The sequence below is a fragment of the Ammodytes marinus genome, assembly GCF_949987685.1.
Source record: "Ammodytes marinus genome assembly, chromosome: 17".
Classification (NCBI taxonomy): domain Eukaryota; kingdom Metazoa; phylum Chordata; class Actinopteri; order Uranoscopiformes; family Ammodytidae; genus Ammodytes; species Ammodytes marinus.
The window spans coordinates 5,990,292-6,111,668 of record NC_137221.1 but is presented as its reverse complement, the minus strand read 5'-3'; the positions used below and the strand labels follow the sequence as shown (position 1 = coordinate 6,111,668).

Sequence of the window (121,377 nt, the reverse complement as noted above, 5' to 3'; positions counted from 1 at the left end):
ACTCACCCGTTTTCGTCTATGTCATGTGCAGAAAGAAAAGAGGTAATTAGACTGGGGGCACATCAGCCATACGATATCAAAATAAAGCAACAGTACGGGCGAAATACTCGTTCATTTTGCCCGTTTTGGTTCTTAAGGAAGGATTGGCTAACAGCGAGCGTAGCTAGGAGCGCTCTGTTCTGTTTCCCATGCTTGCTGTTTGGAGAAGACTCCCCTTGGACCCAGAAAGGGATTGTGGATTTAAAACATTTATCGTGCAAAGTCGAGAAACATGAAATCAGTGCAAGTCACGTTGAAAACTGTGTAAGGCTGTCGATGTTGTTCAATAAGCCTACCGGTCAGGTAAAGTAAAACAGACACACAGAACATCACTCATTTTTTAGCTTGTATTTCTCCATTGTCCTCTCTCTCTCTCTCTCTCTCTCTCTCTCTCTCTCTCTCTCTCTCTCTCTCTCTCTCTCTCTCTCTCTCTCTCTCTCTCTCTCTCTCTCTCTCTCTCTCTCTCTCTCTCTCTCTGCATTGTGATTCGACGCCTGATATTGAATTTATTCGGGTCATGATACTTGCTTCATAATGTGTGTGATTAAAAACTGGACAGTGGCAGTCGTTACAGTTCGAACACGTTTTGTAGTAGTGCATAGGTGGGTGTGTGAGTGAGAGCCGCTCGTACGCCAATTTAAGATTTCCCACTGAAGTAAGTAGGCTAGCCTATATGTTAGCTTAACTCATAGATAGTAGCCTATATCAAACTATAAACTATATCAATGTGCTGTCAACAATTGATAAGAGATTATGGCAATCCTACAATCTTAGATTACTATCTCTTTAAAGTGGTAGTTCGGAATTTTGGACATAGGGCCTGATTCCCAAGTTAGCCTTGGTGTTATTTATCATTGGAGACAGTTTAACACATTTCATTCAGTCCTTCTAGTTGCAGAGTTGGCTCGCGCACTGCATTGGGGTCAACCAGCTGCTACTAAAACAGTCTTACCCACTTCACAGTACACCCGAGGCAAATCAATAATAACGATAGACTACAGATGTAAATTTATGTCTGTGTTGATAGAATAATGTTAGAAATAAAAACAACCTCGCATCGCATGAATTATGGCATTTTGAGGGACTACTTTCTCAGCAGCAGCGGAATTTTACTTTGCTATACCGAATAACTACAGCAGAAAGTAAACAGAGCAGCGTGGGACAGACACTGAAACGATCGACTAGGCAACATGGTGCGTCAGTGTGCATTTAGGAATTGTACAAATAAATACCACAGATGGACACCACAAAGTTTCCACAAATTTCCAGTGCGAGATCCAGAAAGGGCGCAACTGTGGGTTGTTGCTGCTGGTTTGGACATCAATACACCGGCGGAAACTGTTCGCGAAAGGCGTATTTGTAGCGATCATTTCAGACCGAACGACTTCGAGAAACCCAGCTATGTAACGAGCAAAGCATACCTGAAAACGAATGCGGTGCCATCCGTCTTTTCAGATGCACCAACAGGCACTGATGAACAGGTAATAACCTTAGGCTACTCTAGCTGATAAAGCTTGCCCCCTCCAGCTCTTGCATTTGTGGGGTGACTAAGTCCTACTCCCACTTTATAGATCCTCATACTATTTTACCAGATTAATCTTCATATTATGAGAAATATTTTTTGTATTAGGCCTACAGTAAAGTAATTAATGAGTAAAGTATAGTTACTACTAATTGTGTAAATGTCATACATCACAAACACATCTCAAACGTGAAAAGACAGCATACCATGTTCCTACTAGGCTATCTATCGTTCACTGAGTGCAGTACACACTTTACATATATGGGGGCGGCAGTGAGCTGGCTAGTTTAACAGTAGCCAGAAAAGTAAACAAAAGAAGAAGAAGAAACGCTCTGCAACAAGCTACATTGGCGGGGTGGCTGCAGCAGCATGTTGAGAAGAACCACATATGAGGATTTCACGCCTATAAAGTCTGTGTTATAGAAGTTGTGTTTTATTTAACGCTACAATAAAAAAGGATTTTGGGAGCAACCATGGCGACTGCGGAACCTGGCGGTGGAAACCAGCGTCTGGTAATTTTCTGCACGTTGTTACGGATGTATACAGTCCCATATACTGTCGTTTTTTTATTAAACTATAATAGTTACAAGCTCAGCGGGTAGTTAATGAGGCGTGTGCCAACGTCTATATGTAAATATATATTAAAGGGGAGGTTAATCATAGCGAGATAACGTGCAAGCAGAAATGTAGCTTAGCCTTAGCTTAGCAAATGGCGATTGATTCGCTTGTTTACAGGTCGTTTACATAGTCAATGTAGTGCATTTTGATACAGTAGCGGTTAGCGACTCAGGCGAAGGGAATTCAGTCTCCTGTTCGCAGTTTGAGCAGCAGTTATGCTAAAGCTAGTTTGTGTTTACATTTGCAAAGAGCACCCTCATCATGGTTCCTGCAAAAAAAAGTAATTGTTGCATTCATCTAAAAATAAGGCTCAATTTACTACAATTTGGTATTTAAATGCCTTTATATAATCCTTTATGAGTAAACAAGATGACATTTATTCAGAGGAGCATCTATTTATCAAATAATTTACGGATGCCTCTCAAATTAACATCACACATAACATGGCAGATACTTTGACATTTAAAGGGGTAGTTCGGAATTTTGGACATAAGTCCTAATTTCCAAGTTAGCCTGTTTGTTATTTATCATTGGAGACGTTTTCAACAAATTTAATTTAGTCCATCTAGTTGCAGAGTTCTCTGGTGCTAGGCAACAGCAAGTCAACGGTTGTGGCTAGCCTTCTAATAAAAACAGTCTTACCCCACTCCACAGTACACCCGAGGCAAATCAATTATAACGCCAAACTATCAATGTAAATGTCTGTTGAAAGAAAGAATAACCTTGGAAATAAAACCAACCTCGCATCGCATCAATCATTGCGTCTTGAGGGACTAGTTTCTCAGCAATAGTGAAATTTTACTTTGCTCCTGTTAGTTGTGTAGTAGTAACCAAATCACTACAGCAGAAAGTAAACAGATAAGCACGGGACACCTAGTAGTGGCCTAGTACAGTGGGATTTAATCATTGGATTGGAGACAAACGACTAGGCGACATTGTGCGTCAGTGTGCATTTACCAATTGTACAAATAAACCTCACATATGGGAACCACAAAGTTTCCACCAATTTCCAGTGCGAGATCCAGAAAGGACTCACCTGTGGCTACTTGCTGCTGGCTTGGACATTAACACACCGGTTGAGACTGTACGTAAAAAGTCTATATGTAGTGATCATTTCAGACCAGAAGACTTCCAAAAACCCACCAATCTAAAGAGCAAACCGTCATTGACAACAAATGCGGTGCCATCCGTCTTTCCAGATGCACCAACAGCCACTGATGAACAGGTAATAACTTTTGGTAGGCTACTCTAGCTAATAAAGCTGGCCCCTTTCATAATGTTAGCCCACTGATAGATAGATGATGACAACGTTAGTGGGAGATAACTTTACTTGTATTTATTTAACCTTTATTTATCCAGGAAAAGTCTCATTGAGATAAAAAATCTCTTTTTCAAGAGAGTCCTGGCTAACGGTATTGTTACAGTTCAATGCATTTTGGAGAGTGACAACGTTAGCTAACGGTATAGCTACACTCTTGGTACCTGGCTGGGCTATTCCGGCTCGTACAGGTACGGTTCATTGGATACAACAAATTCCTCATCATTGTCTTCAAAAGCAGACTCATCGCCAAGTCCGCCAAACGTGGCCATATCTTGTTTATTGAATAGGCAAATACAATTCCTTCATGCACTGTACTCTGCTTCTCTAGCAATGACAGCGGCAGGTAAACAAACTATTATAGAGCCGGTAACCTATTTAATCCCTGCATTCCGAATCGCATACTCTTTCTTTTTTCTATTCTACATACTAGATCCGACGATAAAAATAATCTAGTTAGGATGCAGTAGGCATACTTTTGGGACATACTTTTACGCTCTTATTTCATACATTGCGCCTTGATCTTGCCTCTTGCATTTATATCCGTTGCATCCCCGTTTGTTTTCATTTGGAGGCTTCGTCGATGTGACGTCACTTCACGTGCGCACCGGATTGTGGGTCGCCCAAATAGGATGCAGTTTTCAACATTAACAATCTTGGCCAGATGAAGCAGGACATCCGGGTACTTCTAAACATCCTAAATCTGGACACATGAACCGGGACATCCAAAATCTTTTTTCTACCATACTAAATAGTAGAAAGTATGCGATTCGGAACGCATGGATTATCAGTCCACCACTGCCGTGGCCTACTACCAGGAAGTGTAATGCTGCCGTTTTATTATTTTTACTAACATTATTCTTTCTACACAGTCATTTACATCGATAGTTTGGCGTTATAATTGATTTGCCTCGGGTGTACTTTGGAGTGGGTAAGACTGTTTTCATTAGAAGGCTAGTCACAACCGTTGACATGCGCTAGCGTAGCACCAGAGAACTCTGCAACTAGAAGGAGTGAATGAAATAAGTTGAAAACGTCTCCAATGAAAAATAACACACTGGCTAACTTGGAAATTAGGTTCTATGTCCACAATTCCAAACTACCCCTTTAAAGCACTTTGAATGGCCTTGTGTCTGAATTGTGTTATATAAATAAACTTGCCTTTCCTTATACTTTCAGAATTGTTTAGCTGTGTCAGCGCTTACACCACCCACAAGATACCAAAATATGTTCAGGACCCAAACGGTTTATCCGACTAATCTTCTCCAAATACCAGCTACTGGCTTCCATTACCAATTAGTCCCTGTGTATTTCCTTCCCTTTTCCCCATTGTTTTCCCATTGTTTAGCGATTTCTCTTTCACTCCACTATGGTGACGACTACACACAGTGATTGTTGTTTACTACTCTAGCTTCTAACATGGCCGACATGAGCCATAATGCAACGTTCCCTTAGAAGACGACTTGCGCCACAATTACTCGGTGTGCATGTGCGCCCAGGCTGTGTCACATTTACGTGATTGGAGGCCTAGCATTGCAGCATACAACATATTCAACTAACTAAGAATGTTCACCTATGACACATGCATTGAACCGGTTCAACTATCATAATCATGAAAAATCACATGATCTCTACAAAGTGGCGTCATAAATAAATACAAATAAGTATAAGCAATAGTTATGTGCTGCCACTCTGGCAGGCACAAAATAACAGTAACAATTTGTCATGCACAGGACATGGACCCATTGATTGTTAAATGCTGCACAAAATGTGGACGGCCGCGGAAGGGACACAAGCTGCCAATAGGAGACAATTGCACAATGGAGCCACTTCAACACTTCATACAGCAAAACATTGATGCCAGAAATAAAAGGATGAATCTTATCGACCATAGGAGAAGGATGAAGGAACTACTAGAACAACCCGACAAACTTTCCCTCTACTACAAGAAATCCACATCGGTCTGTCAAAATCCTTTGCCCAGTGCTTACCACCCCTATTAACTGTTTGCCCCCTACATATGTAACTACTAACTGCCAGTCCTCACTGACTAGAGGTTGAATGCCGAAGTTCAAGTCTCTTAAATCTATTTTTAGCTATTTTCTCCAAAGTTACCAGATTGCAACTTTAAGTGTTCCGCTTTAACATTTCTCTGTACTGTTCTGTTTTGGGAAGAAATAACTCGGAGCAGTCTGATTCATTGGCATTATCATTTGTCAGACTACGGTTGCGTTTACACCAAATCAGGTGGTGCTGCGAAGCGCCGCGGTGGTGGGAGTTTAACCTAATCAACACAATAGAACACCTTTTTTATGTGACGTCAACCTGAAAGGCAGACACAATGCCAGGTGACTCTGCATCTGTTGACTTCCATCTCGCTGATTCCAAATGCTTCTTCAACTTCATTACACGTCCTTATTACGTCACTGGAAGACACCGTGTTTGGCTGCCGCAGCGTGACGTGGGCCTGCGTTTCTACAAATGTTGAGAACGTTTCTACTTTTTTTCGCAGCAGCTAAAGCGGATGGACTCGCTCAAATTAATTTTTGGAAGAAAATCGTTTTCATCACACCGCCTGATTTGGTGTGAATGCAGCCTAGGGATAAGGAGGGCAGTAAAAGCTGTGCATGCATTCGTTCATATGTTTTTGCTAAATTCTTGTGTTTCTGTGTGCAACAGTGCAGGAGGAGTAGTGTCTCAAAAAAAGTTGCCTAATTAGAATAAGATAAGATGTATAAGCAATAGTAATATGTGCTGCCCCTCTGGCAGGCACATAGTAACAGAAACCATTTGTTATTAGGGCTGCAACTAACGATTATTTTGATAATCGATTAATCTGTCGATTATTTTCTCGATTAATCGATTATTTATCGATTAGTGTTTTGGTCCGTAAAATGTCAGAAAATTGTGAAAAATGTTGATCAATTTTCCAAAGCCCATGTTGGCGTCCTCAAATGTATTGTTATTTCCAAAACACACAGATATTTCAGTTTACATAATAGGATTAAAGAAACCAGAAAATATTCACATTTGAGAAGCTGAAATCAGAGAATTTGGACATTTTTCATAAAAAAATTACTCGAAACGATTAATCGATTATCAAAATAGTTGGCGATTATTTTAATAATCGATTTGTCGATTAATCGTTGCAGCTCTATTTGTTATGCACAGGGCCGGTACCAAATGCTTGAAAAATGCTGCAAAAAATGTGGACGGTCGCTGAGGGGACACCAGCTTCCAGTAGGAGACAATTGTACCTTGGAGCCAGATCCACACCTCGTAGAGCAAAGCAATGCTGCCAGACAGCAAGCACGGAAAGCTTGCCATTACAGAATGAGAAAGAGACTGCACCGATGGGCGAAGAGGAAAATGAGGGCTGAACAGAATGACGGAGCAGATACGTCAATGAACATCTGCTGTAACCCCGACCAATCCATTAAAGTTGCCCACCACCACACGAAGTGCCGACCACAAGTGATGATAACAAACAATACACTGGTCTGTCAAAATCCTTTGCCCACTCCTAACCACCCCTCCTTACCACCACACAGTCAAATGAATGAAAAAAAGCGTTTTCGCCGCACTGCCTGATTTGTAGTACATGCAGCCTAAAGATAAGGAGGACAGAAAAAGCTGTTCAAAAGCTTTGGTTGAGACTTGTCAAACATGTGATCTCCTGATTTGTAAATATACGGGAATTCCATACTGATACTTTGTGTTTACTTTACATCCATCTCACAGGTTTAGTTTAGTTTTACACTTCACACTAGACAAACCAGCAAAAGATTAAATGTTTTACAACCGCACGAGGACAAAGTCATTCTTCTGGCATTTTGCAGAATATAAAATGTTCATTGTCTTTCACAGGTAACGGTGGGAACAGATGCAGAGTCCATGGAGGCTGGTTCACAGCCAGGGGCGTCATCGGACATCCCAGATGCCGAGTTAGTACAAGGAGCTTCTGAGGCGTCTGTGGTCTCGTCTCCTGTGTCTGCATCTCCTCAAATTGCAGATGAGACAGTCAGCACGGTTTTGGTTCATGGTGCAGAGGTGACCAGCACTGAGGTGAAATCTGAGGACGAATTAGAGTTAAAAGAAGAAGAAGAAGACATTAAAGAAGAAGACATTAAAGAAGAAGACATCAAAGAAGAAGACAGTAGTGTCAGTGCGGAAACAAATATGGACAAGAAGGAGATAGAGAGCACAGGAGAGAAAGTAGATCCAGACACACAGTCTCCGGATCCTAAACCGAGTGCTTCTACACCAAACGACCTGGATGAGATGATGGACATTGGAACAGTGGATGAGGTGGAACAGGAAGCCCAGATGAAAGATGAAGAAGAAGAAGAGGAGGATGGTTCAATGGACGTGGATGGCGGTAGTTCACCGGCCACTTCCAAGACGGGTAACGCACAAGGCTTGCTTTTTCAAATAGAAACACTTCCAGAGTTACTTTTATTAGTTATTAGACTGTTAAGAGTGTCTCATAATGCCACTCACTCACTCACTCACTCACTCACTCACTCACTCACTCACTCACTCACTCACTCACTCACTCACTCACTCACTCACTCACTCACTCACTCACTCACTCACTCACTCACTCACTCACTCACTCACTCACTCACTCACTCACTCACTCACTCACTCACTCACTCACTCACTCACTCACTCACTCACTCACTCACTCACACACACACACACACACACAATTGTATTAGTTATTAGAATGTTACGAGTGTCTCCTAATGCCTGTATTTAATATTCTCCCCACACAGCATCAGCTTCAGAGCACAGTAACGCTGGTAAGGAAGAGGAACCGGATGAGAAACCCACTGTGTTACCCCCACCAGATGACCAGGGGGAGGACGTTAAAGTCGCTGTGGACCCATTTAAGTCCAGCACGCCTCCATCGTCTGAAGCCAGTACAGGTGAAAGACCTAAGAGCAGTGGTGCTGGGGATGCTTAACTAAAAGGGAAATTCACCCCCTGCAAATGATGTAAAATAAACAGAATTTAGTTTTTTATATGATGATCAAATCCTGAAAGATAGTCTCTTCAAATGACTGATGTTAAAGCTCTGCCGGAGTGATCTCCAGACATTCCCTGTACGCCCGCACTACCTGACCCAACTCATCAGCAGATGGTGATCAGTTGGCAGTTGACTTCAAACGGATGTTCCAACATGCGGCCTCAGATCACATGATACGATCACAAAATCGATCATAGACCTTCGGCCTAGGGTGCCCTGGTACCTCGAACACCTTTTTATAATATTTAAAAAAAAAAGTTTCAGGCTCTGGATATTTTTTTCCACAAAGCCCTGTTACTGTTGCAATAGAGGATTATTCTCTGTCTTGTGCCTTATTCACAGTTAACCCGTTCACATGTTATGTTCCTTCAGGACGGGAGAGCTCATCACCAGCGACCATGACAAACGGGATGAAAGTAGTGAAACTTTCGATACCACCATCAGACACTGTAAGTAAGAATGTCTGCTTCAGTGTGTATAAAGTGCTTTGAGTGCGAGAAAAGTGCTATATAAATTAAATATATTATTATTATTATTTAAAGTTGAGTTAAAGCTGTAACTACACTGCTGTGCTCCTCTAAAATGTCTGACTTATACGTTTACATCTGTACCGTTCATGTCATATTAGTACATAGAAAACTAGTATTTAGGATACACACATGTAATGGTAGTGGAAGTCCAAACAATAACAACTTTTTTTTCTTCCTGTTGTAGGATAAGTCATGTGTTGCCAATCGACCAATCAAAACCCCTTCCCCTCCTTCGGTCTCTGTGAAGGACGAGCCTGTGGACGAGGAGTACGATCAAGCGCTGATATCCTCAACTTCTGAAGCCGACGTCAAAGATGAGCCCAACACTGCAAAGGTCACTCACTCACTCACTCACTCACTCACTCACTCACTCACTCACTCACTCACTCACTCACTCACTCACTCACTCACTCACTCACTCACTCACACATTTCTGAAGGATTTAAAGTTAATACAAATAAATTGATACATTGATAAAACATTGATCCCAGAATATAAAATCAGCACACTTTCGATTGCATAAATTGGAGGACTATACACACTCCTATATAACTAAGTACAAACTGCCCACCTACTAGGGTTTGAGCGCACATTGACCTAAAAGTGACACATGGCTCAAATTCAGACATGAGAGCCGGATGTTTGTCACGTCGGCAAAAGTCTTAAGGCTGAGCTTCAAAGTTCACAAATCACACAGCAGAAGAAATTCATCACACCTTTGTTTGTTGTTTTTTATGTTGATCACAGCATGGGTCGTTTGTAAAATCTGATTTTGAAAGAACACTAGTGCATTCATCTAAATTACAAATCATATAATTATAAACGGCATGTTTTTATGAATATGTAACCTCCGTCTCACCACAGCAGGAGGAGTTGAAGATCGGGTCGGTCTACTCTGTGACTCCGGCTGCCGAGACGCGGCCGCTGCCTGACGTGACGCGGCCGCTGCCTGACGTCGGCCCCTCGTCGCTGCACATGTCCTGCTCCAACTGCAGCACCAGCCTGGTGAAGGGACAGACGGCTTTCCAGAGGAAGGGCTCCCCGGCACTCTTCTGCTCCACCGTCTGCCTCACCACGTCCCTCCCCACGGGCATGGGAGCCGCTAAGGTCTGCTACAACTGCCAAAAGTGAGTTCAACAGAGAACAATGTCACTTTTTCATACAATTTAGACCGTCGCGAAAGGCAAATTTGACCCAATGTATACCCCTTGTATAAAGGCATATGTTATAAATAGTTAATTCCTAAAAAACTACACACCTTTACTCTGCTTTCTGGCCATAATTTGCCACAATGCCTCTCTTTGCACACAGCGGACTGGAGAAGATCTTGAAATCTTTCTTTGTTCGGAATCGAGAAATCGATTTTTGATAAGGGAATCGTTTTGAATCCAGAATCGATTTTGAATTGAATGGTGGGATTCGAAAAGATTCCCAACCCTACTTATCATATACTAGACATGTCATACATAGTCATGTGATTGACTGTTCACCTACAGATAATACATTGTGTCAAACTTGTGCTGATTCTGGATCTGCTATTGATCTCTCCTCGCTCTCCCAGGTTGATATTTCGGCCTCAGGACGTCATCCTCGCTCCAGACACTAAAGGCGTGATGAAGGATTTCTGCAGCCAGAACTGCCTGACCTCCTTCAACTACAAGAAGAGCGCCACGGCCAACAGCCAGAAAACACTAATGCCCATGTCTCTCTGCAGCATGTGCACCAGACCCTGCATAGTAAGTCAAATGAAATAGTTTACGTTTATTTATCAACTCGTTTTTTCTTGATTAATTAATTATTAATTTGATTTTTTTTTATCTTGGGGGGGGGGGGGGGTGAGGGAGGGGGGGTGGGAGTATTTTTTTTAAACATATTTTACATTACATTTCTTTACAATAGTGCTGTTTCGTTAAGTTATTATTGTTATGAAACTGTTCATAAGATATCTTTCAAGTACATAAGTAGTTTAAAAAACCTTTGACCATGCAGCCTTTTGTAATCTAAAATTTGGGAAGTGAATATCTTAAAACATAATAAATGTTCCTTTTTTCCGTCCCTCCTACAGAGTAAACACGAGGTCATCCTGAATCGTGCCGTCCACAAGATCTGCAGCGACGCCTGTTTTAACCGTTTCCGAACCGTTAACAACCTGGCGGTGGCCGGCTGTGCAAACTGCAGCTCCTTCTGCCACAACAAACCTCTGATGCTGAAGATGGATGATGGCAACAAAACGCTGTGCAATACAGAGTGCTTGGCCCAGTTCAAACAGGTAAGAAAAGTCAAAGTTAAAAATGTAAATGTAAGGAAATAAAGGACACTAAAGCCTTGTTTCCACTGAGTGGTACAGTTCGGTACGGTCAGCTGTTATTTGTGTTTCCACGTTCCAAAGTTGGGAAGGGAACCTAAATAAGCGAGCCTAGCCACACCAAGTAATTTTTTATTTTTATTTTTTTTTAAGATATTTTTTATTTTTATGCTTTATTGATAGTGTAGAGACAGAGTTGAAATGGGGCAGAGAGGGGAGTGACATGCAGAGAACGACCTCGGGCCGGAATCGAACCCGGGTCCGCAGCTGGCCGAGGCCCATGGGGGGGGACGCCCTACCAACTGAGCTAAGGGCGCCCCCACCAAGTCATTTTTCATTGTAGCACCAGTGGTCCAAAAAGCGTCGAGCTACACCCTAAAGTTCGTTGAGTCGTCGAGAGAATCATCATTTCCGTGCGAGATATAAACCGTTGTGTATTAAACACTTGTTGTGATGTGTCAATTGTTCTGTACTTTGTGAGCACAAAAGTCTCTGGTTCTTTCTGAAGAAAGGTTTATTCAAACGTGCAGTGTGAGTTAACACAAAGATCATTAAAAAGTGCCCGGTGTCTGCCCCAATTAACAACCTTTGTCTTTTTGAATCTCACAATAGAAAACCAAGATAAACCATCCGTGTGCAATGTGTCGCGTTAGCCGGTGCCTGTCGGACACGGTCGACCACAAAAACCCTGACGACTCTGTGAGCCTCTTCTGCACCAGCAGCTGTAAGATGGCTTTCATGGTACAGAGTGTCAGTGCATCAGGTACGGGACAAGCAGATTTCTATTGTGTTTTGATCTTGGCATTTAATAGAAGTTATTTCTTTTAAATACAAAAAGATATATGTTAACTTTATTTTTCCCTTTCTCTGTTTGTAAATGTTAGGTTATTATTTTTTAAAAATTTGCTTTTGTTATTTTTCTTTTTCTTTTCCTTTTCTTTTTCCTTGTTCGAAATAAACACAAATTCAGAAATATATATATAACGCATTGTTTCCATTTGAACAGGTTCTCGGGTGAATTGTGATAATTGTGAGAAGAACACGGTTCCATCTTACCACCTGGCCATGTCGGATACTTCCATCAGGAACTTCTGCTCTCTACCTTGTGTCATGGCGTTTCAGGTAACGAGGTTTAACAAACTTTATGGCCTCAACAGTAACATGTCCTTTTTTTATAGTTTTGTGGTTGGGTCATTTTCAGACAAAGTTTGTGTTACTAGAATTATTTCACCAAGTGTTTGAATAATTGAAACTGAGTCAGGCCTTCTTGGAAGTAGGTGAATTTACTTGCAAACAGCATGCAAGGGTCAGACAACATGTATCACAAATGGGCTTACATGATTGAATACATCGAATGAACAGTGTACAGAGATTATATGCAAGAGAAGTTGGTGTGTGCGCAAACACATACTAGGTTTGGTGTGTCCAGCCCGTTTTGCTGGCGAAAGCAGAAACATTTTAATTTGGCAGATAACAGGATATGGGAATTTTAGGGAGTCTTTTCTTACTGTGCACATGAATGCGTCATACCTCTGTCAAGGCTAAACAACAAACTTGTAGCAAAACACTTTGGAGTTGAAACTACTGGGACAAAGTTCAACAGCCAGAAAGCATGTATTGTGCATTAAAATATTATACAATAAAGCAAATTAAATTCTGTTAACATTCCACCCTTTTTATAATATTTAATGCAACTTTTTGCAACACTTCAAAGCAAAAGGGCAAAGCATATGAGTAGATATATTTCAGTCAAGCAGAATAATATCAAGTACATCAACATCACAGTTGTGAAAATGCAAGTTTGTGTACTGGTGCTATATCGTCTATGTACAGTTTCAGAGAGGACAGTTTTTTGCAGAAGCCAGGGAACAGGAACCAAGATCGTCTTGATGGTCAACAAGTCCTTTTGTGGCATTCTGACGCAAAGTGTCCTTCATATCACAGTCACTGGGGGAATGGTTATGTAGGATATTACCATAACCGATTCAGATTGTTCCTCAGTGTCCAATTGTCCTTATTGAAGCATGGTCAGCGTCGTCTTCTCCTTGCATCTGAAACAGAATGAATTTGAGCAGTAACATGTTCTCAAAAGAAATGCTCATCATTCTGCCAGGGTTGTTTCTAAAATATCATCCTATCCATTTTGCTTGCTCTAGATGTCACAATTAACGCACAACAACATTTTAGAATAGGTTTGATTTCATTCTTCCACATTTTTTTGTCTGTGTTTGGGCAGCATTCAAGCACACACAGGCAGTCAGTGAGACAGGCCCTCCCTTTTCTGCATGGGACTGAATCACACACACACCACATTCCTGAGAAGCTCTCTACTTCTCCAAATCTGACATGGTGTTATAGTTTGTTCTTCAAATAACAAAAGTTAACATGTAGGTTAAGTATAGGTGTCTTTACAGTTAACCAGTTTTTGAATCAATTTATATCAACAATACACATTATGATCATATTTTCAGCATAAAAATCCCCTTTAACTTGTAATTCAAATCAAAAGCATTGAACAAGTCTTTTCAGTGAACATTTTCATAAAAAGAACACAAAAGGACGCTTTTTTGTAAGTTTATGCTGGAACTTCAAATGATTGACTGCACCTTTAATCTTTACTGTTCTTTATCTGATTCTCTGGACCTGCCAGCAGAAGAGCAGCTGAGGAGCCGGGGTTTTGGGTCTCAATGGAAAGAGACACAGGAAGGGGTAGAGGAGACTTTTCTTCACCAGTCTCCTTTTTTTTCTAATGTCTATCTTATCATTATCCATATTATGTAATTAAATTTTTTTTTAAATGTAAAATCTAATATCAAATCAAATTACCCAGTAATCTATTTAAACAGGGTGAACACCCCTATTCCCTCCAATTGATTAACAAAATTCACCAATTTAAAACTAGAACACCCTATGTGATGTATTCTAAATAAAACTAATAAGTCTACTCTGCAGTTGTAGACTATTGACAAACATAACAAAACAAAACAAATAAACAACCTGTCATAGACTAAACCCCCTGGAGCAGTACTATATCCCCAGGCTAAGTAACAACAAGCAGCCAGATATCAATTTGTTTCCATAAAACCTTCCCGAATTACAAAGAACTCTCAGTTTAATGGAACAAAATATACTTTGCCTCCATAAAACCTTCCCAAATTACAAAGAACTCTCAGTTTAATGGAAGAAAATATACCCTGTTTCCATAAAACCTTCCCAAATTACAGAAAACTCTCAGTTTAATGGAACAAAATATACCCGTCAGAATAAAGGGACCACCCTTGACCCCACACTAATGATCATCTAATTACGTACGTGAGACTTTTGTTTTTTACAGTGTAAATTCTCAAACACCAAAGGCTGAGATAGGTTTGTCTCTAGTGCATCTCCCCAAACACTATAGGTTGAAATATTTTTCTCTTTAGTGCATTTTCCCAAACACTACGATCAGTTATTCTCCCTTACGGTAAAACCATGAGAAATACTGCTTCATAAACTAGTTTATCTACATAAAACAAAGGAACTACCATAATTCCTGGACAAAACAAAATCAGCTGTTCATATTCACCTGATTTCAAGAAAGCCTCGACTCGCTCAGGCTCTGGATTCCGTCACCCCTCCTCCGTCCAAGTAGAGTCTGCAGACAGCCTCTTTTGTAGCAATGTTCACTGGAGGTCTTTTGTCGAGAGTCGTGGACTCCCCCGTGCCCGGTGCAGGCTCTTCTCGTCCAGAGGATGAGGATGTTGGATCCGGCAATCTCGAAGGACCATTTGTTACTAGAATTATTTCACCAAGTGTTTGAATAATTGAAACTGAGTCAGGCCTTCTTGGAAGTAGGTGAATTTACTTGCAAACAGCATGCAAGGGTCAGACAACATGTATCACAAATGGGCTTACATGATTGAATACATCGAATGAACAGTGTACAGAGATTATATGCAAGAGAAGTTGGTGTGTGCGCAAACACATACTAGGTTTGGTGTGTCCAGCCCGTTTTGCTGGCGAAAGCAGAAACATTTTAATTTGGCAGATAACAGGATATGGGAATTTTAGGGAGTCTTTTCTTACTGTGCACATGAATGCGTCATACCTCTGTCAAGGCTAAACAACAAACTTGTAGCAAAACACTTTGGAGTTGAAACTACTGGGACAAAGTTCAACAGCCAGAAAGCATGTATTGTGCATTAAAATATTATACAATAAAGCAAATTAAATTCTGTTAACAGTTTGACTTATAAAGCCTGCCATATTGTTACTCCTTTCTTTCTCTGTGTACAATAATGCACCTGCAAAAGTCAGTCATTGTTAACTCAAGACTCCTGTATTATATTTTTGGTTTTGTAGGACAAGTTTAAGAAGGCCCAGAACCAGATGAATATTTTTACCAAGCTGCCAATCGGATCGCCCCAAATCCAGAGCATCATTCCTTCCCAGCCTCTGCGGGACGTCCCAAAAGGGCCGAGCAAACTGGGCTGCTCACAGTGCAACCGCCACATCACCTCTAAACCGGAAGTTGTCCAGATCAAGGTGTGTGTGTGTGTGTGTGTGTGTTTTTTCTTAAGACAAGAGTTTGGCCTACTCAATGTTCAGTTTGGGTTCTTATGTTCCCAAGATTAACAGCTGGATTATTCCTACAGTGTTACGAAGGTAGAACGTTTTAATGCACTGATCAGAGGGACATATGAATTAAGATTAAAATCATTCTATTAGTTGGTTACATTTTTAGTTAATAACAAACTAAATAATTCAGTAAAATAATGATGCAAACTCTCCATAAAACAATTATTATGCCAATCATTTTATGACATATTTTAAAGGTGTAGTCAGTGATTCTGGAGAACACATTTTTTTTCAATGTAAATTTCCCCACTGCAGGCAGGATGAAAAAAGGCTAATTGGATCATATATATTGTATTTAATAGCTAATCTTATCTGTCCTATATCTTACTTTGTTTGTGCAGGGTAAAATGGTGTTCGTGTGTGGGATAGAATGTTCTCAGGAGTTCAGGAAAGTCCACAATGTGACGTGCCTGTGTGAATACTGTAACGTCATCAAGATCACCGGCGACGCGCGGAGAATCGACAACAAAGATTGCTTCTTCTGCAGCGATGGTAAGTACACAGTTTAATCTGTATTACAGTGTAGAAAAGTATGGGAAAGTATGGAATTTAATTTCAGTCTTTTCCAGGTCTAGATAAGCATGAAAAGTCCCCAAACATGGACACAGACATAGTCAAAATTCAACATGCGTGTTAACGGTTGGATTTTAAAACCACTTATAAATATAAAAAGTTTCTTAATATTTGTATTCACATGTCAAATATGGACTGAAAAATCTACCGTAGTCTGAAAATTAAGAATTAAGAAAAGTATGGAATTTTGATATGGAAAATGTAGGAAACACGGTCATTGGTTGTTTCAGCGCTAATGCATGTATTTAAAAAAGATAAAATCTTGGTTTGTGGTATGCATGAACACACTGACCATATATAAACAAATATATTTTGAGCAGGTGTGAAATAGGGTTGGGCGGTATGCTCAAAATCTTCTATCAATGTATAATTAATTTTATATCATGCTAGGGGTAAATTCCACGATCACTTTAGTATTGTTTTCAATGAATGCCTTGTCAACCATACTGTAGCTTACTAGGTACCATTGCATTTGATTATTTCTTCAACTTTAGTGTGAAACATAGAGAATAATCCTTTATAGTGTCCCTAACCCTCTCCTTTCTCTCTTCTCAGGCTGTAAGCTTCTGTATAAACACGATCTGACCAAAAGTTGGGGCAAACACTGTCACTCGTGCGTCTACTGCCACAGCGTGTCCAGGAAGCTGGTGACGGCGCAGTACGGAGGATCCACTGAGGAGTTCTGCTCGGAGGACTGCCGGTCCAAATACACCATGCTCTTCTGCCACGTAAGAAAGCATTAAAGCAGATAGCACAGCCACGGTTATACTAGACTGACATTAGTAAGCTGTTGTAACATTCAATGTCTTCATTTGACTATCTGGGATTTAAATAACGGATATCAACAACATTAGTTTGACTAATCGGTATTACAGTTTTACTATTATCAAAATGACTGAGATATCCCTTTATTATAGTCATGTATATATTGTGCATCTGACACCTTTTTTGAGATATCTACAACATATTTTGACTTATCGTAATTCCATTTCAGCATATCTATATTGTTCTTTTTAGACAATATAGATATGTTTAATTGAGGTAAATTTAAGTTTTGACCACTCCAAATGTTATTACAGATATCCCATCTCTCTAACTGTAATTGTGTTTAGAAAGATTTGAATAACTGATATCTAAAATGCATATCCAGACTGCCTTTTAAATAATACAAAAAGACATTCTGCAACAACTAATTGTGTTTACTAACCGTTTTCTCTCAGGTTGCAAAGTGTGAGACGTGCGGCTTGAAGGGGAAGCTGAAGCAGAGTCTCCCTCTGCTGGGAGAAGTCAAACACTTCTGTGAGACCAGCTGTCTGCTGCAGTTCTGCTGCGACACTGTGACCAACCAGTGCACGCTCCCCAAAGGTGGGTTACTGTTGCCATTTAGTAGTAAATTATTCCCGCCCCTATAAACAGTTTTCCAACAGGAATAGACATTGGAAAAACTCAATAAATAACAAATGCATTTGATTTCAAAGGAAAGAAAAAAACTTGAAAACATGTTTAAAGGACCCTTTATATTATTAAAACACCATATTTAAAATAAATCCAATTTTATTTGAAAAGTGATAATTCCTTGTCATAACTGTTCCACAAGTTAACCTGTTTGACCATTCCAAGCTTTACTAACCTCCGTTGTGGTTTTTATCCTGATCTATTTTAATTTTCATAAATAATACACAAATAAAATTGATCGGTAACAGCTGCTGATTCCGTGCTGTGTTACAGGCACATGTGAGGACACGCCCGTCATCGCCAACGTCATGTCACTCGCAGGGAAGCTTAATGCCGCCGACAGAACTGCCAGACAAAGTACAGAACACACACACACACACACACACACACACACACACACACACACACACACACACACACACACACAATAAATAAGTATGCTCTTTATGTCAAACGTGTTAGAAAAAACTGTGTATGCTCATTGTTTCGAACTTTGTCGTTGTCTCCACAGGCTCAGTCTCTAACGTGAAATCAAAACGCACTGGACATGTAAGTTGCCGTACTTTTTAAATGTGTTTTCTACACAGTAAAATTCTGAAATATGCATAAAAACTTATAGACGATTTCACTGTAAGTTTTTAAAAACATTAATTCAAGATTTGTAACTGGTCTTGATGTCATTTCTCTGCCCTTCAGATCAGCATTCAGACGGATACAGTCGGAGTTCACGCCGCTCTCCCCGCTCCAAAGATCATGAAGAACAAAGCGCTCCTCTGTCGGCCGATGGTTCAGAACAAAGGCATCACCTGTAAAGCACAGACGGTCGACTGCGAATCACAAACTGGTAAAAGAAAACACTCACTCACACACACACACACACACACACACACACACACACACACACACACACACACACACACACACACACACACACACACACACACACACACACACACACACACACACACACACACACACACACACACACACACACACACACACACACACACACACACACACACACACACACACACACACACACACACACACACACACACACACACACACACACACACACACACACACACACACACACACACACACACACACACACAGTTCTTCTTTGTAAACAACATCTATACATTCTTCTGTTACCTGCAGTGACTGGACAAACCTTCTTGTAAACCCAGCGCTGTTAGGAGACGTTGAAGCTTGTTTTACAAGCAAGGAGAATAAGGATTTCTTTGCACAATCATGAGGACACTACCGTGTTCATGTTGTAACATTCATTCAGTTGCAAACCTGTAAAATCTTATATTTGTATTTTCTTCTCTACAGATGATGCCTTCCCTAAAGTCATGATCATTCCCGTCCCAGTGCCGGTGTATGTCCCAGTCCCTATGAACATGTACAGCCAGTTTGCACCCAGTCCTGTGGGCGTCCCAATACCGGTACGTCAAACCCTACAGCCACCACTGTCTCTCTTCTCATCCTGATTACAGACTGTCGTGTTGGCTAAAAATGATCCCACTTATTACACGGCTATTTAATAGATTAATTTATTAATTGATGCATAATGTTGTATAAGTTTGGTTTTATTGATTTAGAAAACACTTTTAACTGCTTACAGTATAAAAAATAGTCCACTACGGGTGCAACGTACTAGAGTTTGTTTATACAATCAGTAAAGTTTATGTGAACAGGTGACTTTGTCAGTCATAGATCATAGAATGGGATCTGTGAAAAGAAAATAATAACAGTATTAATAATATTAGTTGCAAATAAAAATAGCTTGAATTAAATAAATGAATCAAAATAAATGTATTAAAAACTAGCCTTGTCATATTCTTCCTCCCCCAGCTGCCTGTGCCCATGTTCCTGCCCGTGACCATAGACAGCGCTGAACGCATCGTGGAAACCATCCAGGAGATCAAGGAGCGGATCCCCTCAGACCCGTTTGAGGCCGAGCTCATCCTCATGGCCGAGATGGTCGCAGAAGACGATCAGAAGAACGTCAAGCCAGAACGACCCAAAGAGAAAGTGGAGCCCAAAGCGAGCCAGAGACCGGAGGCTCCTGCTGCTACAGACGGTACGGGAAGAGTTTGAGATGTTTAGAGAGAATGTGTTAAAGGATATTTTGCTCTGTAGTTGGTTTTAGATTTAGGGGGAAAAAAAATTCTAACATTATTTTAGTTGAAGGGAAAGAGTTTTAACTTTTTAGAGAGAATTTGTTTGAGGAAACTGGAAAAACAATCAAGAATCAAGTGCAATCAGCCGTAATGTTACAGAGTAAAGACAATATCTAAGGAATGGTAAAAAGAACACTCTGCTCATCTTAGTTTGTAGAAAGCTTACTGTAAGTTCTCAAACAAACAGAAAACTGCTATTTGTCTGCAACTGACCACAAGACAAAAACAAACCCGGCAATACTCAATAAAGATACTGTGGAAATAGATGAGATAAGCTGATACAGCTCTTTGCAGTCTTTTTACTGTAAGTATTCTATGTCCACATTTCACATCAAATTATTTCCCACAAATGTTTTTATGTTGTATAGATAATTTTTTAAAACATTTTTTTTTAATTAATGATTACACTGGATGATGAGTTCCTGTCACGTGTATTCTACAGACCACGCCAGTAACTATAGCGACGACCTGGACCCAGACGACTTGGCCAGTTTCCTCTGGGATGACGTAGGGTTCCGGTCTCCAGGGCGACCGTACTCTGAGAAGCTCCATCCGCCCATCGACATTCCCGTGGGAAACACTTACTCTGAGCCGCCGTCTCCAGCAGCGCAGCACCTCGACATAGAGGCCGACTTCACTGTTGGTGAGGAGATGAGATGGACAAGCTAAAAAACGCAAATTTAGTGATTTATTTGTGTTTTTATCTACAATTAAAACAGTGTTAAGAGTTTTACTTGAGGGACATATGTGATGGTTTTGTCCTAAATGACGCCAACCGCCTCTGAAACACTGGTTTGGCTTTGTAATCTTTTTTTGTTGTTGTTTTTTTTACCTTTTTTTTTATCAGATAGTATTAAGCACAGAGTTGAAATGAGGCAAGAGAGAGGGAAGACATGCAGCAAACGGGCCGGGCCGGAGTTGACCCCTGTTCCGCTGTTACAAAGACTTTGCCTGAATGGAACACGCTCTACCGGTGAGCCTTTGCGTTTCTTTGTCTAATGTTTACCTTGTGTTGTTGCTATAGAAACCCTGGAGCGTGTGGCCCGGCTGAGAGAGGAGGCACAGCGATCCCCGAGCCCGCCGCCTACTGCAGCCCGACGAAGACAGACCCACAGGAAAGCCCGAGATAAGAGGGTGAATACCGACTACTGTTGACCATTCAAGCCTAGATCTCACTGTAAAGGACTCTAGGAATAACAACCATGTGCTGGAGATTATGGAATATATTACATTTGCACATGACTTCGTCTCATCCTTATCTTATTATCTATTTTATCCAAGGGTCGTAAACCTATATTAATGTGAGTTTATAAAAACATATTTTTTTATTTCGAGTAAATAAAAATAATAATAGTAACTTTTTTTAAATGCACCAGAATTTCCATTGTATCCTTCCTACTTCTGTCGCATCCTAATCATGTTTTCTACTCTGTCAAAGGGTCGTAAAGCGCAGCGGGCGTCTAAGGCACTAGATGCGGAGTCACAGAGAGGCTCGCACAGTAAAGCCGTCGCCGTTGACCCTCCCAAAATGAAGAGTCAGTACGGAGTGGACGCCTGGAAACGATGGATCCAGTGGAGGCAAACTCAGCCCAACCTGGAGAAACCACGCTTTGGTTGTGAGTCTAAATATACAGAAAATATAACCACCAAAGCTGATCACAATGGTTAATTTAAAGCTATAGTGCGTACCTTTTTCATGTAAATTGATGTCGTTTTCATTCAAGCCATCGTCAAACGAGTTGACAAAGTTGATTTAAAAACCTATCAGCTCCAAAACACTCTTGTACATTTGTACAGCAGCGTTTACAAACTTGCGCAGGAGCTCAAGAAGCGGCCACAGAATGTTTCAGTTGTTGATTCTACTGCTGTGAAAAAAAAACCTGGACGTACAGCAGAAGGTAGAAAATCCATGTGCGTTCACCGAAGGCTTTACCTCGTGTAGATGCGCAGACAGTGTTGTTGTTATAACACACAATTCCTCATGGGGGCGACACACACACACACACACACACACACACACACACACACACACACACACACACACACACACACACACACACACACACACACACACACACACATTAACCTTAAGCTCTACAGTTGTAAAGGAAGCCTGTCGAAAAGATTTTGGAACTATATCCAAGAGCAGTGATTTAAGTGTTTGTCTGTTATACTGAATCTTTGCCCAGACTTAACCTTTCATTATTTGGTCGGTTCCAGCCCGTCCCATCGTGTTGAAGGAGGACCTTCTCCGGTGCACGACCACCGAGCTGAGCTACGGTCTCTGCTGCTTCATCACTGAGGTCAAACGGCAGAATGGAGAAACCTACTCAACAGACAGCCTGTTCTACCTCTGCCTTGGCATTCAACAGGCAAGACCAACACACACACACACACACACACACACATACAATACAACTTCTAACAGCTGGGACCTACAGTTAAAGGTGGAATCAGCGATTCTGGAGAATGCTTGTTGTCAAAAACAAGTTTTGTCAAAATCAGTGAATGTCTCGTCACAATCTGCTACTTCTCGGTACTGTTTGTGTACTTGTCTCTGTAAACTCAAATGTAAACAAAGGGGACCCACCGTAGCTAGCAAAATCCCCGTTAACAGTGAAAACATAGTGAAATAATACATATTCCTCAATGCTCATTTTGAAGCTGTTACCTTCTCTCTCTCTCCGTAGTACCTGTTTGAGAACGGCCGTGTGGAGAACATATTCATGGATCGGTTCTACGCCAAGTTCTCCACCGACTTCTCTTCTATGCTGAGAGGTTTCAAACCTTTGATCACAGCAAGTGGTGAGTCACACATGGTGTTTGCATTTTAAATCTTTCAATATCACTTAATATTGTAGCAATACTTGAGGCAGGGGTGGATGATGCCATCTTTAGTAAGTAGCTTTTTGTCCTTGAAGGCCACCGTAGCTTCTATAAATTCTCCCGAAGCAAGGGTTTAGCAAGGTAGCAATGCAATCTAGAATCTCACCACCAGATGACACTAAATACTCCAATATTGAGATACACCAGAGGAAGCCAAAATTGTGCAAATCAAAACGGAGGAGGATTTGGATCAATTCCGGAGGGACGAGGATTAAAGAAGGCAAAAGCATGGACTTTTTGGATTAAAGAAGGCAATAGCATGGACTTTGAACTAAAGGGATTTAAACTGGTTTGTGTCAAAATATAAGGTTTGAAATCGTAAATACAATGTGCTCTGCTATTGATAACCTAATGGAATGTGTGACTATTGAAATTCAAATGAAAGATACATGTTAATTATCAGCTGTGTGTTCAGAACACCCGATTAAAAAATGGAAGACTTTCTCTGACTGAAGAATTTGTAAATACACTGCATGTTATGGGACTGTAGCCGAGGTCAGCAGACACACTGACTGTTTTGAATACTTTTGCAGATGTGTTTAGACTACTAGAGAAGAAATGGACAAGGCCATATCACTATCTGCATTGTCACAGGCAGAGAGGAAAATAGAGACCTAAAATGATCTGTGTATTAGAATGAATCTTCTTAAAAAAAAAGAAAAAAAAAAATTCTAACTGTAGTAGCTGTGTATCTGAATCTTATGGCAGTGGGGGCGGGACCCGATAAGCCTTTGGCTTCTCCTGCTTCCCTTCGGACGATAACACAAAGTAATATGTATGAATATGCAATGAGAAAATTATGTATTATGTGTAATTGTCCGGAAGAATACTAATAAATAAATAAATAAATATTACACAATGTACCATCAGTTTGTGTGGGATTATTGTCAGATGTCTAATGGCTGCCTCTGTGTGCAGGTTATGTGCATTCCCGTGTGGAGGAGGACTTCCTGTGGGACTGTAAGCAGTTGGGCGCGTACTCCCCCATCGTGCTGCTCAACACGCTGCTCTTCTTCTTCTGCAAGTTCTTTGGCTTCAGCGCGGTGGAGCAGCACCGGCAGCTCTCCTTCGCCCACGTCATGCGCTGCACCAAAACCAACCAGAACAACAGCAAGACCACCTTCCTGCGCTTCTACCCGCCCATATCCACCACCGAGACTGAGGCTGAGACAGGTACCAGTCTGGGTCGAAATAAAATATCCTCTTGAATAACGTTTAGTAACATAATAGATTTTAAGATATGGCAGAATAGAATATATCATTTCGGATCAATCTCAAATCTGCATCATCAGAACCACCGTATTCGTTCATGCCAGCACCAACTACACAATACACATGCAGAAGCAACAAACTGCAGACAGTAGTATCTGTAACTGTGAAATGGATACATAGTATAAACTGTGTGTGTATTTTGTACTGTGTCTTCTTCAGATCCAGAGGTTCCAGCAAAGAAGCGAAAAGAGGAGGAGCCCAAAGAGGAAATCCTGGAGATGATGGAGAACACAGAGAACCCTCTCCGCTGTCCGGTGCGACTCTACGAGTTCTACCTTTCCAAGTGGTGAGTGTAGAACCACCGTCACAGCTACTGAGCCTAGGATGGGAACGCTGCATATATTTTCAGCAAACACACAGTTACATACAGGTAGCGGATCGTGAGGAGATAATCAGTGAACTTTTCAGAAAGTGATTTTTACAACAAGCATTCTCGAGTCGCAGAATATATTTCTATCATAGACGCAGAACTAAAATGAAAAGAAGTGCTGTAAGTTGGTCACCATGTTTGAATGGGAGTGGTAGTGAGTGAGGTGGGAGTTTTTTCTCAGCCGAGCTAAGGGTCTAAGGACAGGGTGTCATACTGTATGGAATGTAAAGCCCACTGAGGCAAATGTCTATTTGTGATATTGGGGCTATACAAGTAAAACTGATTTGATTTGAATCTAAACATTCCCTTCCATGCTTCTTCCAGCTCGGAGTCTGTGAAGCAGCGCACCAACCTGTTCTACCTTCACCCCGAGCGCTGCTGCGTCCCAAACAGCCCGCTGTGGTTCTCCTCCACGGCTCTGGACGACGGCACCATGGAGGCCATGCTGCTGCGCATTCTCACCGTCCGAGAGCTGCATCTCACCTCCAAGAAAGGCAGAGGAGCCGCACAGGACGACCCGCCATTTATACCTGACGGCGAGGAAGAGGGCGATTCAGAGTGATGAAGAGCACACAGGAAAAGAAGTGGCCTTTTTTTATTGGAGCTTGTAGTGTAAATAATTGTAGATTAACTGAAATGTTCATTCAAACACAACCCAATAAACATACAAGTACAAACATGCATACGGTACTACAGTGTGCTTATCGGGAAAGAAAGATTTACTTTCTAAACAACATTTTGACCGGGGGTTTGTAGATGAAATGTCAAAAAGAAGAGCTTGTTTAGGTGAGACCGAGCTGCAAGACTCGGCCCATTGTTCAGACTGTTTACTGCTGTTCTGCTCATCAATGTTATGTTGTGTTTTGGTCTGCTGAATGGTTTCCTCTCATGGAAAAACTTCACACACGTTATGATCCCTGTGCAAATTGTTTTTTTTCGTTCATCCATGTTGGAAATCACTATTAAAAAAAAACAACTTTGATATCTGTCTGCAAGCAAAGGCCCATCCCACAAAAAAAAAACTTGAAAATGTCTTTCTGTGATGATGTTCATGCCCAATATGTTCAGTGGCAAATCTGTGCAAAGTTACATTTTCCAACAATGCATCCTGGTTAATTTCAGTCCGTTAAAACAATTTCCAGACCCAGTTTTTAACCATAGGATTGTTTGAAAGTTATTCTCGGAAATTAATTTCATGACAAAATAATTCCTTGAGTCTATAGGATATCCCCAACCGTCACTGATTTTGAATGTAAAAGATCAGTTTACAATCAGATAATCTGACTTTAAAGGTCTATTCACTTTGTGAGATAACAGCGTGGCCATTGGTTTTCTGTCCTCTACGTATATACAATATTTTTTTATATACTTCCTTATGCCTTCGTAGTTACCCGTGTCCCAATTGATTCTGGGATTAAAAAATGGGTTTAATTACATTCAAGAAAATTGTGTCTTTGAATGTAGCTGATGATGATCCCTGTTTAAGGAGGTTGAAAAATGCCATTTGGAGAAAAAAAACTCACCTTTTTAGTTGATTCAACATACTAAAAATGAATAGACATTGAGTATTGACTTCAATTCATTCACATTGACTTTTTGTGTAAACCATGACCCTGGTATGATATAAAATATAACATATGGTCCCTTCATGTATATCTTGGTTATATTAACCCCATAGTTTGTTTGAGTATGGCTGCCAAGGTTCTGAGTATTTTCTATTGTGTGTTTCTTTTTTTAATAAAAAAAACCCATTTCAAAACTGTTGTTTAATGAAACTCAACAGTTACAGGTGATTTAAGTTACTGTGTATTTACAAAAAATGTAAGGTAAGTAATAGGCCTACATAGCACCTTTTAAAGAAGGCAATTCAAAGTGCATAATACTTTATAAGACATAAGAAATAGTGAAATTGTATTTAAAGGCCCTGACACTAAACACGTAATCCTTGACTTGACTGGGGAGGGACGTGTAGATCTGGATGGTTCATGTTAGTGTTCACTGTGTTCCCGCTGGATTAGGGGGACAATTGAGAGGGACACTTTCTTTATTCTCTCCCCAAATGTCCTCATCGTAGACTGCAGGCTTCATAACATGTCCTCATAAACCACGTACGTCAGTTATAGGTCCATGGGTGCGTCCTCCACTGTGGTCAAGAATCAGTCAATGACGTAGCACGCCGTGATTGGCTGGAGTTGCCGCTTCTCGCCGGGAGAGAACATAACGTGATCGTCACGTGATCTCGGGAGAGACGAAAGAAAAAGAAAGATGGCTGCTTGTGTTTTGTTCATGGTTTTGTTACCCATGCAACTCTTCCTACTTTGAAAAGGGATATTGAAGCAAAGGTAATACGTTGCTATTTAAAGATATACACATTTATTGAACTACCATTTAAAGCAATGCACAATGTGGTGTCAAAACCATCTCTAGCTTACCCAACATTTGCTTGTTATTGTTAGCATGCTACTGCTAGCAGAGGCATGTTTACCCCAAAGAGTAAACAACAGTGAGTTACAGCTCTGTCCTTACAACACTACATTACATATTAACACAATTAGACAATGACTAAGACAGGGAGCGAGCTTCACTGTTGTATTTCATCATTGGTGATCTTTTCAACACACATGTCTTAATGTCAATCATCTAGGGAACATTTAAATATACAGAAAGGGCAGCCTAGAGAAAGACTGTGATTTTAAAAAAAAATCACTTGACAAAGCTGCTATGTGTGGTTGTTTTTTATCATCCTAATCTGTTTTTGTACTTGTATTAGTTTGTTATTTGTGTTGAGCAGCAAATTATTAACGTTATTCAATGATATTCAGCCAACCCTTGCCATTGTTTGCCATGTATTTTCAGAGTGCGATCATCATCACCCAAACATAACTTTATATCTTTGGAAAATTTCCAGCTGTAATGGAAACTCGGGAACTGACTCCTGAGCAAGATGCTCTGGAGCACATACGAGGTTATAAAGACAAATCCTTCCTGGAGGAAAGGTACATTGGCCCCTTTAAAGGTAAGAGAATCATTTCTGACAGTCTCTCTTTATTGATATTAGTTGACAATGGCTTGTGGTTGTCAGCCGTTCAGACCACGTATTTTGATTTTTAAATTGGTAAACTGCATTCACATACATTAGTGTTTTTTTTCTCCACTGTCCTAAGACTCAAAGCTCTTAGTAACTTTTACTTCTTACATCAATTAAATCACACACACACACACACACACACACACACACACACACACACACACACACACACACACACACACATGTAGATGTGAATAATGCTCTTATGTTAATGTAAGATGTGGGGGAATATGTACGATGACCCAGATTTGAGTAATAATCGAATGTGCTTTACACAGTAGTAAATCATAAAAAAAAAAAAAAAATGGGAGGGAGGAAATTAAGTGATGATGACTTATTGATGAGAACTAGAAGGGGATATATACTTATATTGGTTTGGTGAAAATAAAACAATGATTAAGTTTTTTTAAATGACCTTTTAGCTCTGGTAACTATTGGCCACATTGGACCAGCATTTACACAGGTCGGATGTTCTGATTTTTGCCTTTCCAGGTAAAGGAGTCTTCACGAACAAAACCATTGAGCCATCCGAGTTTGTTGTCGAATATCGGGGAATCCTCTTTCGCCTTAAGAGCCAAAAGCGTAAAACGAAATATGGCGATACGATAAAGAATAATTATTTTGAGTTTTCATGGAAAGATTCACGCTGGAGGTAAGTTACCTGCGTGTTAGTACGTTTTTTCATACGTATACACCTTATAAAGTTATTCACAGACTATGTTTTTTAAGAAAACAATATAGTGTAATAATAATTCTAAGATGGGTTGAAATTTCATTACCACTGTTTTTACTTGCAGCATTGATGGTTCAACGGAGGATGGAACCCTTGGAAAACTGGTGAATGATGATCACTTTAATCCCAACTGTGAACTCAAGAAAATAGATTATGAGGAAGAACCACATTTATGCCTGTTTGCATTGAGAGAAATATCACCAGGAGAAGAGATAACCTTCGATTATGGGGAATCCTCTTACCCATGGCGGGCAATGGTAGGTTTCACGTTATGGATGATTTTTGTATTATAACCACAATCACTTGAGACTTTAGAATAAGCACCCAGCTAAAACGAATACAAATTTAACACAATTATCATGCAATAAATCCTTTAACTATTAAGGTTATAATGTTACTTTTCTGTAAAGATGTTAGTTAGTGAGTTTTGACGGGTGAATTTTGTTATCTTTGGACGTAGACACAACAGCTGGTTCCCCGTGTTTCCAAAGTTATCAACTGCTTTTGAAAAATAATAATAATTCCTGTCTGTGTAAATATGCTATTTGCATAACATTTCTTGTCTGTACTTTGTGTCTAGCTTGAAGCAGCTTCGTGCTTCGAGAATTTCTGCGATGATGATGATGATGATGATGGGGAATTGCCTGAGAGTGGACCAAGTCGAGACAACACCAACACTCGTCCTGATTACAGGGAATATTCACCTTTGTCAGATTCCGATTCTTCCCAAGAGATGCCTGAGACCTCTGCGCTACAAGACGACACTTGGTTCCCCGATCAGGAGGCTGCTGCTGATGATGTCGCCGTGGGTGCAAAACGCAAACAAAAAAACAAACCATCTTTCCGCCCCAAAAATTACTGTTATGTTTGTGGGAAGGGTTATGCTAAAATTGGCCGACATCTCAAACGGCATGCCGACGAAGAGCCTGACATCGCCGAAGCTTTTAAATGTCGCAAAAACTCCAGGGAAAGATGGATTAAACTTCTTGAGTTACGAAACAGAGGAAATTACAAACACAATCAGCAAGTGTTGAAGAATAACAGTGGAACGTTAAAACTGAGAAGAGAATCTGTTAGCGTGGAAGCCGGTGTCAAGACACATGTGCACTGTCTATATTGTAAAGGCATGTTCCATAGTAAAAACATGTGGAGGCATGTGGCCAGATGTACCATGAGGAAAACGTCAGAGTCTAAAACAGGTGGCAAGACCAATGTCTTAAGTGAGATTGCTCTTGCAGAGTCGCCATTCGCTGCACAGCTTTCATCTGGTGTGTGGAAGATTCTCTCAACTATGAAACAAGATGATATTACGTGCGTGATTCAAAATGATTTCCTTCTTTTGAAGCTGGCCCAGCATCTGTTTGTAGAATACGGAGGAAATCAAAATAAACACGACTACATCAGACAAAAGCTGCGCGATTTGGGAAGGGTTTCGTTAGCGCTGCGTGAAAAGACGATATCTAGCTTTGAAGACGCTATCAAAGTGGAAAACTTCTCCAAAGTTGTTGAGGCCGTCAAGGACATCGCTGGGTTCGACGAAAAGACGCAGAGCTACAACAAACCAAGTCTGGCTTTGAAACTTGGACATTCGCTGAAAAAAATGGGCGCCATGGTCCTCGGTGGAGTGGAAGGCAACGAGGAGGTGATGAGTGACACAAAGACATTCATGGATTTATGTGCAAAAGAATGGAGTCAACTTGTCTCCCAAACTGCCGCTGCTTCTTTAAGTGGACAGAATGTATCAAGCCCGTCCACCATTCCGTTTACACTCGACGTCCAGGTTTTCTACAAATACCTGGAAACGTCATCAGCTTCTGCGATGGAAGGTCTGCTGCTGGAGGAAAGCCAACCGTTCTACAATGAACTTTGCAGAGTGACACTTGCACTAGCGTCCGTCTTGAACAAATGTGCGCCGGCTGTTTCAAAGCTGACACTGAAGGCCTTCCAGGACAGAGACGATGCCACCAAAGTGTTGTCCAAACACTTCATGAGAATAAACACCTTGAGTAGCACAGGCCAAAACGTTGCGGTCTTGTTGACTTCTGAACTTGCCAGTGCGATTATGCTTCTTGTGAGCAGACGAGAGGCATGTGGCGTACACCCAGACAATCCTTTCCTGTTCGCTAAGCCGAACTCTTCTCCGAAAAGCCTCTACCACGGAGGGAACTGCATCAGGAGATTCTCCTGTCTGTGTCGCGCAAAGAACCCAGAGCATCTCCGGGCGGTGCGCCTTCACAAGCACATAGCAAGACTCTTCCAGATTCTCAACCTGGAGAATGACGAGCTTGAACCCCTCGCTGAACTGTTGGGCCACGAAATCCCCCTCGACAGGGACTATTATCGCTTGCCCGAGGCCGCAGTTGACCTCGCAAAGATAGCCCAACTTCTTCTGGCGATGGAAAAGGGTTCTCTAGAAGATTACAAGGGAAAATCTCTGGACGAAATTGAAGTTGAAGGTACAGTATGTGTCCTGTTTGATGCACAGGTCTGAGCCATTACCTGTTTAGTCGAGAGACAAATCACCTCTTAAAATTCGAATAAAAACATACTCTATCTTAACTTTTCTTTAAGACGAATTGGAGGCAGATGTGGAGCAAGAGGCTGAGGAAGCTGATGCCGAGGAAGACAATGAAGAATCGGATCTTTTACTTCAGCAGACTGGTATAAAGATAACCCTTACCTCTACGTGTTTATCTTGATATTCATTCTTAATATTTAATATCTTTGTATAACTTTATAATGCTGGTGAACAGAAGATGTCATGGAGAAGCAGAGAAAGGAACCGACTCCCGAGGAAGACGCTTTGGAGCACATAAAGTCCGGCAGTGACAAACAATTCCTGGAGGGAATCTTCATTGATCCTTTTAAAGGTAATCTTTTTTAATGTTTCAAGTTTTATGAAGGACCTGTGCACAAGTTTGAACATACACAGTTTCAACATAGACAAACATGAATTCACAACCCATTAACATACGCAGTATACAGTGTTACTGAACCACAGAAGATAAAACGAAAACATTATGAGCTCTATGTCCACCAGCATGTGATGTGTGATGTTTAATCTTTTTGATTCAATCACTATTTGAAGGATTTGACAATACGTGGATGTAACTGAAGAGCATTTTCTTATTCTTTCTTTAATAGGCAGAGGTGTGTTCACCCATGAATCCATTAAACCGTCCTCCTTCGTGGCGGAGTTTCGAGGAATAACAACTTTGTCTGAAAGTGAAACCCTTCGAAAGAAACGAGGCGACACTCTGAACGAATACGTTTTTGACTTCTCCTGGAATGGAACAAACTGGAGGTGAGTTTTTATCAAGATCGATATAAAAGTAAAACCAAATCAATTCCAACTTGTGTGTATGCGTCTCTCTGTCTGTCTGTCTGCGTGTGTGTCTACGTGTGTGTGTGAGTGCGAAAATTGCCAATTACGTTTATACAAATATGTCACCCCCATCTATCCCAGTCATTGTGATAAAACCGCCATTTATTTTTTGTTTGCTGTTTGCAGTATTGACGCTTCAAAGGAAGATAAAACTATCGGAAGACTCGTCAATGACGACAACATCAGTCCCAACTGCAAAATCAAGAAGATTGTTTTTGAGGGAAAACCACACGTGTGTCTGTTTGCCGTCAAAGAAATATCAGCAGGAGAGGAGATCACTTTCAACTATGGGAACTCCTCTTACCGGTGGCGCTCAACGGTAGGACTGTTTATAAATAGAAAAACCGTTATTGTTTATGTTTGACTAACAAGATGTAGAAATGTAGGCGATTAAAATGGGGTACATTCAAATCTTATTCGAACCGGAAACAATAGAATAAATTCACAAGAAGACACAGCAGAAGTTAATTGTAGTAGTTTTTTAATTATTCTCTGTAACTAGAATCGGTATTGAATATTAATGATGTACGAGTTTATGTTCTGTGTTTGGTTATGTAAAGCTCATAAAATACCTTACCATAATTCCAGGCAGGATCGCTGAGCTCCGCAGAATCCGGCTGTGATGACGAGTACGTACCCGAGGAGGAACCGAGTAGCAGCAAAAAGCACAAGCAGCGACAGAAAGACAATTTAGATCCAAGTTCATCTGAGCAGCAACCGGACAACGAAGAACTTGAATTCAGTTCGGATGATTTCACCTCTGACGAAGAGCCCGTACACATTCCCCGCAGAAACCTAAATTACTGTTACGTGTGCGGGGCCGGTTTCATCAAACTTCCTCGTCACCTTTTGACCCACAGAAAAGAGGAGCCGGATATCGCCAAAGTGTTTTCACTGCCTGCCCTCTGCATGGAACGAATTCAGCTACTGGAGGAGCTCCGAAACAAAGGAAATAACGAACACAATCGGAAGGTTTTGGAAACTCGCTGTGGCGAACTGAAAGTGAAGAGAATATCATCAAGCCCTGTTAAGACATTCGCAGTCTGTCTGTATTGCAAAGGAATGTACTGTCGCAGAGACATGTTCCGACATATGCAAAGGTGTTCGTCCAAAAAGGCCAGAAATCTGCCAACAGTCAAGACGTTGACATTGGTAAATGCTACAGAGTTAAAACAAGAAAACACAGCTGATGTCATGAAGGTGTTGAAAGCAATGAAGAACGATGAGATCACTAAAGCAGTTTGCAATGATTCCCACACTCTGCAGCTAGCACAGTATTTGTGTAACATGAGTAAATCTAAAGATCTACTCACCACTAAACAGAGGCTGAGGATCGTGGGAAGACTCCTGCTATCCTTGAAGGAAAAGTCAATCTGTAACTTCAAAGAGGCCGTCAAACCGGAAAACTTTGACAAAGTACTCGAGGTTGTGCAAGAGATTGCGGAGAGATCAGCCGGCGGTGTCGATGAAGAGATGAAAGTTCTGAAACCAAGACTGCAGCTCAAATTGGGTAATTCGCTCAAGTCAATCGCAGACATCAACATGGCAATAGCGATCAAAGAAGATGCCGGCGAGCAGGCTTTGAAGGACGCAGAGACGTTTATGAAGTTGTGTGCAAAAGAATGGGGCGCAGTCCGTCCATTGAAACAAGCAAACAATCCACCAACCGTGCCGTTCACACAAGACGTGCAACTTTTCTATCAGTTTATGGAGAAGACGTCAGCTTCTGCAGTTGAAAGTCTGACCAAGTACGAAAGCCCTCAGGTCTACAACGCACTGCTCAGAGTGACGGTTGCGCAAGTGTCAACGTTAAACAAAAACGTGGATTTTTCAAAAGTAACTCTGAAGTCCTTTGTGGAGAGGGACCAGAGCGAGCCTCATGATGACTCTGCTGCAGCTTCCCAGTCAGAGTCAGAGCAAATTCTGTGCAAGCACTCGGTGAAGATTAATGTAGCGAGCGAAACCGGCAGAAAATGTGCGGTCACTTTGACTCCTCAGATTATCACTGCAATAGCACTGCTTGCGGAGAAGAGAGTCACGTGTGGCGTACATGAAACCAACCCCCTTTTATTTGCAAGGCCAGTTGCCAAATGCACAAGCGTCTTCAAAGATCTCAGGTGCATCGCCAGCTTTGTAGATCGGTGTGGCGCAAAACACGCGTCTGACCTCAGGTCTTTGTTTTATCGTAAGTACATTGTTAGAGTTTTCCAGATTCTCAGCCTCACGGATGACGATCTGGATGAGCTAGCCAACCTGCTGCGCCGCAACATTCGGACTGACAAAGAGTTTTATCGGACCCCAGAGGCGGCTGTCGACATTGCAAAAATCTTAGAGCTTCTCTCGGCGATGGAGAATGGCTCTTTTGAAAAGTTCGACGGAAAATCTTTTGAGGAAATGGAGATTGCAGGTACGTGTCCATTTCTCTAGCTAATGGTGCCCTGTTTCAATTCCTTCCTTAAAAACATTTGCTGACATATTTTTTTGTTCAAGCTCAATTCTTGACATTCATATTTACTAGCTAGCTTGTTCTCATGATTGCAGATAACTACGTTTCTTGGTGCTACAAATGTCTAAATACATTTCTTGCTTTCTTTTGAAGATGGGTTGGAGCGGGATGTGGAAAACCATGATGCTGTAGAGGACGGCAATGAATCGGAGAGCTCTCCTGAGCTGAGTGGTATGTACCAGACACACATTCGATTACTACCTTTTTTTTTTTTTTTTTTTTAACCTTTATTTATACAGGTAAATCCCATTGAGACCGAAGACTCTTTTGCAAGGGAGACCTGTTTTCCTTTCCCACGTTACCATTGACACACACATTCATACACCAGGCTAACCATCGACATTCACACGAGGCAAGGTGGGTGAAGTGTCTTGCCCAAGGACACAACAACCATGACACAGGTGGCAGGGCGGGGATCGAACCTCCAACCCTTTGATCATCAGCCGACCCGCTCTACCACCTGAGCCACAGTCGCCCCATTACCTATATAATATTTGTATCATACATTCTTTCAAAGTAGAGATTTTCAGTGGCATTGATTATGGTAAAACCCTTTATTTTATATTTTATTGGCACAAGGTTACCTTCTTATATAAAGCTGAATTGGGACAATTAATAAACAATTTAAGGTAGATTTGTGTACCAACAAGAAAACTCTGAATGTATTTTGGTCTCTATGCAAGAATGCTTTTATCCTACCGCTGCTACATACAGCACTACAACAAGACTGTTGAAGAGCTATGCTTGATATAAACAAAAATTAAATGGTGACCGTTACAGTTAATAGAGTCAACAATGAAAGATTAAGTGTAGATTATCGGGCGCTCCGGTGGCGTAGTGGATAGAGCGCGTACCATATTGGCTCCGGCCTTCGTTGCAGTGGTCGCGGGTTCAAGTCCGACCCGTTGACCTTTACTGCAGGTCATCCCCCCTCTCTCTCTGTCTCCCCATTTTAACTCTGAACTACCTAATAAAGCTTGAAAATGCCCAAAAATAATAATAAAAAAAAAAAGTGTAGATCATCTTCTCACATTGTTACGTCTATCTCCCCTTAAGGTTCCACAAGGAAAAAAGCCGGCAGACGTTCCAGAGTTCCTTCTTCTTCCAGGAAACGTGTCCGAGGCAAGCGGTCCAGATCTGGGGCTGAACCAGAGGCATCGGAGCCTCAAGAGGCAATAGAGTCGAACAATGAGGCAAAAGAATCCAACCATGAGGCAATAGAGTCCAACCAAGAGGCAATAGAGGCCAACCATGAGGCAGACAATAAGGTGAACACAGAGAAAGACGGCGGGTCTGAAGAAATGCCCGAAAGCTTTGACATCGACACACCGAATGTAACAATGTCTCTTAGCAACGCGGACGCGACAAAAATGAGCTTCAGCGACATCGACGAGGAGGACATGAACGTGGACTTTGACATGGACATAGACACGGATGACGACATTCCCAATAATCAGGAAAATATTGAAGATAATGGCACGACCGGCTCCGTAGCAACGCCTTGGATACCAGAAGATGGAGAAGATGTTACAGAGCAGCACAGTGACAAAAGTGATGCTGAGGAGAAAGATGGCGGCTCAACTGACAACGACCAAAATGTTGCGGAACTGGAGGATACCATGGAGACGGATGATGATGAGGGGAACCGTGTGGAAGAGGAAGATCAGGAGAAGGAACTGGAACAAAATAACGGAATGGATTCAGACAGCAGGAGTTCCTCTCCCATAGTGAATACAGGTAAAATAAATGCGGTGGCCTCGAAGGAAAAGTTGATCAAAACCAAGGCCATAATTTTAATGTATATAGTATGTATTGGGGAGACAAATCCCCAAATTCGATCATGTTCGTTTAAGAAAGGCTGATAAAGGGAGCGCTTGTTTTTGGTGGTCGATGAAAAACAATATCCCTAACAAGGTGCTCTTTGGGGGGGGGGGGAGAAATAGCAAGTGAACACCAAGGCACTCTAGTTGAAAAAGTGAGCAAAAACTTTATTGATAATGCTAATGCATTGCAAAAAGTAAAAAAATATGCACCGTGCACCAAAGGAAAAGTCAGGGTATTATCAAAGACAGTAGGGAATAATCCTGAATATCTGCAGAAAATGTCATGGCATTCCATCCGATATAAACTGTAAACGTGTTAATTCTATAAAAGAAATCAGTTTTACACTCATATTTGTTCTTTTATTATTTATAGAAAAAACTGACAAAGGTTCAGCTGCAGTTACCGGATTGAAAGAAGTGAAGATATTACTCCGAAGACTGGACATTGTGAGTATCCAATTCCTTGCAATTTTCTCTTGTTTTGACTGAAAACTGGTATTATAAGTATTATTATTTTTTTAAATCGTTAAATAAACACTTTTGCAAACCACTCTGTTTAATGACTGTTCTGGATTTTTTGATGTAGGTTTTTTTTCTTTAAATTAAATTCGAACAAAGCTAGAAATAATAAATGACAAGAATATTCAGTATAAAGTAAAAAATTAAAAAACTTCATTTTACATTTCAACATAAAGTTGCATAATTTCCTGAACAAGCCTCACAGTTTACCTAACAGACTATTTTCTTTTTCTGTTTTTTTGTCTTTAGGCGAAGTTGCGGGGTACAGTTCGTATTTCCGAGTTATCATCGATGCTTAACTTGCCGGAGAAAGATCCGCCCAATCACGAGGAAGAAAACGACAGAGTGTCAAGTGACGAGTGTCCAGCATCCCCTCCATTCACAGAACCAGAAAACAAGCCGAGTGATAGCGATGCGAAGGTGGGCAAAACATTGATATGATGTACTGATCGTCAGATGAATATTGCAGTTATGAAAGTGTTTTAGTCACATGCAAAGATTGAAATAACTTTGTGTTTGAAAATATTTCGTAATATGAGCAGAGTATATGCTAATCTAATGTTTAAAAAGACGTTCAAATGTCTCAAAATTACAATGCACAGAGGAAAATAAATGTATATACGTCTTTAAATATTTATTCAAGGTTTCATATTTTTTAATGTTTGTTATATATTACAGTATACTCAGTTATTGAGTCATCTTAAGAGGACGGTTGGTCAAATTGCAATCTATATATTAAGTGTAAAAATGGAGAAGATGCCAGAAAATAAACAATTACCGTACTTTTCGGACTACAAGCCGCGACTTTTTCCCCGTTTTTCGACCCTGTTATTACACAGCACAGTATATGTTCTGTAGCTACTGGGGATGGGCGTTAGTAATGGAGTACTCGAGTACTCCTCGTTTCAAATGATCTCGATTGGTGGATGAGGAAAATCGTTTTTTGTTTTTTTTAGTGTTTGTAGCCTTTAGGCCGGCCGGCGGGCCGCCCCTATTTTAAAATGTTATATACGTGTACAAAACGGCACAAAACGGATATAAAGTTTAAGTTAAATAAACTAAGCGCTGTGTCAAACAGAAACCGCAAATAACTGCCACCTCCGTGCAGCGCAGCCAGTGTGTGGTCTCCACAGCACCGCGGAGCTGAATGCGGTGCTGGAAAACTTGGAAAGTCAAGAAGCCAGGCTGACTTCGTGCACATTCGAGCAAACGACATTTAAGAAGCCTTTATTATGGAATATAGGATTGAGATTCAAAAGCCGACGGTGTAACGTTCCGTTAACGAGGAATTAGTCGCGGTAATTAGTCACGGACAGGAGTGAGCATTACGCGGTTGGATATACTAGCCTACTACTTCTACTGCTTTGGTGAGTTATTTAGCCTATCTATGTGTTTAAATTGTAGGACAATAATTTTATTGTATTTGCTGCCCTTCTTATTTTAAATGTCTATTTTGATTGTTAGCCAACTACAGCCCATGCTTTTTTTCTCTCTCTTTTTTCTCTCTCCACCGCAGACCTACTCGATCGGTTTAAATTGTGGCCCGCTTATTTAATTACTTTCAGTGAGGAAAATGTGTTTTAAACTTGTGGAAAATAAATCCTTAATATCATATGGCAACTGTGACTGTTTGACATAAGCATTGAGCGCTTTATTGCGGTCAACCGTTGTTCTGTAGACAGATGCGTTGCGTCCTAAAAATAGAAAAAAGTTTGACGAGGAATCGATTGATCCTCGAGGAATGCAAGCGATCACACGAGTAGTGAAAACACTCGTGCCCATCCCTAGTAGCTACTATTGCACAAAATGGTAACACTTACGTACGTTATGCAAATATGCAACTTGTTTGTTGAAATGTTAATAAATGGGAGCTTCCTCAAGCAGCCATCTCTTTCCCGACAATCCCCTCTGTGCACGAACTCTTACATATGGTAATTAAACATTATAACACCTGCGGCCTATTGTCCAGTGCGGCATATAGTGCGGAAAGTACGGTATACAGTAGGCCTATAGTTTGTTGTTTTACTTTTTATGGTACATTTGATACAGAATTGCTTTACAAAAATCAGAATTTTCTCTTTTCTTCTTTTTTTTATCAATCAAGGAGTGTACGTATATATTGCTGCATGCAATAAATAACCACAAACAAGAGTCTTACAGTTAATTTGGCATCTGTTTCTATAAAATGTACAAAATAACAAAATGTAATAAATCAAGTCATCTGTGTTCTTTGTAAACCCCCAGGCAGTGCAGATGAGTTGTTCCCACTGTAAGAAGAGCATGTTGAGAGGCCAGACCGCGTACCAGAAGAAAGGATTCACAGACGTCTTCTGCTCCAAAGACTGTCTGTTTGAAATGTTCCCCATCAACAAACCCGTCACCAAGACCTGTTACTACTGTCACAAGTGAGTCTGTGAAAAACTATACTTCATTTTTTTCACACCACTGTTTTTGCTTTTTTATATCTTGTATATAAAAGCCTTTTGTAGTATTTTCATTGCTAATAGAGCCCTCTTGAAGTCGAAATAAACACTTAAACACAGTAATGGTTCAGTGTTTAAAGGGAATTTCAGAACAGACTCGGTAGAAATGGAATATAATAGTTATAAGTATCTTCTAATAAGTGTATAATTGCTTGTAAATAAATTTTCTTTGATCAACTTAGAATGAGCATTTTATATCTATAGGAGCGGGGTGCGCCGCCATGATGCTCTGTTAGAAGAAGAAGTACTATAGATTAAATAACTCAATACATCTTCACCTCATCACTTGATATTGTGGAAAGACTTGAGGCAGTGGTTGATGCCATCTTTAGTAACCAGCTTCTTGTCCTTGAAGGCCACCGTAGCTTCTGTAAATTCTTCCAAGGGAGTGTTGTGATCTAGATATTTCCCCGATAGATTATGCCAAAATATATAATAATAATAATATAATATTACTCCAATATTATATTATACACTGTACTTTTAATCACCTCCCCTTCTTGTTCCGTCAGGGCGATATTGCAGCCTATTGACCTCATCATGGCTGCAGTAGACGTCAAGGGAACCATGAAGGATTTCTGCAGTCCGACCTGTCTGTGCTCCTTTAAGTATCCCACTGTCTCCACACCAACACCACAGCTGTCATCTGTCTGCCGCACCTGCAACAAATCTTGCACTGTAAACAAAAAACTATCATATTTTTTTTATTATTACAAGTTTCAAAAACTTCAAATGACATTTTTCAAATCAAAATCAATGCTGACAAAATACTTTTTACTATAAACTCTATAAATTGTTGTACTCTCTGCTCCGTCATCATTATTATCTCCTAATAGACGACGTGTGAGTTGACCGTGGACCTAGCGCTGCACAAGTTTTGCAGCGACTCCTGTTTGGAAGATTTCAAAAGCTACAGCAGGTCTATCTGTGAGAACTGTCACTCCCACTGCCTGAAGAAACCGCTGATCCTGAATCTGCAGCAAGAGACCAAAACCTTCTGCACTCATAAGTGTCTGGGCGAGTTCAAGAAGGTGCAGAAGTATCAAAATTAGTTATTTATTTATTTTTGTTATTTTTTGGGCATTTTTTTGCCTTTTATTTATTAATTGCTAAAGAGAGAACATTTTGCAGCTTGCATAACGGTATATCATCCAGTTGCTGCTTCTCCAAACTGTTGCCATGAAGTCGAAAATCCAACTGTTGTCTGAAATATCTTTGTTTGCTAATTGCTATAGCATTACCTTTTCCCTTAATTGGAACTAAGGGCAAAGGCTTTAAATCGCGTATTAACTGATATAAGGGATTTAAAATAATCACTATTCAACATCACTGACAGTATTTTTTTTTCTTTTTGTATTATTTAGCAGAACACTAAGAAATCCCTTGAATGCACCATTTGCAAAAAGTCTCGGCCGATGTCAGAAATGTTTAATTACCTAAAGGAGGACAACGTGGTGGAGCTCTTCTGCAATCCCAACTGTGTGACGTCTTACCGTGCTTCATACAAGCTTCTAGGTACGGCACAATATTGATCTTTCTCTATTCACTCCAATGTGGTTTACTGTATGTCCTCTTTAGCCAGTGTTCACAGCACACATTTAATTTTTTTCATTTAACCTTTATTTATACTCGAGAGATCAATTGAGGGGTGAGCCTCATTTGCAATGATGTCGAGTTAAAATGTCAGTCAATGTCATGTTGAGTTAAATAATAAACAACAAAGTTACAATAATATAAAGTATGTCTTCAGAAGAGAAGTTCTAATTGTTCACAACTACTGAACATTTAACAAGCAGCTACCATGTCCTTATATCTGCCTTCAACTACATTATATTGTTTTATAAATCATTTACTAAATATTTAATGGTGTAAGTGTATGTACAGTACCTATATTTATTAATCACATGTTTCTTTCAGAAAACGGGAGCGAATCTCAGTTGAATAAGAGGAAAAGAAGCTGGCCAGGAAAACAGATATCGGATAAGGTAAGTGCGAGTGCACTTCTTAAAATAAATACATTTCATGTAGCGATAGATAAAATATCTAGGTATAATTTATAGGTAGAGTTTGCGATTCTAGAGTATGCTTGTTGTCAAAATCAGTGAATATCTCACGATACGTTACCTGTCTGTAATGTTTGTGCGCTGAAAACCCCCCCAGTGTTATTACAATTTAAGCCTAGGCTCTGTAAAGGCTAGGTTGCTAGCTACATACCAGTTTACAGAGCCTAGGATGTGTATTAACACCAACATTTCTATTGCACAAACAGTACAAACAGGTAATTTGTCACTAATTCTGACAAAAAAATATTTTGACAACAAGCATTCTCAAGAATCGCTGACTCCACTCCACCTTAAAATCTTTTTCCTTTGTCATAATGTTTGAATTTGAGCTTTTTTTATTTATTTGTTTATTTAGCAGGGACAATGCACAGCTCATTAGCAGTACCAGAGTTAGCTATAAGCTCATTTTCATCTGTAGTCCCTATCTGTGTATTTACCTGATTGTTACACAGCATGAAAGTGGACAGCAGTTTATTAAATATTAAGATCAGTTTTCCCTGTACCAATGGCTGTCTCATTATCCCCACATAGGAGAGCTTACCAACCGTTCCGGTCTCCATGGTAAACCAACACAAAGAAGATGCTGCTCCCCCCGCTGAGTCCGACACACCGATATACACCATCACCAGGTCCGGGGTCGTGTGCTGCCACTGTGACACACGGCTGCCCATAGGAGAAATGTTTTACCAGATGAGGAACTCCAGACAGGTGCTGTGCTCGGCCTCCTGCCTCTCTGAGAAGTATCCCCACATCAAGGTCGACACCAAACACTGCTACAACTGCCTTAAGTAAGTTTGAGGTATTCTAATATACTGTATAGGCTCTGTTTGTGTGTGTGTGTGTGTGTGTGTGTGTGTGTGTGTGTGTGTGTGTGTGTGTGTGTGTGTGTGTGTGTGTGTGTGTGTGTGTGTGTGTGTGTGTGTGTGTGTGTGTGTGTGTGTGTGTGTGTGTGTGTGTGTGTGTGTGTGTGTGTGTGTGTGTGTGTGTGTGTGTGTGTGCATGCTATTGAGTCGAGAGGGAAACTACTGTATTACATTCCAATATTTTAAGATGTATAAAAAAAAAAGATATTTAACTTTTTTAAATGTTTATGAAATATGTGATCATAAATGACCTGTAACAGCAAACAAGACCATCAGTGAAAACCACACTTTTATATCGCTATTAGTAATGCCTTTGGATGCATCCTGCAGTCTCTCTTTCACTCTCTTCTTAAACAAATCCATGCGCTGCAGGCACGCCTTAGTTTTTTCTTTGTGATTGTGTATGCAGACATTTAGAAATATGGGCAAACACCAGCATAAAGTTTGGAAACGACACCGACAATATTGGACGTGCTACAAAGGTCCCAATGAGCAACTGGCAGCATTATTCATAAAGGTGAATCTCTTTATTTGCAGGGTGATAGATCGGCCTAATTCCATGATCCGGGCTCCCGTGGATGATTTGGGAACCATGAAGGAACTGTGCGGCAACGCCTGCCTGGCTGCTGTGAACTCCAGGAGGAGCGCGAAACCCCTTCGGAAGCAGTGCGGGATGTGCCACACATTGTTCGATGTAAGGAAATATAAACTGACTATTTGTTTGACTTTTCACTACGATTGGGGTCGTACAGATTTGATGTGATATTTTAATTTTGGCTGAAAAAACTGTTTGGTTTTTTATATATTTTTCATCATCAAATTTCACAAGAAGACCTAAACCAATAATTAGCATTAGTTTGCCTGTCAACACTTTCTTTTCTTTTTAGGAATATTTTTTTTGGCTATTTTTAAGCTTTTTTTATTGATAGTTTAGAGAGACACAGATGAAATGGGGAAAAGAGGGGAAGACCTGCAGAGAATGACCACGGGCCGGACTCAAACCGGGGCGGATGCTCTCTAACCACTACACCATAAACGCCCTCAGCACTTTCAAATACACAGTGTACTTAGTAATTTTTGGCGAACATTACTCAAAAATAGCTCCAAATAGTGCATTTTTTGGGGGGGATTATTTTCAGCCTTTTTAACTATTACACATGGTTTGGGTGAGTATTTCTGGCAGTAACGTTAACATGCTTTTCTTCCTTCTCATCCTCAGGGCAAAGACAGGTGGACCCTGGGCGGCTCAGTGACTAAGATCTGTAGCGAAACCTGCTACATAAACTTCCACAAAGCCCACGACCTGCCGGTGTTCGTCTGTGAGGTTTGCGGCTCGCTCTGCCCCCACAAATGGCTCTCGCTGAAGACCGAAGACGGCACTGCATCCATCTGTAATGACCAATGTCTGGTCAAGTACAAAGAGGTGCGGGAAAAACTACGTCACACAATCACGGTCACTTCATTTGATTTGAAAAGCAACATAAACGCAATAGTCTTGAATGATATGCCTTTGAGAGAACATTCCGACACATTGATACAAAGATTTTACCATTATTCAGAAACGATATGACACTTCCAATACTAAAGGCATGAAAACATTTTGTTTGTGCTCTTCTGTTGTCTTTGTAATTGTGTATATAATAGTATAATAGTCGATTGTGAATTGCTTATTATTTATTTTTTTAATATTTGTATTTCCCCTGGCATATGTTTCTATGAGAAGCTTATGCGTATAATTTTGTACTTCTGAAAATCAGTGAATCAAGAAGTAAAAAAAACTAAAAAAGAATGGTAAGAGCCCAGGCTTGAGGATCATCACATTGATATTAAGCACAGTCCTAGCGCCATCTGCTGGTGACGGGAAATATAGCGCAGCATGCTTCGAGGGGCATGTCAACACTGCTCGCTGCTTTTAATATTTATGTCTTACTTTACAGGCAATCGAGACGCCTCAGCTCTGCCCGATGTGCCAGACGTCCCATCAGATGTCCGACATGGTGGAACGCAGGAACGAGGAGGGAAGAATCCTGGACTTCTTCTGTAGCAACAGATGTATGATGGTTCACAAGGCCCAGGCTCTTACAGTGACAGGTACCACACACACTCTTCACTGCCTTTACTTACATTCCTTAGGTAGGATGGTCTAGAGGAAGAGGGGCCGACCAGTAACCATGAGGTCTCTGGTTCGATCCCCGGCACCAGACAGGAGGCTGTTAGTTGTTGAGATGTTGAGAACCAGATATGTAGAAAGAAAAATCTCATCTGCTATACATGCACTGCTATGCCTATGTATTCTAGATTTGTGACAGTGTGTTATTTAGTGTCTTGAGGTCAGTCTGCACAATTAATAGATTTGTTTTTATATACCAACAATGAATCAATATTTAATAAGAATTTTACTATGACATGTTCCAATTTTAAAATCGGAGGAAGGTGCCATAAATGTGTCTCAAAATAACATTTTAAATATTGCCGTCCTGCAGAGATGTGCTGCCTACACATCAGAATCTAACGACTTAAGAAAACATATTTGTTTGATACAGATTCACACACAAATCCTTTTAATATGTTTTTCAATGAAATGAGAATAATGTAAAAGTGATCATTCCATCTCGCAAATCATATCACAGTAATCGCAGTTTGATATTTTTAATAAACCTGATTCATTGACGTTGTCTTTACAGGAAAAAGCGCCTCAACATTGGACGAGATCGATGTTAAAGAAGTGAAGCCGTCGTTACTAAGTTTGGGCTGTGTGAGTATAATGTGTAATAATCACCATAAAAAATACTTTATTGATAACCTGGGGGAAATTTATTTAAATGTTTTTAGAATAGAATTTTAGAATATAAATAAGAAGTGTAAAAAGAATATGTGCCTAATACTTCAAAATCTAAAAATGTAAGACTAAGAAGTATATACCTTAAAGGTGCTACGAGAATACTTCAACAATGGAAAACACAATGAATAAGTCAATTAAATATGTAGTAGAACTTTTATTATAATGTAATAATGTATTCTGAAATCATTTTACTATACTGATTCAAGGCCTGACTTTTAACCACTTCTCTGATTTGAGCATCCACAGCGTGAATGTGGTTTTGTTGTGTTGTGTGAGACAAATTTCAGTAAAGTTGGCAGGAGGCAGTGTACACGTTCGAACAAGTAGATTTAGCTGACATAATCACCATTAAGTCCCCTTGTTGTAAATGTAACGCAGATATTCCTTGTCTCTCTATACTTTTCATCTAGATAAAAGAGGAGCCCATCGATGAGGACTGCAAAGACGATCTCTTGTCCCTTCCCACAGAAAACATAAAGGACGAGTCTAATGTGGTGAAGGTACAATTCCAAGTTAAAAGTTCTAGTATTGAATGGAACACATTTAAAGGTGGAGTCAACGATTCTGGAGAATGCTTGTTGCCAAAATCACCTTTTCTCAAAGTCAGTGTACATCATTCACCTCATGATCCCCTACCTGTCTGTACTGTGTCCTAGGAGTTCCCCTCCCCCATACATAGAAATAGATTTAATAGATCTAAATAATAAATATAGCGAAGATAATGCTGATGCTGACATGACAAGTGAGGAAAACCGTAGAAGAGACATAATGTTTTGTTTTCTTCAAGTGTGTGTGTGTGTGTGTGTGTGTGTGTGTGTGTGTGTGTGTGTGTGTGTGTGTGTGTGTGTGTGTGTGTGTGTGTGTGTGTGTGTGTGTGTGTGTGTGTGTGTGTGTGTGTGTGTGTGTGTGTGTGTGTGTGTGTGAATTAATTTTCACATAGCATAAGAAGAGAAGTAATGTTTGTAATTTGTTTTCGTCAGGAGAACCCGCTGATCGGTTCAGTTTTCTCCTTGCAGTGCGACTCTGCGGCCACGGAGTCGACCCAGACCAGTATGGATCTGCCCGCGTCGTGCTCCCACTGCCAAAAGGTCCTGTTGAACGGAGAGACGGTCTATCAGAGGAAAAACCACGTCGAGATCTTCTGCTCCACCGCGTGCCTTTTGAAAACCTACCAAATGAAAACAGTGAAGAAGACCTGCCACTTCTGCCTTCAGTGAGTCCTACAGTACTTTGTGTCTGTCTCAAAATGTCTCCCTTTTCCTCTGACTCCTTTTAATGGAATTCCCTTCACTTTATGTTTCATTCAGCAGCACTCAACCCTACAAGAAATAAAAGGAATAAATAAATAGTGTGGAGATGAGGGAGGGCGTTCATATCCTGAGAGAGAATTTTTAAATTTCGAAGACAAAAGTATTAAATCTATGGAAAAAAACTACCACGTGAAATTCTCTAAGATTTAACTCAAAAATTATATATATATTTTTTTGTGCATGAATAGGCTAGTGGCAGCTTCTTTGGCCAAATCAAAACTCAGATACATCATGTTTCGCTTACATTTAAATGATTGAAATTTTCTTTCGCAAATGTTTTACTTTATAATCTCAGAGAATATTTAAAATCATAGTTTAATTTAATTTCAATTCTTCTTAAATTTCTATTTTCTTTTCTCTGAATATTACCCCTATTTATCAGCTTCATAATTGATATTTTACCTACAAAGGCCCTATTACACCGTTATACACCGTTATCAGCTTTATATTCTTTATCAGCTTGTTGTGTATTTGATGCAATTGCATTGTATATTGTGTATGTATTGTTTTTGCTTTGCATTTGTTTGACTCTGCATCATTGCAAATGTGGGCCACCCCAATTGATCTCTCGAGTATAAATAAAGGTTAAATAAAGAAAAATAAAGAAAATACACTGTGATTGTCAAAGACATTAAAACTGATGAAACCCTTTCTGGTTCTCTCAGGACAGTAACACAGACACAGGAGGTCGAGGCTCCGGTGGACAGCGACGGGACAAAGACATATTTCTGCAGCCCGACCTGCCTCTCCTCCAGCAGAAACATGTCCGCCAAAAAGCCCATTGCGCCCGCCCCCTCAAAGTCCCATCATTGCCGCATGTGCAACAGAGATTGCATTGTAAGTAAATCTCGCACAGCCAGACCAAACTACAGCTAGTAGTAGTAGTAGTGCTTTGGGTCTGTGAAAAACCAGGGAAAAGAGCTTTATAAGTGGAGTCCATTTACCATTCTCCATTTTGTTTCTCGTCCCACAGAGTAAACATGAGATCATAGAACAAGACGTGGTCCACCATGTCTGCAGCGACGTGTGTTTCCTTCGCATCTGTCAAGTGAACAAACTTTTCTTCTGTAAGAACTGTCGCTCCCACTGCTGGAAACCGCTCTTCCTCAATATGGAGCATGAAAGTGAAACCCTCTGCACCACACAGTGTCTGGCACAATTCAAACAGGTAAAAAAAAAAAAATTCAGGAGGAATTGTACATTTCCTACCTTTTTTTTAAAATTTATTTTTAATTTATTATTATAAAGTTTAGGAACTTATTTTAAAAGCTTGTAAAAATGCCTAGTTTTTGTTAATTAAAAATGAATAGGGTGAAATCCCCTGTAGGCATTATGTACAGGTAGGTTGTGAGGAGATATTCACTGATTTTTACAAAAAAGGATTTTGACAACAAGAATTGTGCAGAATTCACCTTTATAAAATCCATTCTGGGCAACATTTAAAAAATGCTTTTTTTGAACGTCCCTCGGTTCTACCAATCACTCACAATGAGGTGACTTCATCGATTTACTCAATTTAAACTGACTGACTGACTGAGTCACAGTTTGTTAATGTACTATATTATCTATCTTTGCTTTTTTTTTTTTACACTTTTTCAGAATATCCAAACCCCTCAGCCGTGTGCCATGTGCCGCACCTCTCATCCAATCTCAGAAATGGTTGAAGACAAGAACAGTGAGAACGTGGTGGAGTTTTTCTGCAGCAGCTGTTGTGTGACAGCGTCAAAGATCCAAGCTTCAGGTACCTCACTCAAATTTTTTTTTTTTCAGAAATATTTTTATTACAGTTTAAACAACATAAAATACAGTCCGTCACAGTCATATAGTATGAAGCACAATCTTACTTTACTGCTTCTGCTGTTTTAAAAAGTGTTAATCTTTACAAGGTTGAGGAAATATATCTCAATACTGTACATGCAAAATATTTTTTTTAAAACAATAATAAATTCTGCTCGCATAGAAACTACATTAGCCACATTTTCACAATTATTCATTTTCTTGATCACCTGACTCAAATTTAGTCAAGAAAGTTTAGTTCAGTTTCAATGGTAAAACTGTTTTACTGTTGAATCCTTATCTTCTATGCTAAGTTAAGTTTCTTTATTAGTCAATTTACACAAGGTACATCGAAATTCGTTCTCCTTATATTCCCTCTCAAGTTACAACACTTCAGAGGGGGTCAGAGCACAGGGTCAGCCATAGCACAGCGCCCATGGAGCAGTTTGGGGTTAAGTGTCTTGCTCAAGGACACAATGGTAGAGATGGTGGGGCACTGTAGATGTAATACCAGTCACCAGTTTCACTACTAACACCCTCATGTCCGGTGCCGGGGATCCAACCAGAGACCTCATGGTTACTGGTCTGCCCCCTTTCCTCTTGGCCATCCTACCACCCTTTTTTTTCTTATTTATTTTTTTCTTTGTAACTCTTTTCTCTTGACTATCTTCTGTCATTTGTGGTGATGTGCAATTGAGACTAGAGATTGTACAGGTTCACTCACGTGTAATATTAGTACTTATGTTATTATTTATATCATGAAACCCTTCTTTCTCTCTCTCTCTCTATACATCTCTCTCTCTCTCTCTCTCTCTCTCTCTCTCTATACATCTCTCTATCTCTCTCTCTCTCTCCCCCCCCTACCCACAGGTATTCCATTGAAGTGTGATCACTGTGGTAAGGTCAAATTGCCCACCTGCCACCTCGCCATGGCCGATTCCTCCATCAGAAACTTTTGCACTGTAGACTGTGCCATGGCTTTTGAGGTAATACCACCCATAGCTTTAACTATACAGCTCATACCATGTATACTCAGGGTTGCTCTTAACAAATGCACTAGTTTGCTGTTATGCTCCACTGTTCCAGAGAATTACCAAGACGTTTTAAAGTGACATTTTATATTTGTGATCCGTTTTTAAAGATTTACATCTAGGAAACAATGGGCTTTGAAAGGCTGAAAGGCGCAGACAGCGTAGGGAAATAGGAAAATATACAACTAGCTAATTGGTGTTTTTGTGGGATTTTTTTGATGATAAAGAAATATAACGTATTGCCTTTTTTATAGTTAGTTTCAATGGATTAACTTAATTTTACCCTTCTGTGAAGATAACCATGCTCCCTAGGTGTTTCACCCAGTTAATGCCACATGTTATTAAACCTTTGTGACACAGAACAAGACGAATGCTGCCACTAACCCAGCGGGACGTCCCGACCAAACCAAGTGTGAATTCCTGTTACCAGATAAACTGCCGTGCGCACAGTGTCAAAGCATTTTACAAACCACACCCAAAGTCGTCCAGCAAAAGGTGAGTTGGGTTTGTTCTTTTAAGATTGAATAAAATAATTAAAAAAATATAAAGCTGTCAGGCTGCGATTAGGTATCATTCAACAAGCAAGTTTGTAATCAATTCTTGCCCCCCTGTTGGACAAAAAAAAAATAGCATTCTTTGCACTGATGGTCTAGTTTGCTGTTACATGTAATTTATGATCATCAGTGGTAAAATGAGACTGTTTCTGAAATATTTTAAAGTTCCTTGTAGCACCTTTTTTAAATCCCAACCTATTGGAATTTCAAGTTTTTTTTCATTGAATTACATTTTTTTTTTTGTGAGAGCGTTGACATACCAGCTGGAAACATCCTACTGTGAGGGATTGGAAACCGTTACATACAGCACATTAAGACTTTTGTAACTCTTTGTTAAAATGTGTATGTGTTTGTGCACAGGGGAAAATGCATTTCGTGTGCAGCCTGGCCTGTTCTCAAGAGTATAAGAAGCTGAACAACATGGTGGGCAGGTGTGAATATTGTCAGAAGGAAAAGGTCGTCACAGAAGCCAAGAGAATCGACGGCCAGGACTGCTACTTCTGCAACGACGGTACCAATAATGCAGGGATTATTACTGTAAAAAAATATTCACATATAGAAAAACAATAGAGGAAAAAATCAGTATTAAAAACCTGGGGTGCGTTCGTGGTGTATTGGTTAGAGCCCCCCCCCCCCCCCCAACAGAAGCTCAGTCCTCTTCACAGCAGACCACAGGTTAGAATCCGGCCCGTGGTCATTCTGTGCATGTCATTCCCCTCTCTGCTCTATTTCACCTCTGTCTCTCCAAACTGTCATTAAAAAGCATGAAAAATGCCCCCAAAAAATAAATAATAATAAATATAACCTGTCGAACCCCAATTTCCAGGCTGCAAGATGCTGTATTGCAACGAGCTGGAGAAGAAATGGGGCGATCACTGTCACTCGTGTGCGTACTGCCTCTCCACCTCTCAGAAGGTGGTGACGAGGCGCTACGAAGGCCTGGACCAGGAGTTCTGCTCCGAGGAGTGCAACTGGAAATACAACACGCTCAGCTGCCACGTAAGTAGAGCTGGATATACAAATATTTCTGAAACAGTCTAATTTTTCCCTCTGATGATCATCAATTATATGCAACACCAAACGAGACGAGAGATCAGTGCTAAGAATGCTATTTTCCTCTGACATTTTTATCAACCAAATAATTAATTTAGACAATATTATTTAATATTAATATTATATAGCGGATATTTCGATAATCTATTTATGTTTAGTGAAACTAACTTTTAGTTGCAGCTCTTATTAAAATCCTAAATTGATGATAGAATTTTTATTGTACATTTACTCTCACTGCGTTCCAATCCCCATACTTCCCTCCTATTCAGTATGCCAGAAAAAGATTTAGGATGTCCCAATACATGCACGCCAATTGTAGTGTGCTGAAAATACATAAATGCCCCACTAACTCCAATAGCATTTTGGAGTATTCATCTTTATTCTTGACATTTCTTGACATAATGAAAAAAAAAATCTTTCTCATCTGATTTTTTTCTCTCTCCTGTGGCCCTAAAACTCTTCTGTACTTAAGTATGTAGTGTAGTAAAAAGAAAGAGTATGTGATTTGGAACTCGGGGTCTGTTTTCTCTCCTCAGGTTGCAAAGTGCGACACCTGCGGCCGTGAGGGGAAACTGAGGCAGAGTCTCCCTCTGCTGGGAGAAGTCAAACACTTCTGTGACCTGAATTGTGTCCTGCATTTCTGCAATGGAAAAGTAGTGCAGCTGTCCAACACAGGTATGTACTGTTAGCTTGCCTGTTTTGTTGTTTAAAAACCAGTTTGTGTCGATATTTCTACTGGATTTCAGGCTTGTTGGACCAGAAAAGGCCGTTTATAATTGTTTTACCTCCATCACCTACACCTGCTTATTGTAAGAGGCGGGTCACGGCATGGACAGGTTGTCAGTCGATCACATGGCAATATCGATTATTGTCGCTTTAAATTATTAAGTAGATTGGGTCAGACATTTTAAAAGGCACCATTTCTAACATAACACAACAGTCAGTCATTTGTTGTGATTTAATTGTCTAACTGCTCCATGCTGAATCCTCTATTCAAATCAAAAATCTTGCCTTTACGTGGTGAGACTTATAATAGTTGAAGTTGTATATCCCTTTGAGTGATTTTGTTTAGATTTTTAGGTAGTTTGGATTTACCTGAAACCTTCTGGTTGGACTTTTGTTTTTGTTTATTATAGATAATGTCATGAGCTCGATCACTAATCACTGACTCCATTTTGTTTCCTGCCAGGAGTGTCTTCACTTCCTGGATCTGAACACGCAGTGGCATCCTCCCCGATCATCGCTAACGTTATCTCACTCGCTGGCGCTTTGGCTCGGCAGCCCAGGGCATCTGCAAGTTCTACGCAGCATGGTACACACACACACACACACACACACACACACACGCACGCAGACTCACTCACTCACTCACTCACTCACTCACTCACTCACTCACTCACTCACTCACTCACTCACTCACTCACTCACTCACTCACTCACTCACTCACTCACTCACTCACTCACTCACTCACTCACTCACTCACCCACCCATTCACTCACTCACCCACTCTCACACACAGAATAGCTGTTTATTGTGAGAAATTAAACTGCTATTCATAATTTGGTTCTGCTGTTTATCTGACTGAAACTCTGTATTTTCTCCACAGTCTCTCTCCCTGACATTAAAACACATGTTGTTGGACATGTAAGTACTTAAAACAAACCAATACTGCTTAGTATACATATGAATCATCCAATATATAACCGTAGCAGCTGCATGGTAATTACAGCATATGCAGTTCAGTTGTACACCTTTTACATTTTTAACGTTTGAAGTATTTTTACATTTGGAAGATGATATTATTTGAATTGTTCTTCAGGCCAGTGTTCAGACAGTTTCCCCGGAACTGAAGAACAAATCCACGCTGTGCACTCCGTTGGTCCATAACAAAGGAATCTCCTGTAGAACACAGACAGTCGACACAGAGACGCAGACAGAGACACAGACAGGTAACAGACATCGGCCAAATGCACTTTTCAGGTGATGCTGTGAATACTTCAGGTGCATCCTGTAAACCTCCATATTAAAGACCTACTTATATATTTTTTTTTAAATCTGTTCATCCTAGCCTGAGAAAAGGCAGAAAAAGTGTTTTATGGTCTCACCGTCTAACCCTACATTTTACTAGTGTGACATCGCACTGGTAAAAATGTAGGGTTAGGATTAACAGAACAGCTGGGCCAAGGGAAGACTGAGGGTATGGGGAAAGTATTCCTTTAAGCTTGTCATTCACCAAACGACTTCTCAATCGATTTCACTGTTGCAGACAAATTTCCAATGTCGGAACTGAACTGTCTGAAGTCAGTCTTTTCCTCGTCTTGACGTTCCTATGAAATCATTTTGGCACACGCAAAAGGAATCTAGTTGTAGTCATTCAAATAGTAACACTGCAAGATCCCCAGTCTTATAAGAAAAGAAACTTATGGTTTGTGACTTAAAACTCAGTGACTAAATGACAAATTGTCTTTAAATATGAGACGGTCTCAGATTTAAGTCTTTTCAAAGTCTTTTAGTTAATGGTCAGCATTAAGCCAACACACACACGCTTGTCTGAACCAACTCATGTATAAATATAGATTATAAAAAAAATCTGCAGCATTAAAAGTTGTCATGACGATTTCTTCTTCTTCTTCTTTTTGTTTTGTGCAGAAACCTCTAATAACCCCAGAGTCATAGTGTTGCCCGTCCCAGTGCCGGTGTATGTCCCTCTGCCTCTGAACATGTACAGCCAGTACACGCCAAGGCTGCTGGGTCTGCCTGTACCGGTACGTTTACACATCTCATGAAGTCTGTTTTACTGTTTGCTCACACACAAATATTAACTATACCCTTGGTTTCCTGATAACAAGTGTCATATATTTGACATTTTAATGATAAAAATTAAATTTAAGGGGACAATTGTGCCCCAGACATTCTATTCTTAATCCCTAATAACATCTACAATTTAAAATATTTTTAATTTTTAAACATAACAGCAGTTAATATTGCAAGACGGTCTTTTGTCCCGCTTCTCAAGAATCACTCATATACTGTATTACCTACGTCCTTGGTTTTCTGAGCCAGAAGTCATTCCCACTCTGTATTGTCCAACTATCCAGTTAATATAAAAAGTTCCTACAAATAACCGCATGTTGGTTAATGGTCATGTTGTTTGGTGTTAAGCAGCACACCTCCATGCTGCCACTATCAGCTTTTACAGATTCTTCTTCTCTGTTTTAATTTGCGACCTGCTGCAGCTTCCTGTGCCGCTGTTTGTTCCTGTGTCGGCGGACCGCACTGATCTGACCCTGAAACCCACGAAGAAGAAAACCAAACCGGAGGAGGAGGAGCTCGACTTCCAGACGTGTGAGACGGAGAAAACAGAAGAGAAGAAGAACGAGAGAGAGGACGAAGAAGGAGAAGAAATGTCTGCTTCAAAGGGTAAAAGAAATTAGATGAATATTAAATGAAGTGATGATTTTATGTTTGGACATGAGGAAGAAAGGGAAACTGCTGGATCGAGAAAGTTTATTAGACAAATGTATATTTAATTTTATTGAATGTATTTGTTAGGGAGCTTGTATTGTAGTAAACAAGTTGCTGGTCAGCTTAACCTTATACCTGCAGTCATTATGTTTATTATATTTATATTTATTCGATTTTTTGATAGGGACAGTGTTAATAAATTAACATCAGTATCAAAAATACAAGATGTAACCATGCCTTTGTTTTTAGAAGTGAGCATGCCCAGTGCGCCTCAAGCTCGGCCGACAACTCCTATGTTAGAACAACCTGCCAGGAAAGTCCACAACAAAAACAAGGTAAAAAAAATAAAATAAAAGCAACAAATAACTTAGTTTAGAGGTTGTGCTTGTTCATTTGGTGTGTTTTAGTTAACTTGAAATATATTGTATTCTTTCTGTTCTGTGGCCTTGAATTTTTTTTTCTATGCAACTGCTTTCTGGCTCCCAAGCCAAGATTCCCAAGGTCTCTCTTTCACTATCTGTACTGTGAAAATAGATACAATCCTTTTCACACACACACACACACACACGCACACGCACACGCACACACACACACACACACACACACACACACACACACACACACACACAAACACACACTTTTTCATACATGATTTGCGAGAAAGTCCAACCCATTTGCTAGCGGGGTCCGCCCAGTCCAAAAAGTAAAATTGTTTAATATTGGAACATTTTGCACACATTCTTGCGAGATCATTCTTCACTGCTTTGCATGTGACCAGAAATACATTAAATGATTCATTTTGAGACCAACAGAGCATTTCTCTGTCTTTTCCTAGGTCTTCCTATTTCAAAAGGATCGGGTTATTATTTCTTACATGCTGTTGTTTTTTCTGTGGCGAAAATAATCTCGTCTCTCTTCTCTGTCAAAGGGTCGTAAGATGCAGCAGCCGTCCACAGCAGCTGAAGAGGACACAGAACATAAAGACTTATCCGTGTCTAGGAAGAACAAACTGACGAGTGGATGTGGAATAGAAGCCTGGAAGAGATGGACACAGTGGAGGGACTCACAAACCGACATGGACCTCGCTCCGTGTATGTTCTTCTGACTTTTTTTTAAGAATTAGATTTTTCAGTAATCTCCTGAGTTGTTTTGTACAAAAGCCCTAAACTTATATGGAATCATCATACATTTTATTTCCTTTGTTTTCATGTGATGATCACGAGATAGTTAACCAAAGCTTGTTTCCTCTCATTACTTAAGATATTATACACCGTTATCTCAAGCACAAGCTATTTAAAGGTGCTGCGAGGAACATTTAAATATTTCTGAAAAAGTAAAATTTTTCCTCTGTTGATCATAAATTACATGTAACAGCAAATGAGACCATCAGTGCAAAGAATGCTATTATTATATTGTTTTTCTTAATGCCTTTGTTATGGGTACGCTCACCCAGGAACAACACCTGGCGTAGTAAAAACACTTCTGCTTTTGTCCAAAGGGGGCGCAAGAATGAACACAATCTGAAAGTGCCTCGGAGCAGCTTTTTAATTTATAATTTTGATATAACTAGTCCTCTTCCTGACTGTATTTCTTCTGTGTTGTGCAAACACAGTGACGTTAAACGAGGACATTATCCGCTGCTCTGCCACCGAGCTGAGCGACGGCCTCTGCTGCTTCATCGATGAGGTGAAGCAACCCGATGGAGAACCGTACTCACCTGACAGCCTGTTCTACCTCTGCCTCAGCATTCAACAGGCAAGACACACACACACACACACACACACACACTCACTCACTCACTCACTCACTCACTCACTCACTCACTCACTCACTCACTCACTCATACATATATGAGTTCTTTTTAATTACTTTTATTATAAGCAGCAGTGCCATCTGCTGGAGGGATTTATACACAAATGAAATAATTTTCTGCAGAACAAACTCAGTCAGAAATCTATTTTTTTTTCTTTATGTTATTTTTGTTGTGTCTCTGCAGCACCTGTTTGAGAGCGGTCGCCTGGAGAACATATTCAGCGATTCCATCTACAAAAAGTTCTCCCTGACCTTCACCAAGGTCCTGAGAGGTTTCAAACCCTCAGTCACAGCCCGCGGTGAGTCATCGCACTAGTTACTGTCTGTTTTCCCCCATTGAGACCTTTCTGATTCATGTTCATATAGGTTAAGTTTACATTTTATTGATTTATAATATTCCTTATTTCAACTACATATGCATATGGAAATATTGGCATTCATTTTAAGACTTTACCCTTGTATGTATTCTGTTCAAAAATGTTATAGTATTTTAGTTGAATCTCCCTGTGCCTCTGTCACTAGTTTATTACTCTGATATAACACACTGTACCTTTTTAAGTTTGTCCTATTTTTTTTTTTTTAAGATTATTTTTGCACTTTATTAGACAGATTTGTAGAAACATTGTTGAAATGGGGCAGAGGGGTATGACATGCAGAGAATTGACCCGGGTCGGATTCGAACCCGGGTCCGCTGCAAGGTATAATCCTCTAGGGGGACGCTCTAACCACTACACCACCAGCGCCCCCCCCCCACTAAATTTGTGATATTAATACCTATTCCCTGTGCCTCTGTGTGCAGGTTATGTGCATTCGCGTGTGGAGGAGGACTTCCTGTGGGACTGTAAGCAGTTGGGCGCGTACTCCCCCATCGTGCTGCTCAACACGCTGCTCTTCTTCTTCTGCAAGTTCTTTGGCTTCAGCGCGGTGGAGCAGCACCGGCAGCTCTCCTTCGCCCACGTCATGCGCTGCACCAAAACCAACCAGAACAACAGCAAGACCACCTTCCTGCGCTTCTACCCGCCCATATCCACCACCGAGACTGAGGCTGAGACAGGTACCAGCAGGATTAAGCAGGGTTAAGAGAAGAGTACCTGATTGTATTGTTTGAATATTGAATTGTTAAAATAAAGGTGCTATGAGGAACTTTTAAATATTTCTGAAACAGTCTTATTTTACCTCTGATGATCATAAATGACATGTAACAGCAATCGAGACCATCAGTGCAAAGAATGCTATTTTGATATAGTGTTTCTTAATACCTTTGTCATGGGTATACGCTCACCCAGGAACTACAGCTGGCGTAGTAAAAACACTACCGCTTTTGTCCAAAGGGGGTGCAAGACTTAACACAAACTGAAAGTTCCTCAATGCACCTTTAGAATACTTTTTAATGTTTAGTTATGCAGACTTTTTGTTTTTGCTTTCTCTTTATTTGTTACTATCTTTACTATGAAATTGTTGTACACAATTTGTCTGGTGAACAAACCTATTAAAAATCATAATACATTTTAATAAGCAATACAAGTAGGAATGTTACTATACTTCATTTACAGAAAGTGTGTGTGTGTGTGTGTGTGTGTGTGTGTGTTCATTCATTAGATGCAGACGGTGTCCCGGCCAAGAAGCGTAAGAAAAATGACAGAGTCCTGGAGATGCCTGAGAACACGGAGAACCCTCTCCGCTGTCCAGTCAGACTCTACCGGTTCTACCTCTCCAAGTGGTTTGTAACTTCATTCATTCATCTTTTCTGACTTGATCAATTTAAGATTTAAATGCTGATTTCTATCACCTCTCAATCTAAACTCATGAACCTTCGTCATAGGTGGTAGTATGGCCTAGAGGAAAAGAGGGGACTAGTAACCATGAGGTCGCTGGTTCGATCCCCGGCACCGGACAGGAGGGTGTTAGTAGTAAAACTAGTGGTGGCTGCTATTATATCTACGGTGCCCACCATCTCTACCATTGTGTCCTTGAGCAAGACACTTAACCCCAAACTGCTCCAGGGGAGCTGTACTATGGCTGACCCTGTGCTCTGACCCCCTTTGGAGTGTAATAACCTGAGAGGGGATATGCGAAAAGACAAATTTCAATATATAACCATTGACCAATAAAGTAACTTAACTTAACCTTACCTGTATTAACCTTGTATCTGTATCAATTTGCTCATGAAGTAACTTAACTGTATTTTCTGGTTCCCTGCAGCCCAGAGTCGGTGAGGCAGCGCAACGACTTGTTCTACCTCCAGCCGAACCGGCGCTGTGTCCCGAGCAGCCCTCTGTGGTTCTCCCGCTCCGCTCTGGACAGCACCAAGATGGACGCCATGATTGTTCGAAGCCTCGCCGTCCGAGAACTTCAGGAGCGAGATAACGCAGACGACCCGCCTTCTATATCCCAAGAGAGGGAGGATTCAGAATGATGAAATGCAGTTCAATTTGAGATAATAATGGATTGGATTTATATAGCGCTTTACAGGGTTCCAGGTTCCATTCACACACACTTATATCGGTGGCGGAAGCGTGGCTACCATTTCACGCCTACGGGCCATCCGACCACCACAAACATACAGCAGTCATACACATTCACACGAGGCAAGGTGGGTGAAGTGTCTTGCCCAAGGACACAACAACCATGACCCAAGTGGCAGGGTGGGAATCGAACCGCCAACCCTCCGATTTTTGGCCGACCCGCTCTACCACCTGAGCCACAGTTATTATTATTAATTTGAGATCTTTTTTTTTTTTTTTTTTTTTTCAGGCTCCATTCCAAATATGTGTTAAAGCTCGAAAGAAATACTGTACATTCCATCAAACATGAATGTTGAAATTATGTCTCTGAAACTCGTCGTTTATATTAGATTTTCTTTCATCGGGTCTTATCAAGTCTGTCCTGCTATTGTTTTTTTTTTTACAGCTGTATGTTTATAGTTGTAAATAAATTAAAATAACACAAAATCTGACGTAGGTCCATCCTAAAATAAAGTGTTAAGGATGGTACACATTAGAAAGAGACAGAAAATAAGGTCATCAAGTTCTGATAAAATCACAAGGAAGGTTAAACATTTTACCAAATAATGACGGTTCACATCCATGTTTAATTATGTTGCCTACAGTTAAAATTTAATTTACAAGCAGCCTTTATTTCAAACTCGAATTAACCATGTTTGGAACGTTGATGAAAAATGTTTGGACTCGTTATCTCTCTCTTAGTTCAGCTGCTGTTTGAGGGGCCGGTCTCACAAAGACGGACTTTGAATATTGCTCCATTCAAACTGAAAATTCAGACCTCATATTTTCTACAATCATCGCACAAAGCCGCCTTGTTCTGGGTAAATGAAAACTTTGGTTTTAAACTGAAAATAAAAGACATTTTTACTGTAGACTGTAAAGACACAAAAAAAACCAGTACTATACCCGCGCACTTCCGCCCTAGTGAGAAGGAAGGACTGCTGTTAACCTTTTACTTTACGTATTTCTTGGCACGGATTGTTTCTTTATTTTGTTAAAGCTGGTTTATATGATTTCTAATTGGTCAAAGTGAACCTGAGCTGTACACTTTGACCAATCAGAGCGAGGCTCCGATTTAAAAAAAAACTAAAACAAAACAGATTCTCTGTTCTTATTGGCTGTTGGGACTGTCCATTCACTTTGGCACAACTTTGTTGGTGTAAAGTGTGTCAGGGAGGGACCATAGGGGAGGGACCAAAGAGAACAAGTGGAGAGGTTGAGGTATTTGGATTCGAATCCCTATCCCAACTGCTATTTTTCTCCCCAAATCATATACCCCAGCTTTAAGCTGTGAAACGTATTAAACAAGTCCGCTTAGAACCAAACACTACAGTCCAGTCTGAAATATCTCTGTGAAGCAGCCGGCCTCTCAGGCGACTAACGTTCATTTAGACCTTGGTTTATTTTCTTACCCTCAACTCAGTCAAATGTTGTTGTTTCTGTTTTGACTTGAGATTTTAGTTTAATTTTGAATTTTTTAATAAAAAGCAATTCTGAAAAGCAAAGCTTGTTTTCCCTTTTTTTGTATTGCCTTCATCTCCGGGAACCATGAGCCATCAGTGGACGACCGCTCCACCTGCTTAGACATAATATAATAATGGTGTATTGTGTCCACTCTACATAGGCCAACTTCTATGATGTCTTTGTGCTTTTTTGAACGTAAGTATTTGTTACCATTTTTTTCCCTTTTAACAAACCAGTTGTTGCCTAATCAGGCATGATTTATAAAGCCCTCCCCGTGTTGGTCTAAGAGGAAGGAGCTTTTAACGGTGTGACTTTCACTTTAGTTCTCTTTCTAACTGTCTGATGGTCAAGGAGGTAAGATGTCTGGAGCTGAAGTGAAGTTCTCAAGAGAGAGGGAAAATGCCAATGGTAAGTCTTAAAAATTATACTTTATCTATCTATCTATCTATCTATCTATCTATCTATCTATCTATCTATCTATCTATCTATCTATCTATCTATCTATCTATCTATCTATCTATCTATCTATCTATATACAGCTGTTTATTTTGGTTTGTCAGAGAGTAAAAGAGTGAAATATGAATGATGAATCATACACATTTTCAGCAGTTTGGTTTTGTGTCTTGGTCTTACAGGCACAGATGAAAACACATACGCAAATGTCACGGTCATGGAGACTCAGCGCACCGGTGGGTAAAACAAACAAAACAATGTTTATATAAAATAATAATGTAATCGTCCTTTTATATGATGTAGTCTTTGAGGTGTTAAAATCCCCCTCGACAACGCTTTCACAGATGCTTCCTCTTATTCTTTCTCAGAGTCTCAGATAAAGCTTGTAGAGGAAGTCTTGTTTGAAGAAAAAAGAAAATAAGGAACTAAATACACGTAGCATAAATCATTTTTTTTGTCATTTGATAAGACTAAATGTCATGTTTCCCCTTTATTTGCCATTGTCTTAAATGGCAGCGCTCCTTGCTAATGGACATAGAAATTGTAAAACGGCATTTAGAAAACTGTATACAGGTAAACATGCCAAAACCAAAAAATCAGAAATTCAACATTATTTCCTTCGTCAACCCTGATAAATCAACCCTGATAAATCTGATAAAGTCTCAAGTTTCCTGTTATTTGACCATGTCTCTTTCTTAACTAACAATTTAAGTGTTGTAGTTTAGGAAGACATTGACACAATGTTGGCAGCTTGTCACTGGGGCAGTATACCCTCGAAGGTACAGCTGTGTACCCCGCCATTAGGTACTTATTTGTACACTTGTCTTTCATTCCCACATATCTACGATATTACTTTTTTGTCAGAGCAAGAATCAAGACGAGAATCATGACAGGACAATTTTTTTTAAACATTTAACTGTCAGAGCAAGCATCAAGACAGGACTCAAACAATTAAATACATTTTTCATAGCATTATGCGAAAGTGTGATTTGCTTATTTCTGTCTCTTCAGCAGCGTCCCCACATCAGACCGGGTCAAAGGTCACACCAGAGAGAGTGGCCGTGGTCGTTCTCAGTCTTCTCCTGGCAGCTGCTCTCATCGACCGCGGCTTCAACTGTGAGTTAATGTTCCTACAGTTCTAGTTCTTATCAAAGTAAATCAAACTGACTTGTTAAATATAAAGTTTAAAACAGACAATTTGAAATGATGAACACAACTTTTTTTGTAATAAATATATTGATGCATCAACTCGTACTAAAATAACTCTCTTCTGACTCATCGCTAATTGGTTTCTTTATACACTTTTATTTTATTTTTTTATTCAGATTATAAACACATTCAAACCAATGAAAGTCTCCAGAACATGATACACGAGCTTCAGGCCCTGAAAAGAAACCTCACAGGTAAGATTGACTCTAGTCCACAAGTCTCATGTCCCTGTTCATTACACAAGGTTAAAAGAAATCCTGCAATCCGGTGCGTGCCCAACAGTTGAAAAAGTAAGTGATGCATTTCATCTTTCTCACATGTACTAGATACAATTTGTCATTGTAGGAATACAACAAAGTTACATTGGTGGCAAACAGTGCAACAGTAAAACAGTAAAAAAAAAAACAGACAAGATAACGTAAAAATAATTAAAAAACACGGACGAACAACACTCAATATTTTAAATATCAGGCATCAGCACATAGTGTCCTTATGGAGGTTTTAAGTGCAATATTTCACACAGTTTGTGATGGTGATATTAAGAAGCTACAGGTTGTACGTGAAAGGTGTATTCATGTGTGTGCATTTTCTTCTTCTGATGATGATTAAAAGAGCACTGATGGCAACAAACGTGTATATAAATACTTTCAAACTCATTTAAAGGTGGAGTCAGCCATTCTGGAGAAGAATACATGTTGTTAAATTCAGTGAATATCTCCTCCAGTGTAAATACACAGCCTAGGCTCTGTAAACGGGCATGTTGCTAGCTACGGTGGGACCCTTTCTTTACATACCCTCTGTATACATACCCATTTACAGAGCCTAGGCTGTGTATTAACACTGGCGGAGATATTCACTGATTCTGACAATAATGATTTTTCTCCAGAATCGCTGACTCCACCTTTAATCTCAATATAAACAGTGATTTGTTGCTGTGATCTCTCCAAAGGTGAGTCATGTCTGAAGTGTGCACCAGGCTGGGAGCAACATGGAGGAAAGTGCTATTACTTCTCTCCTACAAATTCAACCTGGCAGAGGAGCAAGAATCTGTGTCTAAATATCGGAGCAGATCTGGTGAAGATAGACAGCAGAGAGGAGCAGGTAGGACACACGCTGCTGGTTCATGCTGTTAAAGTGATGTTACGTTTCATATTGTAGTTTTTCACCAACGTTTTTCTGCTCAGGAAATCCTTGGGGGGGGGGGCGGGGGGAGGTGCTCGTGGTGCAGTAGGTAGAGCGCCGCCCCCCGCGTCCCCGGGCCCAGGCCTCGCAGCAGACCCGGGTTCAAATCCCGCCCGGGTCAGTTCTCAGCATGTCTTCCCCTCTTTGCCCCATGTCTCTCCAAATCTGTCTAAATGCCCAAAAAATTATCTTTAAAGGAATTCTTGGAGCTGAAGGTGAGAGAAAAGATGGACCATCCCGGGGACAGGTTCTGGATCGGACTGACCGACTCAGAGAAAGAGGACACGTGGTTGTGGACGGACGGAACTCCACTGGACAACAGGTAAGACTGATTAATAAATGTCTTTTTATACCTTCATGCCGACTTGGCCTAAAATAAGTATATAAAGTATATATAAATATATATTTTCTAATTTGGGCTCTTGTAGCACATTCATTTTGATCTATAATGTGTAATTCATTTATTTTTATCAAATATTTTATTAAAAATATTAGATTTTCCACCACATATTAAGAGTAAGCAAAGTCAGTCGAAGGAGCAGTGCTGGAGGCTGTGCAGAAACAGGAACGCCCATCACTCATGTTTTCTGGCTGACTTTCATGTCTTTTTCCAAAAATCACCAGTTTTACTAAAGCAGTTCTTTCTGTTCCAAATATCTCAGTTTGTCTTTCTGGAGACCAGGGGAGCCAAATGACTTTAGAGGTGGAGATCGTGTTGATGGAGAGGACTGTGTGACGATGGGAGAGAAAGCAGGAGCTCAGGTCCTGAAGTGTTGGCTTGATAGATCCTGCAAACGAGATCAGAGATATATTTGTGAGAAAGCAGCAGAAACTGGACGTTCACACTGCATCTGGGGTTCATCTTAAATCTCGGAGCAGGAAACAGAGTGCGAAGCAAAGATTCTTGACCATTTCAGATCCCCAGGCCAGTCCAACGGACATAACTATTCCATGATACTTAGAAATACCATGTAAAGCACTTTGTAACTTTTTGCTTTAAAAAGTGCTATAAAAATAAAAATTTACTCAGGCCTACTTATAAAATCTTGGTCGCAACCGAGTCATGTCGCCTGTAAAACACTATCAGCCAACTGTTGTCCACTACTGTCCTGTATTTTGTATTTCCCGTTATCTCATCTTATTAAAGCATTTATAAAATAAATTGTGTTTCCTTCCACCCCTCCTTTCTCCTCAATGCTCTTAGTTGCTGGTCGTCAGCCTGATTAGCTCATATTTGAAGGGAGATCTCTGTCTCTCTCTCTCTCTCTCTCTCTCTCTCTCTCTCTCTCTCTCTCTCTCTCTCTCTCTCTCTCTCTCTCTCTAGTTAGTTTCCCTTTTAACAAACCAATTGTTGCCTAATTAGGCATGATGCTTTATTAAGCCCTCCCCATGTGGGTCTGAGAGGAAGGAGCTGTTAACAGTGTGATGTGGAACTTCTATTTAGTTCTCTTTCTAACTGTCTGATGGTCAAGGACGTAAAATGTCTGGAGCTGATGTGAGGTTTACAAGAGCGAGGGAAAATGCAGATGGTAAGTCTTAAATATGATTGTCTGTCTGTCTGTCTGTCTGTCTGTCTGTCTGTCTGTCTGTCTGTCTGTCTATCTATCTATCTATCCATCTATCTATCTATCTATCTATCTATCTATCTTTGTTTCTCTTATCTTTGAAGGAAATATGAATGATGAATCTTGGTCTTACAGACACGGATGAAACCGAAAACGCAAATGTCACGATCATGGAGACTCAGCGCACTGGTGGGTAAAACAAACAATGTTTATAATATAGTTATATATAATTTTAGTAGTTTACGCAATAAAACATGTAATCGTCGTTTAAAATCCTCTGTTCATGTTAAAATATAACATATACTGTTTATATATATAATGTAGTTTAGAGGTGTTAAAAATCAGCCACGCCAACGCCTTCATAGATGCTTCCTCTTCTTCTTTCTCAGAAGATCTCAGATAAGACTTGTTGAGGAAGTCTAGTTTAAAATAGAAACAAGAAAATAAGTTACTACATGTTCACTTTTTTTTGTCATCTGATATACAGACACAAGAATGTTTTAACTCCTCCCAGTTACAGAATTATTTTGATTCCAGGAAGAGTAACTTCAATAACTGATTTGTTTATTGCTTTTTTTTTTTTAATCAAGGAAATATTATGAATATGTCCCTAGATAAATCCCATTTATTTCTGTCTCTTCTGCAGCGTCCCCACATCAGGCCGGGTCAAAGGTCACACCAGAGAGAGTGGCCGTGGTCGTTCTGAGTCTTCTCCTGGCAGCTGCTCTCATCGACCGCGGCTTTAACTGTGAGTAAATGATCCTACAGTTCTAGTTTTTATCAAAGTAAATTAAACTGACTTATTATATAAAGTTTAAAACAACTTTAAGATTCATGTTATGTTTGTTTGAAAAACATATCTCGCTTTTTCTATAATAACTATTATTTGTAATAAATATTGATGCATCAACTCGTACTAAACTTTTCTTTTAGGCTTTTATACACATTCCTATTCTTATTTCTTTTTTTAAATCAGATTATAGACACATTCAAACCAATGAAAGTTTCCAGAACATGACAAAGGAGCTTCAGGCCCTGAAAAGAAACCTCACAGGTAAGTTTGACTCTAGTCCACAAGTCTCATGTCTCTAATATTATGTCCCGTCTGACCGGTGACTCTCTAATATTATGAACTGCTGATCATTAGGGCTGTCAAGCGATTAAAACAATTAATCTAATTAATTACAGGCTCTGTGATTAATTAATCTAAATTAATCGCATACTTATGACACTTTTTTTTCTCTAGGCTACATGAAATAAAATTAGGAACTCGGGGCGAATTTTCTAGTTAAAACCACAAAAAAAACAGCAGGCTAAATGAAGACTGTCTATCTCCAAAACAGACAGCGCTGCACTGCCACAGCTGCGCATAGCGCCGACTCATTCGCCATAGTACTACTCAAAGCCAAAAATATTGAGACACACACACACACACACACACACACGCAGCTAGCAAACGAAAGTGAGACACGGAGGAAGATTGAGAGATACTTGAACCTACATTGTTGGCGCCCACTAAATGAATAATTCACAGACACTGCGGAGAATGTAATAAGCTGTCTTCTTACCTTCATGCTTAATCCCGTGCAGGCCGCGTCCGCAAGCTGCGCTCTCGTCTCACCCTCTCATTTGCACCGGGTCAAAGGGCAATATAGAAGTCCGATTAATCTGTGTTAATTTATTTTAATCGCGTACATTTTTCTGTGATTAATTAATCGAAATTAACGCCTTAATTTGACAGCCCTACTGATCATATTTTCTGCAGGTTTCTTCTGAACTGACTGTACTGTGAGTTTTGTTCTTAAACAAGAAACGATCCTCATGAATCCTTTAAACTGTTTCATTACAGAGACACGAGGTCAAGAGAGATCCTGCAAACCAGAGCAGTGTACGTGCCCAACCGTTCCAACAGGTAAGAGGGATAGCAAGAGTTGCAGGTGTATTCATGTGTGTGCATTTTCTTCCTCTGATGATGATTAAAAAAGCACTGATAGAGCGAGAGCTTCAAGAAGTTATATTGGCAGCAAACATACAGTATATATAAATGCTTTTAAACTCATTTAAAGGTGGAGTCAGCAATTCTGGAGAAGAATACATGTTTTCAAAATCACTTTTTTGTCAAATCGGTGAATAGCTCCTCCAGTGTTAATACACAGCCTAGGCTCTGTAAATGGGCATGATGCTAGCTACGGTGGGACCCTTTCTTTACATACCCTCTGTATACAGAGGGTATGTAAGCTGCAGGAGATAATCACTGATTTTGACTGCACCTTTAACCTCAATATAAACCGTGATTTGTTGCTGTGATCTCTCCAAAGGCGAGTCATGTCTGAAGTGTGAACCAGGCTGGGAGCAACATGGAGGAAAGTGCTATCAGTTCTCTGACGAACGTTTCCCCTGGGAGACGAGCAGAAAGAAGTGTCAAAATAGCGGAGGAGATCTGGTGAAGATAGACTGCAGGGAGGAGCAGGTAGGACACATGCTGCTGGTTCAGATTATTCATATTTTTGAAAGAAGACTCAAGAGACCAACCTCTTTATTGACCTAAAATATTTTAATAAATATTTTGTTTTACTCGTTTTACAATATTTCAATTTTTCACTGTCTCTTCAACTCTATCTAATAAAGCAAAAATGCTTAAAAAATATCTTTAAAAAAAATATTGTAGTTTTTCACCAATGTCTTTCTGCTCAGGAATTCTTGGAGGGGAAGCTGAGAGGCAGGATGAGATATGCAGATGAGAAGTTATGGATCGGACTGACCGACTCAGAGGAAGAGGGCAGGTGGTTGTGGGTGGACGGATCACCACTGGACAACAGGTTTGACTGATAAACAAATGTATTTTATACCTTCATGCTGACTTGGCTATATATATGAAAAGTTTGGGAACCCCTCTCAGCCGGCATTATAATTGACTGCTTTCACACAAAAAAGATAAAAGTGGTATGTCTTTCATTTACCAGGAACAGCTAAGTACTGGGATGTTTTCCAAACAAAGATTTTTTGAAAAGCAGTATTTAGTTTTATGAAATTAAATAAAATGTGAAAAACTGGCTGTGCAAAAATATGGGAACCCTTGTGGTCTTGCTGATTTTAATGCATGTAACAGCATGTAAAACTGATGACTTTAAACACAAAATTGGTTGGATTATGTTGTTAAGCCTTGAACCTCATAAAGGTCTGTTTAATCATGATAAAAGGTATTTTAGGTGCCTAAATGCAAGTTCCACTTCTCTTTGACTCTCTGCAGAAGTGAGACAGAATGCGATCATCAAAACAGCTCCCAAAAGATCTTAAAAACAAAGATTATTCATTGTCATGGTTTAGGGGAAGGCTACAAGAAGCTTTCCCAAAGGTTTCAATTGTCAATTTCTACTGTAAGGAACGTTGTCAGCGAATGGAAGGACACAGGCACAGTTGCAGTTAAACCCAGGTCTAGCAGACCAAGAAAAGTACAAGAGCGGCATATGCGGCGGATTGTGAGAATGGTTGCACACAACCCAAAGATCACCTCCAAAGACCTGCAAGAACATCTGGCTGCAGATGGTGTATCTGTACATGGTTCTACAATTCAGTGCAATTTGCACCAAAACATCTGTATGGCCGGGTGATGAGAAGGAAGCCCTTTCTGCGCCCACGCCACAGATACAGTTGCATGGAGTATGCAAAAGCTCATTTAGACAAGCCAGCTTCATATTGGAAGAAAATGCTTTGGACTGATGAGACAAAAATTAAGTTATTTGGTCTTTATAAAAAGCAGATGTTTTGGTGCAAATTGCGCTGAATTGTTGAACGATGTACAGATACACAATCTGCAGCCAGATGTTCTTGCAGGTCTTTGGAGGTGATCTGTGGGTTGTGTGCAACCATTCTCACAATCCTCCACCTATGCCGCTCCTGTTTTTTTCTTGGTCTGCCATGCCCGGGTTTAACTGCCACTATGCCTGTGTCCTTCCATTTCCTGACAACGTTCCCTACAGTCGAAATTGACAATTGAAACCTTTGGGAAAGCTTCTTGTAGCCTTCCCCTAAACCATGACAATGAACAATCTTTGTTTTTCAGATCTTTTGGGAGCTGTTTTGATGATCCCATTCTGTCTCACTTCAGCAGAGAGACAAAGAGAAGTGCAACTTGCATTTAGGCACCTAAAATACATTTTCTCATGATTAAACAGACATTTCTATGAGGTTCAAGGCTTAACAACATAATCCGACCAACTTTGTGTTTAAAGTCAACAGTTTTACATGCTGTTACAGGCATTAAAATCAACAAAACCACAAGGGTTCCTATATTTTTGCACAGCCAGTTTTTCACATTTTATTTTATTTCATACAACCAAATACTGCTTTTCAAAAAATCTTTGTTTGGAAAACATCCCAGTACTTAGCTGTTCCTGGTAAATTAAAGACATACCACTTTTATATTTTTTTTGTGAAAGCAGAGTCAATTATAATGCCGGCTGAGAGGGGTTCCCAAACTTTTTCATATGACTGTACACACACACACACACACATTATATATATATATATATATGTTTGTGTAGGGGAAGGTGGGGTGATTTGTGCATTTTGGAAGTTGCAAAACCCCTTGTTTCTAGAAAACCGTGGAAGAAATTGGAAATGTGACCACATATTTAAGAAGAGCCATCCATTTGACTCATCCTGTAAAGAAGGGAGACACAAGGAATAAGATATAAGCACATTTAAGCTCAAAAAACTGTGTTTTGCCTTTCAAAGTAAAATTTCCATGATCAAGGTTTTTTGATTATTGTGTCTGAACAATTATAGACACGTTTGAAAACATTTGACACATGTTTTAGTGCTTTGGTATGCTACACTTTGAGTCTATATAGTTAGCACAATGTCAACCCTAAATTGCTGCATCATGCCTATTATCCAAACTTCTGGGGATGGGGTGATTTGTGCGCAAGGGCCTGGGTGAGTTATAAGTAAGTAAGTAAGTAAAATATATTTATAAAAGCACATTTATGACAGTTTGCACTGTCCAAAGTGCTGTACATAGTGCATTCAGTAGGTAAACAATGAAGGTAAAATAACAATAACCAAAATAAAAGACGTAAAGCCCATACATCCACATAAACACAGATAGTAGTGCAGAGGTAAGTAAGTAGTGCAGAGGTTAATGGGGAGGAAACACCAGGGTGTACATATGGATTTTGAGCCTTGATTTAAAGGCAGAAATGTAGGGGGAATCACATTTGTCAGGTGGCAGTTGGTTCCACAAGCACGGAGCAACTAGTGCAAAGTACATTTCTGAGAGTTGTGCCAGTGGCATGGCTGTATACGCTGGTCACCAAAAGAAAGTGATAGTCTACAGTAGCTCAGGAGAGAGTGACATCTCAATTCCACTTAACGACACCACTGATGAGAGTTCAGATGGCCAGAAAGATGATGATGGTGACTTTGTAGTGGGGTGATTTGTGCGACAAGACAACTTTTTTTCCGAAAGCTATATTTCTTAAACAGTTTATTCCAGATCCAAAGTTTTTATTGCCAGGGATGCACAACATCCTGAAATATATGTACATATTTGAGTTGGAGACATAACTGTCAAGGCCTCACTTTAAAATCACTTTGAGTAAAAAGTTGCACAAATCACCCCACCTTCCCCTATATATTATATATATATATATTTAAATAATATGAATATTTAGAATATATACAGTTCTCATGTAGCACACTACACATATTCGACTGATAATGTGTAACTAATTTATTTTTAACAAAAAAAATTTATAAAAAATAATGCATTTTTCTTCAATAGCTTCTATGTCATGTGACCCAGTGTCTCCAAATTATTCCAGAATTATTCCCTTTGTGTTGTTCTGAAATGTTAAAGCACTCGTGTTCTTCTTATTGTTTCACTGCTAACACTGCATGTCAATTTACAAAGATCAGTTTTACTGAAGCATTTCTGTCTGTTCCAAATACCTCAGTTTGTCTTTCTGGAGACCAGGGGAGCCAAACGACTCTAAACGTGAAGATTCTGTTAACGGAGAGGACTGTGTGATGATGGGAGAGGAAGGCACTAGTGGTCAGAATGGTTGGATTGATAAGGCCTGCCAATATCTTCACAGATATATGTGTGAGAAAGCAGCAGAAACTGGACGTGCGCAATGAGTCTTTGGTTCATCTTAAACCTGAGTGTGGAGCAAAGATTCTTTATACAGATACTCAAGGAAACTTTTTTTTTGTTTAAACTATATGTTCCTGTTTTAACTGTAAGGTGTCCTTTATTGTTTGTGCTGCCTTAAATTTAAGTCAGTAGGTTTGTTATGTAGGAGTTTTGTAAATTAGAACAAGTGTTGGTATTTGCTTTGTATTTTGGGTTTGGGAAAAACGGCAGAGTGAGCCCTCACGAATAGAGGATTTTCGCGTCAAATCTCCTGTCTTTGCTCGGACTTTCTTTTGATCACAGTTTATGCAGACACGTCAGAAGGAAGAGCATAGAGATGAATGCTGCCGAGTATTTGTGTTAAATCGCCGTGCCTTGGATACTATTAGTCTGTGAGTAGTGTTTGTGTGGTTAAGTCTAGCTTATTCATATATACATGTAAAGTTAGCTACTTATTGTATGTTTGTTTAATGTGGCTAATGTGGATTGGTTAGCTAGCAGCCTGCAACAGTATTGTGTTCTTAGCTAGCTCTCCTTTATTTTGCATTGCTTTGTGTATTATTCATGTCATACTTACCGTGTATTGTACTTAATGTCTGTATGGTTCTGGTGATGTATGTATATTGATTTATGTTTTTATGTTTTACAAATTGATAAAGCGACCAGTGGAGATACACTGAAGATAAAAGAAAAGCAAGCCTTGGTTCTTCATTTCAATATTGGACTTTATCTATTAGGCCTTTCACACCAAAATGAACCAAGAGTCAGTTCCAGGCTGGTGTTGGGGTCAGTTCAAAACTGGTTACAGCCTTATCCCAGTTATGAACCGGTTGGTTTCACATCGACCGGAGACAGCCATGGAGCCGGCAAGAGAGCAACGTCATGACGTCACTGTAAACGTGTGTGTACGTCGCCCGACGCCGCTGCTCTTGTGGCTAACGCTAAAGCTACCGCTAGCTTTAAGCACAACAACAGCGGCGAATACGTCTTATTTTTACACGTGTTAGCTCTCGCTTTGCTTTCTTAACCAAACAGGACCCATACAGCGTATTCTCGCCGGTCAATTTGATCGCTACGTTCGGTAATTATGTTATGTTTACGTCTCGTAGTAGCGGTGTTTTTAAACATGGCGGGCATGAGGTTTTAGTTTGTCTGGTTGGTCAGGATAATCCCTCCCCCGGCCGCTGGCGCAAGCGGTTCACTTCAAACCCTGCTCAATCCTGGGGTATGAGTTGAACCGGTTTTTACGGCCCGGAGCAGGCTTTCTGGCGGTGTGAAACCAAAACACTGGCTCTAACTCCGAACTAGCCCAGAACTAGCGCCGATTTTGCGGCGGTGTGAAAGGCCTATATGTTAGCTGGCTGTCAAGCCGTGCTCCAGGATACGCGCTGCCAGGGCAGTACATTGTTATTATAAAATGTTCTATTGCCTTTGCTCTTCATCTTTTTGTTTTTGTTTTTATTGCAATGCACTGCATGCTCTACTTAGTCTCTCACTTCACGGTTTATTTAAATGTTTTGTACACATTCTTTTAAGTATGCTGTGTGCCATGTAAAACACTTTTGAAAAGTGCTATAAAAATTAAAATGTACTTATAAAATCTTGGTCACAACCGAGTCATGTCGCCTGTAATACAGTATCAGCCAACTGTTGTCCACTACTGTCCTGTATTTAGTATTTCCCTTTATCTCATATTATTAAAGCATTTATAAAATAAATTGTGTTAAGCGCTCCTTCCTTGTGTTGCTGGAGGAGCAAACTGTTTATTCTTGTGATTTTTATATGTAATCTTTGTATTACTTAAAAGTTTAGACGTTATGATAATGTAAACATAAGCAGTGGCTTTGCTGCTCATTCATTGTGGACAGCAAGCAAAAAAAAAACTTTTTTACATTAATATCATGGACCTATGGTATGCAAGAAGTCTTTTCCGTTAGCCTACATAGCATACATGGACGAACCAATCAAAATCGAGATATTACCGGATATTACTGGACATTTACGCATCTTACGTCATATGTCCATGTGCCGGCTACGCTCATTCACGGTATGGGTAACCCCGCGAATTTCAAAATCAACATTGCGGTGCTCGCAGACGCAGATATTTCAGACTGAAGGAATTTTAACAAGTAGAATTTTAATTTAAAAAGGAAAATAAAATAATGAATAGCTAGAGAAAGCCCTGCGCCAGCCTTGGACGATTTACAGCAGCAAAAAGGACCAACAATGTATGAGCGTTTCAACAGACAGGTAGCCTACACAAAGGATCTGCTAGCTAGCTGTGCTATCAGTCGGACTGGATTACTATCTGCTTGATTTTCTTCTACAGCCAGAGAGTCAGATTGGTGAGTCAGAAACAATTTTTGGGTTTATTGAATAATAAGTCTGGATGAATTGATGCCGAGTGCAAGCCATGATGCATTTTATATCCAATTGAGTGGCTGTGTTTTCATTGTTGCTGATGGACAAACATAATGCATGTTGTGCAATAATTGCGGAACGTCAGATGGTTTGGTTACATTCTGATGCTGGACATGTGCTACTGGTACTTTATCTATTAAGATAGAGTTTATAGAGGTGCCTTCAGTTTTGCTGTATAGGCCTACAAAACAGTGAGTGCAGTCTTTTATTTTGAAAGCTAAACAGAAGTAGGCTAGTGGTGTGAAAAGGTGTGAGGGACGCAACTGTGGAGTTTAGTTGATGGATGTGATGTTTTATCATTTTAGGCTAAACTACAGTACGGGCATGTGTGTGTGTGTGTGTGTGTGTGTGTGAGAGAGAGAGAGAGAGATTTGAAATCGTCCTGTTTGCCGTTTATTCTTTTTGATTTAACAATATATAGGCTAGTATTGGAGCAATTTGTCTTTCAGTTTCAGAACTCAGTACATACCCACTTACTGACCTCGCCGCATGTCACTGGGTTCGACTATCGGCTGACCCTCCGTTTCCAGCACCTTGGCGTAGACTTAATCAGGGAGGCTGAGAAGTGTGATACCCCTAATTTATTTGGCACACACTCTCTGATCCCACTTTTTGAACAGGGGAACCACCACCCCAGTCTGCCACTCCTTTGATAATGTCCAAGCCTTACACACAATGTTGAAGAGACGTGTCATCCGCTGTCCTGGATGACACGAAGTAGGTAGTGGCGAAGTAGGTAGGGAGTTCGCCTCTGGTGTGCAGGGTCGGAGGTTCGATCCCCCGTCTCCCCGCCACATGTCGAAGTGTCCCTGGGCAAGACACTGAACCCCAAATTGCTCCCGATAGTTAGCTTAGTTAGCTTAGCACCCTAGTGCTAAGCCTACCCGTGGTAGCTGCTGCTATCGGTGTATGAATGTGTGTGTGACTGGGTGAATGTGTACAAAAACAATGTAAAGCGCTTTGGGTCTGTGATAAACGGAGATATAGCGCTATACAAGTCCATTTACCATTTACCATTTACCCCCCCCCCACACACACACACACACACACAGCCACGTTGAGACCTTTTTATTTATTTGTTTAATTTTTCATAGACACGAGTTGATTTTTTATCAATAGATAACTAATATATAAAAATGAGGTGATGTTTTCTAGAACATTGCATATATATTTTTTTATTATTTTAACAAAAACGCAGGAGCATTGATAATAAAACAAATTCCAAAACAGGCCATATTCTTTTTTTTCTATTTTTCTTTATTCAGTTTATTGGCTTTTGTTGAAGTTATTTAACTTCCACACAATGTCACTTTAAAGTTGGAATATATTGCAACCTCTTGAATTTCCTGCCTCTCTGTCTAAGTATCCTGGAGAAGTTATGGGATCGGAACGGGTCAAGAATCTTTGCTCCACACTCTGTTTCCTGCTCCGAGGTTTAAGATGAACCAAAGACGCATTGTGGACGTCCAGTTCCTGCTGCTTTCTCACAAATATATCTGCAAGGTATTCTGCAGGATTTATCAAACCAACACTTCAGGTCATGAGCTCCTGCTTTCGCTCCCATCCTCACACAGTCCTCTCCATCAGGATCTTCATTCCAGTTATTTGGCTCCCCTGGCCTCCAGAAAGACAACCTGGACAGAAAACAAGAATTCAGTAACACTGGTGATATTTGGACATGGACATGAAATGTGTTTATATCCGTCAAACCTGGTGTTCAGTGGTGATCCGTCCGTCCACAACCACCTGCCCTCTTCCTCTGAGTCGGTCAGTCCGATCCAGAACCTGTCATCAGCATTCTTCATCTTTTCTCTTACTCTCTGCTCCAAGAATTCCTGAGCAGAAAAACGTTGGTGAAAAACTACAATATGTAATGAAACTTCACTTTAAAGAGGACCTATGATGCTTTTTGACTTTTATGACCTATAAACGTTGTTATGATGATTCATAGTCATGCTTAACCATACTAAATTATCAAATAATGACTTACATGCATTTCGAAGTATTCCCTGCTGACCGTCTGGGGTGTCTGTGCAGAGCACTAAACACTATTCTAGCCAGTCGAGAAGTCACGTCTTCAAAGCGGTCTACCCTTTCATAATTTGTGACGTCGCATAAAAATTTGTGACGTGACCACGCGGATGTTTCCATGTATGGTAATGCTGTCACTTCCCTGTTTGCGTCTGCCTCGCGCCCTTATAGGTCCATGCTCGCGCTTCCCGCCACTGAAAGTGTTCCGGAAGGAAGGTAACCAATCACAACGGAGTGGGGTTTGCAGGAGGGGGGGGGGGAGAGGGTAGCGGAGATGGCCGATGCACATGCGGAGGGGGCGGAGATTGCCGAAGCACACACACTCAAGTGTTGACAGGACGTGCTGGATCGCCAAAATAAGAGAAAGAGCTTCCCGAAAATCTACATAGTTTTTTGTGATGTGATTCGTGTCAGGTTGCTCTATAGCAGTGTAAAACAAGAAATTAAGACCAGAAAAGTAGTATAATAGGTCCTCTTTAACAGCATGAACCAGCAGCATGTGTCCTACCTGCTCCTCTGCTGTCTATCTTCACCAGATCTGCTCCCTCATATCGACACTGCTCTCTGCTCTCGTTCCAGGTTAAAGCTGCAGCAGAGAACTGATAGCACTTTCCTCCATGTTGCTCCCATCCTGGTGCACACTTCAGACATGACTCACCTTTGGAGAGATCACAGCAACAAATCAATATTGAGGTTAAATGAGTATAAAAGTACAAAACGTATGCTGCCAATATCATTTCTTGTATCTGTCAATATGTTCAAGTATTTTACATCACATTTCAGTTGGAAATCATCACAATATTCTGAAAAATGCATGCATGCCTCCACAGCGGTCAGGATAAAGGAAAAGGGGGACAGGGCTCTAATGGGGGTTCAACTAGAGAAGCAATGGTGATATTAAAAGTTATTCCTTTCCGTTTATGTTCCAAAATGGTTTGTAGTTTGTAGTTGCAGTCATTACACAACAAATGGCAAAAAAGTAATTTAACTACTGGAATGTAAATATAAATGTAGAAATATTACCAGCAAGCTCCTGCAAAATGGCGTTAACACATTATTACGTGTAGTTCCAGGGCCGGCGGTAGCCAGGGGCCAGGGTGGGCCGTGCCCACCCAAATGCCAATCAAAAAAATAAATAATAATTTTTTTTTAGGTGGAAGTCCAGACCCACTATCGGACGGACCTGTTCATTCGCTGTACAAGAAAATGTCAAATAAAATTCAGACAATTAATTAACACAAATTATTTTTTTTATTTAGTTTTCTTTTTAGTTTGTGTGTTTGATATCAACATCATATTATGTGAATGTAAATTATCATACAATAAAAGGAATACAATGTTTTGGTAGATAGCTAATATCTTAATAATTGAATCTGTTCATCTGGGAGGTAATCCGAGGTTAACTGATCACGTCACGTCCAAGTCCATGGCATGCACAGTGTGTATTGAGTTTATTTAAAAATATTTGAAAATGGGGCTGCCCTCAGTTGCCCATGCACTGTGTAGGCCTATAGTCTATAGCCTATTTCAGCCTCGTCTGTGGAAAAAAAAGATAACTGGACAACAGAGTTCTTCTGCTTCGTTCCTCTCACTGCATATAAATTAATTCATTATATTACAGAAAAATATGTCCCATAAAAGACAAAGAGCACCAAGCCCATCCCAGAGGACCCTCCATAATATTTTATTTCTAATTTATATTTCTATGGAAAATCCATGTGTCTTTCTTCAATAGCTTCTAATTCATCCGACCCAGTGTCTCCAAATTATTTGTTCACACAAAATTCCTCAGATTTAGCCTCTTAATTTTCCTCTCAAAGTGCACCAGATTCATGCATTTCACTTTAAAAAGGTAAAAAAAAATCTCTCGGGGGGGGGGGGGCATACCCCCGGACCCCCCTAGCAACACTCAAAGTTTATTTGCATATTGTGTTCTACACAATTCACAGTAAATGTGCCAAAAAGCAGACGCAGAGATCTTACAAGGGCAAAAAAATTCGGCTTGCGCGCTCTGCGCTCGCTCGCATCTTCGGTCTCTCTGCCCAGTGTGCCCACCTAAAATTTCTACAGGCGATAGATAGATAGATGGATAGATAGATAGATAGATAGATAGATAGATAGATAGATAGATAGATAGATAGATAGATTGATGGACAAAATAATTTTTTTTTAAGACTTGCCATTGGCATTTCCCCTCTGTCTTGTGAACTTCACTTCAGCTCCAGACATCTTACGTCCTTGACCATCAGAGAGTTAGAAAGAGAACTAAATTAAAAATTCACATCACACTGTTAAAAGCTCCTTCCTCTCAGACCCACATGGGGAGGGCTCTATAAAGCATCATGCCTTATTAGGCAGAAACTTGTTTGTTGGGGGAAAAAATATTCTCGTAATATACTCTTTTATCTTTACCCCCTTAGTTTGTAATAATACTCACATTCAAAAAAGCACAAAGATATTATAGAAGTTGGCCTCTGTAGAGTGGACAAAATATACCATTATATTATGTCCAATCAGGTAGTCCTCCACTGCTAGCAGAGTTGGTGTTTCAAACCCCTGCCTCCTGCTACATGTGGAAGTGTCCCTGGGCAAAGAGACACTGAACCCCAAATTATCGCCTCTAGAACCTTTAAAACAGATTGAAACAGGATCCAGGAAACCACACAGTCCAAAAATAATAATCAGACCAGAAGACATCTTTAAAGCCTCACCTGGATGAGATGAACCAATCAGAACAGTGATGACACAGAGAGTAGTGGCATTGGGAAAACAGTATTTCACTCTGGACTAGAATGATATTATTATCATGGTGTTAAAATAATAACTTTCACTCCTTAGACTAACCACACGCAGAACAGCAGCAGCCTACACCGTTATACTACAGTAGAATTAGTAAAAATGGCCATTTAAGTTTCGCTTTGATTATGTTTAATAATAATAAGTAGGAGGACACTGAGCACCTGTCACAGCAGACCAATTTTTTTATACAGTTGTAATTTTAATATTGGTATATTAGGAAGGGGACATTTTGCACATATCATAGACACAGCCTTGTCTCTCAATCTAAACTCAAGAACCTTAGTCTGTATGTTGATACAGGTGATGGTTCCCGGAGAGGGAGGCAATACAAAGTAATGGAAAACAAGCATTACTTTTCCATATTGCTTTTTATTGAAAAATAAAAAGAACCAAAATCCCAAGTCACAACACAAACAACATTTGACCGACTAGAAGGATAAAAACAAACCAAGGTCAAAATGAACATTTCACCTCTTTCTGCCTTCAGTGTTTTAAATCAGAAAGACATGACCGGCTGCTTCACAGAAATATTCCAGACTGGACTTCAGTGTTTCCAAATGTTTATCATCAATGCTCCAAACGTGGAAATTAAAAAATGTTCTTGAAAAAAATCATAATTTTATCTGTATCTAACATAATGAAACATGGATGTGAACCGTCATTTTTTTTTTCGTTTAAATATATTTTTTGGGGCATTTTTATGCTTTATTGATAGTGGTAGAGACATAGTTGAAATGGGGCAGAGAGGGGAGTGACATGCAGAACAACTTGATGACTTGATAAGAATAACATCTAATTTACTCGGCAAGTTTCAGAGACATAATTTCAACATTCCCATTCGATGGAATGTACAGTACTTCTTTTATGTTTCAACACACACAAAAATTATCTCAAATTTAACTGCTTTTCCCTGAATCCTTGTCTTTGGATATAAAAGGTGGGTTGTCTCCTTCATCTCGCATCAAGGCCTCGATCTTGGTGTGGTCCAGAGCGGAGCAGGAGAATAGACCGTGGGATCTGAATGGGTCAAGAATCTTTGCTCCACACTCTGTTTCCTGCTCCGAGATTTAAGATGAACCAAAGACACATTGTGGACGTCCAGTTTCTGCTGCTTTCTCACAGATATATCTTTGATCTTGTTTGCAGGATCTATCAAACCAACACTTCAGGTCATGAGCTCCTGCTTTCTCTCCCATCCTCACACAGTCCTCTCCATCAGGATCTATTTTATTCCAGTTATCTGGCTCCCTTAGGCTCCAGAAAGTCAAACTGGACAGAAAAAAAATTCAGTAAACTGGTGATATTTGGACATGGACATGAAATGTGTTTACATCAGTCATACCTGGTGTTCAGTGGTGATCCCTCCGTCCAGAACCACGTGCCCTCTTCCTCTGAGTCGGTCAGTCCGATCCAGAACTTGTCCTCTGGATCGTTCATCTCGTCTCTCAGCTTGAGCTCCAAGAATACCTGAGCAGAAAATATTTGTTAAATTTAACGTAATTTCACTTTAACAGCATGAACCAGCAGCATGTGTCCTACCTGCTCCTCTCTGCTGTCTATCTTCACCAGATCTGCTCCTTTACTGCGACACAGATCTCTGCTCCACTGCCAGGTTGAAGCTGCAGCAGAGAAGTAATAGCACTTTCCTCCATGTTGGTCCCAGAATGGTTCACACTTCAGACATGACTCGCCTTTGGAGAGATCACAGCAACAAATCACGGTTCATTTTGAGGTAAAATAATTTTTATTGCATGTATATTGTATGCTGTCAATATAACTCGTGAATCTGTCTATAAGTGTATTAATAGTATTTCTATTTTACGTCACTATACTGGAGCACATTTCAGTTGGAAATCATCCAAATATACTGAAAGTACCATGTCTGCCTTCACAGCGGTCAGGATGAAAGAAAAGGGGGACAGGGCTCTAATGGGGGTTCAACTAGAGAAGCAGTGGTGATATTAAAAGTTATTCTTTTCCTTTTATGGCCTAAACAACACACAAAAATGCAAATATGAATGTAGTTGAACCATCACCAGCCCCTTAAAAATGTAGTTAACATACTAGTTTAATTACTTGTAGTTCACTTCTCCCCAACACGTCAATCCATCAGTGTTTCTTTAATCATCATCAGAGGATGTAAACCTGTTAGAAAGACACAATCCACCACTCACCTGTTGGAACGGTTGGGCTCGTACACTGCTCTGGTTTGCAGGATTTCTCTTGACCTCGTGTCTCTGTAATGAAACCGTTTAAAGGATTCATGAGGATCGTTTCTTGTTTAAGAACAAAACTCACAGTACAGTCAGTTCAGTAGAAACTGGCAGAAAATATATTGGCAATACATAATATTAGGGCCACGAGACTTGTGGATTACATTAAAACTTACCTGTGATATTTCTTTTCAGGGCCTTATGCTCGATTGTCATCTTTTGGAGGCTTTCCTTGGTTTGACTTTTTTCATAAACTGATTTTTTTAAAGAAGAAAAATTATTTAAAGAAACTAGTCAGCGATGAGTCAGAAGAGAATCATTCCAAGATGATGATATTAATTAAGGAAAATACATCAATTGAGAAAAAATTCAAATAAACAGATCTTGAATCTTCAATCTCAAATTTGTGTTGGGATTCAGTCAATTTCAAGGGATTCACATAATTAACACCATCAAGTTTGCTGAGTCAATTTAATCAAATTTGAACAACTTGATTAAATACATTTTATTTTTTAAACATACGTTTTTGTTGAATTTGTGAACATTGAGAAAAAATTAGTTGTTGAAAATATTTAAAGTAAAATTCAGAGGCAAAAGTTCAGATAGATCATTTCAATGCATAAACATTCAGTGGTAAATAGCTTTTTTAATTTCAAAATCCGATGGAGCAGAGTTACTTCCACATATAAACTTTGTTAAGAACTAGAACTGTAGGAGCATTTACTCACACGTAAATCCTAGAGCGATGAGAGCAGCTGCCAGGAGAAGACTGAGAACGACCACGGCCACTCTCTCTGGTGTGACCTTTGACCCGGCCTGATGTGGGGACGCTGCAGAAACATAGAAAAAAAATTGTTTTCTCCAGTGAACTATTTTATTTAAACCTGCAGTGTGTAGAATTTTGGGTTTTGTTTCCTAGCAGATTTTGTAGAAAGTAATTATAATATCCATAAGTACATTTAATTTAGTGCATAATAGCTGAACATTTATTTTTTATTTTTTTTGTTTTCCCTTAGAAAGGGTCTCATATATGTCCATATTTCTGCATATTTTGGACCAAGGCCAAGTGCTGCCATCTTGAAAGTGTCATAGTTGGAATGTCATCAGGTGCATCGTTTAAAATTTTGAATTGTTCTTGTCGTTGAAGGCCACTGTAGCTTCTGTTATTATTCGAAAGGGTTGGGGTTACCCAGGGAGTGTTGCATTCTAGAACTTTGTAGAACTTTCTTGATGATGTCATATTACACACTGCACCTGTAATTCTTTTGGTTATGTCTGTTTATAATAATTGGCTTTTAACAAGTATGATCATTCACAACCACCAAGACACAACGATGTGATTTCAAAGGTTTACAGTTTTTCTCAATTGCTTGAAGGCATTTCACCATTCAGGCATTTTTGCAAACAGCATGTAACCATTTGCAAAAGACAAACTTTGCTGTGTAAATAAGGTGATGAAAATCAAGTGGGTCCCAGTTTCATTAGGCGTATCTGTTAGAAAGGCCAATGTCTGGGAAGAATGTCAAAGCAATTCAGAAAAACTGTAACTACGACACATATGAGAACTTGAATTGCTTGAACTTTTTCACTAGTTACAGAAAGACATTGGCAAATAACAGGAACCATGAAACATGACACTTGTCTTAACAGATGACTAAAATAAGACTTGTATTTAGTTCCTTATTTTCTGTTTTTCTTCAAACCATTTCACAGTGAACTATAGACTTCCTCAAGTTTCATCTGATCATTTATGAGAAAGAAGAAGAAGAAGAAATGTCAAGGCGTTTCCGTGCCCGTGGCTGATTTTAACCCGTCAAAAACTACATTTTATTACATGCAAACAACTGAAGATGATTCAAATTGAATGGGAATTTTAAGTGGACAAATACACATTTTAAGCATAAAGTACTAAAAGTTTGGAGAAGCGCATTTATTTCGTCTTTAGTGTAACATTCTATTATATAATACGATAAACATTTTTTAAGTAATTAAGTTATGGTTCTGAACTTTTTCTATTCAAATAGAGAGCGCTGTGTTCATGTTTTTATTCTGGATAAAGTAGAACACGTTAAGACAGCCGTGACTTTACTGTTTTATTCAACATTTATTCTTTATTTTGAACCTACCAGTGAGCTCTGGTGATGGCTGACCCTTTGAGAACGTGACTTCAGAGTATGTGGTTTCAGCCGATGAGGAAACCGCCCCTGCAAGACCAAGACACAAGACGAAACCGCTGATTTAAAGTGTAAGATTAATCATTCCTATTTCACTCTTTAACTACGATAGATAGATAGATAGATAGATAGATAGATAGATAGATAGATAGATAGATAGATAGATAGATAGATAGATAAGATTAGATTGAGTATTATATTTAAGACTTACTTTTGGCATTTTCCCTCGGCTTTGTGAACTTCACATCGGAGTACACCACATCAGCTTCAGACATCTTACGTCTTTGACCATCAGAGAGTTAGAAATAGAACTAAATAGAAGTTCCACATCACACTGTTAAAAGCTCCTTCCCTTCACACCCACATGGGGAGGGCTTTATAAAGCGTGATGCATGATGAGGCAACTAGTGGTTTGTTTTTATTAGAAAAGGAAATGTTCTTTTCTCTCTCCCTATGTTATTGTTTTCCCTGTTGAATTGTATTTTGTCTTTACCCTCTTGAATCTGTAATAATACCTAGAACAAATCTACTGAAAAGCAAAAAGACATGATAGAAGTTGATATTTGTAGACGCGACAAAATATAAATACTATTCTACACAATATTATGTCTAAGCAGGTATAGAGCAGTCGTCCACCGATTGCAGAGTTGGTGGTTTGATCCCCGCCTCCTGCCACTTGTCAAATTGTCCCTGGACAAGACACCGGACCTCAAATTGCTCCTGATGGTTAGCTTGCACCCTGCATGGAAGCTTCTGTGTGTCTGTCTGTCTGTCTGTCTGTCTGTCTGTCTGTCAGTAGCCTCATTTAAGAAGGAGCCGTCTTGCTCAGACCTGCGCAATTATGACGCGCGTTTTGCTGAGTGCACAGCAAAAATGCTGCAAAAATGCTGTGCGCTTAGCAAGACGTGCGTCATAATTGCGAAGGTCTGAGCAAGACGGCTCCTGCTCAAACAAGGCTTGTCTGTCTGTCTGTCTGTCTGTCACACCCCTGGTGCCAGTAGGGCAGCTGCAGGGTCATCAGCAGTGGTGTAGTGGTGCCTGGAGAAGTGGGTATACTCTAAGTTGTACTGCGCGCGCATCCGCTTTTGCCGGTCCTATATTTCCCATAATTGCGCTGCCTCACACAGCCACTCCTGAGTAGTGGTCCAACACAGGCCTAATGCATGAATAGCCTATAAGATATTAGAGAGCGTAGCTGGCAGAACGGCTATATGTTTAGCCTCCGTGTCCGCTCCATTTACAGCCATTAGTGCGAGTGGGGGGGGGGGGTTCACTGTCCTGACAGCTGACTGCCGCTACGGTCTGCCGGACCATCACTGTTTGCACAGTAGGCTAAATAGGGAGACGTAGGTGGGGACCCTGGACCTTCTAGGGGGGTCCGGGGGAATGCTCCCCCGGAAGAAAAAAATGCAACCTTTTAAAGTAAAATTCATCAATCTGGTGCACTTTGAGAAGAAAACTGCATGCAACCAGGCCCAGGGGCCCAAGGGCTCAGGGGGGCCCTAAGCCAGAGATACTGATAGTAACTTTACATGTCGCATTGTCAAAGAGCTCAGTCACTCATGTCAATAACAGCCTAGGGTCCAAAAAGGAATAGGAAATAAATCATCATGGCCCCTAGCAGGTGAAAAATAGAAAAGCAAGTGCAAAACAAAAGCATTATTAGCTATGTCTAATGGGCTTCATGAGGGGCCTCTAAGGCCCCCACACACATACAGGAATAAGCTTTATACGTGTAAATTCTATACTGTTCATAAAAAGTAGCTTTCCACCCTGTATCTGTTGCAATGGGCCCCTCCATCATATAACATGGGTCTGCAGATCAATCTACTGAAATGTTTTTACAGTTGAAGAGTAAAGAGTGCTGCCTGTTTAAGAAAAATAATGTTCCTTCTGCAGCTCAACATTTGATTTAAATCTAAATTTTCCTCTGAAAGTGCATCAGATTGATAGCCTGGCATTCCCAGACCTGCCACTAGGCGCTGGCAAATTAAATTTGCTGCGCGTGTTGGTCTGGAGACGCTCCGTTGAAGCTTATCAAGACTACCAGAAATCTGGTATAACGTTTCAATTGGTTCTATCTAATATGGGCGCGCCAGAGCCCTTTATATGGTGCTCTGGGGAGGACGTAACTGGATGACGACAGTGACGTGCATGCGACGTCGAAGCTGTGATAGTAAACATCAAAGATGGCTGCGGATATGTTGTGTGAGTTTGAGACTGCTTTGGCCTCGACCCTTAACGAATTGGAAGACGGGACTCATAGCTTTCACTAGCAAGTAAGTGGAATGTTCTGTTTTGCCGACCGACAACGGCAAACGTTTAATTGAACAGTTTAACAGCTGTTCGCTAAACGAACGGGGCTTACGTCACTTGTGCATCGCTCTGATTGGTTGTAGTGCTATCCAACTGCGTGCAGTGGCATTTGAAATGCACGAGTAGGAGCCGCCCCTAGAGTTGGAAATTACTATTGATCGTCGCCAGACCCTCTATCGTTCAAGATATCAGGGTCAGGATTTCCAGGCTATCAGATTGATGCATTTTACTTTAAATCTCATAATCCGTCTATGAACCAACTGGTTTCCACAATCTTTTTTATTTTTGCGGGGAGCATGCACAAGCATTATTCATAGAAAAAAAAATGTGGGGGCCCCCCACAGGGTCTTGAAACGGGCCCCGAGATCGTTAAGACCGCCCCTGCACGCTTGCCGCCTTCTCTCTGCCCGCTCGCCTCTCTATTGAGAATGCATTAGTGGGCGAAACAAACGCCTCGGCCCGTGTGAAAAGGCCTGAACTACTGAACGAAGGAAATCAAATGAGGTTCTGGCATTTTCCCCAAAAAACGGGACAAATTGTGTCCCGGGAGAGATTTTTCTTTTCCCGGGACAGCTGGTGAAAAAAAGAGAACAATTTCGGGGAAAACCGGACGGGTGGCAACAAGTCCCGCAGTCGCGGCCGTTAGAAGTGGGTATACGCAATGTCGCCTGAAAAATAAGTGGGTATACGCCGTATACCTGCGTATACCCCCCACTACACCACTGGTCATCAGCCTGGAGCAACCCTCCATTGATGTTTCGCTGCATTATGCTGCTTTCAAGTTTTACTGAGAAGTCGTAGTTTCTGAGTTACTTTTTATTTGATGGATTTTTGAGCACATCATAGAAACTGTGTTTGAATGTGTAATTATGTATCTATATTATCCCTTTCAGAACCCAATTATCATTCAAAAACCAAAAAAATATTGTTAATGGCGGATTTTACCCTAACTGCATTCAAAAGTCATATGAAATAAAAAACTAAAATACATATTTTTTTCTGTACATTGAAATTAACAAAGAAACTTACACAACGCAATAGTAAAACATTCAATAAATTGTCATTAAAAACCTACACAAACATGAGTTTATTTTATACATTTTTCTATCAATGGATAACTTATGAAAAAAAATTGGTGACATTTTCAAGAACATTGCGTATATTTATTATGTATTTTAACAAACACACAGGATCAGTGATTAAAAAAAAAACAATTCTAAAAAACAAGATGTCAGTCCAGACTATTCTATTATTTTTCTATATTCAGTTTATTTGCATAATATCACAGCAGTAAAACTTTGGTTAAATGTTAAAAAATATAATTGCAACCTCTCGAATTTCCTGTTTCTCCTCTCTCTGAGTATCCCTGAAAAGTTATGATGGATGGATGCACCGTTATTGCCCCAAGAGGTATTTGTCTTGCACTTGGAAACATAAAATCACAAATACAGACTCAGACAATGATAGACAGAATGACAGACTGTCTGTTGGAATGGATGGGGATCTGAACAAGTCAAGAATCTTTGCTCCATTTAAGATGAACCAAAGACGCATTGTGGACGTCCAGTTCCTTCAGCTTCCTCACAAATATATCTGTGAGGTTTGTTGCAGGATTCGTCATGCCAACACATCAGGACTTGAGCACTTGCTTTCTCTCCCATCATCCCACAGTCCTCTCCATCAACAGGATTTTCACCTCGGTAGTTATTTGGCTGCCCTTGTTTCCAGAAAGACAAACTGAGGTATTTGGAACAGAAAGAACTGCTTTAGTAACACTAATGATATTTGGAAATAGACATGCAGTGTAAGCAGTGTAATTATAGTACATATAATAATATTAATAATAATAATAATTAAAAATAAAAACACAACATTTCAGAACAACACAAAAAGATTAAATAGTGATAAATAGGCTACATAATGAAAAATAATAAGTGAAAAATAAAGATAGACCACAAGGTCTGGACAAATCATGAGACACTGGGACATGACATGCAAGCTTTTGAAGAAAAATTAATCTTTTGATAAAAATAAATTAATTGCACATTATCAATCAATATACAATCTCCGGCCACTTTATTAGGTACACCTTGCTAGTACCGGATTGGACCTCCGTTGGCCTTACGAACTGCTTTTATTCTTCTTGGGATACTTTCAACAAGTTGTTGGAAACATTCCTCAAAGGTTTTTGTCCATATCGACATGATAGCATTACGCAGTTGCATGACATGAATATCTCGTTCTACCCCATCCCAAAGGGGCTCTATTGGGTTGAGATCTGGTTACTGTGCAGACCATTGGAGTACAGTGAGTGAGGTATGGACATGGTCAGCAACAATACTCAGTTTCTGAAATACTCAGACCAGCCCATCTGGCATTATCAACCATGCCATGTTCAAAGTCACTTATACCCCCTTTATTCCCCTGTCTGTTGCTTGGTTTGAACTTCAAAAAGTTGTCCAGTCCAGGTCTACATGCCTAAGTGCATTGAGTTGCTGCCATGTGATTGGCTGATTAGTTAAATGTGTTAACAAGAAATTGAGCTGGTGTACCTAATAAAGTGGCCGGTGAGTGTATATACTGTACATATAAATATATACTGTATACCTATATTTAATATGGCCAAGTCAGCATGATGGTATAAAAGACATTTGTTAATCAGTCAAACCTGGTGTCCAGTGGTGATCCGTCCGTCCACAACCACGTGCCCTCTTTCACTGAGTCGGTCAGTCCGATCCAGAACTGGTCCTCAGCATTCTTCATCTTTTCTCTCACTCTCTGCTCCAAGAATTCCTGAGCATAAAAAAACGTTGGTGAAAAACTACAATATTTAACATAACATCACTTTAAAAACAGCATGAACCAGCAGCATGTGTCCTACCTGCTCCTCTCTGCTGTCTATCTTCACCAGAGCTGCTCCCTCACGTCGACACATATCTCTGTTCCACATGAAGGCTGATTTTGCAGCAGAGAAATAATAGCACTTTCCTCCATGGTGCTCCCAGCCTGGTGCACACTTCAGACATGACTCACCTTTGAAGAGATCACAGCAACAAATCACAATTTCTTTTAAGGTTATCTGAGTTTGAAAGCATATTGTTGGGGAGTAGTGAACTCCACGTAATTAAATTACTATATTAACTACAGTTTTCAGTAGCTCTCAGGTAGTTCAACCACATTCATATTTGCATAGTGATTTGGGCATTAAATATATTTTTTGACATTTTGTTAAGCGTATTACTTAAATTACGAACCATAACAATACATGTTTGGCCATTAAAGGAAAGTAATACATTTAAATTTTTATCGTTGCTTCTCTAATTGAACCCCCATTGACGAACTATGGATAATATAACAACCAGATTTGTTTTCCAGTGGGACTGTTTTATTTAGGACCGGTTTAGATTTCAGGGCTATACACCTTCCAGGAAGCTGGAGTGTGAGCTCACCTGCAAACATTTTTGGGTGTCATTTCAATTAACTTTCATGACTATGCTTTTAAAGTAGCTTCCCTAACATGTACGATGCCAATATAACTTCTTGTATCCGTCGATCCATCATGGTTTCTTTGATCATCATTTTATTTACATTTTTTTAACCTTTATTTAAACAGGTAAATCCCATTGAGACCGGAGACTCTTTTTCAAGGGAGACCTGTTCCCATTCCCACGTTACCATTCACACACACATTCATACACCGATAGGAGGCTAACTATTGACATTCACACGAGGCAAGCAAGCACATTAGAAAGACAAAATCCATGTATGTATGCTGCATCCAAAACGTGACATGAGATTTGCAGACTGGGGTCAAACTTACCTGTGAGGTTTCTTTTCAGGGCCTGAAGCTCGTTTCTCATCTTTTGGAAACTTTCCATGGTTTGACTGTTTTTATAATCTGATTAAAGAAAAAAAATTATGTAAAGAAACAAGTCAGCGATGAGTCAGAAGATAATCTTTTCAGAATGATTTTATGTATCAATTTATATTATTAATAGTATTATTTTTGAAACAGAACTTAAATCCTGCAGAAAATATGATCAGCAGTTCATAATATTAGAGAGTCACCGGTCAGACGGGACAGAATATTAAGACATGAGACTTCTGGACTAGAGTCAAACTTACCTGTGAGGTTTCTTTTCAGGGCCTGAAGCTCGTTCTGGAGACTTTCATTGGTTTGAATGTGTCTATAATCTGATTTTAAAAAATAAATAAAAAGTGTTTATTACAAATTATTATTATTATGGAAAAAGTTAGATATGTTTAAAACAGACTATTAAAATAGTCAGTTTTAAACTTTGTATAATAAGTCAGTTTAATTTACTTTGATAAGAACTAGAACTGTAGGATCATATACTCACAGTTGAAGCCGCGATCGATGAGAGCAGCTGCCAGGAGAAGACTGAGAACGACCACGGCCACTCTCTCTGGTGTGACCTTTGACCCGGCCTGATGTGGGGACGCTGCTGAAGAGACAGAAATAAATGTTGCTGAGGCATAAAAACTGCTCAAAGACATAAACCCCAAAAAGTCACGCAGTGCACAAAGCACTCCTAAAATCATTTGGTTGGCCACACTGGGAGGGAATTTCTCCGTGCCAGTTGGCTCCCAAAGTGCTGGTCTAACCATGTGCTCGTCTACGTCGCTTTTTTCCCCCAACGACAAGCGTTGGATGGACGCACAGAGCACAGCACATGGAGTGCACGGATTGGTCTGCCTTGAAAAAAGCGCGTCCTGTGGACACAGGCCCTATACCGGCCTAGCATCAAAACATACTGAGGATGGCCAATTTCTTCGTACTACAACCACGTTCTAGCACTAAGAACAATTTGTTACCCTCAAACTAAGAAAACTTAGTGTTACGGCTGGACAGGGAGGACACAGGCGCGGAGACAGTACCAGTTTAAGAAGGTTTATTAAACAAGAATCAGCTGGGGGTTGGGCCGGGATCCAGGGTAAATCCAACTGTCCACTGACCACTATCGGACAGACCTGTTCATTCGCTGTCCAAGAAAATGTCAAATAAAATTCAGACAATTGATTAATACTAAAGAATATACCATTACCATGCATTGCTTCTAATTGTATTATTGGGTGGGCAGGATAGCCTGCCTCCAAGTTACCCACCCGCTTATAGTGGTCACTGGTCAGCAGAGCAGGCCCGAGGCATAAGCGAAATGAGCGGTTGCTTAGGGTACCGACTGCCAGGGGGGCCCCCCCCCCCCAATTTTTTTATTTTTTTATTTATTTTTTTAAATTTGTGTGTTTGATATCAACCTCATATTATATAAATGTAAATTATCATACAATAAAAGGAATACAATGTTTTGGTAGATAGTTAATATCTTAATAATTGAATCTGTTCATCTGGGAGGTAATCCGAGGTTAACTGATCACGTCAAATTCAAGTCCATGGCATGCACAGTGTGTATTGAGTTTACTTAAAGATATTTGAAAATGGGGCTGCACTCTGTTGCCCATGCACTGTGTAGGCCTATAGTCTATAGCCTATTTCAGCCTCGTCTGTGGAAAAAAAAGATAACTGGACAACAGAGTTCTTCTGCTTCGTTCCTCTCACTGCATTTAAATGAATTCATTATATTACAGAAAAATATGTCCCATAAAAGAAAAAGAGCACCAAGCCCATCCCAGAGGACCCTCCATAATATTTTATTTCAAATTTATATTTCTATGGAAAATCCATGTGTCTTTCTTCAATAGCTTCTAATTCATCCGACCCAGTGTCTCCAAATTATTTGTTCACACAAAATTCCTCAGATTTAGCCTCTTAATTTTCCTCTCAAAGTGCACCAGATTCATGCATTTCACTTTAAAAAGGTAAAAAAAAATCTCCCGGGGGGGCACACCCCCGGACCACCCTAGCAGGGTGGTGATCTCGGCTGGCTACTACTTTCACCCAGCTGGACATCGGAGGCAATAGTGGAAAGACTATATGCAGTATCTATATAGTGTGTATAGTATATAGCTCTGGACTACCACCATCCAGGTTGCCCAGTCCCAAAGCTTTCTCTTCAATCAGCTCAGGCTGCCTACAGCTAATACTGCGATTAAAAAAATATATACATTATGTTGTATATAATGTATATTATATGTTATTCATAAACATTTGGGGAAAAAAACATGCAAGAATCAAATATCCCACACAGCAACACTCAAAGTTTATTTGCATATTGTGTTCTACACAATTCATAGTAAATGTGCCAAAAAGCAGACGCAGAGATCTTACAAGGGCAAAAAAATTCTGCTAGCGCACTCTGCGCGCGCTCGCATCTTCGCTCTCTCTGCCCAGTGTGCCCACCTAAAGTTTCTACAGGCCCACCCTAATCTAACTTTCTAGAACCGGTTCTGCAAAGAGGCCCAGGCAGAATCATGACACTTAGACTGAATCACTCTTTTGTGAACCATTCAATCCTTAACTCAATACGGTGCTTAATGCCAGATTATGCACGCTAATAGGCCTTTAATGTCGTCTTCTGTTATTGCAATGATATGTTACATGTTTTTTTTTTGGTCCTGTCTTGATGTCTTGATTCTTGCTCTGACAAAAAAGTATCGTACGGTGGATTTGTGGAAATGAAAGACAAGTGAACAAATAAGTACCTAATGGCTGTGTACTCAGCTGTACCTTTAGGGTATACTGCCCCAGTGACAAGCTGCCTGGCTACATTGTGTCTATGTCCTCCTTCACTACTTAACTTAAGTCGTTAGTTAAGAAAGAGACATTGTCAAATAACAGGAAACATGAGACTTGACACTTGTCATAAGATTTTTCAGGGTGACGTATTTAGTTCCCTTTTTCATCATTCTTCGAACCATTTTACCGTGAACTAGACTTCCTCAACAAGTCTTATCTGATATCTATAATAAGATTTATAAACCTTAAAAAAGAAGAAATATATTTGTAATAAATTGTGCTCAACCCTGTTCAGTTTTCTGATGGCGTCATGAGGTTGTTCACACCAGTTATGTTTGTGATGTATTTTGGACAGATATATTTTGGAAAATGAATATGAGAAAAGAAGGAAAAACAAAAATATCCCATTGATAACACACTGGGGATAGTGAACTGGGTTCTTGTGTCTGTAATCAGGGCGGATGTTAATCTTCCTGGTATATATATATTATTTTTTTACAATTTCTGTGTCCATTAGAAAGGAGCGCTGCCATTTAAGACATTGGCAAATAAAAGGGAAACATGATATTTGTTTTATCGAATGACAAACAAAAGATTTAGGCTACATGTATTTAGTTCCTTATTTTCCTTTTTTTCAAACAAGATTTCTTCAACAAGCTTTATCTGAGACTCTGAGAAAGAATAAGAGGAAGCATCTGTGAAAGTGTTGTCGCGGGGGATTTTAACACCTCTAAAACTACATCATATAAAAGGACGATTACATTATTATTTTATATAAACATTGTTTTGTTTGTTTTACCCACCAGTGCGCTGAGTCTCCATGACCGTGACATTTGCGTATGTGGTGTCATCCGCGTCTGTAAGACCAAGACACAAAACCAAACTGCTGAAAATGTGTAAGATTCATCATTCATATTTCACTCTTTAACTCTCCGACAAAACAAAAGAAATGGCTGTAGACAGACAGACAGACAGACAGACAGACAGACAGACAGACAGACAGATAGACAGATAGACAGATAGACAGATAGACAGATAGACAGATAGACAGATAGATAGATAGATAGATAGATAATCATTTTTAAGACTTACCATTGGCATTTTCCCTCTCTCTTGTGAACTTCGCATCAGCTCCAGGCATCTTACCTCCTTGACAATCAGACAGTTGGAAAGAGAACTAAAGATAAGTTCCACATCACACTGTTAAAAGCTCCTTCCTCTCAGACCCACATGGGGAGGGCTTTGTAAGATGTCATGCCAGATTAGGCAACAAGTGGTTTGAAAAAGAAGTTGGCACATTTAGAGTGGACAAAATATACATGGGTGGTGGTGGATATTCTCACAAAGCCTCAACAGACGACTTCCGTGGTTGGTTCAAAATACTTTAACTGTCTCATAAGAACCAGAGCATTGCCCGCCTTATCTAAATCAAATTTATGTAAAGATTGTCAAACTTAAATGCCAATAGTCTGCCCCAGGGCAGCTGTGGCTACTCCCGTCGTTTACCACCACCAGTATGACTGTGTGTGAATGAATGGAACCTGGAACCATGTAAAGCGCTTTGAGTCGCAGAGAAATAAAGCGCTATATAAATCCAATCCATTATCATTAATATCTCTAATTTGGATTGATAAATATGCCTAACTCTTTTTTTTCCCGATGCTGACTATGATGCAACCATAACTCCCTAAATTACATAGTTAGAAAGATTTTGTGGATTTGGGTTAACAGGGGCCTTAGGTTCCCTACACACCCAGTTGTTAGCGGTGATCTCTCTCTCCGGGCGATGTTCTGAGCCCCATCTGCTTGTGTAATGAAGTCGATCAGTTGCTTCGATGTTGATGCAATGGTCTGTGGTCGCCTCCAGCCTGTGTGTGTGCTTCAAGTTCTTACACCACCTTTGTTTACTTCTTCTTCTGTATTGCATTGTTGAGAGGAGCCTCAACAGTGACTGTAATTGTGCATATGACAAATTAACCTCTTGAATCTAGCTGGTGCTGTGTGTGTGTGTGTGTGTGTGTGTGTGTGTGTGTGAAAATGGCTGAATGATACAAACTAAACCGCTATATATGTGCAGTCCATTTACCATAATATCATTTGATAGATGTGAGCACAGGTAAGGAGCTGCAAGGCATTTCTGTCACTACCCAGACGGTGCCAGTAGTGCCAGCCACCCTCCATTGTTGTTCGCTGCATTATGTTGCGTTCAAGTTGTACTGGGAATTTAGAGTTTCTGAGTTACTTTTTATCTGATGGAAATTTGAGCACAAACTGCGTTTAAATGTTTATTTATGTTATCTGTATCACCCCGTTCAGAACCTGATTATCATTCAAAGACCTTCAAATATTGTAATTGTCGATTTTTAATCTGACTTTCATATGAAATAAAAACTAAAACTAAAATGCTTTCTTACATGTTATTTTTTCTGTCCATTGGAATTAACAAAGAAACTGACACAACACAATAGTAAAACATTCAATAGATTTTCTTTGAAGACCTTTAGAAAAAACACACAAACATGAGTTTATATAGATTTATTTTATTTAATGGATAACTTTTAAAATTAGGTGACATTTTCAAGAACATTGCATATAGCTACTTATTATTTATTATTTAAAAAAAAACAGGATCCATGATAATAAAAAAAAAGGTGCTCAGTCCAGACTTTTCTATTATTTTTCAATATTCAGTTTATTTTCCTAATATAAGAGCAGTAAAACGCTGGTTTAATGTTAAAAAGAATCGAATTGCAACCTCTCAAATTTCCTGTTTCTCCTCTCTGAGTATCCTGGAAAAGTTATTTCCATTGGAATGGACTGGGGATCTGAATGGGTCAATAATCTTTGCTCCACACTCTGTTTCCTGCTCTGAGATTTAAGATGAACCAAAGACACATTGTGGACGTCCAGTTCCTGCTGCTTTCTCACAAATATATCTGGAAGGTACTTTGCAGGATTTATCAAACCAACACTTCAGGTCAGGATCATTTGCTTTCTCCCCCATCCTCACACAGTCCTCTCCATCAGGATCATCACTGATGTTATTTGGCTCCTTTGGCTCTGGGTTCCAGAAAGACAAACTGAGATATTTGGAACAGAAAGAACTGCTTTAGTAACTCTGGTGATATTTGGAAATAGACATGAAAGTCAGCCCCCCCCCCCCCATGCCAAAAGAAATATAATAATAATAATAATAATAATAATAATAATAATAATAATAATAATAATAATAATAATAATAATAATAATAATAATAATAACTAGAACTGCGAGCAGTTGTGAACGGGGGCCAAGCCTCCCACGCGACTCGGGATCTGGCGTCGTCGTCCGCGGCGCCGGCCCCTCGCTTCACGGAATCCGGGGATGTAAAGTTTTTGAATGTGTGATGTTTGGTGTGGGAGTTATAGCCCCAAACGCGTTTTCTTTGCTTTTAGTGGTTTTGGCGCCCCCTATGGATGACATTCGCAAAACTTTGTTAGATAGAAAGATGCAGCTCAATGTACCAAACAAGTGGATGTCAAGTTTTTGAATGTGCAATGTTTGGTTGGGGAGTTATGAGCAAAATGAAATTGTGAACCTCTCCATTGTAAAGACACTTTTTTGAATTTTCCCATTTTCCCGCCTAAAGACTTGGAAAATGGCGAAAACAGGCAAAAAAAATTAAAAACTATTTTTTTTAATAAGTCCGGCCCACATAGGAATTTCTTGCCCATATTTTTGCCATAGGCTCAAGTATGCCCCATGATAGTCTCCCTTCAGTTTCAAGAAAATCCACTTTTTTTTTTTTTTTAAGGAATTTTCGCGAATCTTTAAAGTGCTACTGTTTGGTCTTCCGATGGTCGTAGAAAAATCATTTGACCTTCCTTTGCTCGTGGGAGTCGGGAGAGCATAATGCTTTTGGTTTCGTCCAAATCGTGAGAAAACTGTAGGAGGAGTATGTTTTGGTGACTGACACAGTTTTTGCGATGTAGCAATAAATGTATATATACGCAAATGGGCGTGGCCTATCTCAAAAGATGCAGCTGACTTGTGGGCATCTGTGGATATAAAGTTTTTGACTGTCAGACTTTCGGTGCGGAAGTTATAGCCCAAAACGCCTTTTCCTTTGTTGTAGCGCCACCTAGTGGCTGGGATGTCTGAATTTTTTTGTCTGCGTACGGGGTACGGACGTGGATATGTCCTGGAAGTGGCATGTCCCAAACCTTTACGGTTTGGGCTGCAGCACCACTTTTACGCGGAGAAAAATAATAATAACTAGAACTGCAAGCAGTTGTGAACGGGGGCCAAGCCTCCCACGCGACTCGGGATCGGGCGTCGTCGTCCGCGGCGCCGGCCCCTCGCTTCACGGAATCCGGGGATGTAAAGTTTTTGAATGTGGGATGTTTGGTTTGGGAGTTATAGACCAAAAGGCAAAAGTAATGGCAGAGACAGATGCTCAAGTGTGTTTTTGGCGCCCCCTTTTGGAGCAATTTAAGGAAAAAGTAGAACCAGCCTGAGAACCATAGGACAAACACATGTGTGAAGTTTGGTGTTAATAGGATAAATCGTTTTGGATTTAGGAGCAGTTTGGTTAAAGGTAGCTAATGTGCAAATCTTTAAAGCGCTACCGTTTGGTCTTCCGATGGTCGTAGAAAAATTCTTTACACAACATTTGCTCGTGGGAGTCGGTAGAGCATAATGCTTTTGGTTTCGTCGAAATCGGACAAAAACTGTAGGAGGAGTGTGTTTTGGTGACTGACACAGTTTTTGCGATGTAGCGAAAGAAAATCCCATATGCAAATGGGCGTGGCCTATCTCAAAAGATGCAGCTGACTTGTGGGCATCTGTGGATGTAAAGTTTTTGACTGTGGGATGTTCGGTGTGGAAGTTATAGGCCCAAACGCGTTTCCTTTGCTTTTTGTGGTTTTGGCGCCCCCTATGGATGACATTCGCGAAACTGCGTTAGATAGAAAGATGCAGCTCAGTGTACCAAAGAAGTGGATGTCAAGTTTGTGAATGTGCGATGTTTGGTTGGGGAGTTATGAGTAAAATCAAATTGTCAACCTCTCCACGTTTTTGAATTTTCCCGCCAAATAGTTCGAAACAGGAAGTGAAAGTGCAAAACTAATTTGTTTAATAAATCCGGCATACATAGGAATTTCTTGCCCATATTTTTTGTATAGACTCAGGTACGCCCCATGATAGTGTCCCTTGAGTTTCAAGAAAATCCCTTTATTTTATTTTTTTAAGGAATTTTCGCAAATCTTTAAAGCGCTACCGTTTGGTCTTCCGATGGTCGTAGAAAAATTATTTGACTTACTTTTGCTCGTGGGAGTCGGTAGAGCATAATGCTTTTGGTTTCGTCCAAATCGGGCGAAAACTGTAGGAGGAGTATGTTTTGGTGACTGACACAGTTTTCGCGATGTAGCGAAAAATGTATATATACGCAAATGGGCGTGGCCTATCTCAAAAGATGCAGCTGACTTGTGGGCATCTGTGGATATAAAGTTTTTGACTGTGGGATGTTCGGTGTGGAAGTTATAGCCCCAAACGAGTTTTCTTTGCTTTTTGTGGTTTTGGCGCCCCCTATGGATGACATTCACAAAACAACGTTAGATAGAAAGATGCAGCTTAATGTACCAAACAAGTAGATGTCAAGTTTTTGAATGTGCGATGTTCGGTTGGGGAGTTATAGCAAAATCCAATTGTCAACCTCTCCATTGTAAAGACACTTTTTTGAATTTCCCGCCAAAACACTTAGGAAATGGCGAAAACAGGCAAAAAAATTGAAAAACTCTTTTTTTTAATAAGTCCCGCCCAGAAAGGAATTTCTTGCCCATATTTTTGCCATAGACTCAGGTATGCCCCATGATAGTCTCCCTTGAGTTTCAAGAAAATCCCTTTTTTTTTTTTTTTTAACGGATTTTCGCAAATCTTTAAAGCGCTACCGTTTAGTCTTCCGATGGTCGTAGAGAAATTATTTGACCAACTTTTGCTCGTGGGAGTTGGTAGAGCATAATGCTTTTGGTTTCGTCCAAATCGGGCGAAAACTGTAGGAGGAGTATGTTTTGGTGACTGACACAGTTTTTGCGATGTAGCAAAAAATCTATCCTATCGCAAATGGGCGTGGCCTATCTCAAAAGATGCAGCTGACTTGTGGGCATCTGTGGATATAAAGTTTTTGACTGTCGGACTTTCGGTGCGGATGTTATAGCCCAAAACGCATTTTCCTTTGTTGTAGCGCCACCTAGTGGCCGGCATGTCTGAATTTTTGTGTCTGCGTACCAGGCACGGACTTGGATAAGCCATGCAAGTGGCATGTCCCAAGCCTTTACGGTTTGGGCTGCAGCACCAGTTTTACGTAAGTCCAAAGAATAATAAAAGGCCCAACAAAAACAATAGGGTTCCCTGCCCCGCAGGGCTTGGGAACCGCGTTGCTCTGCAAAACGCGGTCCCAGCCCTACTCGGGCTTGGCCCCCTAACTAGAACTGCAAGCAGTTGTGAACGGGGGCCAAGCCTCCCACGCGACTCGGGATCGGGCGTCATCGTCCGCGGCGCCGGCCCCTCGCTTCACGGAATCCGGGGATGTAAAGTTTTTGAATGTGGGATGTTTGGTTTGGGAGTTATAGACCAAAAGACAAAAGTAATGGCAGAGAAAGATGCTGAAGTGTGTTTTTGGCTCCCCCTTTTGGAGCAATTTAAGGAAAAAGTAGAACCAGACTGAGAACCATAGGACAAACACATGTGTGAAGTTTGGTGTTAATAGGATAAATCGTTTTGGATTTAGGAGCAGTTTGGTAAAAGGTAGCTATGTGCAAATCTTTAAAGCGCTACCGTTTGGTCTTCCGATGGTCGTAGAAAAATTCTTTACACAGCATTTGCTCGTGGGAGTCAGTAGAGCATAATGCTTTTGGTTTCGTCGAAATCGGAGAAAAACTGTAGGAGGAGTGTGTTTTGGTGACTGACACAGTTTTTGCAATGTAGCGAAAGAAAATCCCATATGCAAATGGGCGTGGCCTATCTCATAAGATGCAGCTGACTTGTGGGCATCTGTGGATCTAAAGTGTTTGACTGTGGGATGTTCGGTGTGGAAGTTATAGCCCCAAACGCGTTTTCTTTGCTTTTTGTGGTTTTGGCGCCCCCTATGGATGACATTTGCAAAATTACGTTGGGTAGAAAAATGCGGCTCAATGTACCGAAGAAGTGGATGTCAGGTTTTTGAATGTGCGATGTTCGGTTGGGGAGTTATAGCAAAATCAAATTGTCAACCTCTCCATTGTAAAGACACTTATTTGAATTTTCCCATTTTCCCGCCGAAAGACTTAGGAAATGGCGAAAACAGGCAAAAAAATGGAAAAACTCTTTTTTTTAATAAGTCCGGCCCACAAAGGAATTTCTTGCCCATATTTTTTTGATAGACTCAAGTATGCCCCATGATAGTCTCCCTTGAGTTTCAAGAAAATCCCTCTTTTTTTTTTTTTTTACAGATTTTCGCAAATTTTTAAAGCGCTACCGTTTGGTCTTCCGATGGTCGTAGAAAAACTAATTGACCAACTCTTGCTCGTGGGAGTTAGGAGGGCATAATGCTTTTGGTTTCGTCCGAATCGGGCGAAAACTGTAGGAGGAGTATGTTTTGGTGACTGACACAGTTTTTGCGATGTAGCAAAAAATGTATATATACGCAAATGGGCGTGGCCTATCTCAAAAGATGCAGCTGACTTGTGGGCATCTGTGGATATAATGTTTTTGACTGTCAGACTTTCGGTGCGGAAGTTATAGCCCAAAACGCCTTTTCCTTTGTTGTAGCGCCACCTAGTGGCTGGGATGTCTGAATTTTTTCGTCTGCGTACCAGGCACGGACCTGGATCAGCCATGCAAGTGGCATGTCCCAACCCTTTATGGTTTGGGCTGCAGCACCACTTTTACGTAAGGAAAAATAAAAAGAATAATAATCCCTACAAGAACAATAGGGTTCCCTGCCCCGCAGGGCTTGGGAACCGCGTTGCTCTGCAAAACGCGGTCCCAGCCCTACTCGGGCTTGGCCCCCTAATAATAATCCCTACAAGAACAATAGGGTTCCCTGCCCCGCAGGGCTTGGGAACCGCGTTGCTCTGCAAAACGCGGTCCCAGCCCTACTCGGGCTTGGCCCCCTAATAATAATAATAATAATAATAATAATTAACTTTACTTATGTAGGTTTCCATACACCATATATTAAATATTGATGATTATAAAAAGGGCCCATAAGGAAAAATACAAGATGATATATATAAATATTCTATATACACTTATTTTAGGCCAAGTCAGCATGATGGTATAAAAGACATTTGTTAATCAGTCAAACCTGGTGTTCAGTGGTGATCCGTCCGTCCACAACCACATTCCCTCTTTCACTGAGTCGGTCAGTCCGATCCAGAACTTGTCACTAGCATTCTTCATCTTTTCTCTCACTCTCTGCTCCAAGAATTCCTGAGCAGAAAAACATTGGTGGAAAACTACAATATGAAACGTATCAATTTTACTGCGTGAATCAAATCAACTAATCAAACACTTTGAGGACGAACTCAGACCAGTTGGATTAAAAGAAACGTCATAAGAGTCAAATAAATAATGCTGAGTGTAAAATAGATATAATAATGAATAAATTAATAATATTACTAGTACAATCCAAACAAAAAGTATGGTAACACTTTATAATAACTATCCGTTGTAACTTGTTAATAGATCATTAGTAAACTCTTAATTAATGATTATTAATGATTTGTTAAGTGTTTGTTAGCAGTTTGTTAAGGATTTATAACAATGGTAGATAGTTAATAGCTTAATAATTGAATCAGTTCATCTGGGAGGTAATCCGAGATTAACTGATCACGTCACGTTCAAGTCCATGGCATGCACAGTGTGTATTGAGTTTATTTAAAAATATTTGAAAATGGGGCTGCCCTCAGTTGCCCATGCACTGTGTATAGTCTATAGCCTATTTCAGCCTCGTCGGTATCTCGGATTACCTCCCAGATGAACTGATTCAATTATTAAGCTATTAACTATCTACCATTGTTATAAATCCTTAACAAACTGCTAACAAACACTTAACAAATCATTAATAATCATTAATTAAGAGTTTACTAATGATCTATTAACAAGTTACAACGGACAGTTATTATAAAGTGTTACCAAAAGGATATAGCAGGAGTTATCAAGATTAAAATACCTACCTGTTCCTCTCTGCTGTCTATCTTCACCAGATCTGCTCCTTGACATCGACAATGGTCTCTGCTCGTGTTCCAGTTTGAAGTAGTATTAGAGAAATAATAGCACTTTCCTCCATATTGCTCCCATCCTAGTGCACACTTCAGACATGACTCACCTTTGGAGAGATCACAGCAACAAATGACTATTAAAGCTGGGTTATATGATTTCTGATTGGTCAAAGTTAACATGAGCTGTACACTTTGACCAATCAGAGCGAGGCTCCGATTCTCTGTTCTTATTGGCTGTTGGGACTGTCCTTCACTTTGGCACGACATTGTTGGTGTAGAGCGTGTCAGGGAGGGACCATAGGGGAGGGACCAAAGAGAACAAGTGGAGTGGTTGAGGTATTTGAATTCGAATCTCTATCCCAAATGCCATTTTCTCCCCAAATCCTCCACCCCAGCTTTAATTTGATTTGATTTAAATTTATTTTGAAAATGTAATAGAAAGCAGAAAGGGTCATAAAGAAAATAATGATATTGGACTAAATAGAAAGCATAACGAGATACATGATAGTTCACAGGTCATTACTAGTAAGTTATTTAACCAACTTCCTCAATCATATTTTTTTAAAGTATCCAAATATATTATTTTAATTACAAAGTTATTATCTTACAAGGTCCAATTCATGAATCATATGGTCATGTCAAATGTATACAGTAATATGATTTCTTACATATTTATATATTTTACTCAAAATATAAATATAAATAAATAAAATAAAGACAAACTATGAAACACGTACCTTGTACTGGTTTGCAGGATTTTTCTGTTATGAAAGAAATTAAGAATGTTTAAGAACAAAACCCACAGTAGAGTCAGTCAGTAGAACACCAACAGAAAATATGATTAGCAGTTCATTATATTAGGGAGACACCTTTCAGAATTAAATGTAATAAACTTTGACATGAGACTTGTGGACTAGTGTCAGACAAACTTACCGGTGAGGTTTCTTTTCAGGGCCTGAAGCTCGTTTGTCAGCTTTTGGAGACTTTCCACGATTTGATTGTCTTTATAAACTGATTCAAGCAAAGAACAATTATCATATTAAGAAACTCGTCAGCAAGGTGTCAGAATAGAATAATTTAAAGATGAGCTGATATATTTGTCTCGACGTCATTGTAAAAGAGGGTAACCCTCAATTGATCTTTCGAGAATAAATAAAGGAAAATGAAAATATAGATTTGTATTTAAATTCTTATTAAAAAATAATTGACCTTCTATTGAATAGCATTGTCGTAAGGCAACAATTTCTTAGTTGTATTTATCTCATTTTCACTCATTCATTCACTTCTTAAACAGTTGGGATTCATTTAACTTCAAGTTTTTCTGTTGCAACCTTTGGATTTTGTAAATTAATTTAATTTACTTTGATAGGAACTAGAACTGTAGGATCATATACTCACATGATAATCCTAGAGCGATGAGAGCAGCTGCCAGGAGAAGACTGAGAACGACCACGGCCACTCTCTCTGGTGTGACCTTTGACCCGGTCTGATGTGGGGACGCTGCAGAAGAGACAGAAATGGGATTTATCTAGTGACATATTTATAATATTTCCTGGATTAAAATAAAACAATGCTAAGCGTAACATGGATCGCAACACACACCCAGTCCAGCCACAGTGCTTCAAGGTGCAGAGGAAACCTTTGACAAGCCTCCTGTAGTGCCGGCACCGAAGGAGCCTGACACAAGCAAGAAGAAGACAAGGCAAGCATACTGTCCGTACTGTGAAATCAAAGAGCACTTCCTTAGCCAGTGTGATACATTTAAGTCTTTCAGTAAAGACCAGATTATCCAGTGGATGAAAACCAACCAACCCTGCTGGCTTTATGGGAGAAACCATCAGGCAGCACAGTGCACCCTTAAGAAACCTTGCAGTGTCAAGGTAAACATTTCCAGGTGCTGCAAGAGGTCAACGTCAAACCCGCCAAGGGAGGGTCCTGTCTAGTCAGCTCTGCTACCGATACCCTAAACTTCGACACAAAAGCAGAGTGCAGTCGTGTCCTCCTGAAAGTAGTCAGGGTCATCCTGCAGCACTAGAATAAGACACTGGATACTCACAGTACATAGTTCTAGATAACGGCTAAGAACGCACAATGCTTCTGTTTGCAGCTGCTCATAACCAAGGACTACAAGGACCTCCAGATACTCAAGCCTTGCGAACCATTCGCCAGGATGTGCAAGTGTTGAATGGCATGTCTGTAACCATCCATGACTCAGAGCCTTCCTCATTAGTGATGTTTTCACTGCCAAACAACTCAGCCTTGCAGATGACACCGGTGGCCACTAGGGGTGTGCACGGTTACACGTGTACGCGTGTACACGTTTGTAAATCATAACCGTTTAGGAAAAATCAATAAACGAAAACCGTTCTTTTTTTTTTCAAATTTTCTTTTTTTCAAAGTTTTTAATTATGTTCTGTAGACACGCATTTATTGATTTTACCTCACTAATAAAGTCATTGGGGATGATAAAAGGTAGTCTACCGAATCTGTCTGTCCCTCGGCGAGTGTGTGTGTGTGTGTGTGTGTGTGTGTGTGTGTGTGAATGAGTGTGTGTATCGGCGCACACACACACATAAGGGGGGGAGTCGCCGTGCTGGGGCTCGTCTCACAGCCACGGAAGAGAGATGAAAGATAACCTAAATATTAAAGTTACCCGGTTGACGTGAACTACGCTCGTAAGTAGCCCGAACTTAATAACACCTGTTCAACCTGCATACACGTGGACATGTATAAATCGTAGAAATGTGCGATAGGCTATATTAATCAGGAAATTAATGAAGCGCGATAATGACGGCACACATGACAGCCAGGCGAACGTGTGTAGGCTATGTGTGTGCCATGGACCTATTATAAGAGGTTTGTAAACCATAGAAAGTATATAAAAACGAGCGTGGTTCATGTCAACTGTGTGTTTACAGGCGAACGAACGCGTATGTGTGTGTGCACGCGCCTACAAGACGGCGGGCGCACAAGGACAATGACGTCACGGTTAACCGTGTACACGAAAAAAAATCCGTCGTGTACACGGTTAGACATTTTTGTAAGCGTTCACACCCCTAGTGGCCACCCTCAAATTAAAGTTCAAGCACCCCCAGGACATTCCTCTACAACCATTCGACAGAGTAAGTCTGTGAAGCTCATTGGGGCAGACCACACTCACCTGGTAACTCCAGTTGAGCCAGTTCTCCTAGGACCCTCAGGTGACCTTGCAGCTATTAAGACCAGGCTTGATTGGATGCTCCAGGGCCCAGCGAGGCTTTCAGAGTTCAGCCCAGTGTTTGTTTACATCACACAGTCCTCTGGAAGTAGAACTAAGGACCAAATGTTGAGAAGCTTTGGCAATTAGATGTTTTGCCTCCTAGAAACGAGAAACAGTTGCGGTATCCAAGAGAAGACCAACAGGCCATCAAGCTGCTCGATGCCAAGACCACCAGGGTTGAGGTGAATGGCGTTCACAGATACGCGACCCCATTGCTCTTGAGGAAGAACTCACCTGGGTTACAGGCCCCTATGGATGCTGTTAGGCCAAAGTTTAGAGGTCTGAAGAGGCGCCTACTAAAGGATCAAGAGAGTTTAGCCGCTTATGAAGTGGATATAAAGGAGCTGGAAGCAGCTGGTACTGTGGCAAGGTTGCCTGTGCAAGAGAGCACACCCGGTAAAGATAGTTGGTGGTATATCTCTCATCATAATGTATGGTGCATCACAACAGGAAAAACGGGGTTGTATTTGATTGCCCCTTTCAGTTCAAAGGCCTTTGCCTTAACAAGTGTCTGCTAAAGGGTCCTACACTGAGTCCTTCTCTGCTGGGAGTCCTGCAGCGATTCAGGAAGAACAGTGTTGGAGTAAGTTGTGACATAAAACGTGTGTTACTGCCTGAAGACAAACCTCTTCTTACCGACACACCAGGGTGACACCAACACTCCGAGAGCGACCTATACAGTCCTTTATCCACACACCAGTTGCAATAGTGTCCAAGCAACAAGAAAAACGGACACTTACACATATTAGAACTGAAATTGCTTGAATGTTTCCAGAGCCGGTTAAGAAAGAGATATTGGCAAATAACAGGAAACATCAAACTTGAGCCCTTTTCAACAGATAACAGAGATTACACATATTTAGTTCCTTTTTCTTCAAACCACAGCACTTACTAGACTTCCTCAACAAGTCTTATCTGAGATGCTAAAACTAGAAGAAGATGTATGAATGTGTTGCATTGGCTGATGTTAACCCCTAAAAGTACAGTTTTATGATGCTCACATACGTTATGTTTGTAATGTATTTTGGAAACTTTAGAGAAACTTGAATATACTTTAAGGGGACAACATTTTTGGTCTTTAAATTAGTTTATACCATTCAAAACACTGATTATTGCATTTAATTGACCTCGATTTTACAACATATTTAGAATACAGCCAACTAACTGAAGATGATTAAAGTTGCATAAGGATTTTAAAGGAAGACAACACGTTATTGCATAATGATCTGAACATTAGAGGAAGCAATTCAGATATACACAATATACAGTACATTATACGGATGAATTAGGTTGTGTTTTCTTATCTTTTTCTATTTAAATACAATGTTATGTTTCCTACTGTGAAATACTACAGCTGTTAGATGGAAAAAGCTTTATGTTCATGTTTTTATTCTGGATAAAGCAGAAAGAGTCAGGCGTCATGATGACTTTTTTTGTTTGTTTTTTACCCACCAGCGAGCTCTGGCTGTGTCCTCGAGGTCTTGATTTCATCTGTGCCTGCAAGACCAAGACACAAAAAACTGCTGATAACTGACGTTAATCATTAATATTTCACTCTTAAACTCTCAGACAAAACAACATAAAAAGGATAGATAGATAGATAGATAGATAGATAGATAGATAGATAGATAGATAGATAGATAGATAGATAGATAGATAGATAGATAGATAGATAGATAGATAGATAGATAGATAGATAGATAGATGACTTACAATTGGCATTTTCCCTCGCTCTAGTGAACTTCACATCAGAGTACACCACATCATCAGCTCCAGACATGTTACGGATGTGACCATCAGATAGTAAGAAAGAGAACTTAAGAAAAATTTCACATCACACTTCCTATCAAACCCACATGGGGAGGGCTTTATAAAGCGTCATGCCTGGGGAGGCAACTTTTATTGTTGAGAAAAAATTTCTAATTTAAGAGTATGTATTATTTCACTAACATATTTTCAAACTTGATTTAAAGTAAGGTATTGTTAGTTGGCTTGTGTAATGTAAAACATCCATCCATCCAGTAAAACACTTCTTGTCAGGTGCAAAATCAACCTCTGTAAGAACCTTCAGTTTGATGTAATAGAACAGTGGTTTTCAAACTGGAGTTATGGCAGGGGGGGGGGGGGGGGGGGGGCGCAGATGAATATGTAAAAAATTTTAAAAAAATATTTTCATTTTTATATTAACATCATATTAAGCAAATCTAAGTTATCATACAGAAAAAGGAATATAATGTTTTGGTCTAGATAGTTAATAGCCTAATAATAATACACCATATAATTCATATTCAATAATTAACATTCAAATGACAGATAGAACCAGTTAGATTAAACCACAGTCTGGGGGTCAGAACACAGGACCCTTAGAGCCAGCTAGTGTCTGGGGGTCAGAGCAAAGAACAATCAGAACCAGCTAGAACAGCCTGGGACACAGAACACAGGACTAGACCCAGCTGTCATTTTCCATCTTTTGAGTCTTTGATTAATATTTTTCTGCATTTGTTTTATTGGGATCATTCATTGAATAAAGACATATTACTTAGAGTCTATTGGTGTTAAATGTCACTCTCCTGTCCCCCACATAAGTACGTGCCAAACCATGCCCTTGCTGACACCCCTTCAACCATCAACCCCCACCTCCAGCCCACATTGTCTTTTGTCTTATTCAAACTAGTCTCCTTGCTACCTCAAATATAATGGATTCATTAAAAGAGGGCACATACACTGTCTCACTTTACCCCACAGCATTTGTCTCACTTTACCCCACTGCCACAATTTGAGAAAGAAATACCTCGCTCAGAAAATCAGGCTTATTTTCAGTTATCATCATCACATGGTTTCATGTTGGTAGTTCATCAACATGTATGATAGAAGTTTTTCTACCTGAATCAATTTGCTTTGGCACAACAATCGATTAAGTTGACAGCAAGAAAATTTACTTTTACATGCAAAAAATTAATTTTTGTGAAAGAAACATGCTTACAACATCACCATGAGGTCCTCTCTTTCATGGCCAAGGGGGAATGAGAGGGTCTTGAAAACATATATCTCACTTGACCAAAAATGTGTTCCATTGCCTAGATACAGGGGGTGTCTCACATTACCCGATGGCTCACATTCCCCCGTTCTCCCCTATCCTGGTAAAGCTATGAAGGATAGATAAACCGTTATAGGGGTTTTTGTCTTGCACTTGGGAACATAAAAAACATAAAATCATAAATGAATTCTGAACAAGTCAAGAATCTTTGCTCCATTTAAGATGAACCAAAGATGCATTGTGGACGTCCAGTTCCTTCAGCTTCCTCACAAATATATCTGTGAGATTTGTTGCAGGATTCGTCATGCCAACACCTCAGGACCTGAGCATCTTTTTTCTCTCCCATCATCACACAGTCCTCTCCATCAACATGGATGTGGTTTTCTGCCTGCCCTGGTCTCCAGAAAGACAAACTGAGGTATTTGGAACAGAAAGAACTGCGTTAGTAACACAACTGTAGTGATATTTGGAAATAGACATGCAGTGTAAGCAGTGTAATTATAGTACATAATAATAATAATAATAATAATAATAATAATAATAATAATAATAATAATAATAATAATAATAATAATATCAATAATAATAATATTTAACAATAATAAAAACAACATTTCAGAACAACACAAAGGGATTAAATAGTGATAAATAGGCCACTGTATATATGAATATATACTGTATAGCTATATTTAATATGGCCAAGCCAGCATGATGGTATAAAAGACATTTGTTAATCAGTCAAACCTGTTGTCCAGTGGTGATCCGTCCGTCCACAACCACGTTCCCTCTTTCTCTGAGTCGGTCAGTCCGATCCAGAACCTGTCCTCATCATTCTCCATCTTTTCTCTCACTCTCTGCTCCAAGAATTCCTGAGCAGAAAAACGTTGGTGAAAAACTATTATATGTGACGGAACATCACTTTCACAGCATGATTCAAATCATCAAATGAAGTTGTATTTATAAAGCACTTTTCATGCACAGCAAAAGCAACAGAAAGTGCTCCACTGGAAAAAAAAACAAGATGAAGTAAAAAGCAAGAAGTGAGGAAACGCTTTGAGGAGAAACTCAGAGCAGTTGGATTAAAAGAAACTTCATGAGAGTACAATTAATATTGGTGAGTGTAAAATAGAAATTATAATCAATAAATTAATAATAATACTAGTACCTGCTCCTCGCTGCTGTCTATCTTCACCAGATCTGCTCCTTTATTTTGACACTGGTCTCTGCTCGTCTCCCAGGTTAAAGCTGCATCAGAGAAGTAATAGCAGTTTCCTCCATGGTGCTCCCAGCCTGAGGCACACTTCAGACATGACTCATCTTTGGAGAGATCACAGGAACAAATCAGCCTTTATTTGATTTGATTAAAATTTATTTTGAAAATGTAATAGAAAGCAGAAAGGGTCATAAAGAAAATAATGATATTGGACTAAATAGAAAGGATAACGATAACATGATAGACAAACACTTGATGATTCGGGTTTCATGTCCGAAAAGGAGCTTATCGTTATCATATATTTTTTTAAACTTATCCAAATAGCCTATATTATTTTAATCACAAAGTTATTATCTTACAAAGTGCAATTCATGAATCAAATATTAATGTCAAATGTATACAGTATGAAATAAAATAAAGATAAACTACAAAACACGTACCTTGCACTAGTTTGCAGGATTTTTCTGTTATGAAAGGAATTAAGAATGTTTAAGAACAAAACCCAAAGTAGAGTCAGTCAGTAGAACACCAACAGAAAATATGATTAGCACTTCATAATATTAGGGAGTCACCTTTCAGAATTAAATATAACATGAAACTTGTGGACTAGCATCAGACAAACTTACGTGTAAGGTTTCTTTCCAGGGTCTGATTCTCGTTTGTCATCTTGTTGAGACAGTCCATGATTTGATTGTTTTTATAGACTGATTTATACAAAGAAAAATTAAAATATGAAGAAACTCGTCAGCAAGATGTTAAAAAAAAATTGACCTTCTATTGAATAGCATTGTCATAAGTCAAAATACTCACATGTGAAGCCTAGAGCGATGAGAGCAGCTGCCAGGAGAAGACTGAGAACGACCACGGCCACTCTCTCTGGTGTGACCTTTGACCCGGCCTGATGTGGGGACGCTGCTGAACAGCAGAGGAGACAGAAATACAGAAAAAAAATGGGATTTATCAAATGAAATATATTGATAATATTTCCTGGATTTCAAATTTTTTTTAAATTGGCATTTTAGAAGTATGATCATTAGCAAGAACCACAATGATTTCAAAGGTTTACAGTTCATCTCAAATGCTTGAAGGCATTCGGGCATTTTTGAAAAACGGCATGTCACCATTTGAAAAGGAAGAATTTTGCTGTGTAAACAGGGTGATGGAAATCAAGCGGATCCCAGTTTCATTATGGTTGTCTGTTAGAAACTCCAAGGACTGTTCTAGATCTATGTGTCGGCAACCTGGAACAGGGGATTCAGTGGATAAAAACCAACCAACGCTGCTGGCTTTATGGGAGAAGCCATCAGGCAGCACAGTGCACCCTTAAGAAACCTTGCAGTGTCAAGGTAAATATCTCCAGGTGCTGCATGAGGTCAACGTCAAGCCTTCCAAGGGAGGGTCCTGTCTAGTCAGCTCTGCTACCGATACCCTAAACCTCGACCGACCAGCAGAGTACAGTCGTGTCCTCCTGAATGCAGTCCGGGTCATCCTGCAGCACTAGAACAAGACACTGGATACTCACAGTACATAGTTCTAGATGATGGCTCGGAACGCACAATGCTTCTTTCTGCAGCTGCTCATAACCAAGGACTACAAGGACCTCCAGATACTCAAGCCTTGCGAACCATTCGCCAGGATGTGCAAGTGTTGAATGGCTGTCTGTAACCATCCATGACTCAGAGCCTTCCTCATTAGTGATGTTTTCACTGCCAAACAACTCAGCCTTGCAGACGACACATATCCTGTGGCTACTTTCAAAATAAAGTTCAAGCACCTCCAGGACATCTCCCTACAACCATTCAACAGAGTAAGTCTGTGAAGCTCATTTGGGCAGACCACACTCACCTGGTAACTCCAGTTGAGCTAGTTCTCCTAGGACCCCCAGGTGACCTTGCAGCTATTAAGACCAGGCTTGATTTGATGCTCCAGGGCCCAGCGAGGCTTGCAGAGTTCAGCCCAGTGTTTGTTTACATCACGCGGTCCTCTGGAAGTAGAACTAAGGACCAAATGTTGAGAAGCTTTGGCAATTATATATTTTGCCTCCTAGAAACGAGAAACAGTTGCGGTATCCAAGAGAAGACCAACAGGCCATCAAGCTGCTCGATGCCAAGACCACCAGGGTTGAGGTGAATGGCGTTCACAGATACGCTACCCAGTTGCTCCAGAGGAAGAACTCACCTGGGTTACAGGCCCCTATGGATGCTGTTAGGCCAAAGTTTAGAGGTCTGAAGAGGCGCCTACTAAAGGATCAAGAGAGTTTAGCCGCTTATGAAGTGGATATAAAGGAGCTGGAAGCAGCTGGTACAGTGGCAAGGTTGCCTGTGCAAGAGAGCACACCCGGTAAAGAGAGTTGGTGGTATATCTCTCATCATAATGTATGGTGCATCACAACAGGAAAAACGGGGTTGTATTCGATTGGTCAAAGGCCTTTGCCTTAACAAGTGTCTGCTAAAGGGTCCTACACTGAGTCCTTCTCTGCTGGGAGTCCTGCAGAGATTCAGGAAGAACAGTGTTGGAGTAAGTTGTGACATAAAACGTGTGTTACTGCCTGAAGACAAACCTCTTCTTACCGACACACCAGGGTGACACCAACACTCCGAGAACGACCTATACAGTCCTTTATCCACACACCAGTTGCAATAGTGTCCAAGCAACAAGAAAAACGGACACTTACACATATTAGAACTGAAATTGCTTGAATGTTTCCAGAGCCGGTTAAGAAAGAGACATTGGCAAATAACAGGAAACATCAAACTTGAGCCCTTTTCAACAGATAACAGAGATTACACATATTTAGTTCCTTTTTCTTCAAACCACAGCACTTACTAGACTTCCTCAACAAGTCTTATCTGAGATGCTAAAACTAGAAGAATGTATGAATGTGTTGCAATAACCCCTAAAAGTACAGTTTTATGATGCTCACATACGTTTTGTTTGTAATGTATTTTGGAAACTTGTTTTTTACCCACCAGCGAGCTCTGGCTGTGTCCTCGAGGTCTTGATTTCATCCGTGGCTGCAAGACCAAGACACAAAACCAAACTGCTGATAACTGACGTTAATCATTAATATTTCACTCTTAAACCCTCAGACAAAACAACATAAAAAGGATAGATAGATAGATAGATAGATAGATAGATAGATAGATAGATAGATAGATAGATAGATAGATAGATAGATAGATAGATAGATAGATGACTTACAATTGGCATTTTCCCTCGCTCTTGTGAACTTCACATCAGAGTACACCACATCATCAGCTCCAGACATGTTACGGATGTGACCATCAGATAGTAAGAAAGAGAACTTAAGAGAAATTTCACATCACACTTCCTATCAAACCCACATGGGGAGGGCTTTATAAAGCGTCATGCCTGGGGAGGCAACTTTTATTGTTGAGAAAAAATATGTATAGGATCCTTAACTGCTGCATAGAGTTGTAATATAATGTTCTGTCTTTCTAATTTAAGAGTATGTATTATTTCACTAACATATTTTCAAACTTGGTTTTAAGTAAGGTATTGTTAGTTGGCTTGTGTAATGTAGAAAATCCATCCATCCATCCATCCAGTATAACTATTTGTGTCAGGTGCAAAATCAACCTCTGTAAGAACCTTCAGTTTGATGGAACAGAAGAAAACTTGTGTCATTCAGATCATCGGTTACAACTTCACAAATCCACTAAATACGTTTTTGCTATCTCACATTAATTGTATATTTTATTCAGACAGTACAAAATAAAAAATAGTTCTGCAGTCGAGTCGTTTAAGGTTTTCTTTATTTTTTTATAGGCCTAATGTACATATTTTTCTAAATCACATGGAGCAAATTTCCCATATTATACCATTCATTTCTACGATGTGTCAACAAATTAACACATTTCATATTTGTCAAAGTTCATATGTAGCGGGGGCAGAATGATATCACACAGGCTCAATCTGGTGCTACACATTTAAAGAAGGGGTTTCTGCAAAGTGCAAAAAGATATTATTATTTTGACCGTTGCTACACAGCGTGCTCAGTTTTCATCTGGTAGACAGGGGTTCTCATCATCTGTAGCGTTACTGACACCTACTGGCGGTTTATGGCTACTACATCTAACAATGACACTGGCAATTAATAACACTGTACTTCCATAAACACATACTTGAATTGTATACAACACCCTCTTAACGAAGCCTACAGTGTATCAAATAAATTACTGTTTAATGAGCTTCAACTGGCTTATAATGCCACACCTAGGTTAATATTCAGGTAATGTACAGTCTGAGCCACTACATTATGCATTCAAATCAAATAGGAATTATATGTTAATTCTTGTGGAAAATTATGACCTGTAATCAGTGACTGTGAAACGTGTTTTAGAAATAAAAAGTAAAAAATCCGCGTGTAGTGTTTGCGGTTATTGATTAACTTATTTCAGTGTGTTTGTAAACGCTTCTCAGACTGAGCTTCCAGGAAGTTGTTAGACTCTTTATGATCATAATAAATGGAGTGAGTTTCAGTGTGAAGACAAGTATCCAAAACCATCTGACTTCTGTCCCATATTAAAAACCTAGTCATTTTCAGTAATGAATGAAAAATGGCTTTTATACAATCAATACATTGTTTCTATTTTCTACTTCTAACTGTCCAAAACCCAAATATGTCAAATGTAAACTGATATAAAACATAGTGGCTGAGATAGAAAGTCGAGACCTTGGATGGCATTGACACACAAACTAACGACTAGTACAACTCAGACATTGGGCAGCAGCATCATATACACTCAACAAAAATATAAACGCAACACTTTTGTTTTTGCTCCCATTTTTCATGAGATGGACTTAAAGATCTACAATTCATTCCAGATACACAATTGTACCATTTCTCTCAAACATTGTTCACAAATCTGTCTAAATGTGTGATAGTGAGCACTTCTGCTTTGCTGAGATAATCCATCCCACCTCACAGGTGTGCCACATCAAGATGCCGATCTGACATCATGATTAGTGCACAGGTGTGCCTTAGACTGTCCACAATAAAAGGCCACCCTGAAATGTGCAGTTTTGTCTCACAGCAAAATGCCACAGATGCCACAAGCATTGAGGGAGCGTGCAATTGGCATGCTGACAGCAGAAATGTCAACCAGATCTGTTGCTCGTGCATTGAATGTTCATTTCTCCACCATAAGCCGTCTCCAGCAACTTCGCACAGCCATTGAAGAGGAGTGGACCAACATTCCACAGGCCACAATTGACAATCTGATAAACTCTATGCGAAGAAGATGTGTTGCACTGCATGAGGCAAATGGTGGTCACACCAGATACTGACTGGTTCTGAGTCCCCAGACCCCCGATAAAGCAAAAAAATGCACATTTCAGAGTGGCCTTTTATTGTGGACAGTCTAAGGCACACCTGTGCACTAATCATGATGTCAGATCAGCATCTTGATGTGGCACACCTGTGAGGTGGGATGGATTATCTCAGCAAAGCAGAAGTGCTCACTATCACACATTTAGACAGATTTGTGAACAATGTTTGGAAGAAATGGTACAATTGTGTATCTGGAATGAATTTTAGATCTTTAAGTCCATCTCATGAAAAATGGGAGCAAAAACAAAAGTGTTTATATTTTTGTTGAGTGTAGGTCTAGGAAAGATTCAGGACCTTGGACAGAGTTAGCTAACATCACTAGCTTAATTCTGCTGTAACAAGTAGAAGTTCAGTGACACATTTACCAATATGCAGTTTTGCAGCAGATAAAAAAGGTCCTGAAACAGAAAGTTTGATTTTTAATCTTTATTTGATTTTTGTTGTTGTTGTTCTGATGTTTTTTATCATCTGATGGTAAGATTGATGATTTTTTGGGAGGAAACCGAAGTACTTGGAGAAAACCCACGCCAACACAGTGAGTAGATGTAGTAGACACTCCTCACAGCAAAAGGGTCAAAGTCCAGATTTGAACCCTCACCTTCTCGCTGCGAGGCCACAGTGCCCTGTAAGAGAGCTGGAGTCCTGTGTCATATCCAGGTTAAACTCTGAGCGTAGGCTACTAGCCCAGACAGGCTGGTAGCCCAGAGAGACTCCAGGCCCCAATAGACCTTTTCCACAGCAGAGATTTGGACTGCTGTGAAGATGGTCTGTCCCACCCACCCTAACCGCTGATGGTTACACATTGCGGCTACACCTGAAGAAGGCAAATGGTTTGGCCATGGTGTTACGAACAGATTTTAAGAACCTGTTAATGGCGCTAGTCTTTTTTGGCGCCACCACCATGTGCATTTTAAGAGTCTCCACTATGGATTTATAGACTACAGGATCCTCTGACAGCAGGTTCATCCTCAGTCCCCCTGCACTGCCCATCTTCTTACACAGGTCCCTGTGCACGTTCCTGGTGATCCTCTTAACATAGCGACTCATTGGCCTGACAGCGATGTCACAGCCTGCAATGTCTGCACAAAGCATCTCCTTCAGTGTCCTGGTGATATTCTCCATGCTGTCACTCGATAGCTCAATAGACATATCTTTCACAATCTTATTCACCAGCCCGGACACCAGTATCACACTGCAGAGCTCCTCCCACTGGAAGACATGTTGTACTGGGGGCTCACATGCTGCGGCCCTGCATGACGCTTCACCATTAGAACCCAGGGCTGCTTCAAGCACAGGTCGGAGAGAGTAAGTTGCCATATTCAGGGCTTCTGTGAGGGATGTGAGACTTCCCATTACAGTCCTGATCTGGCTCACAGCAATGCTCACCTGGTCCATCTCTACCTCATGCCGTTCAGACTGACATCTGAGCCACTGACACATCCTCCTCATGAAAGTGTTCACTTCTGCCTTAATTTCGGACAGAATGCTCACCTTCTGTCCATTGTCCTCAGGTGACAGGTGCTGGTGTAATACAAAACTCACCTGTTTTACATAATTTTCATGCTGGCCGCTTGAAATCTCTTCGGCAAGTCTGTCATAAAAGCCCAAGTCTTCTGTGCTGCCTCTAGACGTCCTATCTTCCTCCAGTGGGATCATTTCCTCCACCAGGCAATCCACCCCGTAAACCAGTGACTTCACTGATGCCTCATTTACACGTTGTGGGACGCTGCCAAGGCTAGTCCTCAGCTTCACCACAGAGCTGAAGATGGTCTCTTTCGCAAATTTCTGGGCAAAAAAAGCCTTGACTTTACCTCCCACTCTACCCCAGCAGGAAGCTTGGTAGGAAGTGTTCTCTGATGGGGACTTCCTCTTGAAACTATCTCTCTCCAAGTTAAATTCTTCCATTATTATGTCAACTATCTCAGAGGCTGCTTCCTCTGTATATTTACTGGTGCTGGACTGAAGCACGTCATATTCCATCGACATGTTAAGGTTAGAGTTAAGATGACTGCTTTTACTCGAGTGTTTCTCCAGGATTTCCTTGACAGCTTCTGTGGCTGTCATAACCAAGCTTCCCTCTGAATTAACTTTTTGTGACGCATCACCTTCAAAAGGAGTCACAGGGGTTTCACGTGACTTCTCAGATGCGTCCTCAGCTGATGCTTCCACCTGTGTGTTGGGCCCAGCAGCTTCAAATGGGCTCTGTGCGCGTTTATTCTTCCTCGCCTTGCACGCCATCTTTCCTGCACGTTCAGTTAAGATTTCTACGACATGTCTCACCATTGCTTTAAGTCTGTGGATGGAAGGCTTGGACACCAGCGCTCCGCTCTCCTCGCTTCTGCCTGCGCTGCTTCCACTACGTTTGAAGAGCTCGGAGTTAACTCTCTCCGTCACTTCTTTCACCACGAGCTCGTTAACCTCCTTTGTGCTCTGGCAACGGACGTCTTGTTGAACACCCATCGCCTCCGCAAACGTCAGAGAAATAGTGTCACCAAGACACTGGAGGACTTGGTTTTCAGAAATGCTCTGTCGTGATCCACTGGGTCTTCTCCGTTTTAAACGCAAGTTACTCTGCTGTGTATGGCTTTGTGTGAACGCCTCATAAATGTATACAGATACTATGCGAATTATCTCCACACACATTCTCGTTAGAATACTTTCTGTTGTCTTGTCAACAGACCTGGACTCCAGGTTGGCCCACTGTACCGCGGTCAGTTTGCCCAAGAACTGTTGGACGAGCGGGCGGAGGGTCCCCGTTGTGGCCACTGGAAGGGCCAATTCCATCTCCTCTTCTCTTGTCTCTTCCATAGAGGGCGCTGTTTGCGTATCAGGGGTTTGTTGGGACTCCTCAATTGCGCCCAGCTTTCCTGCTGATTGCTCCACCTGTGTTTCGGGCAACAGTTGGTCGAGCGGGCGGGGAGTCTCCATTACGGCCCCGGGAAGGAAGAAATCCATCTGCTCTTCTCTTGTCTTATCCATTGAGTTTGCTGTTAGTAGTCGCTGTGTCACGTTTCCTTGGAAAGATATGAATGTGCTTTGAAAAATCAAAACGAAAATAACCTTTGGATTTGGGTCCTACTTATAAACTCTCAATCTATGTATTCTACTCATATAACCCTTTGTTATCTGTCATTGGAACTTCCAGTTGCCTTTGATCTTTGGATGACGTCATTCCATTCCAACGACTTCGAAGGGAAAATAGACAGGAGTTAAAAACAAAATAAAATATCGACCGACATTCGACCCTAGCAACCGTAACTACGCATGGCAGGGCTGGCAATCAATTGAGCAATTGATATTTACTTTTATTGGAAACAAAAAAATAATAATATCAAAATAATGAACAAATGAATAAATACATTATCTTACAAGGAAGCACCTGTTTTGTAGGTATCTGACTGCTTTGGCTTGGAGTTAAATATGAATGATGTATGAACGTGTTGCTAAGAAGGGACAGATTTTTTAATGGAATCTGCCGTTTCTGCTAGAACCCACCAAACAGAACTGCTAATTCACTCAGTCAATTCAAAGCCTATGCTATTTTAAAATGTAGCCTATTTATTATGAACCTAGCCTATATTCCAATGATAAAATCATACACGGCAAGTCATTAGCCTATTTAAAACTTATTTGGCTATGATACATTTTGAGGGTCATAAAAAGTCCTAAGCTGTTTCCCTAATAGGCTACTTTGGAAAATGACAAAGTCTCCACGTAGCAGCCTGGTTCAGAAGTTCAGGACCTTGGACAGCGCCATTCCCAGGGTTTGCGAAGATCAGGGACCCAGGAAAGAGTAGCCTACTAACTATTCTAACATCCGTAGTTTATTGCGGCTGACGATGGCAACACACTCGAAATGTAATGTCTGCTGTTAAGCTACTGGGCCCCTAGGACTGACAAAATAACCCACTATACCTCAACCACTTCACCAACAAGGAGAAGCAAGAAGAGGAACTTTCATAAATAATTTACTTTATGTAATTACTGTTTATCTTTACCTTATTCTACTTTATTTTATTATTATTATTGTTTATATATTGCACCGTGGATCAGAGACAAACGCCATTTTGATCCTTAGGCTATATGTATGCCTGCATATTTTAAGAATTGATAAAAAAAAAGTTGACTTGACTATAATGATACAATCATTTGGGGATAACTGAGTCAGCAGCATACAGATTCAAGCATGTTTCTGCTTGACCATATAGAGATAAACATCACATTATAAAATTCCTGCAAGTATAGCCTGATGATCGCCTGAAGTTAAAGTGCAGAGAGAGGCTGCTTGTGTGGCTCCAGGACATAAACGATTTCTACCGAAGCTTCCCGAGCACCACCGAACTCAAATGGTCCGCAGCCCGACAACAACCGAAACTCTCCAGTTCGTCCCGACTAGTCCCCGTTGGAGCCTGTCGGAGTCGGGGTTGGGGGAGATGCTGAGCTGGGGTGGACGACATCCGTGAAATAAAGAAAAAACTAACGAAAATAAATAAAAAACGAAACGATTTCCAGACATCCTCACTCCAGAGCCCCTCCCTCCCACGCCAGAGCTCTTTTCGGATTCGAGGCTTGACAAAGGTAATAACCATTATCCAATTATGATTGTATTTTACATCAATTGCTCTTTTCTCAGCCTACTAATTCCGTTCAGAAAGGGAGGTAGGTAGGGGGGGTAAACGTATGCAGTTTCTCTTTGCTGTTTTGACTATTTGCTTGTGTTGAGCGATCCCACACGCCAATAATGGATGATTTAGGGCGTGTAACCAACAGCAACGCGAGTAAAACGGAGGCAATTACAGGAATATTCACACAAAAATAAAAACAATACAGGCTACCGTTTCTGGACATATGACTCTGGAATTACATTTCTGAAATGCCAGAGAAAAAACGTTCAAATCCAACAGGAATCTATCGCGTATTCGTGCACCAAATGGCCTCATTCCTTCTCCCACTTTGAGGATCATTCTGCTAATTCACTAATCCTTCCGCTAATGTCTTGTAAAGTAAAATAAACACCATGTATTTAGACAGTGGTGCGTATCGCCAAGTGGGTTTAAAGCACAATGTAGTAATACATGTAGGCTATATGCCCAGACTGCGGTATAGCCTATACTGTACTGTAGGCTACAGTATGGGGGATATAGCGTCTCAAGAAGGGGTATTTTCTGGTCTATCCCGGTGGAATTGGTTACGAAATGTTCTTGGGCGCTATACGGCACATCAGGGCCGCCGACTTAGTCATTTGTCGTGTAGGAGTCATTTAAATAGTATTGTGCAACGACGAGAAATTAGAGTAGACCTACTAGTTCCTTTATATATTTTGAAATAACCAATTTATATTAGATTGGGAAACATCTGCGAGATAGCATTTGTTTTGTAACCAAACCTCCCCCCACAAGAGATGCCTGCTAATGTCGCTTAATGTTAAAGCCTTTGGGCAAGTGTGATAAAACAATCACCCTGTTAATATATGAAGGGATGAAACTAAGAGAGAGTGCACATTTTATACCTCAATACTAATTGATTATAATGATATACACATAGGCCTACTCTGGAATAGTCCGACTCCGACCACAATCTCCCTTCCTTTCTTAATTCACTCTCATTCTCCCTCTTTCGTTTCCTCCATCTTCCATCCGGATATCCCCATAACGGGACAGCCCATTTCGTGCCGGTCGTGACACACCCTTGGCTGCACCAGCTCGCGGCTGTGTGGGCTGCATGAGAGGGTGAGGAGTGGGGATGGAGCAGGTGGTTAAGCGCATGTCCAAAGAGGGGGGACCCATATTTAAGGTGGCATTGTTCTCAGTAAATTTAGATAGTATGGGTTTTAGTGTTGGATTGAATACATTTGTTGTCATGTGGAAGAGACATTATGCTTGTGTTTTTGTTATTTGGAACATCAGGACAGTAACAGTCAAAAGCCAGGCTATTATAATGAGCTGTTATAGCATCAATGGTAGAGTGAGCTCTTGGAATAATAGAACAAGGAGAAACCATGACTATGTAAAGGGCAGCGCTAGCCCAGGGAGAGTGATGAGGAGAGGCACATGCAAAGCAAGGCAGAGTAAGACAGAAGTTTTTTTCGCAGAGGAAAATAAAAGAAGAGGGAAGTAAAGATAGAGGGAATAGAATAGAATGTAATAGAATAGAATAGAATGTAATATAATGTAATAGAATAGAATATATTTATTGCCATTTGCACAGGTACAGGTACAAGTACATTGGAATTCTTGTGCGAATCTCCCTGAGTGAGCTTAAATAAAAACAATGTTATATATATAAATAGCATTACAACAGGAACATTCTAAAAAATAAAATAAGAAAAATCGTAGAAAAGTAGAAAATAAGAATAAGTAATAATAATAATAATAATAATAATACATTTTATTTATGATGCACTTTATATTCAAGAATCTCAAAGTGCTTAAAAAGGGGGAACCTCAAAGAAAGTTTAGCTAAATGCTCTTTTAAAGAGATGTGTTTTGAGGTTCCGTTTAAAAAGAGCTGTAGTCTGTGGGGCCCTCAGTCTAGGGGCAGCAGCAGAAAAGGCCCGATCACCCATGGTGCACAGCTTTGTATGTCGAGTTTGGAGGGTGTGAGTGGATCCTGAACGGAGTGTACGTGAGGTTGTCGGGGGGGTGAGGAGTTCCTGAAGGTAAAGGGGGGCATGTCCGTGAAGGCACTGGTGGGTGAGGAGGGAGACCTTGTACTCAATTCTGAGTGAGACAGAGAGCCATGCAGTGATTTCAGGATGGGGGTGATGTGGTCGTGCTTGTGCACCCTCATCAGGATCCTGGCAGCACTGTTTTGAATGTACTGGAGCCTCTGGATGCTCTTGCCAGGGATCCCGATGAGGAGTGCATTGCTGTAGTCCAACCTGGAGGAGACAAAGGCATGGACGAGCTTCTCTGCATCTGCCAGGGTGAGTGTTGGACGGAGTTTGGCGATGTTCCTGAGGTGGTAGAATGCAGAGGTAGAATGCAGAATTTTGATGTGGGTGTCAAAATTTAGTTGAGGGTCCATTTTAACACCAAGGTTGGTGACAGATGTGGAAAGGGGGATGTTTTGGCCAGAGAAGGTGATATTGGTGATGGTGGGGGAGCGGAGCTGATGTGGCGTGCCAACAAGGATGGCTTCTGTTTTGGAGCCGTTTAGTTGTAGGAAGTTGAGCTTCATCCACGCCTCTATCTCCTCCAGGCAGGTGGTCAGTGTGGATGTTGGCAGAGGGGCAGAAGAAGTGGGGGTTGTCCTGATGTAGAGCTGTGTGTCATCGGCATAGCAGTGGTATGATAACCCATGCCTGCTAATGACACTGCCCAGGGGGAGCATGTAAAGTGAGAAAAGGGTGGGGCCAAGTAACAGCTAAGTGATTTGAGATACCCTGTACAGAAGCTATTCTCTCTTAAAACAAGATATAGAATAACAGTGTAGGAAGAGGAGGGTGGAGGAATGGTGCTACTGGCCTCCTGGCGAAAGGGGCGTAGAGGATAGATGTGTTGGGGGACAGACTCTGAAGTAACCCAGTCAGCATGGATGTCAGGCTGAAATGAGCAGCCTGACTGAGGAGCCTTCTGGATGTGTCACACACACACTTCAGTAAATGCTGCGTCGTGCACAGTCAGAGTGATTGATCTAATTGGTTATTACAGGAGACAGGAGAGCAGTGACCCCACTCAGCCAAAGGACTACAGTCACACATCTGAACCCCAGGCTGAATATTTTTAACTATAGGACACCAAGAGGACATGACTGGGACTGAATTTTTCTGAGAGCATTTTTCACGTTCAAATGTACTGTATGTGCACGTGGGCGTCTTGTCACTTGTCACATGAGGTCGTGGGGCCTTTATAAAATCAGAAGCAACGTCTCATTTTCTGGTGAGATGTGGAGCTCTCTCCTGCAGCCAATCAATGTGATTTATCTCCCAGTAGCACCCCGACACGAGCACTCACACGTTCAATAAGCTAATGGCCCTGTGTAGAACATCAGAGCAAAATGATTCAAGCCCTGTTCTAACAGGGAACCGATTATACAATATGCTGTGATTACCGTGTTTCGCTAAAGGACTAAGAGCCTCAAGAGCAATTTTTATGACGACTTTAATGCCGGGGTGTCGTT

General features: G+C 40.3%; 6 protein-coding genes across 8 annotated transcripts; 3 read left to right on the top strand and 3 right to left on the bottom strand.

Annotated features, from left to right (window-relative positions):
* Positions 1–1,902: 1,902 nt before the first annotated feature.
* Positions 1,903–26,469, top strand: LOC307264341 (zinc finger MYM-type protein 4-like). Of its 2 annotated transcripts, XM_080045732.1 has the most exons (28): positions 1,903–2,073; positions 5,231–5,458; positions 7,365–7,902; positions 8,276–8,428; positions 8,902–8,978; positions 9,244–9,393; positions 9,924–10,186; positions 10,621–10,795; positions 11,125–11,328; positions 11,977–12,127; positions 12,371–12,486; positions 15,706–15,888; positions 16,323–16,473; positions 17,110–17,282; positions 17,775–17,919; positions 18,283–18,366; positions 18,521–18,558; positions 18,706–18,853; positions 19,348–19,460; positions 19,870–20,098; positions 20,641–20,841; positions 21,223–21,332; positions 21,637–21,814; positions 22,419–22,570; positions 22,889–23,003; positions 24,003–24,257; positions 24,516–24,642; positions 25,051–26,469. In XM_080045732.1, exons 1-28 carry the CDS (start codon positions 2,035–2,037, stop codon positions 25,286–25,288), a joined length of 4,734 nt encoding a protein of 1,577 aa, XP_079901858.1. In that variant the 5' UTR covers positions 1,903–2,034; the 3' UTR covers positions 25,289–26,469. The 2 variants fall into 2 exon arrangements, with proteins under 2 accessions (XP_079901858.1, XP_079901859.1); XM_080045733.1 differs by lacking the exon at positions 5,231–5,458.
* Positions 26,470–34,531: 8,062 nt separating this feature from the next.
* Positions 34,532–59,603, top strand: LOC307264395 (zinc finger MYM-type protein 4-like). Its single transcript, XM_080045805.1, has 36 exons — positions 34,532–34,609; positions 35,495–36,175; positions 36,635–36,708; positions 37,030–37,200; positions 39,025–39,185; positions 39,776–39,941; positions 40,100–40,294; positions 40,628–40,778; positions 41,181–41,248; positions 41,858–42,114; positions 42,727–42,883; positions 43,409–43,612; positions 44,127–44,280; positions 44,874–44,944; positions 45,442–45,531; positions 46,048–46,244; positions 47,007–47,178; positions 47,315–47,509; positions 47,941–48,082; positions 48,988–49,103; positions 49,509–49,643; positions 50,063–50,213; positions 50,529–50,701; positions 51,292–51,430; positions 51,945–52,067; positions 52,363–52,400; positions 52,576–52,705; positions 53,406–53,521; positions 53,993–54,176; positions 54,471–54,556; positions 55,150–55,312; positions 55,834–55,976; positions 56,218–56,332; positions 56,833–57,087; positions 57,633–57,753; positions 58,236–59,603. The coding sequence occupies exons 2-36, from the start codon at positions 35,740–35,742 to the stop codon at positions 58,447–58,449; spliced, it is 5,463 nt and encodes a 1,820-aa protein (XP_079901931.1). The 5' UTR covers positions 34,532–34,609; positions 35,495–35,739; the 3' UTR covers positions 58,450–59,603.
* Positions 59,604–60,350: 747 nt separating this feature from the next.
* LOC307264682 (C-type lectin domain family 4 member E-like) lies at positions 60,351–63,948 on the top strand. 2 transcript variants are annotated; one of them, XM_080046147.1, is made up of 7 exons: positions 60,351–60,409; positions 60,637–60,690; positions 61,469–61,570; positions 61,780–61,857; positions 62,613–62,764; positions 63,043–63,167; positions 63,508–63,948. In XM_080046147.1, the coding sequence occupies exons 1-7, from the start codon at positions 60,361–60,363 to the stop codon at positions 63,710–63,712; spliced, it is 765 nt and encodes a 254-aa protein (XP_079902273.1). In that variant the 5' UTR covers positions 60,351–60,360; the 3' UTR covers positions 63,713–63,948. The 2 variants fall into 2 exon arrangements, with proteins under 2 accessions (XP_079902273.1, XP_079902272.1); XM_080046146.1 differs by having other exon boundaries at positions 60,357–60,409; positions 61,466–61,570.
* Positions 63,949–78,313: 14,365 nt separating this feature from the next.
* Positions 78,314–82,494, bottom strand: LOC307264309 (C-type lectin domain family 10 member A-like). Its single transcript, XM_080045695.1, has 8 exons — positions 82,396–82,494; positions 82,137–82,214; positions 80,739–80,840; positions 80,187–80,264; positions 79,972–80,034; positions 79,337–79,488; positions 79,140–79,264; positions 78,314–79,066 (listed from the first exon to the last, which is right to left on the bottom strand). The coding sequence occupies exons 1-8, from the start codon at positions 82,457–82,459 to the stop codon at positions 78,865–78,867; spliced, it is 864 nt and encodes a 287-aa protein (XP_079901821.1). The 5' UTR covers positions 82,460–82,494; the 3' UTR covers positions 78,314–78,864.
* Positions 82,495–85,697: 3,203 nt separating this feature from the next.
* On the bottom strand, positions 85,698–92,314 carry LOC307264310 (uncharacterized protein). The gene is made up of 8 exons (XM_080045696.1): positions 92,248–92,314; positions 91,959–92,012; positions 88,862–88,966; positions 88,626–88,694; positions 88,321–88,398; positions 87,382–87,533; positions 87,169–87,293; positions 85,698–86,237 (listed from the first exon to the last, which is right to left on the bottom strand). Exons 1-8 carry the CDS (start codon positions 92,294–92,296, stop codon positions 86,033–86,035), a joined length of 837 nt encoding a protein of 278 aa, XP_079901822.1. The 5' UTR covers positions 92,297–92,314; the 3' UTR covers positions 85,698–86,032.
* Positions 92,315–93,731: 1,417 nt separating this feature from the next.
* Positions 93,732–111,171, bottom strand: LOC307264394 (C-type lectin domain family 4 member E-like; the record flags this gene model as incomplete). Its single annotated transcript, XM_080045804.1, has 8 exons — positions 93,732–94,235; positions 107,435–107,559; positions 107,856–108,007; positions 108,344–108,367; positions 108,530–108,607; positions 108,714–108,815; positions 110,873–110,917; positions 111,105–111,171. 8 exons carry the CDS (start codon positions 111,169–111,171, stop codon positions 94,031–94,033), a joined length of 798 nt encoding a protein of 265 aa, XP_079901930.1. The 3' UTR covers positions 93,732–94,030.
* Positions 111,172–121,377: the final 10,206 nt, after the last annotated feature.

Excerpts from the sequence above, each read along its gene's own strand:
- LOC307264341 (XM_080045732.1), top strand. The coding sequence starts at position 2,035 with ATGGCGACTGCGGAACCTGGCGGTGGAAACCAGCGTCTG. Across the intron at positions 7,903-8,275 it reads ACCGGCCACTTCCAAGACGG|CATCAGCTTCAGAGCACAGT; the intron begins GTAACGCACAAG and ends CTCCCCACACAG. Across the intron at positions 17,283-17,774 it reads ACACCATGCTCTTCTGCCAC|GTTGCAAAGTGTGAGACGTG; the intron begins GTAAGAAAGCAT and ends GTTTTCTCTCAG.
- LOC307264395 (XM_080045805.1), top strand. The coding sequence starts at position 35,740 with ATGCCCGAAAGCTTTGACATCGACACACCGAATGTAACAATGTCTCTT. Across the intron at positions 48,083-48,987 it reads GTCAAAGATCCAAGCTTCAG|GTATTCCATTGAAGTGTGAT; the intron begins GTACCTCACTCA and ends CCCTACCCACAG. Across the intron at positions 57,754-58,235 it reads CGGTTCTACCTCTCCAAGTG|CCCAGAGTCGGTGAGGCAGC; the intron begins GTTTGTAACTTC and ends GGTTCCCTGCAG.
- LOC307264682 (XM_080046146.1), top strand. The coding sequence starts at position 60,361 with ATGTCTGGAGCTGAAGTGAAGTTCTCAAGAGAGAGGGAAAATGCCAAT. Across the intron at positions 60,410-60,636 it reads AGAGAGGGAAAATGCCAATG|GCACAGATGAAAACACATAC; the intron begins GTAAGTCTTAAA and ends TTGGTCTTACAG. Across the intron at positions 61,571-61,779 it reads CATCGACCGCGGCTTCAACT|ATTATAAACACATTCAAACC; the intron begins GTGAGTTAATGT and ends TTTTTTATTCAG.
- LOC307264309 (XM_080045695.1), bottom strand. The coding sequence starts at position 82,459 with ATGTCTGAAGCTGATGTGGTGTACTCCGATGTGAAGTTCACAAAGCCG. Across the intron at positions 80,035-80,186 it reads CCTGAAAAGAAATATCACAG|AGACACGAGGTCAAGAGAAA; the intron begins GTAAGTTTTAAT and ends GTTTCATTACAG. Across the intron at positions 79,265-79,336 it reads TAGACAGCAGAGAGGAGCAG|GTATTCTTGGAGCTCAAGCT; the intron begins GTAGGACACATG and ends TTTTCTGCTCAG.
- LOC307264310 (XM_080045696.1), bottom strand. The coding sequence starts at position 92,296 with ATGCCTGGAGCTGATGCGAAGTTCACAAGAGAGAGGGAAAATGCCAAT. Across the intron at positions 88,695-88,861 it reads CATCGATCGCGGCTTCAACT|ATTATAGACACATTCAAACC; the intron begins GTGAGTATATGA and ends TTTTAAAATCAG. Across the intron at positions 88,399-88,625 it reads CCTGAAAAGAAACCTCACAG|ATTATAAAAACAGTCAAACC; the intron begins GTAAGTTTGACT and ends TTCTTTAATCAG.